Genomic DNA, 143,303 nt, shown 5'->3' with positions numbered 1-143,303 from the left:
TATATGTATATGTTTACATGTGTATTGCCTCATTCAATCCGTACCACAATTTATGAGCTATGCATTATCATCTCCATTTTGTGTATGAGGAAACCAGAATCTGGATCTGTGTGGTCCATCTCCAGAGTCTGCTTTCCCCTGTCAAGGGCTTTTATTTGACTCTGCTCCTGTAATGCCTCTTTGAGGGAAACCTGTAGGATGACGTTGGATAGCTGGGATGTGGAGAGCAGTGATGTGTTCTCTATGATGGCAGAGCAGTGCAGAATACCATCTGTTTCCAAAACCCAAGTTTGTCACACTGTGCCCAGTGCCCCCCTGAAATGCCCTTATGTGATTAGAGTTCTGGGAGCTTCCTTATTGAACTCTCAACCTGCCTCTGACTCTGTTTCAGAACCCCAACAAGCACATCTCCCAGACAGAGGTGATCATCCGGTTTGCATTCCAGACGTCCATCACGGTGCTGTGCATTGCCTGCCCCTGCTCCTTGGGGCTGGCCACGCCCACGGCCGTCATGGTGGGCACTGGGGTGGCCGCGCAGAATGGCATCCTCATCAAGGGAGGCAAGCCCCTGGAGATGGCGCACAAGGTCAGCCTGTACCACGGCTTTCCCCGTCCTGAGAGATGAAAGTAGTATCTGTTTACTATTTCACATTGAGAGAAAAGCCTGAGAGCCACTCAAGACAGCAGTGTTAATTACATAGAATAGTAAGTCAAGTCTAACTAGGAATAACGACAGTAGCAACAGAATAGCCACCAGTCATATAATGAAACACTATCAACATTACTTGATTTAATTGCATTAACAACTCTGTGTGGTAGGTGCTTATCATTCCCATTTTACAGATGAGGAAACTGCAGCAGGAGGAGATTAGGTTACTCGCCCAAAGGCCTGCAGCTAACCAGAGGCAGAGCTGGGATTCACACCCAGGTAGTCAGGCTCCAGGACAAAAGCCCCACTGTGACATCTGTGGGATTAGTGGTGGGTCCTGTGACTCTGGGGAGTAAAGAGTGAGTGACGGTGTTTGTGAAGTGTCTTCCTTTTGCCTAACTTACCTCTGGCCTTTCACACTTGCACCTATGTAATCAGCATTTGCTGGGCACGCACTGCATGTGGGCCCCACACTGGGTTCTGGCGATGGTCATGGTTTCTAGCTGCCAAGGAGCCCACCAGGTTAGGGGGAAAGACAGACAGTGAAAAAGTAAATAGCAAAGCTGAGTGAGTATTTACGAGATACTGAGTATTGACCGGTGGTGCTTGATGCCCTGGGGACACTTGAACAGGGGCCAATCCTAGACTTGGGGTGCTGGACTCAGGGACGAGGGTGCTGCAGGTGGTCAGGGAAGTGAATGCGAATGTTCATCTGAGACCTTACTGTTGAGTGAGAGCTGGACAACGGAGCTGGGGAAGAGTGTTCCAACATGGGGACAGCAGGTGGACAGGACCTGTGAAGGTAGAACTTCCCCTCCCCGCGGTATCCCCAGCATCTAGCCTGAGACATCGAGTGCATTCAGAAGTTATCTGTTGAATGAGCAAACGAGGAACTGGAAGAAAATCATTGGGAGAGAGGAACTGGAGATGAGACTGTTGAGGGAGGGGCCAGAATCCAAAGGCTGAAGATTTAGTAAAGGGTTCTGAACGTTACCCTAGAAGCCGCGTGGGGATGGCATACCCATGTGATGTGACCGGACCGTGTGTTGGGAAGATCATTCTGGCTGCATAGTGAAGGATGCACTGAAAGCTGGCAAGAATCTCTGGAGGAAGATGAGTTAAGTGTGTTGAAGGAAGGCCACCACTCAGCATCAGAAACAAAAAGCTGAATTATTTGTTTGCACAATTGTAAGGGAGAACCCTGCATAGAACCCTGCTGTGGGACATGGTCTGAGAAGAACAACCTGCTGGCCTTAAATGGGTTCGAATTATACACTTCAGGGATTACTGAACTTTCAGAAGCAGGGCTCAGGGCTCAGCTGGCCCTGGTCATGGAAGTGCAGGTACCTGAATATAGCTGCTGCCCATATCTGAGCCCAGAGGTGTGGGAACTCTGCAGACTGCCATTGACCAAGTGTGACCAACTTAAAACTGGCTGCGGGGGTTTGCTTGTCTTTATGGCCATAGAATAGTCCTTTCCTTTCTTGAACTCAGAGTGTGAGGACTCTATTCCCAGTAGCTTTTGCACTTGGGCAGGCAAGAGGAAGCTGTGGTTGGGCTCGGCGGATGGCAGTGGACAGGGAGGCAGGTGTCCCTCAGGGTCCTGACTCCTGACCTGACGTGAGGAAGTCTGTGGATGGTGTCACTGTTGGGGGGACAGTGCTGTGCCATCTCCTGTACAGCCAAGGTTTCTGGCTTTGCCTGGTCAAGGTCAAGCCTCAGTGTGGCTGGTTTGACTGGACACGTAGGGAAACAGTTTCTTTGCAGTGGGAGTTGTTGAACCCTGAGATTGAACGACAGAGGATCACGTTAGAAAGCTGTGCAGGTGTCTTGTTTCCTGTCTGAGGCAGGTTGGGTGAGGTTCTGCATCAGGACTATGACTATGGAAGCCCCTCCATCTGTATTGTGGTCACTGAGTTGTGGTTGTTTTTGGCAGATAAAGACTGTGATGTTTGACAAGACTGGCACCATTACCCATGGGGTCCCCAGGGTCATGCGAGTGCTCCTTCTGGGGGATGTGGCCACCCTGCCCCTCAGGAAGGTTCTGGCTGTGGTGGGGACTGCGGAGGCCAGCAGCGAACACCCCTTGGGCGTGGCAGTCACCAAATACTGTAAAGAGGTACGTGGACCTGGGCATGGCCCTGCCCTCCCCACCAGTGCTCCTTTACTCCTCACCATGTCCTTCTCTCCTAGCTGCCCTTGAGCAGGCCTTCTCTGTGTGGTCTGGAAAAGCACTTAGAAGGCCCCTCTGCAGCAGGCGGGGATAGGGCTCACAGTCAGCCCTTGACACAGTTTCAGGTTATCACAAAGGGAGTTCAGTGTCACAGGCATTTGCTGAACATCACCAGGCACCAGGCTCAGGAGAACAACAGGAGTGGGATGTGAAGTCTACCCTTTGGAAGCTCACAGCCTTGGGGAGTATGGGCAGTCTGGAAACTCAGTGCTTTGACAGTGCTTAGTGCAAGGGGACACAAACATGAAATGGGAGTATTGGGGTGGGAGGGAGAAATCTATTCCCCTGGGAGCACCTGGGACAGAGAGGAACCAGCTGAGGTGAGCCAGAGCGCCCGGCAGGTTCTTGGCACTTCATAGAGAAGCATTGCCCTCTTTTGGTCTCTCCACATGAAATGTTCTGTTTTGTTTTCTCTTAATTTCAGTCTGAATATAGGGGCAGCAGAACGTGTCACACAGAATATTGCCCTGACAATTTTTAAACAGCCTGAGCAATACTGTTAGCAGTAAATGTAGAAAGGTGATATCGTTGCCTTGAAAAACAGTTGACAACTCTTTGTGGTCGGAGGCTCTTCCAGAAACCTCATTTCTAGTTTTTCCTTCATGTAGGGTCAGACAGCCCACTGTTTCACACCTCTCCCTTCTGACATTTCAGGGAGAATCTCGCTCACCCTCAGTCATCCTTCATTTGTTGTATGGTCTGGAAAACTGCTTAGAAGGCTCCTCTGCAGCAAGTGGAGATAAGGGACTCACAGTCAGCCCTTGCCACAGTTCTAGGTTATCATAAAGGGAGGTCGGTGTCACAGGCATTTGCTGAACATCACCAGGCACCAGACTCAGGAGAACAACAGGAGTGGAATGTGAACTCTGCCCTTCAGGAGCTCACAGCCTGGGGGAGGACAGGCAGTCTAGAAACCCCAGCCATTCCTTTCCCCTGCCACCTTGTCCCCTCCTCCTCCAGGGTCTGATATACAGGCAATTATCTCTTGATAGCCTCAAAGAGCTTTGTTAACACTACTTATTCCATTGTTTTTATGAAATTATTTGCAACATAAAATTTACTTCTCCCTCTCTTTGGCACCTGCACTCCTCTTTAATTTGAGGTGTTTGATATGAATTGCCTTTTTCCTTTCCATTCGGTAACCTGTTCACTGTCATGAGGCACCCACCCAGGGCAACATTTTAGGCTGTTTAGTCTCATTCAACTTTACAGCTATAGTATCTTTACCAAAGGGGGAGAAATAATTACTAGTCACTATCTTAACCTTTCCCATCCATTCCACCTCCCTTTCCTCCTTTCTTTCAGTTCCTGCTTTCCACTGTTCTCTTGCCACCTTCACCCTGTGTCCCTGTCCTGCCTACCCCTCCCTCTCATATCACCCCTCTTGGCTTACAGGTTCCTCTCCCTCTCTTTCCACCTTCCCAGGAACTTGGAACAGAGACCTTGGGATACTGCACGGACTTCCAGGCGGTGCCAGGCTGTGGAATTGGGTGCAAAGTCAGCAACGTGGAAGGCATCCTGGCCCACAGTGAGCGCCCTTTGAGTGCACCTGCCAGTCACCTGAATGAGGCTGGCAACCTTCCCGCAGAAAAAGGTATTGCTGGCCTCTGTCTCTGCAGCTGGTTCAAAGTAGAGGTGGGCCAAACCACAGAGAGCACCACGTCCAGCAGTGATGGCCTCTGCTGTGCGGCAGACGGTTCATGGCTAAGGCAGCCAAGCCTGCCTCCCCACCCCCAGGAAAGTTTCTCGCATGTTCTTGGGTGCATGTAAATTTTGTTGCTTAGGGCTGCCTTAAATTTGTAGAGCATTGTTTAGCTGACCCGTGATTTTGATTCGTCTCTTTCTTATCCCAAATCGGTCTTGCTTCTCATAAGCCACAGAGTTGGCAGATGGGAATTCCACTTTTGTTCTTCCTGTTTCCATCCCGTGTGGTAGAACTCTGGTATTTACCGAGCAGGCAGAAAAATTCAGTAAAGCAGAGGGAAATGTCTGCCCAAGCCAGGAAGGGACACTGCTTGGAGGGACAGCTGCTTTTGAAGAATGGCCTTTCTTATTCTCAAGGTAGCTTGCCAGCCACCAGAATAAAGGATGGAAAACACTCAAAACCCGTGACTAGTGTTTTTCCTAAGTGTTGGTAGTGAAACTGTGACTTAGATTGTGTGGTTAGAAGCCACGTACCACCTTCCAGCCTTTAAAACCCCAGATGGCCTTTCGATGAGAGCTTCCAGAGCCTGGCCGCGCAGTGACACCTCAGCAGCACACACTGTTTGAAAGTGACAGGTGAGAGGTGCATTAGCCTCGGGAGTTACAGTTTTAAACATTTCATATAGACTTGCCTGATTATTCGTTGATTCACCTGGGGTCGTTGATACCAAGCAGTAATGAATGTAGTCAACACTTGCTTTGTGTGCCGGGCAAATAGCTAAGTGCTTCTAATCCCTGCAGAAAAAGAATCAGTGGATACTTCTAAGACAAAGACGGACGTTGCCTTATGTTTAATACGTTTATGCCATGTCCACCCATATAGCATGTACTATTAATGCCTCATCTTAATTCATACCCACATGTCCTACACATTAATTTTACTTTTTTTTTCTTGTCCTAAAGGATGCTGTCACAAGAGGAAGGTTACAGTTTTTCAGATTGGTTAAAAGGATATTTTGCTGTTAAAAGGATTGCATGGTTTTAGTTAACAGCGAAATTGGACCATTTAGAAATAACCACAGCCTCTTTTGAATAGATGCAGCCCCCCAGACCTTCTCTGTGCTGATTGGAAACCGTGAATGGCTGAGGCGCAACGGCTTAACCATTTCCAGTGACGTCAGTGACGCTATGACAGACCACGAGATGAAAGGACAGACAGCCATCCTGGTGGCTATTGACGGTATCTTCTGCTTCTGCCTTCCTTCTGCTCTCTCAGAAATGCAGTTTTCTGCAGATATCAGGCAAAAGAGTCGTCCTTTAAAAAAGAAAAGAAAACAAATGAAAACCTTCCTCTCTTAATTTCAGGCCTGTTTCCCAAAAGATTGCCTTTTTGTCTTTTCTCTTCATTGTTTCCCACTGTCTCCATCTTGGCCCCATAGCCAGCTCTGGTCTGGCCTCAGTCTTCTTGACCTTGGAATTCTAAACTGTCTTTGTCATCATCGTTGCTCTTGTCCGGGTGGGCAGTTCAGAGTCATCCTTCTCATTCATCCCTGCAGACAAAGCAGGAATTCACTTCCCAACAGGTTTAACTACAGGACGCATTTAAACAATGAGATCCATGCCACTCTTCTCTGTCTGCTTTATTTATTTGTTATTACTTTTGTTTTTTTTTAGATCGAGTTTCCCTCTTGTCACCCAGGCTGTAGTGCAGTGGTGCGATCTCGTCTCACTGCAACCTCTGCCTTCGGGTTCAAATAATTCTCCTGCCTCAGACTCCTGAGTAGCTGGGATTACAGGCCCCCACCACCATGCCAAGCTAAATTTTGTATTTTTAGTAGAGGTGGGTTTTCACCAGGCTGATCTCGAACTCCTGACCTCAGGTGATCCCCCTGCCTTGGCCCCCCAAAGTGCTGGGATTACAGGCGTGAGCCACCGCGCCTGCCCTTCTGTCTGCTTTATACAGACTGGTGTTGCATAGAGTACAGGTCTCAAGACTGTGTGCGTTGGCTGGGTGCGGTGGCTTACATCTATAATCCCAGCACTTTGGGAGGCTGAGGTGGTTGGATCACCTGAGGTTGGGAGTTCGAGACCAGCCTGACCAACATGGTGAAACCCCGTCTCTGCTAAAAAAATATTAGCCGGGCGTGGTGGCAGGCGCCTGTAATCCCAGCTACTGAGGAGGCTGAGGCAGGAGAATCGCTTGATCCTGGGAGTCGGAGGTTGTGGTGAGCCGAGATCATGCCATTGCACTCCAGCCTGGGCAACGAGAATGAAACTCCATCTCAAATTAAAAAAAAGACTGCATGTGTTTTAGTGCTCAGATTCTATCCTGGGCTTTACATGCCAGAGAGATTGGAGTCTTTACTTTGTTAATGTTAGTTTCTGCTAATAGAAGTAACAGTATATGCAAGCAAGAAATAAAATTTATGATACCTTTTGAATGCTCCAGCCAAATATGTCTTCCTCTCACATTCTCTCTTTTTTTCCCCTTTTTGTAAGTCTTTGTAAATCCACCCTCCCCTCGGCTGTCAAACCAGAATTGGCACAAGTAAAGGAGTCGTGCCATCTCGTATGTCATCCCTCACTGTGTTCTCATTCACACCTCAGCCCTAAAAACCCTCCTGCTTCTATAGCTAAAGATTCACTCAAAGAGAAATTCTGCCAAATTGTTTTCTGTAGGAAAAGACAAAGAAGGATTGATTTTCTAGTTTGGACATTTATCACTTTAAGTGATATCTGTTATATTTCTTGAATTTTAGTCGCTAACGTGTATTGAATTCTTATTACAAGCCAGGCACTTTGCAAAGTGTCATACATGCTCCTTGCAGAAAGTTTGGAAAATTCAGCTATAAAGGAGAAAATGAAATCACTCATAATCCTATTCCTCGGGGAGTCACTGTGAAGATTTTAATTATATTGCTTCCAGACTTTTCCGTATGTCTGTAAATGCATGTACTTTTTAAAAAGCAAAAAAAACCCCATTGTGTTATATAATTTGGCGTTTTGTTTTTTGCACGTAACATTATATGATGAGAACATTGCAAATGTGGTGTCTTGATGCGGGGTGCCCATCCTGTGTAGCTGCTGATGCCGGCTGGTTCACTCCAGGTGTGCTCTGTGGGATGATTGCTATCGCAGATGCTGTCAAGCAGGAGGCCGCCCTGGCTGTGCACACGCTGCAAAGCATGGGTGTGGACGTGGTTCTGATCACCGGGGACAACCGGAAGACAGCCAGAGCCATTGCCACCCAGGTACAGCCCTTTAATATTGCAAACTACGTAAAGCTCATAAAAGCAGTTAGAGACAAAAGTAAGCACCAGTTGGCCCAGCACTGAACTGTACTCCTGCTCTTTTCCCCTCTCTGGATGCTTTTCTCTCCACGTGCTTCATTCTGTGGCCACGTAGTGTCACACGTGAGCACTGTGGTGCCGTGCGAAGATCTCTTCCTGGGGTTTGGGTGCATGCATCCTCGAAAAAGGAGTTCCATTGTTCTCTAACCTTTTCCCAGTCTTTGCAATGGAAAAAAAGTATGTGGCTTAAGGGCTAAGATAGACATTTTCTAACCTTTATGTTAAAGGAAGATTTTGCCAGCTCAGCTCTTCTCACTCGGGTGCTCAGATAAGTGACTCAGTCCTGGGCAGTTCTCCAGCAGCTTAGCCCCTGAGGCTGTTTGGCTTGTGAGGACAGTACCACTGGATGGCTGCCTGACTCCTCACACAGCAGTGGCTCCAGTTTGGATTCCTAGAAATTATGCACCTCCAAATGTGTGCAGAGCTCTAGGCTTCTGAAAGCTTAACTGTGTTCCTTGAGGGAAGCAGCAGTACCCCTGTTTTCCATGGTCCTCCTTGCTAATGGTGGACCTGTTTAGCATCCTTCCCCCCTTTTCTGGCTAACACTTGTTCATCCATTCAGCAGGCACTTATGAAGCACCACGAATGTGACAGGCAGGTGCGGGGCCAGGCTCTGTGAGGAATGAAGGGGGCTCGGCTCACAGTCTTGCAAGAAGGCGGACCAGTGACAGTGTATATCTGAGAAGCGGGAGAGGGGCTAGGAAAGGAAAACTGCACCTTCCCAGGACACAGCAGGCAGCAGGAGCATTTCCCAGGGGCACAGAATAGCACGGCGATTTGGAGACACCGCAGGGAGCTGAATGGTGTGGTCAAGTGTGGCACCAGCGGCCGGACCCTGAGACTCTGGGGACCTCAGAAGCAGACCTGAGAGTTGAGCTGCCCTCCTCTGGGAGGTGCATGGGGTCTGCTGGAGGACATGAGACAGGAGAGTAGGGACCCATGGCCATACAGATGCTTTGGAAAGACCATGGGGGCAGCACATGGAGAAGAAGGTTGGGGTACTGAGCTGTGGACAGGGAGACCAGCAAGGGGGTTGTTTGCACATCCAGAAAAGGACAGGGCCTAAACCAGTACAGGGTGTTGGGGCGGGAGCCAGGGATGAACTGGCCCTGTGACAGCAAACCTGCAGGGTGTGGCTGACCAACGTCACTGACTGGACCCAGAGGCTGAGGGCAGAGGGGCAAGGGTAATTTGAGGCTTCTGCTGCTATCTGATACCTTTTGCCAACACCAGGCATTGCCTTTCTTTTGTCTTAGGTTGGCATCAACAAAGTCTTTGCAGAGGTGCTGCCTTCGCACAAGGTGGCCAAGGTCCAGGAGCTCCAGAATGAAGGGAAGAGAGTCGCCATGGTGGGGGATGGGGTCAATGACTCCCCAGCCTTGGCTCAGGCAGACATGGGTGTCGCCATTGGCACTGGCACGGATGTGGCCATCGAGGCAGCCGACGTTGTCCTCATCAGAGTGAGCGCGGCTGCAGCCAGGCTGTGGGTGCTGGGAGGGTGGTGGGCAGACGCCTTCCTCACCGTGTGCTTCTCTCTATCAGAATGATTTGCTGGATGTGGTGGCTAGCATTCACCTTTCCAAGAGGATTGTCCGGAGGATACGCATCAACCTGGTCCTGGCACTGATTTATAACCTGGTTGGGATACCCATCGCGGCAGGTAGGCAGCTTTTACCCACTGTGCTCCAGCTGCGCCCAGAAAGGCTTCTGTCTCCCAGGTTTCTGCTGAGGTTAGTGAGTAGCTCACTCACTGGCTGGCTAGAGATGTTTTAGAAAGGCTGGTTTTTTTTATGTCCCCTGCTTTATATGTCTTTAAAGGTAAATGAGAAACTGTGAAGAGGACCTGAAAACTTCATTCACTCTGTTCCTTTCTAAAAAGCTAGTGGAGATGCTTGGCTGTATTTTCTGAGCCCTATTTTACTGTGGCCTTATTTTCAGAGCCATTTGTTAAGACATATAGTCTGAGGAATAATCATTAGTAAGAATTATGGGGCATCTGCTACATGTTAGGCACAATAATTGGTGTTTCAGAACCTTATCCTGAACTTCAGTCCTGCCCAAGTTTCACTCTGAGTTACACAAATGATCATGGAAGGAAACGGCTTTTTGGCCAGGCGTGGTAGCTCATGCCTGTAATCCCAACACTTTGTGGGAGGCTGAGGCAGGAGGGCCATTTGAGCTCAGGGGTTCAAGACTCACCTGGGCAACATAGTGAGACTTCATCTCTACAGAAATTTTAAAATTAGCTGGGCATAGTAGCATATACCTTAGTCCCATCTGGGAGTACAGAGGCTGGGGCAGGAGGATTTGTTGAGCCCAGGAGTTGGAGGTGGCAGTGACCCATGATTGTACCACTGTACTCTAGCCTGGGCAAGAGTAAAACCCTGTCTCAGAAAAAAGAAAAAGAAAAGAAATAGATTTTTCTGCTTTATAATTCCCCCTCATTCCCCCTCCCCAAGAAACGCCTCTCCCCTGCCCCCTGCCCCCTGCCCCCTGCCCCGGGAACATGGCAGTGAAAAGTTCCAGACCCTTCTGCAAGGCAGTGTTCTTCCATGGGCTGAGGAGAGATCAAGTTTGTAATCACAGCATTCCTGCCTCAGTCTCCCTTGTGTCTGAGTGGTTAGTGGTGACTTGTGTAACAGGGTGTTGGCCTCCTGAGCCCAGTGAGTTAGGCAGGTTTACTTCCTGTCCCCAGAGCCGGCTCAGGAGCTTAATTCCCCCAGTGTGTGTGCCTCTGCCACACAAAGTTGACCATACCTGTCTCATGACCCTGTCCTGGGACCTGGCTCTCATTCCTCTTTTAAAGATGTCATGAAGCCCTGGAGGCAAGATCATCTGCTAGACAAGGGCTGTGGCCATCAGCCATGTTTGTCCTCTGTGGTACTGTGGCTGCAGGATGGGCAGCTGGCTCCCTCACCTCCTGCCACTTTTCTCCTCCCGCTCCTCCCACTCTCTGGTTCGTTGCTGCCCTGGAGCTCGCCCTGAAATGGGATGCCACCTGTGGGTGGTTCTGGGAATATCAGGGCAAATGGAAGAGAGCCAGGCCCGCTTGACAGCACCCCACACCCAGCTTTCTAGGAAGCCTCACTTTGGGGGGCCTGTGAACAAGATCCATTGGCAGGGGCTTCCGAGCCCGCCAGGTGGAGACCTCACTGGGGGCCGCTGAGGGTGGGGCCAGCCCGGTGCCTGAGGCCCTCTCCTGGCTCCTCTCCCCAGGCCTAGGTGTGAGTGCGAGTTCTTTCTTCCCCAGGTGTCTTCATGCCCATCGGCATTGTGCTGCAGCCCTGGATGGGCTCAGCAGCCATGGCCGCCTCCTCTGTGTCTGTGGTGCTGTCATCCCTGCAGCTCAAGTGGTGAGTCCCCTCAGGCGGAGCATCTGTTGGAGGCTCCCAGGAGGCCCTGTCATTCTGCATGCTCAGGGAACAGTGGAACTTGCCTCTCATTCCCCAGTCATTCACCTGGGACAAACGCTGCAGTGGCAGCCCACGTGGAGCCTGGTGTGCATGCGTGTAACTTATCAGCACCGTGAGCAGGCAATTCACTGCTGCCCATCCACGTGCTGGGCTGCCCTTGCTCTGCTGTTCAAGGGCTGTTATTGTGAACATCAAGCAGACATGGGTCCCTGTGTATTATCTATCATTTTTTTTCTTTAAAAAAGATGTTCACTTATTTATGAGTGCATTCATTTAACAAAAGTGAGTGGCAGCCTACAATATGCAAGGCATTTGCTTAGGAAGTTTCTAAATCAGGTGAGCTTTCCTGGAACCATAGGGAGTTTAATATCCTTTTCCTTGGGAACTCTTGAGGTTTTGTTACTAAATGTTATTAAAAGATGGATGAGAGGCCTTCACCAGGCTGAGAAAAAAAAGAGCCTTGTTTCTAGAATGGCTCAGATGCTGTTGCCTTCCTGCTTTCCAGCTATAAGAAGCCTGACCTGGAGAGGTATGAGGCACAGGCGCATGGCCACATGAAGCCCCTGACAGCATCCCAGGTCAGTGTGCACATCGGCATGGATGACAGGCGGCGGGACTCCCCCAGGGCCACACCATGGGACCAGGTCAGCTATGTCAGCCAGGTGTCGCTGTCCTCCCTGACATCCGACAAGCCATCTCGGCACAGCACTGCAGCGGACGATGGTGGGGACAAGTGGTCTCTGCTCCTGAATGACAGGGATGAGGAGCAGTACATCTGATGGCACCAGGCAGGCGGGCCAGGGCAGGGCCTTGCCTCCACTCGCCACAAGCTGAGCAGGACAGCCAGCAGCAGGATGGGCTGAGCTAGCCTCCAGCTTTGGGGACTTCCACTCCCTGGATATGTCCAGTCATCCTGCCCTGCAGCACGTGGCCTTATCTGAGTGCAACTGGCCTTGCCCTAGAGAGGACGGCCTGGCCTGCCTCTTGGCGTCACTGAACCGTCAGGATGGGCTTTGTCTTGGACTCTAGTCCTTGGCTGTACTGTAGAAGGTGAGAGGCGAGTCACCCTCCTCACAAACCTCTGCTTGGAGTATTTAGGATGACTGCTATGAAATGGAGAACAGTTTCATCAGGACCAAAAAACCTCACTGGGCCTTTCCAGAGAACGGCAGACCTCACTGTCAGGCTCTTTCTGATGACGCCTGTCTGTGTGCATCATGTTTCTGAGACCACAGTTTACCTCAGGTGTGCCTGCTGCTTTCTTCCTGCACAGTCTGTTCCTTTTCTCTTCTGTGTGCTTGTCCGTGGGGACCCCTTGGAACCCTGCCTGTCTCCTAGGAGGGCGAGACCAATGTCCTTGTGGTCCTTGCTGCTGCTCTCAGGCGCTTCTCCGGTGCTCTAGAGTGTGCATTTCAGCTTGAACCTGCTTCCTGGCTCGCACATCCCCAGCCAGGGAGCTTGCCACACCATTCTTCAGGTCCAGGAGAGTTCTTTTTTTGTTTGAAGCCCCCTTCTCCATGGGGTGGGGGCTTCTCAGTAGAGTGTTGTTGCTGACCAGCTGACCTGAGAGTCCAGACTTGGCTTCCTGTGGGGTCTAGGTTCTCGCAATTCAGGACGTCCTTCCATATTCCTGCCCAGCCTGTGGTGCTGAAAACGTTTGTCCCATGGGAGACATGTGTGTGCAGGAGCCTCCCTGCATGGCCCCAGGAGCTTCGTTCTCAGTCTTCTGTGTGACTGTCACCTCATGGGGTTCAATAGAGAATTCATGTCACTAGCACCTGGCCTTGTGTGGCTTGGAGATTAGGTACTGCCCAAATAGGAGGAAAGCACAGCCTCCTTGAGCCTACCTTCTGCACGCACAGGGGCTTCAGGAAAGGAGTGGCCACAGCATCCCGAAGGGAGCATCTGTTTACCTGGCCGTGGCTCTCAGAGCAGCAGAAGGGGTCCAGTTTTAGACTCTGAAGTTGGTTGTGATTGACAGAACCCCTTGGGAGCAAACTAGTAGATGTTGGATTAAATTCTGGGTGAAACCCTTTTCTCCCACACAAAATAGTTTTAGTGACTTTTTTCAGTGTCCATTACTTGCCAGGGGCAGTTTTAGCAGCACTTTCGATAGATTACCTCTAATCTTCCCAACCAACCAACAAGGTAGCTATTACTGTCCGCATTTTACAGGCAAGGAAACAGGCTCCAAGAGGCTGAGGACTTTGCCCAGGATGACATAGCCAGTGGACAAGCCGTGTCTGTCAGCTGTGAAGGCTTCACTCTAATTGTCCTTCTACCTTGAATAGAAGTTTTCCTGATAAGAATAAACAAGGAAAAGGTCCTTGCCTCCTGGAAGAACGAATCTACCAGGTGATCTATTCATTGTTTCAACTCAGAATGCAATTCATTCAGGAGGTCATCTGACCTTCACCTTGGATGGTTAGTTTCACTTTTTACATATAGTTTTTGCGGGGTTTTATTTTATAAAATCCAAGCGCCCCAGTGATTGTGTTTTCATTGTTTTCAGCCCCCCAACTCCAGCCCGCAGCACATTTCCGCTGTCCATCAGTAACTGTGTCCTCTCTTTATGCTTGCTTGGGGAATGTTGTTTTCTGACTAGGCTGATCATTATCTAAAGAATCTAATTCTGTTGATTTTTAAAACTTTTAGGACCATAAACGTTGTGTTCCTATATGGACATGGAAATATTTATATAATTTTATAGAAAATAACCTTTTAGATGGTCAAAGTGTAAGGAATTTTTTTGTCAGATAACCATTTCTACTTCAAAAACATTTCATGCAATATTAGAATAAAGTTCTTGTCATTCCTCTCAAAATCTGCCTGTGAGTGAGATGCGTGATCAGAGGCCAGTGCCGTCCTGTCTTCACGAGGGCTTCTATGAGGCACTGGCTTGGCTTGATGTCTTTTTAGGGGGCAGAGGAGGATGGGATTTTAACAGCAGGGGACATGAGGGTGGGCAGAGCCCCCTTGATCTGCCATCCCCAGCACTGGTGTAAGTCCATTTCTCTAATGCAGGCCTGCCTCAGTGGCATGTGGGGAGAACGCTGAAAGGCAGCTCCTATCAAAGTCCCTGCCCTCCTGGGTTGGATACGGGCTTGAATTACTGCATCGTTTGCACCTCTCTATTCTAGGGTGAGTGTCTGCAAAAGGCTGTTCTCAAACACATCTTAATCAGGAGGGATATGTTTGGGGTTCCTTGGTCTTGAGGGAGTGGGTCAGGAGGAGGAGCAGAAAAGTCTTGACTAGTGGGCTCTGCTGGGAAAGCTCTGTGGGCATCTTGGGGTGGCCGGGAGGTGTAAGTGAGCCACACCTGAAGGGAGTTGACAGTGTAATCTTCACCCACACCAGGACACTTTGAAGAGCGGAAGGAGACACTATGAATAGTTATGCCAGGAGAATTGGCCTATACCGGGACTATCCAGGCAAACTGGGACATGGCACTCACCTTCCTTCAAAGGGAAATAGACATTGTGAAGTCTCCACTGACACAGACTGTCTACTTTAGAACTTTGCCCGAACATAGGTTCCAGAGACATGCTGGTGGCATAGTCCTTTATCACATTTCAAGGTTCCCCCCGATATCCACATCTTGGTACCTACACTTCTCTGTGGAATCATTGAGGTGATTATCTCATGGCTCAATGTGACTGCATAGCTAGATGGCCAGCCCCGCCCTCCAGCACACCCTGAAGGACTTCGTGCCATGCCTGCTTGACTGTTTTTCCAGATGCCTGGGTACAGAAATTTCATGTTGTGTGCATGTCCCATTGTGAAAAGTGAGGGTGATACCACCTTAGGAAGGGATCCCCTTTCTTTAGAAGATAGATACTTTCTTTCTTTTTTGTCTTTTTTTTGTTGTTGTTATACTTTACGTTCTAGGTACATGTGCAGAGTGTGCAGGTTTGTTGCATAGGTATACATGTACCATGGTGGTTTGTGGCACCCATCAACCTATCATCTACATTAGGTATTTCTCCTAATGCTATCCCTCCCCTAATCTTACCTCACCCCTCAACAGGCCCCGGTGTGTGATGTTCCCCTCCCTGTGTCCATGTGTTCTCATTGTTCACCTCCCACTTATGAGTGAGAATATGCGGTGTTTGGTTTTCTGTTCTTGTGTTAATTTGCTGAGAATGATGGTTTCCAGCTTCATCCATGTTCCCTCCCTGCAAAGGACATGAGCTCATCCTTTTTTTTTTTTTTTTTTTGAGATGAACTCATCCTTTTTTATGGCTGCATAGTATTCCATGGTGTATATGTGCCACATTTTCTTTATCCAGTCTATCATTGATGGGCATTTGGGTTGGTTCCAAGCCTTTGCTATTGTGAACAGTGCTGCAATAAGCATAGTGTGCATGTGTCTTTATAGTAGAATCATTTATAATCCTTTGGATACTTTCTAAAACTTGATCACATTTTCCTGATATATTCCTCAGGCAGAATAAATCACAACATTCCAAATAACTTTTAGTCTTTAAGACCTTAGTGAAGAATTGTGATGGGGTTACCTTTTTAATAAACAAATGCAGTAATTCTCTTTTTTTTTTTTTTTTTCAAAAATGACATCTGGAAATTGACATGTTAGCAAATAGATTCTCAAATTATTCTGCTGGATTACCAAGCAGTCAAGATTAATAAAGGTGACTTTTATTTTTTATAAATCCAGTATAGACCAAAATCAGCCAATCAAACAGTTTAATTAGAAAGAGATTATTGAATTGCAGGATTTTTTTTTTTTGCTCTTAAAAATTATGACAGTGTTTTAGTAGGTAAATTTCCTAATGTGTATACAATTGAGTTAGACAATTTTTATTTGCATACATTTTTCTTAATTGCATCTTTGTTTTAAAAACAACAAGGAACATATGTGCAAAGAAATGCTTTAAGCAGCCACTTATGCTGACTGTCAGTTTCCCTTTGCAGATTACCTTGATGTGTGAGGAAGCTGATTTGGTATTGGAAAGTACTGTGGAGCTAGGAGGAATCAAACTGCTATATTTTCTTTATTTTCAAACTCACCTTGGGCAGGCACGTAAACACTATTGTCCAGGCTTTCATTCCAGAGGGAGATGTCTACTTTGCTGTTTTTCTTTGTGTGAAGACAATGACAGGGGTTGAAATTACAGGATAGAATATGAGAATGCTAAATAATGCTGTGAAATTCCAGAATATCCTTTATTCAGGAAGATGAATAAACAGAGATTTAAAACCATCCAAGGGCTAAAATGAAAAGAATTAATGGAAATTTAACATTTTTGCCCTTTGAAATGGAGGTGGCTATTAACTCTTCTCAATTGAAACATAATAACTTCTTATAGCAAAAAATTAGGCATATAGAAATACAGGAAGTGGGGAGGGGAAAGGCAAATACTCCCTTCCCAGCCCCAAAAGGAAAGCCCATGAACATGACTTCATGGAGGGATGTCCTTTGTGGATGGACCACATCGGGACATGGAGGGAGCAAAGCCTTCCTGCTCCTTGTTGACCAGCACCTGACCAAGTGGCAGCCATCTGAGACAGAGGTGCTGCAGTGGCCTCAGAGAGGCCTGTTGAGAGCAGATCCAGGTTCCGGTCAGGTCAGGGGACAGACAATGCTCAAATACCTCCAGGCTGCTGAGTGCTGGGTGCCTGGGCAGGTTCTGTCACTCATCTTGCCTGTCTGGCCCTCCTCACAGTGGCACTGAGAGCTATTTGCATAACTGTCCCATTTCCACAGACAGGGAACCAAGCCTCAGGTTGTGCAGCTGACTGTCCAGGACACAGAAGGGGTGTTCAAATCCATTTGGCACTGGCACTAAAGCCTATAATCTGTTATGCTCCCTCTGGAAAGCTCCCTCTTCCTCCCAAAGGTGAATGCTGGTGCTTTCCTTAGGAGGAGAATCTGCTTCCTCAGCATCCCTTGGTCCCCTTTCGTGGACAAGAAAGGTATCCTTTGGCAGGACAGTGTGGCTTATCTCAAGAGCCGCCTGGTGTCTGTCTGACCAAAACAACCTCCTAGTCTGCAGCTGGAGCCAAATTAATCATTTTTTATGCATCTAGAAATGCAAGTATCAGAAGGAAAACATGGGAGAAGGGGAAAAGCGAGAGGCTGGAGGTTAGCCCTGTCGCTGGATACCTCCATGCTATGATATATGCCACACCTGTACTTGCAGCCCAGGGTTTTAGAGCCTCAGACATACATTTAGTGCAGAGTACATGTTGGGATGACTCGACAGTCACCGTATTTCTTTTTATCATCATGTGCATCTGAGCTTCATGTTAAATATTCTTGCAAGTTTATATAATTTTTTTTTTTTTTTTGAGATGGAGTCTTGCTCCGTCCCCAGGCAGGAGTGCAGTGGCGCGATCTCAGCTCACTGCAACCTCCGCCTCCTGGGTTCAAGTGATTCTCCTGCCTCAGTCTCCTGAGTAGCTGGGACTACAGGTGCATACCACCATACCCAGCTAATTTTTGCATTTTAAGTAGAGATGGGGTTTAACCATGTTAGTCAGGATGGTCTCGATCTCCTGACCTCATGATCTGCTCATCTTGGCCTCCCAAAGTGCTGGGATTACAGGTGTGAGCCACCACACCCAGCCTGGATAACTTTTTTTAAGGCTTGAACATTTTTTTTAAAAGAAAGGGTTTTTAAAGGGCTCACAGTACTTTTGATGGCTCCAAAGCTGCCTGTTCTACTTCCTGTGTTTGGGTCTACAGGACTCCACCTCAAACCCCTGGACAGAAATCTGTCTTCAGCAGTTGATTACAAAGCTGGTACCCTGGTAGCTTAGAAAACAGATCCTCACCAAAGCCCCGGGGGCCACTTTACCTGCTCCAGATCTCTATTTTCTCATCTGTTTGATAAGAACTGCTCTCGTTACTGCCCTGAGCTAGGAGAATGGAAGGGGCAGTCCACAGGAAACCTGCACACAAGTGCAAGGTACGCAGTGGTCACACGTGATCTCAACAGGTAGTGAATGTGTCGTGCAGTCTCCCTCAGATCATCCTACCTCTTCGCAATTAAGTGCAATCAGGGCCTCAGCCTTCTCGTCTACACGAATGGAGATAATAATAGTTCCTGTCTCACAGCACTGCCATGAGGGTATGCTAAGGTCGTCTGAGTAAAGCACTTAGAATAGTGCCTGGCACATCCAAAGTGCTCAAAAAATGCGAGCGGCTGTTGTCATCGTTGCTGTTAAGAGTGATGATGTCTGTTATTATAGAAAACAAACAAAAAAACCCAAAAAACAAAAAACCCCATCTCAGCCTTTGTTCCCGGAGCAGGTAAAAGCCATCTTTCTATGTTGGGGCAGAAGAAGTTCCTATTTTGGGGTCTGCTACTGAGACTTAGTGGACTAATAACAAGAGTTTGCCTTTAAAAAGAGCTGCATTTGTCCAGTTACTGGACACCAGGCCAGATGCCCAGTTCTCTGGTTTCTTGGTGGTCTTTGCATGTGTACTCCACCTCAGTGTGCCCTGAGTCCAGTGGAAGACCACAGAATGTAGGGGAGGTTAACAGCACTGGCCTTGGAGTTGGACAGACCTGAGTTCAAAACCCAACTGTACCCCTTAAGAAAGTCATTCACCATTCTGAGCTTCTGAATTGGTGTGAAATGAGTTCACTGCTGCCTCAGTGGCTTGTGAAGGTTAAGTGGAATTATGTATATAAAATGCCTAGCACAGTGCGTGGCACGTGGCGGACACTCATAAAAGGCAGTTATCGTTAGAATGGCACCGATGTGGCCTCCCCAAGGAGGGACTGGAGAAGTAAAAGCTCTCGGGGAGTATCTGGGATGGCCCTGGAATGGGATGCAGGCTCCTGGAAAATATTTATTGACTGCCTGAGTGATGCCGGTGCACAGTGGGGATTGAGGATGTGAGTGTAAAGGGTGCTAGTGAACAAGAGTGTGGAGATGAGGAAAGTGATGAGTTTTAATGTGGCGTTTCAGTCTGGATTTAGAAGACAGGACCGTGTCTCATTCAGCCCACCTGCCGTATATTCAGTAATTCGATCATTTTCAACAACCTTTTAAAATATCTTTCCGTTTTCTCCAGGACAGAATGACATCACCTTTAGATATGAATTCCTAAATAATGTACTATTTTTTTATTAAAATAGAACAATCTTGCTCTGCTATTTCTGATGACCTAGCTTTGGGGGCTAAATATAAACCCAGCACAGTGGTATGGTACTTCCATCACAGCAACGAGTGGGACGTGGCATCGTGTGATTTTAATCACAGAATAACCTGCTATTAATAGTTCCCAGGTTGGGGTGGGGAGCGGTAATGGGATCGTCTATTTATTTATTTATTTTGGAGGAATATGGGTGTTTTATAAACTTCCATTTTCTCTTTCCTATTTAGTGTTCGGAATTAATGCCAAAATCTACATAAGTTTAGATCCAGCTAAAAATGTTAACACTTGTTACTTCTGGGAGCCTCAAAGAAGCTGATATTGCCCGTTTATGACGTAGGGTACACTTATTTGGGTTTATTGGGGTTTCCTATAAAGTATGAAGCACTAGATGCTTCAGGCTGGGGGCTTTGTTTTCCCTTAAAGCTCCACCCATTTCTAGTTATTCTTTGTTTTTCTGAATAACAGTGTTTTATATATGTTTGCTTTATTATTTTATTTTTTAAATTGATAGATAAAATTGTATGTATCTATGATGTGCAACATGATGCTTAGAAGTATAAATGCATCATAGAATGATCTAGTAATGTTTTAATGTTACTTGTGCTATCACTGTCAATTATCCTTGCTCCCTGTCCCACCTTAGAGCATTCAGAGGATAATTCTGTCCCTTCTGCTCCCAGGACATCCCTGTCCCCACCCGCCGCGCACACACACACACACACACACACACACACACACACACGCCCCAACCCTGAAGGGGCCTTAATTTTTTGCCTCTCACGGGCTCTTCCCTTCTGAGCCTAAACATTCAGCCTGCTCTAATTCTCCAGGGTTTTCCCCTGTGTCATCCATGGCTTTGCTCTGACTACGCCCTCACCTCGGCAGTGGGGAGGACTAGTGAGTTGTGTCCACTGCCTATGAAATGGATCTCCTGGAGGGACCCAGGTTAGCTTGGCCTCTGCCGGTGACTGGGAAGTCACCAGAGCAGGAGCTGTGGAACTGGAGGTGGCTTCATCCACTGTGAGTGAGAAAGAGAAAAGCCACAGCAAGGAGGTCACTGCAGGAGGGGCTCCCATCTCCAGGTCCCCAGGGGAGTCCTGTGCCCACACTGAGCCTGGGAAGATTCAGGGAAGGCACAGAGCCTGCCTCAAGCAACCGGTGCAGGGAAGACAAGACATACACATGTACACCACACACACCACATACTGCACACGCATAGACACAACACACACGCCACACACACCACATATCACACACGCATAGACACGCCACACACACACCTCACACACACGCCACACACGGCACATACCACACACTCAGACACACGCCACACATATGTGTCACTACACACACCACATACCACACACACGGCAGTCACATACACACCACACACACCTCACATACACATATGCCACACATACCACATACACATAGACACATATGCACCACAGACATACCCCACACACATTTACATACACATATGCACCACACCACACACCACTGCACACATAAACAGACTGCTACACACAGCTAATGACAGAAGGAACTCCAGTGTCTTAGGAGAGGGATTTGGTGAGGAGAAAAAATCATGTCTGGTCTCAGCTTTGGGGAGGAAGGGTGGCATCTGGGCTGGCACTGAAGTGTGATTTCATGGAAGAGTATGAAGGTGGAGGCCTGGGTGGGAAAGGGGTGTTTCGGGGAAAGCCACGTGGTCAGGGCAGAACGGGCAGAGCATCTCTCCTTGGCAAGTTGTGGGAGGAAGTGTGGAAGGGGCATGAGTTACCAAGGAAGGCTCTGGTACGCATCTCTATGCATCTCTGTAACTACTGGAACTGAGGGGCTGTCTGGGATAGCTCTGCGTGGCTGTATTTGTGTGTGATGTGTAGGGGTGTGTGTGTATGTGTATGTGTATGTGTGTGTGTGATGTGTAGGGGTGTGTGTATTGCTGTTGATAAACCATCTAGATCAATACAAGGAAAGAAAAAGTTAATTCCACCTTTGGTAGCATCTGTTCTAAGAATCACTTCCTCGTTTCTTTCAGTTTCTATGGAAAGTGTTCACAGGCAGTACTTTTGCTGATGATGTAAGAGGACAATTAAGTGGAGAAATTACCAGAAAGCTGACCCTATTTTCTACTAGTTTAAATCAGTTTTAGAAGTCAGTCGATGAAATGTGATGTTCCTGCCAGGTGCTTAGCCTGGTATGAAACAGGACCCCTGTCCTCAAGCTGCTTTGCTAGCGGGGGCCTAGACAAAGGCAGTGGAGTTTTGGGAAAACAAGTGAGCGACTAAGAAAGAGCTAAACAGTGGTGCACTCCTTCTAAGTGCAAGAGAAATTTAGAAAGGAGTAATCTCTAGTAATGCCAGGAAGGCTTCCCAGAGGAAGAGGTGTCAAGGGCCTGAGGTCCTTACGTGTACTGGCTCACCCCTTGCCGGCAGATGTTGTTATATCAAAGGTTCTGAGAAGTCCTGCAGCACAGAATCCACATTTCCCAAACATACTGGAGGGGCCACAGAATCTCTCCTCCCGCAATACAGTTTATATCAGATACAGAGAAGAAATCTTCTGGGAATGCTGCTCAGAGAGGGTGAGAACTGAGTAAGGTCAAGCACAGGAGGGATTTGCTCAGGAGGGGAGGAGAGGGCTTATGATCCAGGTGGTGTGTGATCGTTGTATGCAGTGGGGGGTGCAGCCTGGCTGCTGGGGAGAGCAGGAAAGGGGATGAGGAGGCTGAGTGGGGCCACACTGTTTGGGGACAGGCAGAATTCAGGCAGGAGGGAAGGAAGCAGGCACAGCCAGGCAGTGCTTTCTTCTTTCTCTTCCCCCAACTCAGGAGACATCACCATCCCCTCACTGCCCCCTTCTCTGAACTGTGGCCCCAAAAATGCAGAAGTGGGGGTCCTAGGAAGAATAACAGGGCAGATGGGGGCCCTATCCCTGGACTCAAACCCACTGGCATTATTGTGAAGACCCTCAACAGACCCAGCACCCCCTCTCCTGGGACCGAGGGAAAGAGGAAAAGAGGTTTTTGTTTTTTTGTTTTTGTTTTAGAGAAAGGGTCTGGCCATGTTGCCCAGGCTTGTCTGGAACCCATGGGCTCAGGTGATCCTCCTGCCTTGGCCTCGCAATGAGTTGGAATTACAGATGTGAGCCACATATGCCCGGCCTGAGGGGGTGGTTTTTTGGTGGTTTTGTTTTAAACTGTGGGGGAGGAGAGTCCAAACGACATCTAAGTATGGTGACACCCTCCAGAAGGCCACCAGATGGCCAGTCCCAGACAGGAGTGACTAAAGGGCAGGGCACCGGGGAGAAGCAGCTGCAAAGCGGGAGGGTAGCTGAAAGGTTGAGGAAGGGGTGATTTTCAAAACTGATCAGGAGTAGGTCGTTCCTTCTCTTCTTTACCCAGCCCCAAGCCCTGAGGGTGCCTGAAGCTTATTGTTAACTCGAGATAATTCATAGAGCCCCCAAAGGGGCTTCATCTGAGGGGTGCCAAAAGGTAGGTACCCACCTGGGGAAAATAGGACCAAACTGCTGCCAGTGGGTGAGATTTTCTCTTGATAATCACCTGCTATGAAACCAGAGCGCCTCCTAGCTTTGGAGGACAGCTGCTCATCTCTGCAGGGGTGGCTGAGGGCTAACTGGGCTTGGGGGATTGTCCCCCTCTCCTCCCCTCCCCTTCCCTTCCCTCCCCTCCTCTCCTCTTTCTTCTTCCACCCCCTTCTCTCCTTCCATCTTCCTTTTCTTCCTTCCCTTCCTTCTCTCCTCCCTTCTTTTTCTCTCTTCTTCTTCTTTGAACAGGCAACTTTGGAGCTGTTTGTCCTACCAGTGGCTCTCAAGTCCCCAGCCCCAGCCCCAAAGCATCTGAGTGGTGGCTGCCGGCACTTTCCACTGTGAGATGTGCTGCCTGAGGGTCTGGTGCTTGGCCGTGGGCTGGCACCCGACCTCAGTGTGGGTGTGGCACAACTGACACTGTTGTTTTTCCTGGCCTTAACGAGCCACCCGTTCCATCGCCCCAGGTGGCTGTGGTGGTGGCAGTGAAGCCTGTCAGCTCACAGAGCAGCTCCTTACCAGCCCATTTGCATTCTGTCTCTGGAGAGGTCCCATCACAGGCGATGGGGCAGGGAAGACTGAGTTGCAGCCCAGATCTCAGTGTCTAGGACTGGACTTGGTTTGTCAAAAGTGTAGTCTCCCATCCCTGCTGGCGTTGGCAGGCTGCAGTGCAGAGTGCCCGGGGCTCATCGGGATTTGCCAACAGAGACTTGTCCAAGAATCATCCAGCCAGCTCCATGTGAGGTTACATGGCTATCACCTGACTCTGATGGAGGATTCAGACAGCCCACTCCATGCCTCCAGCACCACACCCTGCGGCAGGCAGAACAGTGACTCCCAAGACATCCTCATCCGAATCCTCAGAGCCTGTGAAGGGCAGAAGGAGCCCTGCACATGTGATTAAGGGTCTTGACATGGCAAGAGGACCCTGGACCATGTGGGTGGCCCCAGATAATCACAAGGGTGTTTCTAAGAGGGAGGTAGGATCAGAGAGGAGAGGCAATGATAGAGGCAGAGGTTGGAGGGATGTTAATTGGAGATGGAGGCAGGGCCACAAGCCAAGGACTGTGGTGGCCTCAGAAGCTGGAAGAGGCGAGGAATAGATCCTCCCCTAGAGCATCTAGAAGGACCCAGCCTTGCCCACATCTTGATTTTAGCACATAAGACCCATTTCAAACTTCCAACCTCTGGGACAGTAAGAGGACAAATTTGCATTGTTTTAAGCCGTGAAGTTTGCAGTAGTTTGTTACAGCTGCAACAGGAAGTGAATCCACCCACCTGAGCTCTTCTGCAGGTGTGATCCCTGTCCCACAGGAGTCACTGCTGTCACCTAGGAGGTTTAGGCTGCAGTGAGCTGTGGTCACACCACTGTGCTCAAGCCAGGGTGACAGGATGAGACCCTGTCCCCAGAACTAAATAAATAAAAATAATTGTAAAAATTGTCGTGAAAAATGTTAACTGCTTTGTATATAGAAATACAGCAGTCCTGGGAACAGGAGCCTAAGCCTGGGCCACGCCCACCTAAGACTTCTCTAAAGCAGCCTCTGAAGCTGAGCGCATTTGGGAATCACTAGTGTATAAACAGGGCTCTTTCCTGGAGGTGACCCTTATGTGTTTATCTGCCCCGTGAGTCATGAAGAAAAGGGCATGTGCCCAGCATTTCCCAACGATCTGTGAAACCTTTTTTCAAGCGATAACTCCTGCGGTTGGATGGTCTGTAAAGGATGAACTGATAGGCCGTCTCCACCCTGTGACACTCCCTCGTCAGAGGCCAGGGCTGCCTGCAGAGAGGTGTGAGGGAGGAACAAGAAAACAAAGACATTAAGCCTTGACGGTTATGTTTTAAAAAACACAACCCACATGTATAAAGAAGGAGTGGAGAGAATGCATGATCAGGCTGAACCAACACACATATCCCCAACACACACACACACACGCACACACACACGCGCGCACACGGTGGGGAGGAACACTGATGAGAAAAAATGTGAGAAAGATTACATCAAGTTGAGTTTCTGAGAAAATGCTTGGGACCTCCGCTCCCCAGCTGAGTGGAAGAGCGGGGAGAGCAGCAGGCACATGTCTGTGAGAGAAAGATGCCTGAGCCCCTTAAGTTCTGATGGCTTGAAGGTAGAGCAGACCATTATCTCCATATGCTGCAGTAATGTTCTGGAAGAGGAGTTGCCCAGAGCTTCCCCTGTGGTCTGGGTGAGCAGAGGACAGGTGCTGCCTGGATGTGTGCTCAGGTGGGCTTCTGACAGCAAGAGCTCCGAGGCAGAGGCTACCTGGTGTGCCTTAGAGAGGCACAGCCCCCAGGTAGATTCCCTTGCCTGGAAGTGGACTCGCAGGAACTGCTCTGAGCTTACACACTGAAGACTGAGGAGCAAATCTGCGGCTGGGCTGGAATGAGCAGCCTTCTTTCCTGCCCTTGGATCATTTAAGTCTCCTGGATTCCTGTGAGACTTCGGGAGCCTCCTGGAGTCCAGTAACAACCAACCTGTAATTTCCAGCCGAGTGGAATTAGAAGCTGGAATAGCAATTCACTAGAGACCCAGGTTTATGGATTGAGAGGCAAACCTGCTAGATATCCAAACGCCTGCTCTGCACCAGGTCTTGAAGGAAAACCCAGGCTTGCCCCATCTCTTGCCACACACCTTACTGCTCATGGTCACTGCAGGTACTTGACAGCCTGAGAGATGTGCAGCCGCTTCTCAGTTCTTGCATCAATGTCTGCGTATTGACCAGGGTCAGCACTCAGTGGCTGCCTCCTGATCCAGCGAGCTCTCTGCCTAGTTCCTCTCCCACCAGGCATCGCAGAACTGTGAATTGCAGTTATCAGAAACAAAATGAAATGAGTTTGAGTCAAAGGGGAATCCATAATTGGGGTATAGCAGTGTTGCAGGTTCACAGCTGGGCCTCAGGCACCGTGGGGCAGAGAATCTGAAGGCCACCAGTAGTCCACTTGCAACAAATACTCATTAGGTGACTGTCGCAGTTGTAGGTGAGGGAGCTACACCAAAGAAACCATTCCGACAAGGCTCCTGCCCTTCGTGAGTTTACATTCTAGTGGAACAAAGAGACAGCAATAATAGGCAAATCCTGTCATTTCTGTCGGTGGAAAGTGCCATGAAGACCCTGTAGCAGGACAGCAGGGTAGAGGAGGCAGTGATGAGAGGTGGGGAGGAGGATTGCCGTGGGAAGATGCTGCCCTGTAAGCATGAAAGCCCTGAGGAGACCCGGCTGGGAGGGTCAGCACTGGTGCACATGGGTAGGACGGAGGGAGGCAGGAAGGACAGGCCCAGATCTCAAAGAGAACAGCAGAGCAAGAAGTTGACACTTCATTGCAAAGCTGCTGGAAGACATTGGAGGGTTTGAATGAGGGGCGTGACATGAGCGGATTGTAGGGGAGTGAAGAAGCCATGCCCTACCCAGACCCTCCTTAGGGCTCAACTGGGCTGCCTGGCACAGAGCAGGAGTGGAAATAGATGTTGGCTGAATTACTGTCAGTCTTATCTTTTCTCTGTTGAGTCTTAGCTGACTTGAGACCATGTAGTTCCCTTCATCTGGAAAATGACACCAAATAGTCTATAACTAGCTTTTATCAGATGCCTGTTTTAGGAGCCGTGCAAAATACAGACAGCAGCTCACATCTTTCTGCTGAGAGGTAAAACACTTGCTGAGAGTATGTTCTTTGGTTGCAGGCATATACATTGCTATTAAAATGCCTCTTGGATTCCTCACTACAATGTCATACCTGGACTTCCACAAAGTAATTCCACGTACTGCCTAGTCCTTAGCTCCTCAGCCTGATGATAGAAAGTCCCCCTCCTTCCTTTCCTTCATTCCTTCTTTTTCTCCTTCATATTAATCCACTATGAGCTAGGCATGATGCGCTAACAGCATAGAGATGAAATGAATGCCTTCTCTGCTTGCATTTGAGTGGGGGAGTCAGAAAAGCAAACAAGCACAAGGAAGTGTTACAGGGACGCTGGCAGGTGAGGAGAGCAACATGCTCACACAGGTGCACAGCAGGAGACCCACAAAGGCAGGTCACCTTGGCACCATTCGCTTGGGACACAGCTGAGAGGTCCGCTTAGGGACAACCTGCAATGTGTGTCATAAGAGAAAGTACTTACTCTGCAGCGTTCAGAATGAACCAACAGGATCTTTGTGTATCAATATGGGGAAAACACAGTGTTGAGTGAAAAAAATTATAGACATACCTAAAGAGTCATGAAGATTTAAAAAAATCGCTTTATGTGTTGTTCTAGACACCAGCCTCTGTGGTCAAAGTACAAACATGGTCTGGGGCTATACACCAACTTTAGATCGGTGGTTTCCTATGGGGAGCAAGGGAGGAGAATGGGGTCTGGGAGAGGTGTGTCAGGGCCTTCGCTATATTTGTAACTTGTTATTTCTAAAACTGAAGCAAATATACCAAAATATCAGCACTAGTTAAATCTGGGTAGTGGGTCAGGGATTTTGTCTTATTATTCTCTGTATTTATATACGTATTTAAAATATGTGTAAATTTTAAAAAATACTTGTGGGTCTGGAGTTTGTCGAGAGGGCGGGACTAAAGCTATAGCATCGGCTCACCTTCACAGCAGGCTCAGGTGAAGCAGTGGACTGGGGAGTTTCACCCGGGCCTCGGCACTGGCCACCGGCACCTCACGCAGAGGTGAGCAAGGGCCTTGGGAAGCACTTATTTTTCACAAAGCAGTTAGAGAAAGAGAAGAAACAGATGGGAATAGGAGGAGGTTTCAGAAAGGAGCAGAGCCAGGAGGGATGTGTGATAAGGAGGTCCAGGAAAGAAAAATAATTTCTAATTATGGGCCAGGCATGGTGGCTCATACCTGTAATCCTGGCACCTTGGGAGGCCAAGGTGAGTGGATCGCTTGAGCTCAAGAGTTTGAGACCAGCCTGGGCAACATGGCAAAACCCTGTCTCTACAAAAAAAAAAAAATTTCAAAAATTAGCCAGGCATGGTGACGTGTCCCTGTGGTCCCAGCTACTCGGGAGGCTGAGATGGGAGGATTGCTTGAGCTGGGGAGGTTCAGGCTTCACTGAGCTGTGATTGCACCACTGTGCTCCAGTCTGGATGACAGAGCAAGACCTTGTTCCAAAAACTAAATAAAAAGTTTAAAAAATTACATGGAAAATGTCAACTGCTTTGTATGTAGAAATACAGAGACTTAAGAGTGAATCCCCATATGCCCACCCTGAATATCTTGAATTAAATAATTGTCAAGATTTTGCCATATCCTTTTTGCTTCTTCTATTCCTCTTTTTCTTTTTCTCTTTTTTATTTGCTGAAGTAATTTAAAGTAAATCCCAGATGCCATGTTTTTCCACTCCTTCATACTGCAGTGTATAATTCTAAAATATTCAGACATTGAGAAAGATTTTTAAAGAGGGAAGTGTCAGTTGCATTAAGTGTTACAGAGGACATGAGATGAGGACCAAGGGGCTGTCTCCAGGATGGAGAGCGGCTGAAGGTGCAGAGGTGGCAGGAGGAAGTGCTGACCCTGAGGCGTAGCTGGAATTGGCACTCGGAGTTCACAGAGGGTCTTGGAGAGAAACATTCAAGAAATGCCGATCGTTATTTTGAGAAGTGTGATGGTAAAGAGGAGAAGGAAGATCGCATTCGAGCATGCAGGGATGAGGCACAGAAGTATTTTTAGGATGGAGGGAGATCAATATTTGGAAGCTCAGGTGACAAGTATGAAAAAGGCAGCAAAATTGATGGAAGAAATTCCCAGAGGGACTGAAGGGAATGAGAGGACACTGGGGTGAAATCTCTTATTAAACAGGAAAGAAGTTATTGAAACATCTAGAGGTGGGAGGAGAGGGGCGATGTTCTCAGAGGACACTGAGTTTGCAGTTTGGGACATAAGAATTCAGAACTCCCTGCGGGCAGAGACCAGGGTCAACCCAGGATTGTGATATTAGGATTTATCGGGTGGCTGGTGCAGGCACTTTTGTCATCTTGTTTAAGCCCCATCAACGCATTTTACAGCTCAGGAACGTGAACTCAGAGATGTTAAGTAACTTGCCCAACACATACTTAGTAAATAGCAGAATTGCTTTTAGTGCAGAGCCCTTCTGCACAGCCCTGAGGAACACTGTCCTTAAACCGCAAGACTCACTGGTTCCACCAGTCCTCAGCAGCGTGTGCGTTTCCCTAGCGTCTCCCAGAAAACAGTTCACTGGACTGGCTTGGGTGTGTAAGGGTACCTGGATATGTGAGTAGGGCAGGGGTGGCAGAACATGGAGGATTCAAGGACCTAGGGGTGCCTGTCCATCTTTGTTCTTGAATTATATTATTTCCTCTGGAATTCCTCTTCTGCTCTCACCCTCTTTCCTTCCCTGTGCACCCTCTCTGGGCAAACTCCTCTTTGTCCCCAGCTGCCCCATCTTTTACCCAGGCTTAATAAAACTTGTCCTTCACCTGGCAGCATCACATCCCCACCAACCTGCTGCCATTTGTTGAGAAAGAGAGACCTGGGATGTCGCTGGTCCACTGGCAAGTCACTTAGATGAGGAAGGAACAGTTGCCCTGCGGAGCTCCATGGTGATGTTCGCAGGTGCAGTGTGGGACTAGGAGGGAGGTGGGCTGCCACCTGTAAGTCATATTCATGCTCTTTAGTGAATATCCGCCTGGTCAACAGGCAGGGAACTAGGGCTTAAGCCCACAGGTTAGCATTAACGGGGCCTTACTTGTCCTCCTCCGCGTAAGAGAATGGAGAAAACACTGGTGAGGGAGACAGACCCGAGTTTGGATCACCTCAGGTGCTCACGCAGCTTCCCAGAGCCTGAGGATGCGGTGAGAATAATGCCGGAGAATGATGCACAGGAATGCTTGGGGTGGAGGAAGGGTTGAAGGGGTAGAAGGGTACTGAATTCTTGCCGGTTTAATTGAAGGGGGAAGGAGTGTGTTTAGGATTCTCAGAAGAGAAATCACTGAGGTAAAATAAATTTTAGGTGGATGATTTAAAAGATGAAACTTAAGGATTTCTTGGGTAACTAACCTGAGGTGACCCTGAGGGGCTCTGGGCCAATGGCGCCCCAGGGAGCCAGGCCCTGCCTGGGATGCAAACCTAGGAAGGAGGGCTGGGCATGTCCATGCTTGGATGGCTGGAAGGGCCAAACCCAAGCCAGCGCCTGGCTCCATGTGGCTCCTTTCTCTAAACTAAAATGCAGACTAAAATAAGATGTTTTCAACAAGGGAAGAATGCATTGATGATAGCTACCACTTCCTGAACCTTAAATATATGCCAGGCACCATGATAAGTACATAGAAACCCTTTACATATCTGTTCTCCCCAGCTCTCACACAGCCTGTATGTAAAATACTATCAGTCCCACTCTTTCATGGAGAGAGTTCTGAGACCAGAGTACAGAGGCTATTCACTGGGCCATTCACTGGGCCGTTCACTGAAGCTTCTCCCTCAAGGCTTCTGTAATGCACAGGCTCCTGTCAGGCTCTGGAAGGGGCCCAGCCATTCATTCTCTTGGTAATATGTTTTGCAAGTTTGCAAAGTTAGTTATTAATATTTCACTTGTAATTGGTTAAGATAGGTTTCTTCATGCCGATGTCTCCTCCAGCACATACATGTTCCCTGTGTCAAGTGTCGGTGATTTTTTTCCTTCTTTTTGAGATGAGGTCTCGCTCTGTCACCCAGGCTGGATTGCAGTGGTGTGATCTCGGCTCACTGCAACCTCCACCTCCCGGGTTCAAGCGATTCTCCTGCTTCAGCCTCCCAAGTAGCTGGGACTACACGTGCACACCACCACGCCCAGCTAATTTTTGTATTTTTGGTAGAGACAGGGTTTCACCATGTTGGCCAGGATGGTCTCCATCTCGACCTCATGACCCGCCTGCCTCAGCCTCCCAAAGTGTTGGGATTACAGGCGTGAGCCACCGTGCCCGGCCTATCGTCAGTGATTTTAAGGGGAAAAGGTCATTGAGTTGGGGATACGATTAGTTTGAATGAGTGAGATCTAATCAGATGATTTGCTACCACTTCTGTGTATCAGATGTTCCCTGTTTACGAATGACTTCCAGGACCCAGGACTACTCCCATTGTCCACTTCCTGACTCACCCAGGGGCATGGTGACAGGGGTGTGTCTCTGTGTATATGTAGAGGAACATGAACAGTAGAGAGGAACCCCAGATCTGTAGCATGTGGAGTTCAAAGCTACCCTGGAGACTTCTCCCAATTATCTGACATGTAAAATTGTTAGCAGAGTCGATTCTCATCAGCAAACGTCTCTCTTGTCAGGAGCATGCTTAATGTGGCCTATATACTTTTAAGCACATCATGCATTGTTTTCTTTTTCAATGGCAATTCCAAAAAATACAATTCACTGTAGCTGTTGTATCTTTAGGGCAGAAATCAATAGTAGTGCTGTATCTAATGAGTATATCTATGCATGAAGTGGCATATTCTACACATTCCAACTATCGATAATGAAACATTTCTATCAACCTTGCTAGGGGAAAGGCTGAATTATCTTTTATAAAATCGTAGCCAGATGAAGAGTCAATCAGAGCCCCAAAGTACAGGATAAAAGTATTGTGGACGTATATTGGTTGATAAAAACACGAAATGATTTTTCTGTATTGTTTACTGTTTTTGCGGTACTTTCCAACTCTTCATTATTTGTAATTTGCCGTGAAGTCTTTACATTCTGAACATCAGTTTTATACCTAATTTCATATTTGTAATTGTATATCCTTCTTAAGAAAAATACTCCAGATTGTATAAGATTTAGGCCCACAAAACCTGAATCGATTCTTGACAGAGTAATTAAGTAACAGCTGAAATCACAGCCACTAAATGGCCAAGCCGGGATTTGAAGCCGGAATTCAAACGTGGGCCTCAAAAGGGCGTCTTGGACTCTAATCTGTGCCCCTGGAGTCAGGATCTTGTTAAAGTTCAGATTCTGACTCAGTAGATGTGGGCTGGTGCTCAGGTGCTGTGAGGCTGCTACTCTGTGGGCCACACTCCGAGGAGCCGGGGTCTCTCAGCTAATGTGCTCTGTGGCCAGTTCTCAGACAGTGCAAGGAACCATTGCCATTCAGGGAGGTTGTGGGACTTGCCCAGAGTAGCAGAGTCAGAGACTCACAGCTCCATCACGCGCCTTACATGGTGGCAGGGGGCTAAGTGGGGAATCCCAGGAGTCAGCTCTGGGTCCCCAAGAGGAATGTCCCTTCCAGCCCCCTACACCTCAGGTGGGAGCTGCCTGTCCCCTGTTCCCTGGGATTGGCCTGAGATGCTGCAATCAGTCTCCAGGCCTGCAAGGTGAGCAGGAGAGCACCGGCGTTTCCAGTGCGACAGACGTATCTGGCTGACCTCTACTTCTCTGGCTTTCTCCACCTTGGTGACAGTGCTGCTCAGCCCCGCTAAGCATCAGTTTCCCAGTGCGTGAAACGAGCTTAATATGACCCACCTCATCGAGTTATTCATGGATTAAATGAGTTATTCATGGATAATATGACAAGTTACACAATCCGACTCTGCGTGCATTGGCCCACAGCACCCATGGAACTGGTGATTGTTGTTCCCGGGCTAAACTGACCTTGGGAATCAAGTGACTGCTTCTTGCAGCATGTACTCTCAGCTTCCTTTTTTCTCAATGTGTGGGAAGAAGAGACTGTGTTAGAATAGAAGGACATCGGCAAACATCTCACACCCTGCAGAGGGCTGAACAGAGGCTAAGGGCTTGATGGCAGCTAACTGTTCCCTGACAGATGTCAGCTTTGCCTGCCTGTCTCTCTTAACGTGTTTGCAGCTGTGCAGCAGGCTGACAGCCTCTGGCATTCTCTTTCTGCCTGGGTCCTCCCAAATGCACCCAAAATCCCAGCCATGCTGCTTGATCACCACAGGCCTGCCTGATGACAACAGGCTGTGGTGATTTTATTTGTCATCTTTAGAGCATGTGTAGCAGTATTTCTTTCCCCGAGGCATCAGATGTTTGTCCTGCAGACATGTTTTCCAGGAGAAAAGGCTAATAGATGAGGGCAGGCTGTATTTCCTGGCTGTCCCAATCCTCTGGAGACTTCCTGGTCATTGGCATCCCCCAGAAGGACATGCACCACGGTGGCTGCAGACTCTAGGTGGTGCTGCCCCAAGCTCTGTAACCTAGAGCGTCCGACATCAGTTGCAGCCTGGCCTGGGTTTGGGTTATTTTAAGCTGCCCCTGCAATGCAGCTGCAAATCCAGAAAAAGAGGACTGAGGGGCCTGCTCATCAGGGAAGAGCTCGGTAAGCACACGTCGTCAGTGGCTTGGAGAGCAGGGAGACAATGTAATTACAGTCATTCCAAGAGGTTCATTCTGCTGCATTGCCCATTTCAGGAGCACCCTTCCCATTCCTTTGGTGCCAATACTATTTTTTTAAAACCTTCTTGGTAAATTTCAGAATGCCACTGGTAAAAGCAAACTGCCTCACTTACTCCTTGGTTATTTGTTTAAAATTCAGTGTATCTCAGTAGAATGTTTTAATGGAAGGGATTGAAGCCCCTGACCCTGCCCTTTGGGGGAAGGGGATGTCCAAGAGTAGGGGGAGGAGCTTTCACCTTCAACCCAAGGACCTCAACTGCATTCCACATGAAGCATTAGCTTTAGGACAGCATGAGCACACACCAAACCCTGAGATTGCAGTTTGCCCACTCATCTGTTTATAAATTTGGTGTGTGAATTAACAGGCTTTGTCCAGAAAGAGGAAGTGGTGAAGCTGTGAAATTGCTTTCCTTGGAAAGCTTTGTTTAGTGGACCCGTATTAGTCCTGAATGGCAGGCAGAATCCTGGGTTCACAAGTGTTAATTTTCTAACTCTGAAGCTCCTTCTATTGCCATTTCCATCTGTCTAACTTTTCAGATTTCTAAGTATTTTTCTGCTTCATTCATGTATGTATTCTTCATCCATTCAGTGAGCTTTCATTAAATGTGAACTGTGTGCCAGGACTGCACTGGACATGGGGGCCACTGTCCCTGCCCTTGAGCTTCCAAGGCCGTGATGGGCGGAGCAGGGGTCAGTGGGCAGACACCGAGGTCAGTGCTGCTGGTAGCCCACATGTCTGGGGCATGTGGAGCTGTGGAGCATCACCTACTGGGTCTAGGGGCTGGTGAGGCTTTTTGGAGTGGTCCTAGATTAGGGAGGAAGTTTAGTGAAAGAAAGAGAAAGACGTTTTGAGGGAAATTGGGAAAGTGTGGCCAAAGGGTGTACATGTAACCCTCTCTCCAGTCCACCACAGCTTTTAGTAAGAGATCAGTTTCCCGAGAATGTACTGTGGGCTGGGAGCTCTGTGGAGGATGTGCCAGGCATGGCTTGGGTGCTCCTGAGGCTGCTGCCCCCACGTGACACAGAGAAGGCTGTTTGCAGAACAGCCACAGGTAGCAGCACAAAGAACAAGTGTGAATGGGAAACAGGTCCCAGGAGCTCCGCCTCCCTCTCATGTGTCCATTCGCTTCTCAATAGTTACCGAATACCTGCTGCATGCACCGTCCTGGGGACTGGGAAAACCGCCGCATCTTGGCCCTTTTGGACCTTTACATAATGATCAGCAAATAGATGAATCTGTGGTATGTCAGACCGTGATGGAGGAAGACAGCTGTGGAGAAAGACAAAGGAAGGAAATAAGATAGAGCCTGCAAGGCTAAGGTGAGGGTGGGAGGTGCCACGCTGACAGGTGACATTGAAACAAATCCTTGAGGGAGTGGCCATGTGGGTACCTGAAGTAAGGATGGTCCAGGCAGAGCAAACAAGCGGGAAAGCCCTGAGGCAGCAGTGGGCTTGTTGTGTTCAGGGAAAGGCAAGGAAAGGAAGGCAGAAGCAGAGTAGTGGGAGGGAGCGGGTCAGAGAGGAGGAGAGGGAGCTGGGGCCAGTGCATGGAGGGCCGGGAGGCTCTATCTCGGGTAAGTTTAGAAGCTAGTGGAGGCTGCGGACTGGGGAGTGGCAGATGTGACCCCTGTTTCAATGTGAACACCCACTATCAGGTCGGCGTGGGCCCAGGCTTAGAGCAGCGAACTGGTGCCTAACAAAAACAAAAAACAAAAAAACAAAAAAACAGTCTCCAGAAACCAATTAAGCAAAAATATTTATAGAACATCCAGTACATGAAGGACATATTCCTGGGTAGTTGGTTCCTCTCCTGAAGGAGCGAGCTTTCCGGATGAGTTGAAAATATGTGCATGCGCAGGAGGTGACGGCTCACTGCAGGGCAGGGCGCCATCCGTGTTGAAGGAGTGCCAGTGTTTCAGAAATGGACGCAGAGCAGGTCCATTTGATGGACGGGTAAGCGGAGCACTCTCTGTGTGCCCGCACTGTTTTAAGTGCCCAGGGTCTTCTGGGGATGAGATTTGTGTTTTTCACTCATGCGTGGGACAGTTGAGGATCATGCTAGGCAGAGGTGAGCCCTTTCCTGGAAGGAGTTAATCTAAAAAGCATAATCTGCCTCATTTGGGAGGAGCTTAATAAATATCTCTTCAAATGAAGCAGTGGTCAATCAGAAAATTTATATTTTAGCTATAAAATTACCTATCACAGTTTACCATGGGGCATAATCTTAGTCAAGCACCCAAATTAATGATTTCAGACCACAGATAACTGAAAACACCAAAGTGATAAGGTGGCAGGTATTTCAGTTAGCTACTGCTGCATAACGAATGACCCCAAAGCTTAGTGACTTAAAACAATGATTTGTTATTGCTTATCATTCTGTCAGCTGGGAGTTTCTTCTGCTGGCCTCACTTGGGCTCATGCACAAGGCTACATTTAGCTAGGGTGTCAGCTTGGGGATGGGCATAGCTGGGATGCTGGATCACCTGAGTCTTTCTCTGCATGTGGTATTGTTTTAAAATACAGGTTTTAGCGCTGCCTCAGGATATAGAGCGTAACAAGGGGACTGGGGTGAGCAGCGTGGACCTGTGAGGCCTGTGGGTGCCCGCATCCTCCAGATCCCCCCGCAGCCGACTCCGCAGTGGTCCGCTCCGGTTGCCTGGTGCAGATTTGCGTTCCAAACGGAAGGCTGCGGATTCTCTGCCCGTTATTGTGGCCCCGACAGGCTATGGTTACTTTGGCCACCGCCAGAGCAGCCTTGGCACTATGGAGGAGCCCGGGGCTACCCCTCAGCCTTACTGGGGGCTGCTCCTGGAGGAGCCACGCAGGGTTGTGGCAGCACTGCCTGAAGGCAGGAGACCAGATTCGACTCCTTATGGTTTTCCATGGGAATTGGTGATATGTGCAGCTGTCGTTGGATTTTTTGCTGTTCCCTTTTTCTTGTGGAGAAGTTTTAGATCGGTTAGGAGTCGGCTTTATGCGGGAAGAGAGAAAAACCTTGCTGACGCGCTTTCTGGACTAATTGAAGAAAAATGTAGATTACTTGAAAAGTTTAGCCTTGTTCAAAAAGAGTATGAAGCCTATGAAGTAGAGTCATCTTTAGAGGATGCCAGCTCTGAGAAGGAGGCAACAGAAGAACAAAATTTGGAGGCAACCTGTGAAAAGCTGAACAGGTCCAATTCTGAACTTGAGCATGAAATACTCTGTCTAGAAAAAGAGTTAAAAGAAGAGAAATCGAAACATTCTGAACAAGATGAATTGATGGCGGATATTTCCAAAAGGATACAGTCTCTAAAAGATGAGTCAAAATTCCTCAAATCCCAAGTAGCTGAAGCCAAAATGACCTTGAAGAGATTTCAAATGAATGAAGAACGACTGAAGATAGCAATACAAGATGCTTTGAATGAAAATTGTCAACTTCAGGAAAGCCAGAAACAGCTTTTGCAAGAAGCTGAAGTATGGAAAGAACAAGTGAGTGAACTTAATAAACAGAAAATAACATTTGAAGACTCCAAAGTACACGCAGAACAAGTTCTAAATGATAAAGAAAATCACATCGAGACTCTAACTGAACACTTGCTACAGATCAAAGATTGGGCTGCTATGCTGGAAGAAGACATAACAGATGATGGTAACTTGGAATTAGAAATGAACAGTGAATCAGAAGGTGGTGCTTACTTAGATAATCCTCCGAAAGGAGCTTTGAAGAAACTGATTCATGCAGCTAAGTTAAATACTTCGTTAACAACCTTAGAAGGAGAAAGAAACCAAATTTATATTCAGTTATCTGAAGTTGATGAAACCAAGAAGGAGCTCAGAGAGCATATTAAAAACCTTCAGACGGAACAAGCATCTTTGCAGTCGGAAAACACACACTTTGAAAGTGAGAATCAGAAACTTCAAGAGAAAGTTAAAGTAATGACTGAATTATATCAAGAAAATGCAATGAAACTCTACAGGAAATTAATAGTAGAGGAAAATAACCGGTCAGAGAATGAGAAACTTTCTAAAGTAGATGAAACGATCAGCCATGGCACTGGAGAGCTGGAGACCTGCAGAAAGCGAGCCAAAGATCTGGAAGAACAATTTGAGAGAGTTCTGCATTTTTATCAAGGGAAGATTATTTCCTATAAGAAAAAAGTAGATGGTAATTATTTGGCAGCTTGGATTGCTGAAAGAAACCTCAATGATTTAAGGAAAGAAAATGCTCACAACAGACAAAAATTAGCCGAAACAGAGTTTAAAATGAAACTTTTAGAAAAAGATCCTTATGCACTTGATGTTCCAAATACAGCATTTGGCAGACAGCATTCCTCATATGGTCCCTCTCCACTGGGTCGGCCTTCATCTGAAATGAGAGCTTTTCTCTATCCTCCAACTTTGTCGGAGGGTCCACGGAGACTCTCACCTTCGCTTCCAATGGGAGGAGGAAGAGGCCCAAGAGGCCCAGGGAATCCTCTGGACCATCAGATTACCAATGAAAGAGGAGAATCAAGCTGTGAGAGGTTAACTAGTCCTCGCAGGGCTCCTTCTGACACTGGGCCCCTGTCGCCTCCGTGGGAACAGGACCGTAGGATGATGTTTCCTCCACCAGGACAATCATATCCTGATTCAGCTCTTCCTCCACAAAGGCAAGACACATTTTATTCTAATTCTGCTAGACGCTCTGGACCAGCAGAACTCGGAAGTTTTAATATGCCTTCTTCGGATAAAATGGATGGGTCAATGCCTTCAGAAATGGAATCCAGTAGAAATGATACCAAAGATAATCTTGGTAATTTAAATGTGCCTGATTCATCTCTCCCCGCTGAAAATGAAGCAACTGGCCCGGGCTTTGTTCCTCCAGCTCTCGCTCCAATCAGAGGTCCGTTGTTGCCAGTGGATATGAGGGGCCCGTTCATGAGAAGAGGACCTCCTTTCCCTCCACCTCCTCCAGGAACCATGTTTGGAGCTTCTCCAGATTATTTTCCACCAAGGGATGTCCCAGGTCCACCACGTGCTCCATTTGCAATGAGAAATGTCTATCCACCGAGGGGTTTTCCTCCTTACCTTCCCCCAAGACCTGGATTTTGGCCCCCACCCCCACCCCCACATTCTGAAGATAGAGTGAGTTCCCTTCAGGGTTGAGTCTGCCTTCAAATGAGCCTGCTACAGAAAATCCAGAACCACGGCAAGAAAACTGACAATATTTTTGCTCTCTTCAAAAGTCATTTTGACTGTTCTCATTTTCAGTTGAAGTAACTGCTGTTACTTCAATGATTACACTTTGCTCAAGTTGAAACTTAATGGAATTATAATTCTCAGGATAGTAGTTTGTAAATAAGGATGATTTAAATATGAATCTTATGAGTAAATTATTTCCATTTTATTTTATTCTAGATAGTATAACTATTTTAACTTGATTAATCCACTATTATCTAAACAATAGTGGGAGTTTTATATATGTAATCTTGCAGGTGGGGAGGTTTTAAATTCTAAAGGCCTTGTCCTTATTCCAAGAACTGTATTTACTGTAGTTGTAGACAAATGTGAAAGTAACTTTATGCTTAATTAAATAGATTTTAGTTGATTTAAAAATATATATGGGTTGCATTATTCTTCAGGTATGGAGAGACCAACAGATCAAGTGTCGATTGCCACTGAAAAGATTGATTGTTACTCACAGATCCCAAGAGAAGGGAAAGTGCTGTGCCATGCAGCACCATATAGGGAGGCACTATGGTCAGCGAGAAGGCAGGAGTGATGGAAAAACATAGGCAGAGCCTTTATGGTGGTTTCCACGGGAAGGAGTGAGTGAGGCAAAGTGAGCAGGGTTAAGGTTAGCTATTATAGTTTGAGTAATTTCAGCAGGCTCTGGGTATAGGGGCTGTCCCTAGTTGTCTGATACCTGGCCCTGGGGTGCTTGGGGCAGAGGAACAGTGGCCTAGAGTGTGTGAGTCCTGTGGAAGGCTGATGAAGTAGGTAGCTGGGGGCATGAGCTCTGGACTGGTTAGTTTGTGTTTGAAAAGCACGCTCATGGGCAAGTTTACTGTCTGTAGGAATTGGCTAACCCTGAGAGGGACAGACCTGCCAAGGTCACCAAGACCCTAGATGTCGAAGCGTCAGAATACATAAAAAGACATGGTTAATATGGTATCAGAACCTCTGTCTTCACGTGACCTCTCATGAAGGGCTCTAGAGTAAGCTCCCTTAAGGGATGTCAAAGGCTATTCAAGACAGCAGAAGCCACAAGGCCACGTAAAGCCTCAGCTTGGAAGTTACGCAACATCACTTCTGCTGCATCCCTTGGGTCAAAGCAAGTCACAGATGCACCCCAGATCCCTGCTCACGTCGAGAGGAGAGAGGAACATTAACCGTGGGAGGGGAGGGTCATTACAGTTGTTTTTGCAAACAACCTGCTACAGAAAGTGTGGCTTCAGAGCACTGCGAAGGCCTTTCTGAACAGACCAGATCCAACAGGAAGAGCAGAAAGAAGCTGGGTTCCAGCTCGTTTGTCTTTGCTAGTGTGGAGTCAGGGTATAACTTCCCTTTCACTGTTGGTCCCCAGCATCAAGGGTCAGTTGGGTGTTTGTTTGCCCGGGAGCCTGCAGGGACTGTTTGTACTTTTAGAGGAGGGTTGGCATGGCTTTGGGTTGCTGTCTCCGAAACTGCCCCAGGGCCTGGGATCCCGGGGAGTGCCTGCCTGGGCTGGCAGGGAGCCCAGGCCTGTTTGTAAACTGTTTGAATGCCTCAGGGTCAGGGTCTCTCATGGGCATATTATTTTCTTATCAGGAGTTAAAATAACTCTAGAACTTCTCCCATAGAAATGCAGATGCTTTATTATCATGAAAGTACCGTTTGTAAAGCATATGGAATTAGGCCAGTAACAACCAACATTTGCTCCACACTTTAGGGCCCATGAAGCACTTTCTCATATGTTCTTCCTTGTTCTCGCAGTCACCTGTGGTTAGGCCTCATTGTCCTAGTTTTTCATATGAGAACACTGAAGCTCTAGCGGGGCTCAAAACTGGCTTGGGGCCTTAGGAGTTGCCCTGGGCCCGAGGGTGGAGCTATGGGAGCCCTACAAAGCCTGCCCCATTTCATGCCATCGCTTCTGTGAATCCCTTCTCTCCCCCATACCTGCTCATTCTGTGTGGCTGCACTCATTAGATTATTTCACCCTTTGAATTAGATGCCTCAGGGAGTCCCCTGAGCGGGCTAAGTTAACCTTTGCAGGGGGTACTGACACCCCCAGGTACAGCCCAGCCCTGCATGCTGCTTTTTGCTCCAGGGACCCCAGCCTGGTCCACTATTTGCTGGGAGAAGATTTCAGTCCCTCCAGAACACACAGCCTTTGAGGAGCCACAGCTCCCAGAGCCCGAGCCCCAAGTCACCACTGGGTGCAGTGCACGCTCCTCTGCTGTGCAGTGGTGGAGCTTCATCCTGGTGAGTCATTAGTTCTGCGTCTACAGGTGTCTCAGCGAGACGCCTACCTGTCTGCTTCACAGCCCCAGGTGAAGCCGTCATTCTCAATCCGGCTGGGGAAGAGAAGGCGGCATCACAGCTGAGTTCCTCTCCAACATAGAACCACGGGGCATTGTCCTCAGACACACACTAATATGAACCCAGGCTAATGAGGCAGAACCTCTCAAAATAGCATTCTGTTTCTTTGGAAACCAAGGTGTAGTTTTTTTAAATGCCACGTGGCCCTCGATCACATTTTGCATTTCCTAGCACTTATTCTACCATTTTTACAGGGACCTGTGGCAGGCAGAGGGGCTCGGGGCAGCTTCCCTGCAGGATTCCACTTCCTGCTTGGGTCGACTCCGCTGCTGCGAGGGAGGGCTTGCCCCTTGCCTCCCTGCTCTCTGGGTGTTTCCTTTGTGAAGGGAGGGACCTGGCCTGCTAGAAAACATCTCAAAGCCCTGTCACAGAGGAACTCCAGCTTCCCTTAGGATGCTCTGAAGAAGGTGCTTTCCAAATGAGAGGGCCTCAGGAGGGCAGTGGCACCTCCCTGACTGGGTGAGTCAGGTGCGGCTCTAGCCAAGGTGAGTGGGGCCTGCTGTGTCCGAGGTGGTGAAAGCAGGCACTGAGACTGCTCCGGAATCATGGCTCTCTGAGGTTGTTGCTCTGAAGTCCTGCCTCTGGGCCCTCGTCCAGTGTCGTGACAGCTCTTTTCTCTGGAAGAGGACAGTCTCTCTCCCTGCACGAACTGCTTTCAGCCTGACATTTCTTCTCCTGCTTAGGGCCGTTCTCTGTGGACTGCTTCGTGGTGTCTGCTGTTTTTCTTAGCTCAGTGCTTCTCAATGAGGGTGCTTTTGACCTCCCACGGGGGCATTTGGTAATGTCCAGAGATATTTTACACAGTAACTACTGGAGGTGTGCTACTGGCATCGAGTAGAGGCCAGGGATGCTGCTAAACACCCCACAACACGCAGGACAGATCCCCACACACCCCCACAGCAATTCTCTATTCCAAAATGTAGTACTAATTAGGTTAAGAAACCCTGCTAATGATGATGTTCCCCTACCTGGTAAATAAAATTCAAGGTTCTCAGCCTCCAGATCAGTACAAAATGGATGTTTCTTGACTGAAATGCTTGGAGCCAGAAGTGTTTTAAATTTAGGATTTTGGAAAATTTGCATTATATTTACTGGTTGAGCGTTCCCAACCTGAAAATCTGAAATCGAAAATGCTCCAATGAGCATTTCCTTTGAGCATGACCTTTGAGCATCATGTTGATACTCAAAAAGTTGCAGAATTTGGAATATTTCAGATTTTTGGATTGTTCAACCTGTACTTTTCACAGTATCTTGAAAACGGACCGTGCTTATCTTTCCTCTTTTGATCTAGAGCCTCCTTCTTTTCCACGTCCATACCGTGAATTCCTATTCAAGCCCAGAGAAAAGTATTCATTACTACTATGCATTAGCTACTGAAGGCCAGGTGATGTTTTCCCAGATCCAATTCGTCATGATCATGATCATCATTATCATCATCATCATCATCATCATCATCATCATCAATTACCTTAGGGTCATCATAAGAATTGCATATAAGCCAGTCACCAAGCAGTCGTCAGTCATCTGCCTTTAGCCCAGTGCTACCTGAATTCAGTTCCTGTCATCATGTATTTCTTAATTTCAAAATAGGCAGCAGCATTAAATCTGGTCCATGGGCTCATTAACATCATCATCATCATCATCATCACCACCACCACCACCGCCATCATTGTCATCATCATTGCAAACCAGGCAACAAGCAGTCATTAAGCTCATGCTGATTCTGATGCTGATGGTGAATGAGAAGCAGCGCTGCAGAAAACCACCTCATTCCTAGCATCCCAGGGCCACAGGTGCTCTGTGTTAGGTTGAGTGTTCACTTGTCCAGTGTGAATGTATTTTTGTTAAGAGTTATTGGCATCTGAGTTTCTGGTGACCAGGTGCTTCTTTCTAAACACACACACACACACACACACACACACGTGGAAGACTGTTGGAGAAACCCAAATGGTGTCATAGGAGGCAGGTGGGAGAAGACGCTTTGGTTGCTCAACCAGGTATGATTCTGCCAGACAAAAGACCCTATATGGTTCTTTTTTCTGCCCCACCACTGCCTCATTATGGCTATGATAGGTTTATTGAAGCTAAAGCTTGGGCATTCTGGGGCAGCCTTTGCCCCACACCCACACGAGTCTTTTTCCTTTTTCAATTGCCATTGAAGTCTGGAAATAGCACTCTGCCTTTTCCTCTGGCCCCATGGAAACTGGGACTTCTGGGTGTTTAACTTAGCATCTGACTCCATTAGATGCTCAGGGCTTCCTGCACTTACACCTAGAGATGGGAAAAGGAGTGTTCTGGGGAAAGCAGGGGGGACCAGTTTGCTGTCTGTTTGGTGGCTTTCCCTGTACAGTGGAGAGAGCAGCCAGAACCTGAAGTGACAACTAAGACATTGTCATCTGATGTAGAGTCTCTCTTCCCTCCCTGACCTCGTTCCTGTGCCACCTCTCCCTCCCTCCCACTTCAACAGTGCACTTAGGAATGAGTTATGAAGTGTCTTATTGGAAAGCAAGACTTGAATAGCAATGAAGGGCAGACACTATAGTTAGTTATTATTGATCATCTCTACCTGCACTTTCTATATTTGCAAGCACTTTTCAGGACTTAGTGAGTAATAAATAAAGTGTCTCTAGATCACCTTGCTGCTTCCCACTGCTGCTGCCTCGTGTATGCAGTTCTAGTTGTGTACCCACTGGATACACACACTAAGGAGGTGAGACCTTCGAAAGAAATGCAAAATATTTCCACAATTGTGTTGGTGTACAAACTGACCTGTCAAAACCAAAACTAAATTTAGGTAGATTATAATCAACACCCCCAGTGGATGTTATCGGTGCCTTGTCTAGGGCCCCTTTACCAGGCGGAGGCACTCATCTCCCAACTTTGAGTATTGCTCACAGCAGCTGCCTGCTTCCTGAAGAACTGCCCTTGGCAGAGCAGAAGCCACCATGCTAGGAAGTTATCCACTCCCTCGGCATCCCATAGCCAATAACTGATTGCCATCAGGGCTGTGTTCGTTATCTGTTTCTCAAAATAAATTACTCCCAAACTTAGTGCCTTAAACGGACAATGAATATTTGTTATTTCACAATCCTTGTGGGTCAGGGATTTGGGAGCAGCTTAGCAGAGTGTTTCCAGTTTGGGTTTCTCAGGAGGTTGCCCACAGACTGTCCATCAGGGCTGCAAGTGACCTGCAGGCTTGACTGAGGCAGGTGGCCCTGCCTCTGGGGTGGCTCACTGGCCTGACTGGCAAGGTGGGGCCAGTTGTTGGCAGAATGCTCAGTCCCTCTAACCATGGGACTCTCCCAAGTTCAGCTTCTAGGGTAGCTTATGATAATATACTTTCTCTAACACCTATATTCTAAAAGATATTTCATAAAATAACCTTCCTCTAATTTTGAAATCTGCAACATTTCAGCAGGTCGTTTTAGACATTCAGAGGCTAAACCTTTTAGATTCTGGTTCTGAAGGCATGTGGGTGCCCTCAGCGTCAATAGCAGCAGCTAATATTTCCCAAAGCTTTTCCATGCACCAGGCCATGAGAAGGGCAAAAACTGTTGTGATTCTGTTGAAGCAATGCCCACTACCCCTTCAGTCCCACCTTGAAAATGTAACAAGGCAACTGGGAAACTATCTTCAACATCAGTGCTTTTTTTCATTTTGCTTCTCTTGATTTTTACATCTTATAAAACTGAGACTCCACCTATATTTGTTCTTTCATCCAATGCACATTGGCTTCTGACCTCACCCCTGAAACGGCTTTTCCAGAGGTCTGCAGTAACCTCCTGAGACCACATCCCAAGTGATTCTTTTCAGTTTTTTTATTACGTGACCTTTCCATGGAGCTTGACCCCAGTGAATAACTTCCCTTCTTGAATCTCCTCCTTCTTGAAACTCTTCTCTCTTGGATTTCGAACTTGGATGACAGAGTGAGAAAGGCCTGGCATGTTTGCTCTGGACTGGGTAACCCAATGGAGCTATGTGGATTTTCTGCACAAATTTGGGATGTAAACACACCCAGTGGGGCTTCTGCCCAGAAGATTGTAGCTAGGCTGGGCTGGAGGTAGGGAAAGCAGGGAGGAGGCTACATGTTGGTGGGAGGAGGCTGATAGAGCCTGAACCAGGGGAGTCAGTGAGCCTTAGGAGAGAGCAGGTAGATTCTAGATACTTAGGAGAGCCACTGTCACAGAGCTTTGTAAAGGGACTTTGGATGGAGTGGGCACTGGGGGAGGACAGAAAGGAAAATAGAGGCGCTGAAGATGTGTCCAGGCTTCTCCGGGGGTAGTTAGTAATGCCATTGACACAAGTCAACTGATGTATTTCTGTGTTTTTGCTGAGTTCTTCTTCGTTTTTGACTTTTCTTGGGTACATGAATTTCCAGAAGTATCTGTTCCAGGGGCAACTGGCAACTGAGAGGGCTGTGAGGCATGGGAGGGCAGGTGGGGCACAGGCAGCTCCACTGCACGCCACCCCTCCAGCAGGAGTGGTTTCTTTATATGTACCAGGGATATTTCTGCATTGAACTCTAGACCATGTGGAACTTGGTTTTTAGCAGGTCAAATGCCAGGCACAATTTTCTAGATGGGCCAGATGCAACCACACTCAGGAACCATACTTCATTAAAGTGTGTATGGACCCAGGTTCTCTTCCTTCACAATTTTGTGAGTACAAATGAGGTTGGACATTAACATCACATATCTGAGAAGGCTGGGTCTCACTTAAAAAAACAAAAACAAAAACAGTTTTTTGGTTTTTTTTTTTTTTTTTTTTTTTTGAGACGGAGTCTCGCTCTGTCCCCCTGGTTGGAGTGCAATGGCGCGATCTCAGCTCACTGCAAGCTCCGCCTCCCGGGTTCCCGCCATTCTCCTGCCTCAGCCTCCTGAGTAGCTGGGACTATAGGCGCCTGCCAGCGCGCCCGGCTAATTTTTTGTATTTTTTTTTTTTTTAGTAGAGATGGGGTTTCACCGTGGTCTCGATCTCCTGACGTTGTGATCCGCCCGCCTCGGCCTCCCAAAGTGCTGGGATTACAGGCGTGAGCCACCGCGCCCGGCCAAAAGAAACAGTTTTATTGATATATAATTCACATCATAGATTTCACCCTTCTAAAGTTTATGGTTCAGTGGTTTTTGATATATTCATAGAATTGTGCAACCATCACCACTTCAAAATTTTAGAACATTTTCACCACTCTTCTCTCTCTTCTCTCCCACAAAACTCTGTACTCATTAGAAGTCATGCCTTACTCTTTCCTGGCAACCTTGTATCTACTTTTTGTCTCTACAGAATTGTCTATTCTGAGCATTTACTATAAATGGAACCATAAAACATGTGGCTTTTTGTGTCTGGCTTCTTATACTTAGCATAATGATTTAAAAGTTCACCCGTGTTGTAGCATGTATCAGCAATACATCATTCATTATGATTGCTGAATAATAATCCATTTTATGGATATATCACTTTTTGTTTGTCTATTCATTCATTGATGGATACTTGGGTTGTTTCCATTTTTTTGCTATCATGAATAATGCTGGCATGAACATTTGTATACAAGTCTTTGTGTGGACATATATTTCATTTCTCTTGGAGAGACACCTGGGGGTGGAATTGCTAGGCTATTATGGTAACTGTATCTTTACATTAACCAATATTGAAGAACTGACACGTGGGCTGCATCTTTTTTCTGATCCCATCAGTAATGCATGAGAGTTCCAATTTCTCCACATCCTCACCAACACTGTTATTGTCTGTCTTTTTTATTTCAGTGCATATGAAGCGGTATGTCATTGTGGTTTTGATTTGTATTTCCTTAATGATTAATGGTGTTGAGCATCTTTCCATGTGTGTATCGGTCATTTGTGTATCCTCTTTGGAGAAATGTCTATTTAAATCATTTGCTTATTTTAAAATTGGGTTATCCTTTTATTGTTGACTTGTAAGAGTTATTTATTCTGGACTCCAGTCCCTTATCAGATCTATGACTTGCAAATATCTTCTCCCATTTTGTGGCTGTCTTTTCACTTTCTTGATTGTGTGCTTTAAAGCACAAAAGATTTTTATTTTGAAGATGTGCAATTTACATTTTTTTCTTTTATTGCCTGTGATTTCAGTATTTATCTAAGAAACCATTGCCTAATTTAAGGTATAAAGATTTATTCCCAGGTTTTCTCCTAAGAGTTCCATAGTTTTAACTCTTGTATGTAAGACTGTGACCCATATTGAGTTAATTTTTGTATGTCGTTTGAAATAGGAGTCCAACTTCATTCTTTTGCAGGTGAATATCCAGTTGTCCCAGCACCACTTATTGAAAAGACTATTCATCTCCCATGTGATTGTCTAGGTTTGTCTAAATCAATTGGCCATAAAAGTAAGGATTTCTGTTCATAATTTAATAAAAATTTAGTTCTATTCCATTAAACTACGTGTCTAGCCTTTTCTAGTGCCATGCGGTCTTAATTACTATAGCTTTGCATTAAGTTCTGAAATTGGGAAACTTGAGTCCTCTAATTTTGTTGTAAGATTGTTTTGGCTATTCTGGATCCCTTGCATTTTTATATGAATTGTAGGGTCAGTTTGTCCATTTCTACATAGAAGCCAGATGACATTTTTGAGAGGATAGTGTTGAATCTGTGTATCAATTTGGGAAATGTTGCCATCTTAATACTTAAGTCTTCTGATTCATGAAGATGGCATGTCTTTCCACTTATTTAGGCCTTCTTTAATTTCTTATCATGATATCTTATAATTTTTAGTGTGTAAGACTTGCATTTTCTTTGCAAGTGCCAAATGCTACTGATTAGAAGTACACTGGAAAAATCTTTCGGTTGCTATACCCTTTTCTGGCTTTTATTACTGTTTTTAATTGACACATAATAACTATATATTTATGGGATACAGTGTGATTATGAAGCCTTGCACCTATGTTGTTTATGTCAAGTATTTTTTCTTCTAGATGCTATTGTAAGTTGTTTCCTTGATTTCATCTTCAGATTATTCATCACTAGTATATAGAAAAACAATTGATTTTTTTAATATTGACCTTGTATCCTGCGACTTTACTGTACTTGTTTATGGGTTCTGAAAGCGTTTTTTGTGGATTTTCCAGATAAGAGATCATAGCATCTGTGAATAGAGATCGTTTCATTTACTAACCATTATTTTTGCTAAATGAATCAATAAGTAAGAGCAGTGGGAGTAAGACATGCAGTCTAGACAGTCTCTAGAAGGTGGCCTTGAGAAGGCCAGCAGTGATCAGCAGTGGATGAGAACAGGTTTAGGACTGTGAGACAGGAGTGGGGTTGAGGCAGGGAAAGTGAGGAGGAATGATAGGCAGGTACAAGGTAGAATCGAGTGAGTGGTAGATCAGGAAATCCTAGACAACAGGTTGGTGGCTCAGTCATTTGTATTACCCTTTCAGCATGCTGGGTGCCTCTCCTGGAACACATTTAAAGGATCCAAAGGACTCCTTCCAGCAGTGCCATCGTAGCAGGAAAAAGACGTAAGTGTAAGCCATTCTTGTTGGCTTTATACAGCCAGGATAGGCTGTGAAGTAGGCAAAGGGCAGAAGAGGAGAGGGAACTGACATTTATCATCTAGTATGTGCCAACATTTTGCATATATTGTTTAGTTTAACCCTTACAGTACTCCTACTTTTGCAAATGTGAATCTGGTGTTTGTTTTGTATAATATTCAGAAAATGCATGATATTTATGTAGTGGTAGCTGCCATCACACTGTTGACCATTTCTCCATCCATGAGGCAGCTGTCCTCTCTATTATAAGGAGCTCATTTCTCAATTAGTTCTTTGAAAACTGAAAAGCATGTAGATCTAGAGCAATATCCTGCATTAGTGATTCTTAACCAGGAGTGTGTTAGGAGAAAACTCCCCAGTAGTTTCTTGTATTTCTGCATATATGAGCAGGGCCACTGCACTTTTGTTCTAGTTGTCTTTTTATTTATTTTATTTTATTTGTTTATTTTTTGAGACGGAGTCTCGCTCTGTCACCAGGCTGTAGTGTAGTGGCACAATCTCTGCTCACTGCAACCTCTGCCTCCCAGATTTAAGCGATTCTCCTGTCTCAGCCTCCCCAGTAACTGGGACTACAGGTGCACGCCACCACGCCCAGCTAATTTTTGTATTTTTAGTAGAGACGGGGTTTCACCATGTTGGCCAGGATGGTTTCAATCTCTTGATCTCGTGATCCACCCACCTCAGCCTCCCAAAGTGCTGGGATTACAGGCTTGAGCCACCACTCCCAGCAGCCCCTGCCCTTTTTTTTTAAGATGGAGTCTCACCCTGTCACTCAGGCTGGAGTGCAATGGTGCGATCTCAGCTCACTGCAACCTCCGCCTCCTGGGTTCAAGCAATTTTCTTGCCTTGGCCTCCTGAGTAGCTGGAATTACAGGCGTGCACCACCATGCCCAGCTAATTTTTGTGTTTTTAGTAGAGAAGGGTTTTACCATGTTGGGTTCACCTGGTTTTACCAGGCTGGTCTCCAACTCCTGACCTCAGGTGATAGACCCACCTCGGCCTCCCAAAGTACTGGGATTACAGGCGTGAACCACTGTGCCCAGACTAGTTCTAGTTATCTTTTCAACAATTTTTTCAAGAAGATTACAAAGGAAATCATCTTGGCAGACAAAAATAAGAGTCCCCCCTCCAGGGAAGAGAGATTTGCTTACTGTGTATGATAATAAAGATAATGTTGGCCAGGCACAGTGGTTCATGCCTGTAATCCCAGCACTTTGGAAGTCTGAGGCAGGCAGGTCACTTGAGCCCAGGAGTTCAAGATCAGCCTGGACAACATAATGAGACTCCATCTCTACAGGAAAAAAAAGTTAGCCGGGCATGGTGGCGTGCGTGTGTGGTCCCAGCTACTTTGGAGGCTGAGGCAGGATGGTGGTTTGAGCCTAGGTCAGGGCTACAGTGAGTCATGATGGCCCCACTGCACTCCAGCCTGGGCGACAGAGCAAGACCGTCTCCAAAAAAAAAAAAAAAAAAAAAAAAAGAGACAACGTCTTACTATGATGTAAAAGTTGGGCAGGTTTACCTGCAGTCCTTTCAGCCTTTCAAAAGATTTGGGTTTCTGAAACTTGGGGCTCCTCTGCTGTGATGAACCCAACATGTGCTCTGTATTCACCTGGGCCACTGCATCCTCTGGTGTCAGAGAACAAAGAGAACCAACCTGAACATGAAGTTGATGCTGCTTGCTGTGCTTTGTTGCTGACTCAGGAGTTTTGTGTCTTCTGCCAGTGTGCATGGAACTGTGGCAGGCTAACTCCTGTCAAGGTGCTCATCTAAATCACCTGTGCGGTTTCAAAAATCCATACCTGCCCGGGCCCTACCCCAGTGATTCAGATTCAGTATGTCTGGAGTGGAGTCCAGGTACCTGGGTTTCTCTAAGTTCTCTGAATTGTCCTGAGCACATGACCATTGGAGACCACTGTTCTCACAACGGTCAGGCCCCCACGCCGACCAAACTGGCCAAGCTTCTGGCGGGGATCAATGCGCAGCTGGAAGTACTCAGCGAGGTTCTGGAGACACTGTAAGAGGGCAGCTGCAGGGGTGCCTCATGGGAAGAGATGGGCCTCCTCTGTTGGTTGCAACAGGCTTTGTCTCATAACCACAGCATCCCCCCTCTCAGGGCATCCGGCTGGGTGTGTAGGGCATGTGCACCCACAACTTCTTAGAGAACAATCTTCCGCAGAGGGCAGTGACTGCAGAACCAGGACCTGCCCTGAGCGTTTTAGCCAGGCTGTGAGAGGGTGCCCTCTCCTGGACATGCTGCTGCTGCTCACATAGTTCCTTCGCTTCAAACTGAGTCTCTGAAATGATAAGAACACTTCAATAATTATTCTAAAAACATACATTTGTGTTACACACAACTGTTTCTCTGTCTCATACACACACACACACACACACACACACACACACACACACACCCCTCTAGAGCTGTATGGCTTGTTAATAGGCTTTGAAAATCTTTTATATTCACCAAGCTGTCCCCGATGGCACAGCTAGAAGGAGCTGGAGAAAAAGACAAGTCAGTCTGAAGCTTTCTTGTAGGCTGAGTTAAATTTCCCATAGATGGGCTCCTCCAGGGAAGGGGATGCGGAGTGTTGGACTTTCCTGTGCCAAAGTTGAGACTGGGGCCCTGGGGTTTGCTGAACGCTAATAGAATTTAGCAGACTCTTGTTCTCCTGGAAGAAAAGAGCTTTTGAAAGCAGGCATTGTCCACAGAAAAGAGATGAAGTGTTTGGGCTAAGAGGAGGAAGGTCAGGCAGCCATTAAGAGAGGCTTGTGGTTACGTTGGTGTTATGTGGGAAATTTTTTTAACATTTTAAAAGCGAAAAAAAGACCATGGCAAGAGCATCCTGAATCTCAGGGGTTGTGTATTGGAATCTGAAAAGTGGAGAGGATATTTACCATCACAGGGGCTGTCAGATCATGGATGTTAAGCATTTGGCGCACTAGGAACACTCCCTACTGGTAACTGTAAATACCATCATTAGCTGCATGCTCAGCTGTTTTATTTTCACCCCATCCCAGGGCAGAAGGTGGGGGGATGTGGGCAGTGGTGTCAGGATCTAGCTGGGAGGGGTGAGGGGAGAGGAGGTTGAAGATGAGGAAATGCCTGTTCTGCTGTCTTGGTAGCCCGAGCTTCGGGCCCTGTCCCACAGGTAGATGTGTAAATGTCCCAGGTGGAGCCCATAGCAAACACCCCTCTGCACCTTCCCACCAGAGTTCTTTCAGGGCCGTCCAAGAGACAGCCAGAATCCATTCCCTGCCTAAAGCATAGAGAATCTGACTTGAGCCACTGTCTTGCGGCTCGATTTCCCTGCAGTATCTACAGAGTGCGAGCCCCATCTGTAAGGAATATTTAGAAAACCACCTTCAGAGGCAGTCTCCCACCCGACGATGGCAGCTGAAGAGGGCAATGCTATCAGAGCCTATGCTGGTTATGGGTTCTCTGCAGCTCCCCACAAACCAGCCCAACACCACATGCATCTCAACCAGGGCAATCCAGGTTTCTTTTTCCTTTAAGTCAGGGGTCCCCAGCCCCTGGGCCATGGACCAGTATCGGTCTGTGGCCTGTTAGGAACTGGGCCACACAGCAGGAGGTGAGTGGCAGGTGAGCAAGCGAAGCTTCCTCTATATACAGCTGCTCCCCATCACTCGAATTACCATCTGAGCTTCACCTCCTGTCAGATCAGCAGTGGCATTAGATTCTCATAGGAGCACAAACCCTGTTGTGAACTGTGCATGCCAGCAATCTAGGTTTCCCACTCCTTATGAGAATCTAACGCCTGATGATCTGTCACTGTCTCCCATGACCCCCAGATGGGACCATCTAGTTGCAGGAAAACAAGCTCAGGGCTCCCACTGATTCTACATTATGGTGAGTTGTAGAATTGTATAGTTGTTTCATTATATATTACAATATAATAATAATAGAAATAAAGTGCACACTAAATGTAATGCACTTGAATCATCCCAAAACCATCCCCCGACCCAGTCCATGGAAAAATTGTCTTCCACGAAACTGGTCCCTGGTGCCAAAAACGTTGGGAACCACTGCTTTAAGTGACTGCAGGCTTCATTGGCACTTTTGGGTTTGCCCTTTTGCAAACTTCTCAGTCCTTTCACACCTTTTCTTTGAACATCCACTGGGCATCTTCTTCTCACCCTGCAGCTGTAATTTTCAGATTTAGGGAACTCAGCTCCCTAGCAAAACCCCAGCCAACCACCATCGCCTCATCCCCAGCTGCAGTGATTGGCTCCAAGGGTGAATACGTCACCCAAACCCAGCTAATCAGAGTCCTTTTACTGAACTTCCACATGTAGGGCTCTTCTATCTTGGATTTTTATTACCTGGGAGGGCACAAAGCTGGTGTTTCCTGTGCTGATGTCCCAGTGCCCTGACTCACAAAGAAAGAGTGTCTGTAGGGCGAGACAACAAGCCCAACACATGAGGTGTGGAGAGCTGGAGAGCACTCATGCCTTTGCTTTAGTTCCTGAATCCAGTTGTGCCTGCAGCCACTTCTGCCCTGTCCTTTCACAGTTATCTGTCCCAATACATCCCACTCCCTGCTTGATGATTTGAATTGTTGCTGACACTTTTTAACCTCTAAAGTTGTGATGACTACAGACTTGTTGCCCAAGCAGTTCTTCAATGCAGGGGATGGTGTGTCTGTATCCGTTTAATTTCTATTTGAAGATTAGAAGCTGTTGCTGGCCTGTCTCTGGCCCTCCAGGCTCTGTCCTGTGAGATGACTCTTTCCTTCTTTGCTCTGCATACAGCACTACTGTTTTTGTCATTTATTAGTATTGTTATCTTAGTTATTATTTAAATCATATAAAGTTCTGCAGTGAGGATTTCATGTATTAGATTTGTTTTCTCCACAACAATATGACAAGCTTTTGGAATTATTTTTACATCTTAAAAAACAGTCTCTTCAGGACTGACCTTAATTCTGGGCACCTATCCAATAAATAATAACATTAATTAAATAAAAAACATTTTCCCAAAACACAGAACCAACTGTGTGGCCTCCTCTGAGCACGATCACACTTCCTGGTGATTGAGCCTTCAGCTGATGCTGATCATTTGAATGTTCACATTGTCAATGTGAAGAGGCCAAGCAGAAGCACATATGGTGTGAGCCAGGGGAAGAGATTTTTGTATAACTCCTCTAAAGTAAACATTGTTTTGGGGAGAATCCCAGAAAAACACACATTCGTCGTTGTTGCTGATTAGTCGCAGGACCACAGTGATTCTGAAGCAGCAGGTCCTGGTCAAGCTAAAGGAAGAGGGGGATCTGGGATTAGGGTGCAGGTAAGGAGGGACAACACTTCAGCACAGAAACGAGGCCTAGACTTTCTAATTTGGGATGCTTTTTGCATGTGCTTCTTTACTGAAGGAGACAGAGCTTTTGATGCATTTAATACTGGCAAATTACTTTAAAATGGCTAAAACACAGATACAGTTTAAGCTCTCTCCTAATCCCCTAAACAAATACTTGAGAACTGCAAAGAAAGTAAACTAAGCTAATCTCCATCTGAGAAGGTCTCCTTAGTTTGACTTCTGTTCCTGTGAACCCTTGGAGAGAAGACCCTGGTTCAAAGTCCTTGCCAGGGAGCTCATCGCTACTGCCAAGGACAGGTGGGTGTTTAAGGAGTATGTGCAGACAACTCAAGGAGCACAAAGGATGGATGTACGATGTTTGTCAGAAAATGGGAAGTGCTGAACAAATTAGCCAAGAACTTTTCTAGGTTCATTAACCTTTGTGTTGTAGTCAGGGTGCAGTCAAGAAATGCAGGGAGTTTCGTGGAAGGAGTTTAATATAGCAGTCTAGTTAGAAGGGTGTTATAAAACCAGGGGAGGAGGGTGAGGCAACCCAGAGATTAGCAACTGCAGGAATCCATTACCACTGCTAGGACGGAGGAACAAGGGGAGGGGACTGAGCCACCAGACCCAGGAACTGTGAGCTGGAACTCTGGATGAGGGGCTGCATGAGATGCCACCTGAGGACGCTGTGACTGAAACCATGGGGGAAAGGCCATCATGGGGAATGGGAAATGGAAGGCAAGAAGAGGCTGTGTGATGGAGCTGGGTCCAAGGAGGAAATGTGGTCACCTACAGAGAGAGACGTAGTCACTGCCCAAGAAAAGGCTGGAAAGGGAGGCGGAGCTGGTGTATTACCAAGTTTCCTCCTTCTTCCATCCATGCCTCCATTGGCTCAATCTAACAGGAAGCAAGTGGGCACAGAAGCCATCCCCCAGCAGTACCAAGCAGAGTAGGGGAAGGTGGGTAATGGGTCTGAAATCAGACAGATAACTTGCCCACCTGTGCCAGCTGTTTTTCTGCCACAGAAGTCTGCGTGCTTTGGGGCACAGCACATGTTCCAGGCTGAGATGAGATGACAATGACGATGAAAAACTGTACAGGGGAGTAGATGTTCCCACTTCCAGTATATCTATTGATGGTTGACAGGAAAAGATTTCCAATCTTTCAAGAGTCTCAGATCCCATCACCCCTAAAGGGCAGGGAGTAGTCCTGCTCTTCCTCAGTTTCCCCACAGTCAGCAGGTGCTGTAGGAGACTAGACGAGGCAGGAGAGCCTTTCAGCTCTTCTCCCTGAGCCCCATTTCCCCACCTCTTCCACATCTGGGTATGAAAATGGACCATATTGCCACTGAGAGAAAGCAAAATCCCTAAACGTGAGCTTGCATAGCGTTACTAATATACCTGATCTTCAGAGTTTTGGTTAACACAAGTTTACACATATTTTCAAAAAATAATTGACCTAACAAAGCTTTTGTTTGACTTTCAATTCCATTCTGTTGACTGCCCCTGCCCCCCTCCAACTCCTGCCACCCACCGGGCAAACAATCCTGATCAAGCTCACCCTTCCGTCCTCCAAATACTCTTTCCAGATACTCGGGACTAGAAGCTAGGGGTTCAAATCAAAAATGAATAAGACACAGTCCTGCCTCTTTTTCCTTCCATTCCCCTAGAACAGTAGTTGTCCCTCTCCCCTAACCCACCCCTGCGGAATCCTTCCTGCAGATGTCGTCTCACTGAGGAAAATAATACACAAAGCAGGGAAAGTGAAGGTGCTGTGCTTCAGCTGGGCACAGGAGCCCCAATCCCCTCCTTACCACCTCCCCCAGCCTGGGCTCATTCTGGCAATCCCTGGACCTTTTCAAAGCAGAGTTTGCAAATTTCTGCTTCAGGGCAATTCAGTAAATGCCCATAAACTCCTTAGCAAATCTGTTGGGAGATAGAACCTAAATTAGGCTTGTCATAAAAATTGCTAAACTTTACTGTTTGTGTGCCTGTTGGCTAAATAGGAATCTGTCAGGTAATGACAAATAATCTCTATTCATAGGATAAGGCTTTATAGAAAAAAAGCAAATGAAATAATTTGAAATTGATTTGTAAACTATACGCTCTTAAAAAAAATCAAGGGTTTTCTTTTGGTAATTTTTCTTCCTAGGCAGAAATTTCCAAGAAGATTGAAGAGAAAGGGAATGAAGGAACCTCATAATGATGGCTTTTCCTTGATTCCAGCTGGCTGAATGATCACTGGGCTATGGCTGCCAGCACATTCCATGTGGGCCCCAAACACAAGCCCATTTCTTATGTTTGTGTCTGGTACATAATCTGGTCGCATCTCCTGTCACAGTCCTCCTAAAAAAGATATTACCACAGTAGCACCTTCCCTGGGCCCTCATGTTCACCCAGACAGACTTGTGTACAACATTCATGACAACAGTGGTAAACAAAAGTTCAACATATTGAGTTTAAAGATCTAATTGGCTTTTATTGGGCATTCATGCATTGAACGGTAACCTATCCAAAGATTTAAAAAAGATGAGCTGAGCAGAGGACTTTGGTTTTATAGACAGAAAAGGGCTAAAGAAGCAGAAAGAAGGAACAAAAAGCACATTAATAAGCTCAGAGTTCCTCATGCACCTAGCACAAGTGACTCCATTCTGGTTTGGTCTGTTGTGTCCTAGTGCAGGAGCTCTGTTCAAAACACAAGCCCCCGATACATTTCATTTAACATAAGTTTGTGTACACTTGATTTTGCAGGGTGTCTTAGTCTTTTCGTGTTGCTATAAAGGAATACCTGAGGCTGAATAGTTTATAAAGAAAAGAGGTTTATTTGGCTCATGGTTCTGCAGGCTGTACAAGAAGCATGATGCCGGCATCTGCTTCTGGTGAGGGTCCTGGGTTTCTTCCACTCATGGCAGAAGGTGAAGGGGAGCCAGCACGTGCAGAGATCACATGGCAAGAGAGCAAGCAAGAGAGGGAGAAAGGGGAGGGAGATGAGGGCTCTTTTTAACAACTATCACTTGTGGAAACTAACAGAGTGAGAACTCACTCACCCCCAGCCAGGGAGGGAACTAATCTATTCTTGAGAGATCCACCCCTCATGATGCAAACTTCTCCCGTTAGACCCCACCTCCAATATTGGAGATCGAATTTCAACATGAGGTTTTCAGGGATAAACCTCCAAACTATAGCAGGGGGTGTATAGACCTTGTTTGCATTGACCAACTGTAGCTTCCACCATATTTAGAGTGCTCAAAGACGAGGACTGCATCCTTGTGTTTCTAGCTTACTCTGAGCTGAGGTCCCTCACAGCTACCACTGGTGTTGCTCAGCACTCCCAGGTACTTGGACTGCACCCTATGGAGGACTCTGGAAGGCCCCTCCATGCACTCCCTGTTCATTGTTCCTATCCTCTTGATCTGCCACAAGAAAATGTCACAGATTGGCTGGGCATGGTGGCTATACCTGTAATCCCAGCACTTTGGGAGGCCGAGGCAGTGGATCACCTGAGGTCGGAAGTTCAAGACCAGCCCAACCAACATGGGGAAACCTTGTCTGTACTAAAAATACAAAATTAGTTGGACATGGTGGCACATGCCTGTAATCTCAGCTACTCGGGAGGCTGAGGCAGGAAAATCGCTTGAACCCAGGAGGTGGAGGTTGCAGTGAACCGAGATCGCACTACTGCACTTCAGCCTGGGCAACAAGAACAAAACTCCATCTCAAAACACATACACACACACACACACAAACAAATCACAGATTGGGTGGTTCAAACAACAGGAAGTTATTTTCTCACAGTTCTAGAAGCTGGAAGTCCAAGATCAAGGTGCTGGCAGGGCTCGTTTCTCCTGAGGCCTCTCTCCTTGGCTTGCAGATGGCCACTTTCTCATCATGTCCTCACAGTGCCTTTTTCTCTGTGCATGCATTCCTGGTGTCTCGTCCTCTTCTTGTAAGGCCACAGTCCTGTTGGTTTAGGATCTCACCCTTATGACCTCATTTACCCTTAATTATCTCTTTAAAGGCCCTATCTCCAAATATAGTCACTTTAGAGATTAGGGCTTCAACATATGAATTTTGGAAAGACACAATTCATTCCATAACAGAAGGGACATGAGGAAAAGTGTGAATACTACAGCCTTTTAGAAAAGCAATTTGGCAATATCTATTAAAATTGTTAAAATAAAAAAGATGCTCTTTTACCCAGGAATTTATTGCTAAGAAATTATCTCACAGGTAGAAAACCACCAGTAATAATGAAAATGTGTTCAAGGGTGTTTATTAGAGCATTGTCATTGTGGCAAACAGTTACACCTGGACAGAATGTATATGGCCATCAGTGGGAAAGTGGTTAAAAAAATCATGGTGAAATACACATCACCAGAGAGACTCTGTGGCCATTAAAAATAATTAATTAGAACTGGCTGGGCACGGTGGCTCATGCCTGTAATCCCAGCACTTTGGGAGGCTGAGGTGGGTGGATCACGAGGTCAGGCGTTTGAGATCAGCCTGGCCAACATGGTGAAACCCCATCTCTACTAAAAATACAAAAAAATTAGCCAGGCGTGGTGGCAGGCGCCTGTAATCCCAGCTACTTGGGAGGCTGAGACAGGAGAATGGCTTGAACCTGGAAGGCAGAGGTTGCAGTGAGCCGAGATCGATCGAGCCACTGAACTCCAGCCTGCAGGGACAGAGCAAGACTCCATCTCAAAAAAAAAAAAAAAAGAAATTAGAACTCTACCAACTTACTTGGACGGATTCCTATAAAATGCTGCCACGTGAGAAAAAGCAAGATGCATGAAGTGTGCATAGGATGACTATAAATGATAAAGCAAATCTTATATGCATCTATATTGGTATATAATCACAAAGGTTGTTAACACGGTTAGCCTGGAAGGTGCTGGTGGTGTGGACTGATGTGACAGGGAGGTTACAGAGGTGGGATCCCTGAAAAAGGAAATACATTTTTATAAGATTGTGTCAAGTAGGCTGGGCACAGTGGCTCATGCCTGTAATCCCAGCACTTTGGGAGTCTGAGGCGGGCAGATCACCTGAGGTCAGGAGTTCGAGACCAGCCTGGCCAACATGGTGAAACACCATCTCTACTAAAAATACAAAAATTAGCCAGGTGTGGTGGCAGGCGCCTATAATCCCAGCTACTTGGGAGGCTGAGGCAGGAGAATCACTTGAACCCAGGAGGCGGAGGTTGCAGTGAGTTGAGATTGTGCTAGATGTTAATGCAATGAAATAAACTCATGTCTGTCCCCCAGAACTAGAGATGACTGGGCATTGGGAGGTAGGAGGCATAAGGCAGGGCAGGAGGCAGATGAACTAGAAATGGCCCAACTTGCCTTTCCTCTCAGCAGCTCCTTGTTCCCCAGTGAGCCTGGAATCTTCCAGAATGGGAGGAGAAGGAAGTGAAGAATTGAGAAGAGTTGGCAGAGTCTTCAAGGATTTACTGTGCCAGAAGGCTCACAATTTTCCTCATGCTGCGGTCTGTTCGTGGAAACATATACCTCTAATTCCCTTTAAGTAGGCCAGAAAATGAGCCACATAAGGATATGCATTACTGGATTAGTGTGGAGGAACAAGCTCAAAGCCAAGGACTTTCACAGCAGAAACATTCATTGTTTGGGCATGTCCTGTCTGTCCTGGGCAGTCTGTCAGTGAATAAAGCAGGTGAATAGAAGGATGGTCTTCATTTTTGAAATGAAAAATTTTGTAATATCTTCTTCTATTTTTAAAAAACCCTGAAAGAAACAAAATAGAGATAGCTTGAATCACTGTTTCCCTTGATTCTCCTTTGCCGTCTTGGGGCCCCATTCTTCAGAATCCTGCAGCTGAAGGATGTCTAAGAATGGAAGCAGAGCTCAGGTAATTGCTAAATAGTTGTCCAGGCTAGTCAGTTAATGATGTTTATAGAGTGGCTTGAGAAGTATGGGTGGCTAACTACTAGTTGGTGAAGGCATTCAAATGACAACTATCAACTCCTCCAGAAGACCACCAGGCAAACCTTTGCACCAAGCAAAGCCAAGTTGATGAGACTTACTGCAGTGGAGAGCACACTGCCTTTCAGGGACTTAGTAGTGGCTCAAAAGAGAAGATCTTTATAGAGTTTTAGGTCCTAGGCTGGGTAATTTTAAGGTGGGTCTTGCAAGCAGAGAACTGATTGGGATTGGGTAGAATTTCTGGTTTTTTTTTTTTTTTTTTTTTTTTTTTTTTTTTTTGAGACGGAGTCTCGCTGTGTCTCCCAGGCTGGAGTGCAGTGGTGTGATCTCGGCTCACTGCAAGCTCCGCCTCCCGGGTTCACGCCATTCTCCCGCCTCAGCCTCCCAAGTAGCTGAGACTACAGGCGCCCGCCACCACGCCCGGCTAGTTTTTTTGTGTATTTTTAGTAGAGACGGGGTTTCACTGTGTTAGCCAGGATAGTGTCGATCTCCTGACCTTGTGATCCACCCGCCTCGGCCTCCCAAAGTGCTGGGATTACAGGCTTGAGCCACCGCACCCGGCCTAGAATTTCTGATATAACAGTTATGGACTGGTGAGCATGGTAAGGTAAAGATCTTCAAGTTAGTTTTGAGGAGTCAGCTAAGTCTTCAGAAGTTAACTATTTTAGTTGGTTTGCAGTCTTATCATTCAGAAACAAGTGCTTTCTGGAGCAAGTAAGTAAGTTATTTTACTTGGTCTCAGCATTCTTTAGCAGAGGGAACAAACTATATTTGGTTTTAGTTCTCACTACTTAATTATTTACCAGCCAGAAATTTCCAGTAATTGGGAACTTACTAAGATGGAATCATGACAGTCAGCTCCAAGATACTGCCCCAAATCTTTGCTTGTAATGGATTATGTTGTAGTAAGTATAACTTGAAGTAAGAATGATGTAAAAAATTCAGAAAATGTTTTATCTATAGGAAAAGATAATAATCTTTATTTATTTAAGACTCCAACAGTGGAGAGGTTAAAAGCATTGGTTCTAGAGATAGACTGCCTGGTTTCAAATGCTAGTGTTGCCCTTTACTAGCTTTGTGACTTTGAGTAAGTCTCTTGACAGCTCTGTGTCTTATTTTTCTCCTCTTTAAAATGGGAATAATGTAAGTTCATTCCTCATAGGGTATTTTGAAGATTAAGTGAGTTACTGTATGTGTGGCATTTAGAAGATTGCCTGGCAGGTACTAACTCTTCGAGAAATGTGAATATTATTGTTTAATAACTTGACAGCTATTTAAAACTAAAACTAAAGTCTTCAACCTGCTGGCTTTTTAATCCCAACTTCTCCATCAGCACCTCTGTTTTTTCCAGAGTCTGCAGTCATTTGGATGCTTGTCATCTACAATAATCTTAGTCTCTTTTCTCTCGAGATCTCTACACCACCTTCCCAAACCAGTACCTTGAGAGTAAAATTCGTACACAAATAAAGGAGAATGATGGGTGTAATGGAAGCTCTAGGTACCAGGTTGGGAAGCTGAACATTACAAGCCTTCTGAGGATTACAAGCTTCTTCCTTTATGGAGTTTTGAGTGATCCAAGAAACTTCATGACCCCCAAGTTTTTGTTTGGAGCATAAAGCTGGCAAGCTTTGTATATGGCCCTCACTATATTTTTAGAAATGATCTGCTCTCATTGGACATTTATTTGTTTGGCTTGATTTCAGATGGAACAGAGACTGAAATCTGGGATCTTGTGGTTTGGGTAATGTGGTTGTGTGTCTAAGACATTCAATTCCACAAGACCATTGTCTGACTCTCTGTATACAAAGGGAAGTGCCTAGGAGGGGAAACTTGCTTCTGTACAAAGACTAAAGCCAGCCCAGAGCCTGGCTTCTTTACAAGTCTTTTTGTTCTACAGAGATTTTATTCTACTGTAATGTATTGGCAACTGCAAATTTTATACATGCCCATTTATTTCCTGCTATGCTGTGATATGGTTTGGTTGTGTCTCCACCCAAATCTCATCTTGAATTATAATCCTCATAATCCCCACATGTGGGAGGGATCCGGTGGGAGGTAATTGAATCATGGGGGCAGTTTACCCCATGCTGTTCTTGTGACAGTGAGTGAGTTCTCATGAGATCTGATGGTTTGTAAGTGTCTGGCATTTCCCCTGCTGGCACTCATTCTGTCTCCTGCTGTCCTGTGAAGAGATGCCTTCCACCATGATTGTTAATTTTCTGAGGCCTCCCCAGACATGCAGAACTGTGAGTCAATTAAGCCTCTTTTATTTATAAATTGCCCAGTCTCAGGTATTCCTTCATAGCATTGTGAGAACGGATTAATACATGCTGTATATGAGAATTGAGCAAGAAGGAATAAGTGTCACATCCAGACACAAATCAGAGAGTCTTTTCTTGTTGGTCTCTTTTAAGAGAGACAAAAGTGTTCATGGATACCCCTAGCAGACTGAACTTCACTTCTTATTGGACAGAAATGGATCAAGTGTTTAATTCTAAACTTAGTGGCCAGAGGGTAGAATTACCATGACTGACTTTGACTGGCATGCGAATCATGGCACCAACCACTTGGACCCCGAAAGCATCTTTTATGCCTGAGACAATTGCGTAGGTGGTAAAACACTGTTTCATTTAATCCTACACCAGTCCTATGGACTAGCTATTACTTCCTCATTTTACAAACAAGGAGACAGAGACTTGGAGAGTTTAATCATCATCATAACCAAACATTTACTGTGTTCCAGGTGATGGCCTAAGTGCTTTACATCTGTCAGCTCAGCTAATCCTCATCAAAGCCTTTTGGAGTAGGCTCCATTGTAAGTTCTTGTTATAGATGATGAAATTGAGGGATGCAGAGAAAAATTGCAAACTCTCACAGCTAGCAAGGGGAAGAGTCAGGGTTCAAACTTGGGAAGTCTGACTCCAATGTCAGAGGACCTCACCATACACTACTGAGGTCATGTACCAATGTCAGCATACATGACCAAGACAGGTGGAGAGGTCAGGAGTCAAACACAAGTTGATCTGCTTCCAGTCTCCAAAATCTTAATTGTCAGGCTATACCATAGTCCACAGCATACATTAGTACACTGCTTAAGGGCTATCAACAATTCATTTCACATATTTGTTCATGTCATTATCAAACTAACCATATGAAGTATAATATTATTTGCAAAGGAGAGAGCAAAGCCTGGGACATCTAAATAAAGTCACAGTGAATAGGAGACAGAAACAATCTCAAACCCAGGTCAACATTGCCACAACCAATTTTCACTTTCTAGGCTCCCCATCTGTGGAAAATGTAAGATCAACCCTGAATCTTGCATGTTGTCAAAGACAGGTTATGGGTCATTTCCTTATTTACTGTGGAAATTTTAGGGATGTGGGAGGATAGGCCTTTCTAGAAGCAAACCTTAACTATTGTAGAATTCTGGCCTGAGGGTGCATCATTCTCTACCTCTTTATTGATGCTACATGAACACTGGTCAATAAATGATAGTGATTAAGTACTTGGTATCACTAATTGATCATAATTAAAAACGTAGTCCCTCCACATTGCCAATATTTCCCTCACTCTTCCAACCTAAAAGGGCAACACAGACTTTTGCTTTGACATCATTTTAAAGTAATTTTAGTTACAAAGGGAAAGAGCAGAATGGATGAAAGCTGGAGTATAAAACGACAAAGGAGTGGATGTATCAAGGGAAGCAGAGCTTTACATGGATGGAGGAGAACTCACAGGTGCACTTGGCAAACACAAGCCAGGTGTAGACACAATTCAAGTGTTGTCATTAGTTGTGTTTTCAACCAATAACAACAGGATTCCTAGGCAGACAGGGACGAGTCCCTGGTGAAACCTGAACTTCAAACCAAAGACAATTTAAAGCCTGAAAACTGAGCTGCCGGGCCCAGATAGAGTCCACAACTGGAGTCCCTGTCTTACCCTCTCTCTCTCTATTGATTGTTTCTGGATGATGCCTTTTAACCAATTGAATGGTGCTTTTTCCAAAGCTCACCCATGAACCAGTCAGCATGCACTCCCCCTTCTAAGCCCATAAAAACCCCAGACTCAGCCTCACAGACGGCCATCCACTTTAGGGCCCCCTCTCACCATTGAGGGCTACCCGCTTCAGATCCCTTCTCGGGTCAAGAGCTTTTCTGTTGCCCAAGAAATTTCTTCTCTGCCTTGCTCACTCTTCAGTGCTTGCATACCTCATTCCTTTTGGTCACGGGACAAGAACCTGAAATCTGCTGAATGGTGAGTGGGAAAAACGCTGTAACATAACCCTGTTCATTGAGCTGGGGGCATTTGGGAACAAGAGAGCTGTAACATGCCCCCTTTTGCTAACCTACAGGTGCAAAGAAGAGAATCCACTGGGCACCGTTCCCTCCTGGCTGGCTTGCTGAACCACAAAATATACAACATTTCTTGGGAACTTAGACCTCAGGATTCCCTGGGCAAGAGCTGTAATGCCCCTTGGAGCTCCACGGTTGCTGGCATCTCCAAGTTTTCAGGTGCTACTGTGTTCATCTAGACGCTGGCACCCAACATGGAAGCCACTCGTGGTACACCCAGTCGAGCCACAGGCTGAGCCCAGAAGCATGGCGGGCACAGGAACTGGGCCAGGGCACCAGCTGAGTGCAGCCTACTGGGTGGAGTGGGTGGAGCAAGCCTGGCAGGCCTGAGCAAGGCCCTGGGCAGAGATCATGGCGGCCACAGACATTTCTGGCTGGCAAAGCAGCACCGAAGGAATCCTGTAACACAACTGTTTTTATTTTTTTAGTTTTTATTTTGTTTATTTATTTTATATTTTATTTATTTTTTAAAAATTATTTTTATTATATATTTTTTTCTTTTTTAATGAAAAGTTTGTAGTATTTACACTTTTACAGAGTAAATAGAACCATCATTTAGGTTTCACCATTTCTGAAGCCACTTTAATATATTCTTGGCAGGTTTTTCATGGTTCTGATGGCAATTGTGCCCACCCCCCATGCCACCCTTGTGTCCCTTCAACACCTTTATAACTGTTGGTTCATTCAAAGATGTAACTAGATTATGAGATATTCTGACTATGCTTTGGTATTTCTACCTGTCTGATTTTTAATTCTTGGGAAGCTAATTTACAAAACCAGGGTTAGATGCTAGTTAAGGAAAATTATTTGGGATACTACTGCTTCAATATTCTATTTAAGATCAGACAGTAGACAAGCTTACACCTTTGGATAATATATACAGCTTTTCTTTCAATAGGCAGTAGGAGTCTCAGCAATATAAAGACCCAACAGTCCAATTCCAAAATGTCATTAAGCACAGTTAACAATGTATGTATTAATTATTGAAAATAGCTAGGGTAACTAAATGACATCATAGAATCTCAGGTACTGTGCTTGGCACATATTAGACATTGAATGAGGTTTTGATGAGTAAATGAGTGGCTAATTTATGTAATCCCAACAAGATCATAGACTTATGTGGTTTAGTCCTCAGTGTCACATTCAAAGAAACACAATTTCACAAATGAAATTGTTTAAAATAAATTTTTCTTTATCATTGTCTTTAAATTCTTTAGTCCCACACCATAGAAAATAGATTAAATGCTAATCCACTCTTACACAACACAACCCTTACCAACACCTCATGTCCTCTTGCTCTCTTGCACCCCTACTGTTTTAGTTCATTTGGGATGCTATAATGCAATACCATAACCTCAGCAGCTTATAAGTAACAGAAATTTATTTCTTACAGTTCTGGAGCCTGGGAAATCCAAGTTCAAAGCATTGGTAGATTTGGTGTCTGGTGACCAAATTTGTTTCCTGGTTCGTAGATGGTGTCTTCTTGCTGCTCCCTCACATGGCAGGAGAGCAGCTCTGGGGCCTCTTTAATAAGGGCACTAATTTCATTCATGAGGGCTCCACCCTCATGACCCAGTTACCTCCCAAAGACCCCACCTCCTGCTAAGATTACCTTGGGAATTAGGATTTCAATGTATGAGTTTTGTGAGCTCACAGCTGCTGTTTTTTGGAGCTTTGTGTTCACTAACATCCCTCCTCACTTCTGTCCAGCCGTTGAAGCTTTTACTCCTCCTACTTCCTCTTTCTCTCTGTTTTCCATCAGATAGGTTGATTTCAAATTCTTCCATTCCTCCTGCCGCCTTTCTAGTCCTTCCTTAATTTCTCATTCTCTGATTTTTTAAAAAAGAGTTATTATTGGGGAAAACAGTAATAAACTTTGAAGGCACACCATCCATGTCATCTACCCTTTCAGGCTGTTAATATTAGAACTATCCCTGGTGAATGGCAATTTATCCTGTTCCTGCAGCCCCAGAGAAGAGATTTTACATCTTCTCCGGAATAGAACAACCATTATAGCAAGAGCCTCAGCATGTGTGACCTAAATCCATGCTTACTGCTGCCTCTATACCTTTCCTTCAATGTTGTTCAGTTGTTTGGCCACACCCAGAATACTTGGTGATTGTTTCTAGCTCATCCTTCAGCTTCCTTTTCTTCTGGCTATGCAATGGCAGTTCACCTAACTTTTCAGTGTACGCCATAATCACTTTAGTCACCTCTTCCCAACATTCTCCAGGACCTTGGATGGAATTTATTTATTAAATTTTTTATTTCCATAGGTTTTTGGGGGAACAGATGATATTTGGTTCATGAGGAAGTTCTTTAGTGGTGATTTGTGAGAATTTGGTGCACCCATCACCCGAGCAGTATACACTGAACCCAATTTGTAGTCTTTTATCCTTCACCCCCATCCATGGCTGGAATTTAGATGCTGCTGACCAAGATCTGTGGTTTTCTCATGGCACCCATGGGCCTGTGGGGCCTGCTGCCTGCATTCAAAAATGTGGCCCCAATGGAAAAAAAGTAGTCTTGAAGAATTTCCACTCCTAGATTCTTCCTTTTAGTCATTAGCATTTGTTTATTTTGTCATTTTTAAAAATTTTATTTTACCTGAGTGGGATTTCTATGGGTGGGAAGGTAGTGTGGGGACGAACTGACTTTTTCCTTTGTATTATTCTGTGTTGTTTAACTTTGCACAACAGTGTGACTTTAAAAAAAAAAAAAAAATCCCTGTATGTTTCATCATTTACTTACTTTCTTGGTTGTCCCAATCAGGTTTTTAAAAATAACTGATTCTAATTTCCAAATACTTTAAACTACAGGCCTATGCCTCAGGGTGGAGAATAATAATTACACAGGTTCTCTTCAAGTATTTCAATAGATTCTCAGTCTTTGTTCACAGCTTAGCTTAGAGTTCTTACTTTTTTTTGGTGAAAGGAATTGAATTTGAAAGTCAACAATCTAGAAGCTTCAAAATTGCTTTAGCCACCTACTACTTTCCAAAAATAAGCACCCATCAAAACTACAGACTCTATCATTTATTACCCATGCATGTTCTATTACTAATGTTCTCAAATCAAATTTAAGCTTAAAAACAGAAAATCTACAGTTTCGTTGATCACCCCTCCCACCCCCAGCTATTCCACACTTCAGCCCCATGGTGTGTTAAAGGAAAGAGCAATGAATTCTGGTTGTTACAAGAGAATATTTGGAGCATCTGGCTTTTTGCTGTCAACTTGAGGCATCCATAATGACTCGACTCCCTGTTTGATTTCTTCTCTCCTTTTATTCTCTAGGAAGCCCTTCCTGGACCCTCTTGTTGGACTAAATGACCTTTCTCCACATTCCTAACTACTCTCTGCAAACCTCTCTCTGAGCATCTGCCACATTCTGTTGAAATTAAGTCTTATCCTCCCACAGTATTTCAAAGTCTTTGAGGACAATACCCATTTACAAGTCACCATTGTATGCTTAGTGCCTGGCACAAAGCAGGTGATCTGAAATTCCCGGTGGAAGTGGAAAGGTCATGTGTATGTAGGGTGGGTGTGTGTGAGAAGGTGAAGGACACATTTTTCATTTGCCTTTATGTAGCGACCACTCATCTTAACTTCAACCCCTCTTCCAAATCTTCCTCTGAATTGTACAAATTTTTAATTGTTACTTTCTCTGTAGATGGGTTTGGGTGACACAAGAAACCGCTTAAAGTCATCAGCAATGTTCTCAGCCCTGAGTCTGATGGATTACTTCTGTGAGTGATGGTGAGCCGTGGTGGTAGACAGCTCATCCAATCCCTTGCAGTTATTGTTACTTAAGACTTTTTCGCTTTCAAGAAAAAGGAACGCGAGCTAAGGTAAGAAAATGCGAAAGTCTCATATGGGTACTGGATTATCTCATAGAACAACCTGGGCTTAGGAAATCAGGGACCAGAAACCGGCATGCTGTAAGGAACACAGGAAGTCCCTGTGCTGGACTCTCACCTCACTATTTCTGCAAGTGTGTTTTGTTCTTTTTTTCCTCCTGCAGAGTGGTTTTCTCTGTTTCTCAGCCTAGAGGAAAAGGAGACATCCATTGCCAAGAGGCCCTGTTCTGCTCACATTCCCATTGACCAAAGTGGTTATAAAGCTCAAAAATCTTTGTCTGTTTATTTGTGATCTGTGGGGCCCAGGGCTGTGGCTTTTCTTGTCCAGAGTATCTCCTAAGGGAGGCTCTGCTGGGCCTCAAATTCCCAGAATCTATGTGTAAATACAAATGAACCTGTCATGAGAACCGAGAGCAAAACCATGAAGCCCAGTGTTACCAGCTTTTTATTATGTCCTTTTGGAAATTCTAACAAATGCACCAAAACATTAAATAGAAACAAGAAATACAAATATATGACATATAAATTTAATATATAACAAAAGAGCCTTCATATAGTGAAAGGAAGAGTTATTTAATACATTGTAAGGAAATTCGTAGTTAGCAATGCAGAAAAATCTCTCTGGCCCTTACCTTTCTCCATATATCAAATACCAATTTAATTCCATATACATCTGAGAGTTACATACTTAAAAAATAAGCTATTGGAGGGGCGATATGGTCTGGCTCTGTCTTCCCACGCAAACCTCATCTTGAATTGTAATCCAAATTGTAATCCCCACGTGCTGGGGGAGGTAATTAGATCATGGGGGTGTTCCCCCCATGCTGTTCTTGTGATAGTGAGTTCTCATGACATCTGATGGTTTTTTTGTTTTGTTTTGTTTTGTTTTTGTTTTTGTTTTTGTTTTTGACAGAGTCTCGCTCTGTCACCCAAGCTGGAGCACAGTGGCATGATCTTGGCTCACTGCAACCTCCGTCTCTCGGGTTCAAGCAATTCTCCTGCCTCAGCCTCCCAAGTAGCTGGGACTACAGGTGCCTGCCACGACACCTGGCTAAGTTTTTGTATTTTTAGTAGAGACGGGGTTTTACCATGTTAGCCAGGGTGGACTCGATCTCCTTACCTCATGATCTTCCCACCTCGGCCTCCCAAAGTGCTGGGATTACAGGCATGAGCCACCATGCCCGGCTGAGATCTGATGGTTTTATAAGGGGCATTTCCCCCACTTTGCTTGGCACTTCTCCCTGCCACCATGTGAAGGACGTGTTTGCTCCCTCTTCCGCCATGATGTGAGTTTACTGAGGCCTTCTCGGCCCTGTGGAACTCTTCAGCCCCGCAAAACTGCAATTTATAAATTATCCAGTCTCAGGTATTTCTTCATAGCAGCATGAGAGCAAACTAATACAAAGGGGGAACAGCAAAAGAAAATAGCAATGACTATTTATCACACCTATATATGGGAGAGGCCTAAGTGTAAATTTTCCAGAAAAAAAAATTACAATTTTAAGTTTCTTAAAATTTAAAAGTGACCACAGTATAACTGAAATAAAATCATACATCAGTACTTAAGTAGTACAACAAGTACAACAAGAGTGGGAAAAGAATTTGCAGGAAATAAGACAGGAGTTAATGTCTTCATTATCTAAATACTTCATACAAATTGGTAAGAAAAATGCTAAAAGCTCTGGTAGAATTGTCAATTTAGACACATCAGAAAATAATTTGGAGAAATTTACCTCTTGGTTTACTGTTTCTACTTTCTTGAGCCTAAACTAAAGAAACAATCCAAAATTGGGACAAATATATTCATTGTAGTGATATTTATAATGAAGCAAATTTTAAAACAAGTATGATGTTCAATTATTAATACATAGCTTAGTAGAATGACTTAGTAAATTATGGTTCATTCTCTCAAGCACACAAACATTCATTGAGCACCTACATAAGCCAGGCTCTATGCAAGGAGCTGAAGGTACAGAGATGGACAAGGCAAAACCTAAGCCCTGCCTTCTAGTGTAATGCAGTATATGACTTGGGGAGAAAAGGCAGGAAGTAGACATTTATTGAGGGACTCTGTGTGCTTGGCATTTTACCTAATCTTCTGAAGTGTTTAGTTACACAACATTTAAATGGTAAGTTGGGACGGGAAGGGGCCTTCAGAGGGGGTCACATTGTGCAGGTTGGACAGAGCTGTGTGCATCTTGCCAAGTTACTTGTTTTCTATCTCTGGTCCTCAATCCTTGCCTCTCACGTCACTCCTAGGAGCACTGGTGAGTGTCAAGGTTTTGCTGGAAGAAGGGGCATTAGCTTTGGGTCTCCCTTCTAAGCAAATCTTCAATTTCCTGCAGTGTAGAAATTCTGGAATTATTGCCAGCTGGAGGTCCCAGATTTTTCCTACTGGTTTCCAGATTTCCAGAGAAATCCCCCTCTCCCCATCCTGCTCTCCAGACTACATCTCAAACCCAAGAAAGTATTCTTCAAACACAGGATTGTCTGCTTAATGGAATCTCACCTCCTATAAGATAGTTGGGGTTATAAACAGCAAAATACGTGTTCACATGCAAAAACAAGTGAGCAAACAAAGACCTTTAATGGTTTCCCAATACCTAATAACAAATTTACACACCAAAAATTGATTTTCCAGACCCTCTAGTATCTGCATTCTCACCACCCATTGCTCCCCAAAACATCACCTGCCTTCAATGATTCCGTTTTAGAATCATGGGAAATAAGACCACACAATAATAAAATCAGAGTGTACAAATTTAACAAAAGTAAACAATATCCTAAATGCAAATAATGTGAAAAGAAGTTAACTGAGTATTAACCAAGACACAGAGCAATGTTTGTAGCATGTGTGAATCTGTGCATGTGTAATGATTATTGAGAACCTAACAGGATTTCTGTACCCACAGTTAAGCTTCCTTTCAAACTGGTGAAATATGTGCTAATGAAATGATTTCATGACACCCTGAGTTACCTGCCTGAAGATCTCTTAATAGACAGACCACTAGGGGCCACATAGTGGTCTGCTGACCACGCTTCAAAGGAAAATCCAACAGGAGCTATTAAAAGAGAACATAATTTGGAAAGAGGTCGTGGTGGAGTCCGGGGAGTTTGTGGAACATGTTCCAGAAGCCAAGAGACCAACGCACCAACAAATGGTTCCTGGTCACCCTCCAGTGATGTTTGTTCCTTTTTTTTTCTGGGAACAGCCCCAGGAGAGCTGCAAAGAACAAACTGGAGGGAGGGCACAGGGCTGAGGATGAAAAGGAGCCAGTCAGTGAAGCCACAACTTTTTCTAAGTTAGGAAACCTAGCAGACCAGAGGCAGAGAGGGAAAAGTAGCTAGGAGAGAACTGCCTTGGGTGAAGACCCAGGAGGGAGGAAGAGCAGGGGAGAAGTAAAGGGCTTTGGTTTTGGAGTTGGAGTTTACACTGATCTTTATGGCTAAGGAGGAAAAGACAGCTTCTCCCACAGGTCTCATACTTGGAGGCCTTCAGTAAGGTATGTCTGGGTGGTTTTGTACAGGCAAGTGGGAGCTGAGCCTGACCAGGAGGCTGTATGTGGGCTTGTGCTCATGCCCTGATCAGCATCTCCTGCAAGGAGGTTCTTTTCTTCCCAGTTCTGTGCTCGTTGCATAGCCGCAACCTCTCATCACCCCAAGCCAGGTCAAGAAATGACCCCTCGGCCAAGTCAGAGTCTGATTGACACTCCAGTGGGTTTGGAGAGGGGTAGGTGGGTAGGGTTCCAAGGGAACTGTCATCAGAATATCTTCTTGGTCATGTGTCATGTGTGATAAAGGCCTTGGCATCAAAACCAGGTCATCTGTGGATGCAGGCATTTGCGGTGTAAGTAGTGTGTTAAACTCCTTCACTTTGCACGCTAGCAAAGAAGCAGGTCTGTCCATTGGTGAGCTTCCTGCTTTAGCTGCTTTAAGGGAAAGGCATTTGAAAGTGGCTGTTGAATGGAGTATTTTAACTTGGTTGAAAAAAAAAAAATGGGTTCTGGAGCCAAACAGCCTAGGTCCAAATCCCCATTCCACCTTTTACTGGTTGTGTGACCTTGGGCTCCCTGTGCCTCAGGTTTCTCATTTGTAACCAGAGCTAACACTAGCAGCACTTCACTGGGTTGTTGTGAGGATTGAGATATAATGTAGTGCACAGCATTAGAACAGTGCTTAAAGCAGAGTAAGCTCTCAACCAACATGAGCAACTGTTCTCTCTTCTCAAGGCTTTGCTGGGGTCTTTGCTCTGCAGCAAAGGTGTAAAGCCACATTGGTTAGGGAAATGTGGGTCTAGAACTAGTTAAGCCAGCATCTCATTTTGTTGCTAAGCAACCAGCTCTGAGTTCTGCAAATGTGCAGCTGGGTTGCAGTGACCGCCCCTAGCAATCCAGCCCCAGTCAGGCTGTCACGAAGCATTGTTTTATATTACTTAAGAGCTCATTTCAAATTGTGGAGGAGGAGGGAGGCAGGCACAGACAGCACAGCCATAAAACATGAGTAAAACCAGTGCTTCTGGCTGGAGGAGCTCACAGTGGGCTTAAAAATAGGAAAACAAGTGATGAAGTGTGCTGCTACCCACCTGCAGCCGTGAGAGGCGGAATTCACCCGTATGACTCGCCCTTCCCTGGGGTTAAAGAGGTGATCATGATATTCAGAACGGGATCCTCCATGGATCAAGGGAGCATCTTTCCTTTGCCTGCATTTGGGTGTGGGTTTATAAGGCCTGGATACAAACCTAGATGTGTGGTTCCTCATTGGGAAGGGGCAGGATGAGAAGCGCCTACTGTGGCCTCACATTCCTTCTCTCAGGGAAGTCAGAGGTCATCCAGTGTTCCTTCCTTCATTCATCTGTATCATTAAACACGTATTGAATATCTGTTGCATGCCGAAGTTTGCTAGGCACTGAGGATAAAACTCAAAACAAGACAGTTACTCTCTATCTTGGCCTGGTTCTTAGTTAAAAAAAAGAGAAACCCACTCTTGCTAGCTTATTAGAGATGGCATTTATCGAAGGACATTAAGGAGCTCAGGAAATTTCCCCCACAGCCAGAGAGTGAGGGTAAGTGACTTCAAAGCCAGGAACATTATGCAGAAAACAGTTCTGGATTGCTCCAAAAGAACCCTTATTGCCCCTGCAGCTGAGTGTGGGCTCTGGCTCACACTACTGTCCCAGGCAGGGACCCCTCTGACAGGGCCTCTGTCCCTGCTGCTTCTAAAAGCTTGAGTTCCTGCCCTCACACAATGACTTTCATGTGGCATCTTTTTCTTCACTGAGGTCTGGCATGGATGCCTGTGATTGGTGGAGCCTGGGTCACATGTCTGAGTTCTGGCTGTAGGGGAGGCTGGGAAATAAATTTCTGACTTTCACAGATGAGATGGGAAATTCCCCAAACACAGGAAGGCTGTTCCAAAGATGCTGGGCAGCCATAAAGCCTTTGAGCATTCCCTGCATAGTCTCTGCCCTCTTCACCTTACAGTCTGCTAGAAGATTCAGGCAGGGTGACCAATGCTGCGCCAGGGGAAGTACAAGTAGAAGAGGGACCCCAGAAGGATCACGAGGTCAGGGAAGGCTCTTCACCGTCAGCCATATCTAGGCTGATACTTGAAGAATGAATATGAGCTCATCCTGGTGAAGGCTGAGGGAAGAACATCCCAGCTGCTGGAGCGACACATGCAAGGGTCCAACATCACAAGGGAGTTAGACACTGCAGGGAAGTGAGAGATGCTCTGTGTGGCTGGAGCAGAAGGATGGGGCAGAACAACTGGTGATTTAACAAGCCCTCTGGTTGATCCCGATGTATGATGAAATTCAAGAAACATTGCTTTAAGTAATATGCTTATCTTACTAGTTTTAAAATTTTTAGTGTTAGGCATTATATACTGACTTCCCATAATTAAAAAATGAGCAGATTTCCCATCCCGTCTCTCATTCCAATATTGTGTATTGTAACTTGGGTGGATCACTATTCAGTGGTATTTATATTTTACATAACTATGTAAATGCCATTCACAGCTGGGTATGCAGTAGACCATACTATTCTTCCTTTCCTGCACAACTCTTTGTTTGACGTTAATATGTAACTGTTGTTTTTCTCTCAGTTGCTGAGTTTTCTCCATACTTGCTACTAATTCACTCTCAAACTGTCCTGCAGCAATGTTCATCTCCTTTTAACACTTTCAGTTACTTTAGGAGTTCCATTAATTTTGTCTCGTCTTTTTTAATGACTTCCGACTGCTCCAGTCTAGACTGGGGTTCTCTCTGGACCTGGGCCACAGCTGTCCCCTGGGGTCTCCCCTCCCCTAACCACTGTATTGGATCTCCTGCTTCCTGATGCCACCTCTACCCCCGTCTTGCTTAACCCCCACATTTTGGTGGGGCTTCCCAGAAAAGGGTGCATTCATGTAAATTGAGATCGCATGTGCCTGAAAAATGCCTTTATTCTACCCTCGTTGATAATTCGTCTAAGAATAAAACTTACAGTTGAAAATCGTTTTCTCTCAGAATTTTGACATCAATATTTGCTTGTCCTCCATTGTTCTAGCATCCTCCAGTGGTGTCATTGAGAAATCTGAAGCTATTTTTATTGCTTGTCTTATTTTGTATAACTTTATTTTAATTTTTGTTACTTGCTCTTGTTCTGTCTCAGTTCCTCTTTTTCTCTGTAGGAGATTTTAGGCCTTCTCTTTGCTCCCACTATTCTGAAATCCCATAGTGATGTGTCCTGGTTGGATCTGTTTTCTTTTTTTTTTTTTTTTTTTTTGAGACGGAGTCTCGCTCTGTCACCCAGGCTGGAGTGCAGTGGCGCGATCTCGGCTCATTGCAAGCTCCACCTCCCGGATTCACACCATTCTCCTGCCTCAGCCTCCCGAGCAGCTGGGACTACAGGCGTCTGCCACCAAGCCCGGCTAATTTTTTGTATTTTTAGTAGAGATGGGGTTTCCCCATGTTGGCGAGGATGGTCTCGATCTCCTGACCTCGTGACCTGCCCGCCTTGGCCTCTCAAAGTGCTGAGATTACAGGCATGAGCCACCGCGCCCGGCTGGATCTGTTTTCATCCACTCTTCTGGGCACTCCTGAGCCCTTTCGATCTGCAAACTTGTGTTCTGGGACATAGTCTTGAATGACTTTTTTGAGCATGTCTTCCCCTATGTTCTTTTCCTTTTCTTTCTTTTTTGATCTCAGTATGTGGAGGATGGAACTCCTGGTCTAAGCCTCTCTGTCTCTCCTTAAACTTCCCCTATCTATGTTTGTCTTTTTGCTCATCTTTCTCAGAGAGTTCTTCAACCTTATCTTCCAACTCACTTCTTGAAGTTTTCATTCCTGCTGTCATATTGTCCAATAACTCTTTTTTTTTTTTTTTGGTTTTCTGAATATTCCTAGCATTTTTTTCTTGTTTCAGTGATGCAATATCTTTCTTATCTCTCTATGGATATTAATAATAATTTATAATCTTTTAGAAGCTTCTTTCTCCCTGTATATTGTCTGTTTCCTCCAAGCTACAGTTATCTGTTAATTTTAGGCTATGTCATATTAGAGGCTTTCCAAAAGTGCCTAGTGATCCTTGGACATCTGCTCATATTTAACAGAGGAGCAATAAAACAGTTATTAGAAGCCCTATGTGCACAGGCGAGTCCCTAGAGTTAGCACTTCTGGCCTGTTCTCCTGAGCTGGTCAAATTCCCTGAGTAAGATGCTTCCATTCTCCTGCTAGAAGGGACAAGTTTGGCTGCCAGCATGCTGGGAGCTGAGTGAGGAAGGAAGGCTGGAAAGCCTGTGGGCATCTCTGTCTCTCTCTCTCTCTCTCTGTGTGTGTGTATGTGTGTGTGTGTAGGGGGAGATTACTATCTATTTTTGCATAACAAATTACCCTAAAACGTAGTGGCTTAAAAACATAAACATTTATTATTTTACAATTTCCACGGGTTGGGAATCTAAGAACAGCTTAGCTGGGTAGTTCTAGCTGAGGTTACAGTGAGGTGTGGAACAGCTGCAACCATCTGGCTCAGTCTGGAGGCTCTGCTTCGAAAGTGGCTCACTTACATTCCTGGCAAGTGGCAAGGGATGCTAGTTATTGGCAGGAGGCTTCATTTCCTCCCCATGTGTCCTCATGACATGGCAGCTGCCTTCTTCCAGAGCAAGTGATTCAAGAGAGAGCAAGGCAGAAGCCACAGTGTCTTTTATGATCTAGCCTTAGAAGTCATACTCTGTCATCCTGGCTAACACGGTGAAACCCCATCTCTACTAAAAAACACAAAAAATTAGCCAGACGTGGTGGCAGGCGCCTGTAGTCCCAGCTACTCGGGAGGCTGAGGCAGGAGAATGGTGTGAATCTGGGAAGTGGAGCTTGCAGTGAGCCGAGATCGCACCACTGCACTCCAGCCTGGGCGACAGAGTGATACTCCGTCTCAAAAAAAAAAAAAAAGAAAGAAAAAGAAAAAAGAAAAAGAAGTCATACTCTGTCATTTTTCTTATTATTCCGTTGGTCACACAGATCAGCTCTACTCAGTGTGGGTTGGGGTGGTCCAAAGGTATGCATACCAGAGGGGCAGAATCACTAGGAGTCATCTGGGAGGTCGGCTCCTATGGTGGGGAGGGGACCGGGCGGGAGATGGGGAGGAGGAAGGTCTCAACACGTAATGTACAGTTTTACTTTTTAGCCAATTTTTTGTGAGGTATGACCATCTTCTGCAATATCTGATATCTGCAGTTTAAGGACCCTGAGTTTTGTCCTCCCCAAAGAATAAACCTCCTTATCTTCTACAAAATGGAGGAGCAGTTTGGAGGGGAGAGAATCTTAAGAGTTTGCTTCTTGAAAATGTAATCTTCCTGTCCTTGGCTCCATCTATCCCCGTGCTTCAGGAAGCACCTGGCCTGCTAATTTTCCAGCCTTGGTGAGAGGAAGGTGGCTCTGCAGTATAAGTTGGGTTGGTTCCTGGCTTTTCCCACTGCCAGTTTAGGATTCAGCTTTATTATTTTTGCTAAGTCCATTACCACTCATTCCTCAGATTTTCTGCTTTCAAAATTGCGTTGCTATTGGTTTCTTTCTGATTCTTTTTGTTCTTGTGGATTTATTTCTGATTTTTAAAAACAACCCCTTTTCTGTGTTTTATTGGGACTTAGGGAGGAAGTAGAAGCAGTGGATGCATTTGCTTTGTATTGTTAACTGGACATCCCCTCCTCTTCTCTTTCATTCTCATTTCTTCTGGGCTTTGCCCTTTAATTTGAAAATTATTCTCTTTTTTTCCCCTTTTTTTCTCCTCTCATAAAGCTTCTGAAATGAGCCAAGAACCTATTTTAAAAGCCAAAAACTGAATAAAGACCCTTTCTATGTGTATTTTTAATTTGTCCTAAAATGGATGGCTCTGGTTAAATATAGTCACATGCACAAAACAAAACACTTTTATATATTTCAAAGTATTATCCAACCAGAACACACTATCATCCTCAGTGAGAAAGGGCATCAGGTAAGGGAAGGTGTAACAGAAACAACAAAACTCATGCTGCTGACCAACAGTAGTAGGATGGATGTTCTTGCATTGAGTCAGCCACACTTCACCAAACCTCGCTGCTTTAGTTCCTATGTGAAGGACAGAGCATACCCCTATGCAAAGAAGTAATCTGTACTGATTGACAGTGAGAACTCATCCTCTTATCTAATTGAGAGATCACTGGTTCTCAAATGGGACAGAAGTGTCTCCCTTGGGATGTTTGGAAATGGGTGGGGGTAATTTTTAGTTGTCACCAAAGATGGGACAGCATTGCAGACATGTAGTGGGGCCAGAGATGCTAAATGTCCTGCAATGCTGAGAAAATACTGTACAGTGAAGAATCATCTTATCCCAAATGCCAAAGGCACCTTCATGGGGAAACCAAGCCTGGGATGGTAACTTCAATGGAGTTGAAATTACCAATACAGAAACTAATCCATAAAGTACTAGGACTTGGTTAAATATATGCAGATCTAACAAAACATTAGAAGGAAATTTTAGCTGAAGAATTGAGAGGTGCCAAACCATATGCAGAATTTACCAAGCAACTTTCCAAAAATCATTTACATAACTCTTAGACTCTCACCCACACTGAAGATACTAAAGGGTCAAGAGTAGGAAATTTCTGGAGAATTTTGCAAGATTTATTTATAGAAGGCCTATATTGTGAATCCTTCTACTCCCATCAAGGGCAAAGACTTGGGAAGGGGCTACATTCTATCCCAAGTCAAGAGAAAGAAGGACTTTAGTATCGCATATACAACTTAAAACATGGTACCTACAGTAACTGGTGTTTCTGTGACTAAGTCATGCCTGTGAAGTCCAAAGGGTGAGAGGCTGACTAAAGCAGCTGCCAGTATCAGAGTAGAGAGTTATGGTTTGAAGGGTAATTGCATTCCAGAGTTTGTTGAAGCCAAAGTGAATGAATGTATGACCATGGAGAAGACATAGGCTTTGCAAAAGAAAGAGAACCAGTGTCTTAGATCCTATGCAAGAGGATCTTCTGGGGAGGTTGGGAGTACCATGACTGTGTAAGGCTTTGATAAGTGTAGTAAGCAACCAGCTGAATAGTTACATCTCATGCTCATGGGTGGGAGGGCAGGTAAGAGTGTCCTTCCTCGTGTGTGTGTGTGTGTGTGTGTGTGTGTGTGTGTGTGTGTTGGGAGCATCAACCTATTTTATTGACAGGACAGAGAGGCTCTGACAAAAAAGAGTTTATTTGATAGTGACGGGATTGACATCTAGTATATGCAAGCCATGATGATCTTGGTCTATCCGGATAAATTAATGTAAAGGGAAACTTTTAAAAGACAAAGAAGAGGTTCACATAGGCTATTCTGAAACAAAAATCATTGGTCACAGGGGCTTGTGGCAGGAGCTGGTGTTCACTTATTGGCGGAGACAGCCATTGCTAGGCAAGTCTTGTAAGAGCAGCTTATCTGGAATGCCACAATCTTGCAGAATTTCTTGTGGTAGCCCTGCTACAGACTTGTGTTGAACAGCAGGATGTGCAGGACATGCAGGATGTTGAGGGATTTGTGGGTTTTTAGAAGGTTCTTGTGTTCTTATCTCAGAAATATGTGTGTGAGATCCCCTCCTTCATGACCTCCCCGGCTCCACTTTGCTTGGGCCTGATGTAAGTGACTTCACCTTGGCATCAACGACTTTCACAGGGGAAGGGGTAACCAAGGAACCACAAAAGCCACCATAAAGAGTAAGAAGAAGCAGCTTTAAACAGCTGGCAAATCCAGAGAAGGTCAAAGCTCTAGAATAGGATCAGTCATGGAAGAACTTTCCTGCTTCTCCATCCCCTCTACTTCCACCTTGGAAGGATCCAAACCTACCTAAGCATGACCAGGAGAGAAAAAGAAGTATCCGGCCATTTCATCTCCTCTTCAACGGTGGGATTTCTCATTCCTGCAGAGCCCGCTAAGGGTCCAGAGCTTTATTACATGGGAGTGGAACATCTTCATTACTGAATTGAGGCCAGGTGCGGTGGTTCACACCTGTAATCCCAGCACTTTGGGAGGCTGAGGTGGGCCGATCACGAGGTCAGGAGTTTGAAACCAGCCTGGACAACATGGTGAAACCCCGTCTCTACTAAAAATACAAAAATTAGCCAGGCATGGTGGCAGGTGCCTGTAATCCCAGCTACTCAGGAGACTGAGGCAGGAGGATGGCGTGAACCCGGGAGGCGGAGGTTGCAGTGAGCCGAGATTGTGCCACTGCACTCCAGCCTGGGTGACAGTGCGAGACTCCATCTCAAAAAAAAAAAAAAAAAAAAAAAAAAAAAAAAAAATTCCTGAATGGGGACTGTGTTTTTTAACTTAAAGTGACTGGAAGAATCCATGGTGTCTACTTGAGTTTTAGTTTAGGGACAAGGGTGGAGCTAGCCCCACTGATACGTTTAAAGGGACAAGAGAATTCTTGACAGCACGACATCTAATGCTGGCACCTAAGACCTTAGGAAATGGTCCGCCCTCCTCGCGGCAGTGAGGAATAGCTTTGCTGAGGTTAATAATGTGAGGATGGAGAAAGCAATAGATGAACAAGAGTCAGACCTTGGTCATGACACAGCTCCACTCCTTACCACAGCCAAAGTCTCTTCAGTGAGCATTGTTCCTTCATCTACAAAATGAGGGAGTTCAACTAGACAGCCAGTGGGATGCCTTCTCTATTTAAACTCTCGCATGAGTCTAGGGATGGCAAGGTGGAGAGGGGTTGGGTGAGTAGCCCCTTTCCTGGAGATTATTTAAACCACAGATGGTTTAAACCAGAGAAGACACTGGAGAACCCACTGCATTTCAAAAATATTTCCTTGACCTCCTAGCAGCTTTGGGTAATTTGGGTAAGTGCTTCTGGCTGGAGGCACAGCTCAGGCTTTGTGGGGAAGATGAATTTAATGGTGAAACAACAGTTGTGGCAATAGATGCTGTTTCTGGCTCCTCTGAATCTTCCAGTATCTGCATTATGATTTTGGAATCAAAGATGATTCATTTTGAATCTGGAACTCAGCTAAATGAGCAGGACTCTGAAACAGCATAAATGACATTTCTCCCTGCCAGGAGCTCAAAGCAGGGAGGCTGAGCTTCTCCATAGATATTTGCCTGTGCTTCATCTTACGAAAGACCCAGGAACTCTCTCAGGAATTCAACCTTGCTGTCACAGGTGCTGGCTAAGGGAAGCCAGCTTTGGCTACTGCTGAGGTTGTGGAGAAATCTATCTGCGTTTGTGCTAACAGTATTAATAAAAGCCCAGAGGTTAGGAGATGTTTCTGTGAATGTTATCTGCACTCTCTCTATCTGTGAACCAGTGCCGAAGGGCAGGTGATTCCCAGACATTAGCTGTACACAGCTTACTTACCCTTAGGTTTCCTTTTGGCTAAAACTCAGTTTCATTCATCTCTATGCATCTTTGCATAGTGACATGCACTGCTGTAGTGCTCTCTCAGAGAGGCAGCCCATGGGCCTCTTCCCTCCTAGCATTTGCCAAATTTTCCAAATAATGACATTGTGATTGTGTGATTATCTGTCTCCCCCACTAGATGGGAAGCTTCCTGTAGGCAAGAATTAGCTCATTCCCAAACATAGCATAGTGTTGGAAGGCACAGTGGTGGTGAATAAATACATAGGTGGATGATGAATTAACTGATTTATGTAGCAAAGGAATGCTGGCTGCACACTTTCTTGTTGGATGGCAGGGAACAAGAAGAAAGGTTGAGTTCACCCAAGTGCTGACTAAGCTTTGAGAACTTCCTTTCCATAGCAGATAAAAGGAGTCTGCAATCGTGGAGGTCTAGAGTACACTTTTCATCTCCCTTCACCCTGAGTTTTGTCTTTGGCAGAATCCCTGGGGATTTTTGAATCTGCAGCTTTTCTCTGCACTGGGGTTCCTGCAGTGTGAACACCGTCCAGTGGCCTACACCATCCAGGTCTTGAGTGTGGGCCCCTGGCAGCCCTCTTGAAATGGAATTCTCTCCACCCTGCATCCTGTTCCCCATGGCTTGCTGAAGTCCTTGCCCTGGGACCCATGGAGAGCTGAGGATGGGTGTGTGTGTGTGTGACCAAGGAGAAAGCTGCTCCCACTGCCGTGACCCTGCTTTCTCTGAGAATCAGAGGACTTGCAGGGAACCCAGAATTTCCCAGGGCCAAGTTTTCCGTTGGCCATGCAGTGACCCAGGCTTTCCCACAATCATCTCCTGGGAGTCAGCCCACTCTCCTGGCACCAGGGGTGTTTGTTCACCCTTGACTTTGTAAAGATCCCTGTCCTCTCCTTTCCCTATCTCTCCACCCCCAAGCCACTGTGAAATCCTAGTGTACTTTAAGGCTCTCCCAGTATTGACACCACTATCAGCCAAGTCACTTTCCATGACCCAGGGCTGTATTAGGAAAGGGCCACAATACCAAGAGACAGACACTGTGGGTTCTTGTCCTGGCCCTCCCATTTGCTACTTGCTGGACCACATGCACTCACATTGCTTCTTTAGGTCTCTGTTTCCTCATCTGTACAATGGGTTTATGCACCTTCCTGCCAGCCCACAGAGCTGTGGTGAAGGTCACATGAGGAGGTGCATGAGAAGTTGCTTGTCTAGTAGTAGGGGACCCACCACGGTGAGGTAAGTTAATGTGTTAATATAACAATGAAGGCCAGGCCTAAGGAAAGGGGAAGCAAGACACATTTGTCGTGGCATTTCTTACTCCCTTACTCCCTCACTTTTGGTCATTTGTGTAGCATTCCCTATAAAGGCCATCTAATCTCCCCACCCCCAGAAGAAAAGTTGGGCACATAAGTTGCTTGACCACATTCAGGCACATTCATTCAATGTACTACTTCCTAGGGTATTTTAAGTTTAAAATAGATGAAAGCAGGAAGCCCCCCAAAAAGAGTGTATAATACAGAAAAACAGGGACCATGAGACTTCTGTGAGTGGGAATATGTGAGGGCAGGGGCAGGGAGCATGCCCGTGCATTGCCTAGGCCACTCCATGGGTCAGCTTGACTCCCTCGTCAGGGGAATCAGTGCTTTTGGGGGCCGCACTCTTGAGTCTCAGCCCCCACGCCAAGGCCCCATTTTCATGCTGCCTGAGTAGGGCTGCTGAGACGTTTGGTGGAACTCGGAACTACCAGTGAGTGGGTCGTGCAGGGATTCTGCCTGTGTCCTCCACATGCCTTACCAGGGGAGGAAGAGGCACAAACAAAGAGTTAACAGCACAGAGGCCTTTACTGGAATGCTGTCAGGCCTCTCCAGGCCTCCAAGACTGCCCCAAGTGAAGAAGTGACTTCCCTACAGTGTGGCAGAGACAGTGGTATCTCAGCCCCTCTCCGTCCCTGTGTGTCGCTAGCTGGCACAGCCCAAGCCTCTTCTCCCCATTTTGACTCTTTTAAAGAGAGCCAAAGCGTCTCTACTTCCAAACACCCGCACAGGCTGGAGTCACTGGGAGCTGCCTGGGACCGAGCTCTGTGGCCCAGAGGTGGGAATATGACCTTGGAGCATCACAAAACCTGGAAAAAAATGCAGCCAGCCTTCCTCAAAGAAGTTGGATTTCCAAACCTTGTCTCAGGACTTTATTGGATCTTTCAAAACAAGGAGACCAATGAGTGTGTTTTTTCTCCAGCACATGAGTTCACCCTGGACTTGAATCCCAACCCAGGGGAGTCTGGACCACAGGGCCCTGCACCTGCATGCTGGCTACGCCCTGCCTCGGGAGAAGGCCAGCGAGCGCCGCCCTCTGTTGGCGTTGTGGAGCTCTTCGAGCATCTGCTCCCTGGCAATGTGGCCATTGCTCTCCACCCAGAAGGCCCTCTCCTCTTCCCAGAGGGCATTCTCTTCCTCCCAGAGGGACGTTTTATCCTCCCACAGGGCTTTCTCCTCCTCAAGGAGGGCTCTTTCCTCTACCCACAGGGCCTTTTCTTCCTCCCACAGGGCCTTGTCCTCCTGAAGAAGGTTCCGGTCTTTTTCCCATAAGGCATTGTCCTCTTTCCAGAAGGCCTTATCGTCCTTCCAGAAAATGCGGTACTTTTTCCAAAAAGTTTTCTCTTCCTCCCTGAAAGACTTTTCCATTTCCCAGAAGGATTTTTCCTCTTTCCAGAAGCTTTTCTCCTCTTCCCAGAAAGGTCTCTCCTCTTCCCAAAAACCCAGGATCTGGCCCCGGAAAGCACGGATTTTGCCTCGGAAAGTCCACATTTCTTCCCTGAAGTCCTCTATTTTCTCACGAAAAATTTTCATCTCTTCACGAAAAGCCTTTTCCTCCTGCAGCTTGTGCATTAGTTTCTTCTGGCGAATACTGGGAGAGGATGTCACCAGGGACCGGAAGCAGGCAAGCCCCATCCATCTGCTCACCTTGAAGGAAAACATCTTCCTTAACAGTCGGAATGGTGGGGTGGCCATGATGACAGGACCCTTGGCCAGGTCCAGATCGGCTGGTCAGACCCTGTAGGGGGAGCAGAGAAGAAAGGTCTGTGAGTATCACATGCCAAGGGACGGCCCTTGGTTCTGTAGTACTGGATTTGAGAAAATGTAATCACCGTTCTTTGTCCCCATGGTGGTGTTTGTGAGGGAAAAGCTTTGGTTGAGAAACATGTGGGGTGGTCATGGCTTTGAGCTAGAGAGGCAGTCAGTACATTCAAGCTCAAGGCTGCTAAAAACATAGACGCTCAGCCAAGAAGGACAGTGGCTCTCAACTAGGGTATCAGAACACACAGGTGTGACATGACGAGGCCAAGAAGAATTTATGTTTGTTCAGTCAACCTGAATGAATTTAGGTTTTGGTGTACTCACTTGGGAATTGTTCCTGTCTGCCTATGGTCATGCTCACATGTGAATGTCCTCTCTTACGAGCCTGGGACACAGAAGATAGGCCCACTGACCTCAGAGGGGAGGAGGACAGTGTATATTAGGAGAGGAGTTCATTTTGGGAAAAGTGGTTTAAAACAAAAAGGTGAGAGACAATGGTGAATGTTGCCAGGATCGTGGAACAAGAAGACCCTCACGCAATATTGAGTAATATGGAACAATAAGAAAGACACCAGATGACCCGGCAACTCCAGTCCCAGATATAAACCCTGAGGAAACTTAGGAACTGTGCCTAGAATACATGTACAAGTGTGTTCGAGGAGCTTTGCTCATAAGAGCTCAACTCTGGAAACAATCCAGTGACCATCCCAATAGAGTGGAATAAAAAATGGCGCTATATCCACATGGCAGACAGCATGGCTGCCTACAACAGCATGAGTGAATCTTATAAACACTCTGCTGAAAGAGAGAAGCAGGATCAGGGAATTTCAAAGAATGAAGTTCCAAACAAGCAGGACTAAATGCCATGGTCTAGGGGAACATACTTCAGTGTTAACACAGAAAGAAAAGCAAGGAAGTGAGTCCCAAAGTCAGAGTAATAGTTGCTGGTGTGGGAGGATTTGGGGTGTGGGATGAGGAGGTGAGACTAAGGATTGTGATTAAGTGAGTACTTGAGAGGGGCTTCTGCAGTGCTAGCAGCATTCTGTTTCTTTGCTTGGTGGCGGTTTCATGTGTGTTGTTATAAAGGTGTGTTAAGCGGTACATGGATATTTTATGTACCCCAGTCAATACAGTATATTTCACAATAAAATAAAAGCTGGGGAGAAGAAAGAAGGAAAAGAAAAAAAGAAAAGAAAAAGAAAGACAGAGAGGGAGGGAGAGAAGGAGAAAGATCTTCAAACATTGCCATATATCTGAGGAATCAGATAGCAGAACTATCTGTAACAATCCCTGTAACTACAAACATGAATCAAGGGATGAGAAAAAGCACTGGACGTAGGAAGGTGGTTAGGGGGCAGTAAAGAGCTGTGTTGTCAGATAAGTGGTGCATGCACATGCTGAGAGCGTTGTTTTCCATTTTGTGCTTTCTCGAGGAAGTTGCCAGGGTCTGGCCCTCACTCAGTGGACCTCACTGATCCATCATCCATGAGACCTTTTGGGGAAATTTTCAGGGCTTTCTCTGTGTTTTTCCATTTTGGTTTAGGATCAGGGAGTGGAGGAGGAGAAAAGACACAACTGGGGGTGTGTGTGTGTGCACATGCACAACCGTATGAAGAGACAGTGGCTAGGCTGTGGACAGCTGGTGCCATCACCATCCGTCAAGTCACACAAACCAGAACCAGGGGCACATCCTTGACCTTTCCCTCTCCCTCACCAGACTTCTCTCCTCAACCATCAAGCCCGCCTAGCTGAGATCCTTAACATTTCTTGAAACCATGCCCCTGTTCCATCTCCCCAACCACAGCCGGGTCAGGCCAGGATGCCTGAAACAGCCTCGCTGCTCTCTGTATTAATCTTACCCTCTTATCTGCCCCTGCACTGTAGCCCTACAGGTGTTTTCTAAAACACTTTCTCGTCCTATCACATCAGTTCACACACCTTCAAAGACCTTGTAGCCCAACGATCAAAGCTGAATGCCCTAGGAAGGCCCTGTGCAGCCCAACTCCAGCTTGCTTCTCCCTGTCCTTCCTACCCAGCCTGCACCCAACTCCAAATCTAAGGCCCAGTATGAATGAGCTCTATTCAGCTCTTGGCACCCTGCCTCCAGTTTCCTGCCTGGATGCTGAAGCACATGCCGCATCCTCTACTGAGAGCCCCTTTTCCTCCTATGGTGGGCTTGAATTCCTGTTCATCCCTTCCCCTCTGAAAGCCACTCGGACCCTCCAGACAAAGTTCCTCGCCACCTCCGCGATGCTATCTGTCTGTTACTCCACTGTTACTTGTCAGACTTGATTGAAATTAGGTGTAGACATGTCTTCCTGACATCTCTGTAACCCAGGAGCTATTATAATATAAAGCCGTCTATATAGGAGGGAACTGGTGAAAATGTTGGTTGAATTGAACTGAATTTAACTGCATTTTGGAAATTTGATTTTCTATGTTTTATGGCTCTTTGCCTGGAATCCGTCCAATATGCGAGGTCCTCCCTCACTTCCATGTCTTGCTGGCCCCCTCTCCCTGGATAGCCTTGCCCAAGCTCACTTCAGTTCACCTAGCGAATCCTTCAGCACTCAGATACCTGTGTACCTCCAGGCAGTCTCGCCTAAGCTCAGACTGAGCATGTGCACTTTCTGTCCCACTAGAAACACCTCATCTTCCATCTCTATGTCTGGCATCCCGCGAAACGTCCTGCCACAGGATAGGTGTTCAGAAAATAGCAGCTGGATGAATGGGCATCTACTGGGTTAGGATGTTGGAAAAAATTCACCTCCAAGTTTTTCTCAAGTGAACACTGAACTTTCTTTAAGAAAGAAAGAAAACAAGAACCATATCAAATATGTAGATGTGTGTTAAGATATAAAGTACAACATAAAACTGTAGATGTGTATCTGTATAGCTCTAAAAATGCGCATTAAAGAAACATGCCTAGTTTTCAGTTATACTGTAAGACTAGGAACTTCTTTTTAAGGAAAATATTATATATTACCTTATGCTTAGAACAAATACTATACAATCTAAAGCCAACAGTTACTTACTGCTTAGCTGCTTGCCAACGGGGTAGGTCCTGTAGCCCTCAGAGGGTACATGCGACCATTGTCATGTGAGATCCCCGATGATGCTGCTTGCAGGCCTGCCCCAACAATGCTGGCTGTGACCTATCTGTGCCCTTTCAGACCTGACTCACAGGATGGCGACTCTAAGAAGGAGTCCCCTATAAAAGACTTTAAGGAAAGGAGGGGGCACTTGAAAGGTCTGAAAGAGTTCCTTTTCTGTCTTTGACTTCCCTGATAGGGCAGTGCTGTTGATGACTCACAAGTGATTGTTACCTCAGATTCTGTCGGCATTGGTTCCAGGAGCATGGTTCTAGGAAGTCATGGTCTGGGGAGGGCTGTGTGTGGGTTGAATCACTTCTCTTGCTGCTTTCCAGATTCTTTGTCTTTGGCTTTTGATAGTTTGACTAGGATGTGTCTTGGTCTGGAGGTTTATTCTACTTGGAGATTGTTGAGCTTCTTGGATATGCAGATTTGATACAGTTTTTCATCAAATTTCAGAAGTTTTTGGCCACTATTTCTTCAAATATTCTTTCTTCCATTTTCTCTGTCTCCTCTCCTTCTAGGGCTCATATTATGTGAAGACTGGTAGCGTGAGGGTGTCCCCCAGGTCTCTAAAGTTATATTCATTTTTCTTCATTCTTTTTTATTTCTGTTGCTTAGATTAGATAATCTCAATTAACCTGTTTACAAGCTTGTGGATTTTTTCTTCTGTCAGTTCAAATATGCTGTTGAACTCCTCTTTAATTTTTCATTTTCAACTCCAGAATTTTTGTCACGTAGTAAAATTTTTAAATAGTCAAATAAATTAACATATCCATATCTCATATAGTTACCCTTTTTTGTGCACTGTAGCAAGAGCACCCAAAATCTACTCTCTTAGCAAAAATCCTGAATACAATGTTATTAACTATAGTCCTCATGTTGTAGCTTAGATCTCTAAATTATTTATCCTATATATCTGCAACTTTGTACCCTTTGATCTCCTTCTTCCTGTTTCCTCCCCACACCGAGCAACCACCATTTTATTCTTTGTCTATGTATTTGACTTTTTTCTTTCTTTTTCTTCTTCTTTTTTTTTTTGAGACGGAGTCTCGCTCTGTTGCCCAGGCTGGAGTGCAGTGGCGCAATCTCGGCTCACTGCAAGCTCTGCCTCCTGGGTTCACGCCCTTCTCCTGCCTCAGCCTCCTGAGTAGCTGGGACTACAGGCGCCCGCCACCACGCCTGGCATTTTTTTGTATTTTTAGTAGAGACGGGGTTTCACCGTGTTATCCAGGATGGTCTCGATCTGCTGACCTCGTGATCCGCCTGCCTCAGCCTCCCAAAGTGCTGGGATTACAGGCGTGAGCCATGGCACCCGGCCTCTTTTTTTTTTTTTTTTTTAAGATTTTACATATAAGCGAAATTGTGCAGCATTTTTCTTTCTGTGTCTGGCTTATTTCACTTAGCATAATGTTCTCCAGGTTCATCTATCTTGTGACAAATGACAGGATTCTTTTTTTATGACTGAATAATATTCTACTTTATATACATGCTACGATTTCTGTATCCATTCATCCATCAGTGGACCCCTGGTCCATCCAGAATTTCTCCAGAAATTTTCACTGTGTCTCCAGAATTTCTGTTTGGTTATATAAAGAAAAGGATATATGTACTTTTATATACACACACACACACTCTTTTCTATAATATATACTTTTCTATATATCTATATAAAAGTATATGTATATAAAGTGTGTGTATATATACACACACACAACATATATATATACACACACAAACACTTTTCTGTCTCTTTTTGGTAAGGCATAGTTTTTAAATCTTTCCTTTAATGCTTTTTTTTTTTTTTTTTGAGACATCGTCTCTGTCAGGCTGGAGTGCAATGGCATGATCTTGGCTAACTGCAGCCTCAACCTCCTGGACTCGAGGGGTCTTCCCACTTCAGCCTCTCAAGTAGCTGGGACTACAGGCGTGTGTCACCAGACCTAGCTAATTTTTTGTATTTTCTGTAGAGATGGGGTTTCTCCATGTTGCCCAGGCTTGTCTCAAACTTCTAGGCTCAAGTGATCTACCCACTTCGGCCTCCTGAAGTGCTGGGATTATAGGTGTGAGCCACCACACCTGGCCTTGTTTTTCTTTAACTCTTTAGGAATGGTTTCTTTTAGTTCTTTAACTACATTTGTAATAGCTGACTAAAAATCTTGGTTTAATCACCCAGTGTCTGCAATTCCTTAGAGACAGTTTATAACCAAAAAGACAATTACTCAGAGAATAACAGTTTCAGGCCAGGCATGGTGGCTCATGCTTGTAATCCTAGCAATTTGGGAGGCCGAGGAGGGAGGATGGCTTGAGCGTAGGAGTTTGAGACCCGCCTGACAACATAACAAGACCCTGTCTCTACAAAACCAAAATAAATTAGTCAGTTGTGGTGGTGCATGCCTGTAGTCCCTGCTACTTGGAAGGCTGAGGAAGGAAGGATCATTTGAGTGCAGGAGGCTGAGGCTGAGTGAGCTTTGATTGTGCCACTGTACTTCAGCCTGAGCGACAGAGTGAGACCCTGTCTCAAAAACATAAATAAATAAATAAAATAGAATAACAGTTTCTATTGGCTGCTTTTCCCCCTTTATATATAACTCTGTTTGCAATAAAGGGTTTCCTGTTTCTTTGTATGCCTCAAAAATTTTTGTTGAAGTTGGACACTTAATATAATATAGTAACTAAAAATGAGATTCCCACTCCCAAGTTGTGTTGTTGGCATTTATTGTTGTTGCTGTTGCTATTTGTTCATTTAGCGAACAAATTTAGCGAAAAATAATTTGTTCATTTCTTGGACAAATTCTATTAAGTCTATTTTTTGTCATGTGTGGGCACTAAAGTCTGCTTATTAACGATCAGCTAAGACTGGACAGAGATCTCCATGAACTGATGTCTCCTTTCCTTTGCTGAGGGTGTGTGTGTGTGTGTGTGTGCGCGCGCGCGCATGTGTGTGTGGTTGGGGGTGCGGGGGTGCAGGTTGGGCATACCTTTAGTGATCATGCAGGCAGTTTACGATTCTGCCTAGCCTTCACTTCCTTCTTGTGAGAGCCTCAAAGTCAGCCTGAGGTGAGAGATTATGGCCATCTCAGGTCTTTCTCAGCCATGTGCACAGTCACATGCATGTGACCCAAATTCTCAGGAATATATCAAAACTTTTCAAAGTCTCCGTCTTATTCTCCAGTTTTTCTTTTTCAGTTATTGGTCAAGCCTCTGGTTAACCCCAACTAGTAATGCCAAATCAGGCAGCTATGATATTAAACAATTACCACTTTTTTTTTTTTTACAAATGCCCTGAGGATAGGGTTATTTGCACAGAGTAGGCTCTGAGTCAAGTCAAATAAAGACAAGTTCTGTGAAGGAAGCTTTTCAGTGAACTGCCAAACAGGTCAAATAGTAACAATTCTTTGAGGATGGAGAGAATCCATCCTAACCCTTACTCAGTCATTTTGGAAGTCTCAATCATTGGTTTTTAACCATTCTTCTTTTCTAGTATGTGTGCTTAAGACACACATACTATCAGTTTCGGAAACAGCCAAGTAAAAAGGGCTCCTGGGAGAACCTCCGACCTGCCACTGGGTGGATGGAACCGGACGTCGGGAAGTATGCACTGTTTGCAGGGGGAAGGAGCTTGGCCTCTCATGTTTCTGGGTGGCAACTTAGGATTCAGTCTGTGAGATGGGGGCCTGTTAACAGGAACCCCTTTTGCTTTGCTGAGTTTTTTTCCCTTTACATCCAATAAATTTCATTTTTTTTGTCCTTCTATGTGTCCACAAGCCTAATCTTTTCCTGGTTATGTGACAAGAACCCAAAGAACCCGATTTTTAGCTGAACTGAGGAGAAAGTCCTACAACATTTTCATTTAAGTACACTTACCTGCATCTCACATGTTTTGATACGTCACCTTTTAATTACCATTCAGTTAAAATATTTTCTGATATCCATTGGAATTGCTTCTTTGATCTATTGGCTATTTACAAGTACATTGCTTAATTTCCAAATATATGGGGATTTTCCAATTACCTTTTTGTTACTGACTTCCAGCTCCATTTCACTATGGTTTGCACAGAGTATATGGTTTGTATACTCTGATCTCAATCATTTCAATTTGCTAAGACTTGCTTTATGGCCCTGCATACATTCAATTGTGGTAAATGTTCCATGTCCACTTGAAAATAATTGGTATTCTTCAGTTGCTTGATGCAGTGTTCTCTCTCTAGATGTGTCTGAGTTAGGTTGAATCTTTATCTATGTTGTTCAAATCTTCTATATCCTTATAGATTTTTCTGGCTGCTTGTTCTATCAGTTACTGAGAGAGATGTACTTACAGATCTATTTCTTCCAGTTAGGTCAGTTTTTGTTTCATATACTTTGAGGCTATATTATTAGATACATGCATATTTACAATTGTTATATTTTCTTGGCATAATGACACTTTGATTTTTATAAAATGCCACCTTTTTATCTTTAGTAATACTTCTTTCCTTAAGTTCTACTTTGATATTAGTATAGGCACATCAGCTTTTATTAGTGTTTGCATGGTGTATCTTTTCCATCCTTTTATTTCAACCTTTCTGTGCCCTTATATTTAAAGTGTATTTCCTGTGATTAACGTATGGTTGAGTTTTTGCTTTTTCTATCTGATACAATTTGTCATCTATTTGGTTTTTTAAAATATTTAAACTTTATATAATTACTGATTTATATTAGATTTGAATCTATTTTCTTATCATTTTTTTCTAGCCCTACATGTTGAATTTACTTTTCCTTTTTTCTTTTTGATTAATTAAATAATTTTATTATTCCATTTTCCTCTATTATGTCATTAGTTATATATTCTTTTAGCAATTATCCTAGAGATTACAATAGACATCCTTGAGTTGTTAAAGTCTAATGGATTTTTATCTTTACCACTTCTCTGATAATGCTAGAATCTTAGATGATTTTAACTCTATTTATATGCCTTTTACCTTTCTCATTTTGTTGTCATAAATTTTCCTGCATATATTCAAGACTCCACAAGATTTTGCTGGTCAATATACATTTGTAATTACACATGTTTTTGCCTTTTTTCATACTCTTCATTTCTTCCTGCATCTCTGTGCTTCTGTTTGGGATAATTTTCAAGGTACTCAAAAAATCATGTTCTTTAGTATGGGTCTTGTGATGGAATCTCTCAGTGTTTGTTTATTTGTTGAAAATACTTTTGCCCTTTTTTTATGCCGATTAACAGGTGTTATCGGTAGAATGGTTTGCTTAGTGTGTTTCCACTGCTGTGTAAACAAATGCCACTTTCATTTTCCTGTTCTTTACATTATAGAGAATTTCATAGTAATATGATTTCAAAACATAGATAAGAAATGCATTTTAATCTCTGTAAACAATTGAGAGCAAAATCAACAATTGTCTCTGTTGAATTTGTATTATCTAATATTGGCTCTAAGTTTTTAATAGAAAGGAGTAAAACATAATTAGGTTCTACACAACATGAAATCCAAACAGAAGTGCCTTTGTTTTCTTATTCAGACATATGATCCTTTGTAATCCCATTTGCCTTCATTTTTGAAGCATATTTCTACTGGTTAGAGAATTATAGTTTATTTTCTTTCAGTTAGTCTGGTTTCTATTGTTTCTGTTGAGAAGTCAGCATCAATCTAATTGTTGCTTTTTGAAGGAAGTATGCTTTTTAAAATTCCAACCGATGTTAAGACTTTGCCTTTGGTCTTCGGCAGCTAGATGTGCTTTCCTTTGTATTTTCATGCTTGGGATTTGAAGTATTTCTTGTATGATTGAAACCACTTTGCAAAATTATGACGGTAAGAGAAATCTGACATAGTTGACTCCATCTTGCTTCTGACCTCCAAGATGTTATTGGTCATTCCTGGGTGTAAACCCAGATAACTTTGGGAGGAATTTATACTTTAACTTTGAAGCAAGGATGATAATGATCCCTCCCTAAGACAAATCCCCTCCCTGTTGGGGAACTGAAACCACCCTTTGTAAGACTAATGAAAGGCCACAAGATTAGGATTATGGGAGGGGCCTGAGTTCTGATAAAATGTAGGTATGGTTTCTACAATCCCTTACTGCTCAGGAGTCATGTGGCCTGAGGCCACAGGATTTATGACTTCCCAATTGCTCCTGTAGATAACATCACTACTGTAGAACCTAGATTGATCTTTTGAGAATTTTTTTCAGACTTTCTGGCAATCGACTGATTCTGCCTGAATCCATGATTTATGATTCAGCCAGTCCTTTGGCCCCACCCAAAGGCAGACTCAGTGCATGTGAATCGTTTTCAACACCCCTATGATTTCATCCCCAAGCAAACAGAAGGACTCATTTCCTAGTCCCCTGCCCACCAAATCATCTGTAAAAACTCTAACCTCTGAGCCTCAAGAAGAGTGATTTGAGTAATAACTCCATCTCACATATAGCTGGCCTCTTGTCAATTAAAGTATTTATTTACTGCAATGCTGTGGTCTCAGTGAATTGATTTTTCTGTGCAGGGGCAGGAAGAACCCATCAGGTGATTACATCTCTGTATCTTATTAACCTTCACTTTTAGTACATTCGTGGACATATTTCTTTAAATAAGTCATCTCATCATCTTCTCTTTTTCACTTAACAGAATTCCAATAACATATATGTTAAAACATTTTCACTGGATTCCTTATATTAACATTTTTATGCTCTTTTCTAATTCTTCATTCTTTTGTCTCTCTGCTTTAGTCTGCATATTTTCTACTGTCCTATAGTCCATTTCACTATTCTTTCTTCAGCGGTGTCTAATCTACTGTTTTGATTCAGTCTTTAATTTTATTTGTTAAATTTTATTCCAATCTAGGATATTCATTTGGTTCTCAATTTTTCTGGTACCAAATTTATCCATCTTGATTTTTAATTCCATGTATTCATTGTAGTTATTTTAAAGTCTATGTCTTATTATTATTCAAGATCTAGATCTTCTGTGGATATGTTTCTCTTGTCTTTTATTACCTCTTGGTTTTCTGTCAAAACTTATTTTCTTATTGGCTTGTTATTTTGATAGAGTGCCAATATTCTGAGGCTCTTCAGCATCTTATCTTCTTCCAGAGGTATTTATTTTTGCTTCAGGTAGGCAGAGAGGCTAGAAATCAATTACTTTAATCCAGTCAGGAATTGAGATAATTCTAAACTGGGCTTCACTTTTTGTGAGATATGCTTCTTTAGTTGATACTTTCTTCAAACAAAAGCTTGTGATGTTTTTCAGAACCTCTCCTCCGTGATAGATCCTTATGTGCAGTTTTATCCCTTAGACTCCTTTACATTGCTGAAATCTCTGTTCAGACGTCTCAGCCTTTCATACACTGCTTTCAATTTGAAATCAACAAATGATTTGAGGAAAATGAATCTTCACCTCCACTGTCTTTATTGCCTGTTCAGGTCTTGGTCTCAAAATTTTTCTCCCTGCCTAGGTATCTCTGAGATGTCCAGTTCCTCAAGTTGTTCCAAATACAATATTTTGCCCAAAACAACCTAATCAGCCTTTACCTAGTGCAACACTCGCATGGGGGTTATAACCAAAAGAGTGACATAATAGAACTTTAGAATGTTGACCTGATCAAAAGGCCCAAAGTAGCAGTAAATAAATCAATAATAATAATGAAAATAACTAGCATTTGTTGATCATTTCCTTTGCACTCAGTCACTGTCCTAAGTACTTTTGCATATATAGCCCATTTGATCTTAAGAATAAATTAATAAATTAGGTATTAATACAATTTCCATTTTACATATGAAGAAGGAAGTGCATAGAGAATTTCAGAAACTTGCCTAAAGCTACACAGAAGTAGAGCCTAGATTTGAACCAAGGCAGTTTTGCTCAGAGATCTACCTCTCTAAAGTAGAAGGTTACTGTAATAACGTAGGCATCAAATAGCCTGAGTCACGATGAGCATTATAGCTGGGGAGTCAGAGAAGAACAGATTGCTACAATAAATATTCTGAAGAAAGATGCAAAAGGTGATCAAAAGGTTGCATGGCATGAAGATGAAGGAAGTGAAGGAAAGGTTTCAAGTACCCAGCCTCAATACCTGGAAAGTGATCATGCACTGATAGAAATGTGAAAATTGAGCTGGAGTTGATTTAGATGGGTTGGGGAAGTATTCTTACATGAAACTTTGGGATCCTCAGTGATTCACAATTCATAAAATGTTTTCTATTTCAGTTAAGCCTTATAGCCTCTGGAGGAAATAGCAATAAGATTATTATTGCTGAGCACGAATGGAGTACAGAAAATAAATCCATTAACATCAGCGAGCTCACGGGATTGAAAAGGATATACTTTCTCCCCCTGCCACACAATTTGTACCAAATCAGTATTTTCTGTTCACTCAAGGTAGGCAGTTTAACTTAAATATTTTAAAATGAGTCCTCGTGAGTGACACAAATTTACTTAATTTTTTTCAATGCTATTATTTTAAAAAATAGTTTACCATTCTTGCCAATTTTCAAGGTAATGCATGTTCATTGTAAAAAAAAATAGAAAATAGAGCAAAGATGAAGAAGAAAATGAAAATCAACCATATCCCAATACTCAGAGGCAACCAGTATGAACATTTTGGGGTATATTCTTCTAATAGATTTCCTACGCTTATGACTACATATATTCTATGCAATTGGTTTTATTCTGTGTATGCTGTTTTGTGGCTTGCTTTTTCATATATCATTCACGCTTTCCAATTTCTTTACACATTTTTGAGAACACAATTTTTAATTACTGCCAGAGTGTACATTCCCCTATGTTGGAAAATTAATTTATTCCATTATGGATATATTATGGTTGGCCCTTGAACAACACAGGTGTGAACAGTGAGGGTCCACTTATACATGAATTTTCTTTCGCCTCTGTCACCCCTGAGACAAGAAGACCAACACCTACTCTTCTTTTTCCTTCTTAGCCTACTCAATGTGAAGACGATGAGGATGAAGACCTTTATGATGATCCATTTACACTTAATGAATAGTGAATATATTTTCTTTCTTTCTTTCTTTTTTTTTTTTTTTTTTTGAGATGGAGTCTCACTCTGTTGCCCAGGCTGGAGTGCAGTGGCACGATCTTGGCTCACTGCAACCTCCGCCTCCCAGGTTCAAGCAATTCTCCTGCCTCAGCTTCCCAAGTAGCTGGGACTACAGGCATGCGCCACCAAGCCCAGCTAACTTTTGTATTTTTTAGTAGAGATGGAGTTTCACTATATGTTGGCCAGGCTGGTCTCAAATTCCTGACCTCAGGTGATCTGCCTGCCTCAGTCTCCCAAAGTGCTGGGATTACAGGTGTGAGCCACCGTGCCTGGCCTGGGATTTTCTTAACATTTTCTTTTCTCCAGCTTACTTTATTGTAAGAATGCAGTATATAATACATATAACATACAAAACATATGCTAATTGACTATGCTACTGTTTCTGGTCAACATTAGGTTATTAGTAGCTAAGTTTTTGGGGAGTTAAAAGTCACACATGGACTTCTGACTATGCAGAGGTTTAGTGCTCCTAAGCACTCATTGTTCAAGGGTCAACTGTATTTTCCTGGAAAAGTAGATCAAACTGGAAAATTGCTCAAAGATGAAGACAATGACAACAACATAATAATCACTGCTTGTGGCCTCAGTCTCTGTATTGAAAGAAGGGAATTGTTTCTAGCCACACCAGCCATAAAGGAATCATGCACTGAAAGCAGGCTTTGTGAAAGAAGAGAATTTGTCTTGTTCATTGCTATATCCACAGTGCCCATTTTATAAAGAGCTTCTGAAATTGAGCAGAAAAAGACCACCAACACAACAGATAAATGGCCAAAGGATGTGAATAAATTGGTTGCAGACAAATGCAAATGGCTCTTAAATGTATGAAAAAAAAATTTCAACCATACTTAAATTAGAGAAATGCACTTGATTAAGAAAACCATTGCATTTCTCATCTGTCAAACTGGCAGAAATCCAAAAGTTTGACAATACACTCTGTTAGCAGAGTTGGAAGGAAATAGGCCCTGCTATACAGTGCTGCTAGGAATACAAACTGTTATAACCCCCATGTGTGGGGATTTGTCAGAAACTAAGAAAATTACACATGAATTTGCCTTTTCACCCAGCAATTCCATTTCTAGAAATTTATCCAGCAGGTACATCTACACAATTACAGAAAGATACTTGTATAGATTATTCATCGGAGTATTGTTTGTAATTCCAAAAGATTGGACGTAACTCAATTTTGTAGCAATAGTGAACCACTTACATAAACTGTGGCACATCCACAGAGCAGAGTACTGTGCAGCTGCAAAAAAAAAAAGTATAACAGGCCGAGTGCGGTGTGTCACGCCTGTAATCCCAGTGCTTTGGGAGGCCGAGGCGGACGGATCATGAGGTCAGGAGTTTGAGACCAGCCTGGCCAACATAATGAAACCCCGTCTCTACTAAAAATACAAATATTAGTTGGGCATGGTGGCATGCGCCTGTAGTCCCAGTTACTCGGGAGGCTGAGGCAGGAGAATTGCTTGAACCCGGGAGGTGGAGGCTGTGGTGAGCCGAGGTCATGCCACTGCACTCCAGCCTGGGTGACAGAACAAGACTCCGTCTCAAAAAAAAAAAGTATAACAAAGGTCTTTTCGTGCTGATTTGGAGAGATTCCCAGGATACATTATTAAGTGAAAAAAAAAAAAGACTACAAATGTAGTTCTTCTTCTTCTTCTTATTCCTTTTCTTCCTCTTCTTCCTCTTCTTCTTCTTCTTTTTTTTTTTTTTTTTGGTTGCGGGGGAGGCAAGATGTCACTCTGTAGCTCAGGTTGGAGTCCAGTGACATGATCATGGCTCACTGCACCCTCCACATCTCAAGCTCAAGTGATCCTCCCACCTCAGTCCCCCGAGTAGCTGGGACTACGAGTGCATGCCACCACACCCAGCTAATCTTTGTACTTTTTGTAGAGACAGGGACTTTTTGTAGAGACAGGGTCTTGCTATGTTGCCCAGCTGGTCTCAAACTCCTGGGCCCAAGTGATCTGCCTGCCTTGGGCTCCCAAAGTGCTGTAGTACCTCTTCTTTTAAACAAATCTTAAAATTGGAAACGAACACATGAACATAGTCATACATCAAATATATACCATACCCCTACAAAGGAAGGATTATTTCACATGATCCTAGGGCACACTTCTTTGACTCACCCTCCTTAGCAGGATATATTCTAAAGAGGAAAAGAACTTCAAATATATTTGAAACTTCAACTCAGTCATTTTATTTTTGTGGAAGTGCTGTACTGTTACTTTGAAACATTTCTTTTTATTGTATGACAAAACATATAAATAATTATGTTAATGTTAGGAATCAAGATTTTCAGTATAAAAGAAAAGATACAATGATAAAAATCAAATAAATTACACAAAAGAGTATAGTATTGGATTTAAATTTTAAATATCAAAAAGTACTCGTGATTTTAAAAATAGATATGGTATAGCTTTGTTTATTGAAATGGACTGGTAGCAACAGTATCACAGAAGCAATGCATACCCCTATCCACAGATCTTAATCTCTAATACTATTCCCCACGAAGAGGAGCCAGGACTCCACCGATAAGTGACTATTTTCTAGGCACAGGGGTTGGAAAGTATAAAGTGAACTTGTGATATATTTTTTTAGAAGGCAAGGAAACTTTTATGTCACATCAAAAGGACACAGGGGGCCGGGCATGGTGGCTCATGCCTGCAATCCCAGAACTTTGGGAGGCCAAGGCAGGCGGATCACTTGAGGCAAAGAATTCCAGACCAGCCTAGCCAACGTAGCAAAACCTGTCTCTACAAAAATATAAATCTTAGTGTGTGTAGTCCCAGCTTCTTGGGAGGCTGAGGCATGAGAATCACTTGAACCTGGGAGGCAGGGGTTGCAGTGAGCTGAGATCATGCCACTGCACTGTGTGACAGAGAAAGACTCTGTCTAAAAAGAAAATAAAAGAAAAAGAATAATGTTTATAATTGCTTAAAATCCATGGAATCTCTAACAATTCATGATACTAAAAAACGATAAAGAAAAAACTCATTTGTCACCATTTAAGGTGACAATTAAGGCTATTAAGTCAGTTTCTTTGAAAATTAAATGAAACAGAATGAATAATGTATCCTGCCTTTTCTTTAGAAACTGTACACCATGACGCCAAAGCCCCAGTTGGTGTGGGAAAGCTTTGGAGAAGAATGCTGATGGATCTCTGTAGAAGGAGTGATAGAATCAGAAAGAAACTGCCATTTCACATTCCTACTTCAGTGATTAGTTTGGCAAGTTGGTTCATTGGTTTTGAAAGCACTAGAAAAATGGTTGATGGGAAACCACATAGTGTCTCAAAATAACACCACATAGATTATGCTCTGTCTCTAAGTGGAATGTATCACTGTATGATAGAGGGATTGGGCTATTATCTATATAATGGTTAATTTAACACCAGGAAGTATGGGTCAGCCAGATATCAGTGCCTCTTGATGTAACGCAATGTGACTGTTTTTACAAGTCTCTCAAAGCAGCGCCTGTGATTTACTGGGGGATGAGGAAGGCTCTCTGGAGCAGGGGAATGAAGGAAGCAGGAGAGGGCAGGGGAAAAGCTATGTGAGGCTGGGTCCCAGCTGCAGAAGAGCAACACCCCAATCCCATGGGTAGCTCAGGAGCATGACCTGCTCCACAGAGTCTGCCCCCCTCAAGGAGCATGCTACTGCCTGCAGGCTTCCCTCTGGGTGCGCCATTCCCCCCCATTTCCCTTCTGCTTCAGCCACGTGATGTTGGTAGAAGGGCATCCTGTGAGGTGCTGGAATATAACCTTCATGGAGGCAGGTGATGGGGGCTGAGTTGTGGCCCCAAAAACTCATATGCTGAAGCCCTAACCCCCAGTCCCTCAGAATGTACTAACTGTATTTGGAGATAGAGCCTTTAAGAGGTAATGAAGTTACTATTATTTTCCAAGACAGAGTCTCGCTTTGTTGCCCAGGCTGGAGTGCAATGGCATGATCTCGGCTCACTGCAAAGGAGGTAATGAAGTTAAAATGAGGTCATTAGAGTGAACCTTAATCCAATCTGAGTGGTATCTTTACAAGAAGAGGAAATCAGGACATGGAAACACGCAGGGTGAAGACACAGGGAAGGCAGCCACCTGCAAGCCTGGAGAGAGGCCTCATAGGAAACCAATCCCACTGACGCCTTAATGTTAGACTTCTAGACTTCTAGCCTCCAGAACCATGAGAAAATTAATTGCTGTTATTTGAGCCACCTCTGTCTTTGTTACTTTGTTAGGGGAGCAAATGAGTGCAGCAAATGAATGTAGCAGAGATTTTTATTTTGTCTACTGTTCCCAGAACTTGGAACAGTGTCTGGGTACATAATACACATAGTTACTGAATGAATGAATGAATGAATGAATGAATGAATGCAAGTCTGGTACATAATTGATACAAGCATTGGAATGGACTGTTCGAATGAATGAATGAATGTGTCTGGTACATAATACACATAGTTACTGAATGAATGAATGAAATGAACGAACGAATGAATGAATGAATGAATGTTCTATTTCTAGAGTTTCAAGTAAAAAGCAGGGGGAAAGAGCTCTACTTCCAGATTTTCTCTATATATACCTGGTTTCTATTCTTTTGCCTCTCCCCATCATACTTTTTATCCCAGCAGAGGTTTCATCCTTGCCTTCTCCTCCCATTTTCTTCTCCAGTGAAGGAAGAATTTTTCCTCACCTTGCCAATTTCAGGGGACTTTCTCTACATTCCATTTTCTTCTGTGCATTCCTTTGGATCTTTGTTCTTGGTGATTGTGGCAGATTGGATTTTCCAATGCCGGCTTTAACATCTCCCATCCATATGCTCTTCTTACACTGTGACCTGTCCAACCCACCATCAAGAGGCAGAGTCATCCCCTCCACTTGAACCCAGGTGAGCCTTCTGTTGCTTCAACCCACAGAGTGCAGGGAAATTGATGTTGTGTAACTGCCGAGGGCAGCCAGGTGCTGGAGCCCTTTCTACCGGCTAATCAGAGAATGCTAATCTTCTCGCAGCTCTATGCTCACAGCCTGAAAACAACCGAAGAGAGATTATCTATATCATGGGGTCCAGCAAATCTCTCTCTCTCTCTCTTTCTCTCTCTCTCACACACACACACACACACCCCGGTTGATAAATAAAAGCGCACCACTGTTTCTGAAGCTAAATCATAAAAGGTGAATGGTTTCCTGTGGATCTCTCTTAGTACACTAGCTCTTAAATCCCAGCCCCTGTGCTGGGAAGAAGCCCAGGGTACATGAAGAGGCTACATGTAGTGTTCTGGCCCACAGCCCCAGCTGAGGTTCTAGCCACAGCCAGCATCAGCTGCCACTATGCATGTGAGTGAGGATGCCTTCAGATGACTGCAACCCCAGCCATTATCTGTCTGCATTCGTATGAGAGACCGAAGTGAAAACCTCCCAGTGGAGCCCTGCCAACCCCTGGAACTGAGAGACAGTATAATAATTAATGGTCATAATTTTTCATACTCCTTTGTTTGGCGCCGTTATGCTCCAATAGATCATCGGAACAGTGATATTTGCTCTTTTCTTTACCATGGCATCAAAAGTTAAGGCAAATGAAAATGCAACCATTTAACATTTTAAAAAATATTAGTTTTACATGATAAATCTTTGTGCTAAGAGTGACAGTCATTTACTTTTTCATTCATTAATTTATGAATTCACTCAACAAATATTGGTCAAGTGCTAATTAAGCATCAAACCTTGTGCTCAGTGTTAAGAAGCGCTCACAGTCCACAAATGCAGAAGAAATGGAAACAAATGCAAATATAGTGTAAAAAACACCATACTAGAAGTGTATCCAGGATACACTGAGGGTGTGCAAAGGAGAAAGGGACCAACTCTTTCTTGATTGGAGTTCAACTGATTGCACAGAAAGCAGGAGATAGCCAAAGAAGACTTCAGAGAAGATATGGACCAGGCCACGTCCTGAAAACTGGGGGCTTTTCCAAGTTATTAGTGGGAAGGGTTTCTCAGACAGAGAACAGCCCACGAGAAGGGCATGGGAGCTGTGGGGATCAGATCTGGAAACTCTTGTTTCACATAACTGGGCATTTTAAATGCTGGACAGTGGCTGAAGGACTTAGTGGGGCTAGGTGCCTGCTGAGCCATGTTGAGAAATACCAGACTGGAAAGATAGGTCCAAACCAAGTTATAAAGACCTTTGACTCTATCCTGAGAAAAAATCATTGGTAAAATAAGAATTAAAATAGTATTTAAAATTTATTACAAATCAGCAAACATTATGCTTGATGACAAAAGACTCAGGGCTTACTGTGTGCCCATAATTGCACGTTGATGTAAGTGTACCAGCTGACTGGTGCCTCCATTCTGACTGGACAGGGCACTTGTCTAGTTTTTACATTCTTTAAAAACATCCCAGAAGACATTATTAAAATAAAGAACAAGACAAAGTGGATAGCACTCACCGTTTTGTAAATAATAGCCAATTAATCAGGCAAAGAAATAAAACAAGTATAAATATTAGAAGGAAATCATTATTACTTATAGGTGATTTGGCTGAATACCTAATAAAGAAGAGGAGAGAGAAACAACTTACAATTGTAGTTGATAATAGTAGAATGCCAGTTCTCCCCAAATTTATGTATAAACTTAATGCAATCTCAAACAAAATTACAGAAGAGTTTTTCTTTCTCCAGGGGAACATTTCCAGTAGCTGGGACTACAGGCACTCACCCCCATGCCCAGCTAATTTTTTATTTTGTTCTTTAGTCTCAATACGTTGCCTGAGCTGGTCTCAAACTCCTGGGCTCAAGCGATCCTCCTGCCTCGGCCTTCCAAAGTGCTCCATCACAGGCCTGAGCCACCGCGTCCATCCTGTTTCTGAAAGAGACGGCCCAGGTCCCACCGAGAGGCCACAGACAGCAGGAGGCGGCAGGGAAGGAGGGCAAAGAGGTGCCAGCAGGTGGCGCTGTGAATTTTTCCCAACCCCGACACTCGCCCCTGGGAACTTAGACCCTCGGGCTTGGAGCTTAGGTTAGGGACACGAAGACCGGAGTTATTCCTTTCCTCACGCCTACTCCAAGGCGCCACTTTAGACCTGAGTAAAAGGGTTGAGGCGGGAAACCTCACAGTGGCGTGTCCGCGCATCCTCCCACAGTGCCTCTGTGACCGCTGAAATTGGGGCTGAAGAGACCCCGGGATTTTCCGGAGCACCTTGGACAACTATCCGGTTCCACAGCACCCTTAGAATGTTAGGGCTTGACTCCCCCAGCCTCTCAGATCCAGGAATTTGTTTGCTTATTAAATTGTGCTAAAATACACATAACATAAAACTCAACATCTTAACCACTGAAAAATGTACAGTTCAGTAGTGTTAAGAATACTCATATTGTTGTGCAACCAATCTCTTTTTCTTCTTGCAAAACTGAAATGCCACACCCCGTAAACAGCAGCTCTTCCTGCTCCCCTTCCTCCAGCCCCTGGTGACCACCAGTCTACTTCCATTTCTATGAGCGTAGACTATTCGACATGCTTCACGTGAGTGGAGTCATACAGCATTTGTCTTTCTGTGGCTGGCTTATTTCTTAGCATAATGGTCTCAAGATTGCAGCATGGGTCAGGCGTTGCCTGTCGTTTAATTCTTCTTCTTCTGGACTGTGAACTACTTTTGGGACCACACATTCTGTTTCTCTTTTTCTTAAATTGTCCTCCGGAAAATTAAAATGCTGGGAAAAGTCAAAAAGAAAATGAAAACTTCCATTGAAATGCTTTTTGACTCAGGTAGAAGTCAAAGTGAGGAACCCTGAAGATTTTCTCCCAAATTAGGAAGCCGTCAGGATGAATAGATGGTAAATATAGAAAAGGTGACTCAAATAGAAGAGTGACATCAGAATGGAAAACTTCCAAAGAAAGCATGAAAAGAATTAGGATGTTTACATAGAATTAATTTGTTGAGGAATAACACACAAGCAGAGATGAAGACAAAGACAACCTTTTGTGCAATCTTGGGAAAAAGTGAGTGTGAACACTCATCAGTGTCCCTCGGCTTTCTGATTGCTCCTTATGGGGTGCACAACCTGGTCTTTGGGCAACTTTAGTATCTCCCTTCATTTCTACAGCTTCCATCAAGAAGTCAGGCCTACCTTCATTAACTCACAGTTGCCTTTGTAATTAAACTCAGGCACATGCTCATTCACTCACTACTCTTTTGCATCAAAATTCCTTATGGGATACATTGAATTTTATTAAGTAATCTTTTTAGTTACAGTATCTGGCTTGGAGTCAGCAGTATTCATTCAATGAATGAATGAACTCGCTTTTACCAGGAGAACCACCTCAACTAAAAACAAGCATTTAAAAATTTATACTCTGGGTCGGGCGCGGTGGCTCACCCCTGTAATCCCAGCACTTTGGGAAGCCGAGGTGGGCGGATCACGAGGTCAGGCGGTAGAGACCATCCTGGCTAACCCGGTGAAACCCCGTCTCTACTAAAAAATACAAAAAATGAGCCGGGCTTGGTGGCGGGCACCTGTAGTCCCAGCTACTCGGGAGGCTGAGGCAGGAGAATGACGTGAACCTGGGAGGTGGAGCTTGCAGTGAGCTGAGATGGCGCCACTGCACTCCAGCCTGGGTGACACAGCAAGACTCCGTCTCAAAAAAAAAAAAAAAAAATTATACTCTGAATTCAGCTTTCACTCAATTCTACTGTCATCTCCCCCCATGTGCCCTTTATTCATATGGCAGTAGTGTAGTGGTGCTATATGTGGACTCTTATCACATGGTCTGAGTTTAAGTTCATTACACACTTAGTAGCCATGTGCCTTTAATCTCTCTGTACCTCATGCTTCTCATCTGTGAAGTGGGGGTATTAATCGCACCTACTTTGCTTTGGGCAGCATTTCCAGTGGTGGTCTTCCACTCACATCTCTAGGGTTAGCATCTGCTTCCACTCTCAGTTGCTAATCTCTGGGTTACTCCACCATAACATTGTGCGTGATTTTTCAGCTCTTCTGTGGCTCTTGTATCCCCATATCAAATTCCCCCTGTTTTCCTAACTGATACAGCTATTATTATTACTATCATTTATCATTAGCTTTGGAGTCTCATAATCACTTTCCAAAGACGACTCCTACTTTCTCCCCGACAAAAATCTCCTATTTCTATACTCACAAATACAGTTGTCTGGTTTGGCGGAAAAATATTCTTTGATGTTTTGCTGCATTTTCAGGGACATGTGGGAAAGCTCCTGAGTGACCTGCCATTATTTTCTCCCTTCCTGAACTCCCAGGAAGACTGCCTCATCACCCGAAATTTTGTTTGTTTTGATGTCTGGGCTAAAATGTGCTCAAAAAGGACTACTGTCCCTTTGGCCACGTCCACGCCAGGCTCATGGTCACTCTGTGCTCCCAGACCCCCACCATTGTAGCAGGGAAGCCTTAAGGCTCTGACCTCGCTGCTCACAGTCACTCTGCTTCCACTCACTCAATGTGAGATAAGAGAAGATTCAAGTACCGTCATGCATCACTGAACAATGGGGATATGTTCTGAGAAATGTGACATTAGGCAATTTTGCCATTGTGTGAACGTCATAGAATGTACTCACACAAACTCACATAGTATAGCCTACTACACACCCAGTGGTCCCCAGTCTTTTTGGCACCAGAGACCGGTTTCATGAGGGTGGGGATGGGGAAGGTTTTGGCATGAAACCATTCAACCTCAGATCATCAGGCATTAGATTCTCATAAGGAGTGTGCAACCTAGATTTCTGGCATTCACAGTTCACAATAGGATTTGTGGCCCTGTGAGAATCAAATGCCACTGCTGATCTGACAGGAAGTGGAGCTCAGGTGGTAATGATTATTCACCTGCCACTCATCTGCTGCTGTGGGGCCCAGTTCCTAAAAGGCTAGGGACTAGTACTGTTCCTAAAAGGCCAGAGACCATGGCATGTTATTGTATTGAATAATGTAGGCAGTTGTAACACTACAGTATTTGTGTATTTAAACATAGAAAATATTACACATAGTATTTGTGTATCTAAACATTGTGTACAGTAAAAATATGAAGGATTAAAAAATGGTGCACCTGTATAGGGCATTTACCATGAATGGAGTTTGCAGAACTGGAAGTTGCTCTGGGTGCAGTGAGTGAGTGATTAGTGAATGTGAAAGCCTAAGACATTACTACACACTACTATAGACTTCATAAACACTGTACACTTAGGCTACACTACATTTATTAAAAATATTTTTCTTTAATCATAAAGTAACCTTAGCTTACTGTACCTTTTTTACTTTATATATTTTTTTAAAATTTTGACTCATACATTAGCCCATACATTATACATACATTACATTAACCTAGGCTTACACAGGGTCAGGACCAACAGTATCACTATCTTCCACCTCCACATCTTGTCCCACTGGAAGGTCTTCAGGGGCAGTAACAGGCAGCAGCTGTCATCTCCTATGATAACAATTCCTTCTTCTGGATACCTCCTGAAAGACCTGCCTGAGGTGTTTTTACAGTGAACCTTTTTTTTTTTTTTTTAAATAAGTAGAAGGAGTACACTCTAAAATAATGATAAAAAGTATAGTGTAGTTAATACATAAAGCAGTGACTTGGTTGTTTTTTATTACTGTAAAGTATCATGTGCTGTCCATAATTGTGTGTGCTATACTTTTATGTGACTAGCAGTGCAGTAGGTTTGTTTACACCAACATCACCACAAACACATGAGTAATGTGTTTCACTACAACATTAAGACTGCTACGACATCACTAGGTGATAGGAATTTTTTAGTTCCATTATAATCTTAAGGAACTACCATCCGTGTGGTCCATCATTGACTGAAACGCTGTTATGTGGCTGGTGACTGTGACTGTGACTGTGTGTCCTTTCCTTCAGCAGGTCTCCCCCCCTTGCTCCTCTGCCTCACCCTGTCCTGTAGTGTGAAGTGGTCAGCGTGAATTCAGGACTGGGAGAGTGGCAGGGCCAGCCCTAGAGTGAGCCCAGAGAGGTGCCCTCCCAGGGGGCGTGCAATGCAGGGGTAGCTTCAGAGGGAGCAGCTCCTTACATTTTGCACAATAGGCTTTTCTCTTGCCTCACCCCAGTCCCTCCCCAGTAGACTGGCCTTTTCCACCAAAATGACAACAAAAAACCTGGAATGTCAGGGTTGGAGAATGCCTTTAATGTCATGTGACGCCAGTTTCTCAAAGTGTGGTCCATGGAGCACCTACAGGAAACTTAGCAGAGTCTAAACTGCAGATTCCTGGGCCCAGGCCCAGATCTACAGATTCAGAATCTTTGGGAGGTGGTACAGGAATCTGCATTTCAATAAAGAATCCCTGGCACTCTTACACATCAGCAGTTGAGAACTTCTGCTAGGTGATTGCTTACAACACCAACACACAACAGCCTCACAAAGCAGCCTGCTTCAGGTGTAAGAAGGCCACTGTTACAAAGTTTATGACATGGGGCACAATTCGGCCTCCCTGTAACTTCATTCTGCCTCAGATCTGTCGCTGGCAAATACTGGGAATCAATTTAATCCCTTTTCTAGGTGGCAGTCCTCGAGTCCATACGGCACCTCTCACATCCTCAGTCCACTTTGAGTACCTTCACCCTATTTCCTAAGCAGCCGCTGTTTGGTCCTCTCGTCCTTGTGTGCCACCAACATGCAGGAAGAGCAAGGGGTGAGAAGGGGCTCGCACCAGAACTAAGTCCCTATGTTTAGTGCCTAAGGGACTGAAATGAAATGTTTCCTGTGGGAATTCCTAACTCCAAGGGGTCGGCCATCTTTCCACAGCTCCCGGGGTCGCTCTGCTGCCCCCCTGCGGGCCTAGGGAACACTACAGGGGTATGAGCCGGCGGTGGGGCTGCTCTCCCCACACGTGGGAGTGGGAAATGGAGAGAACCCGCCCCTTAGAGGAAAAGCCACGAGTTGCTGTTGTGTTGCAGGAGAGAAAGGGAGAAAGAAAGCGTGCGACAGGGAGTGGGAGCCCCAAGTGAAGAGGAACCCCACAGAGTCAGGCCTGGACACCGGGACCACAGAGGTGCTGAGTGCTGCCCAATTCTGGATCCCACCCTGCTCAGCTCAGGTGAGTCCGGCAGCCCTGGACAGCCTGTGAAGTTGGGGAGAGAGTCTTAGCAGAGGGTTTCTTGAAATCATTCTCAGGAAGATGCCAATGTGCTGATTTATGCTTCCTGGAAAGAAAATGACTGCATTTTGGAAGTGCTTTTCTTAAATGTGTGGCGGGAAAGAAAACAATCTTCACTGAGTCTAAGGCAAGTGGGTTTTCTGGAGAAGAGAACAATTGTAAAGGAATAATGACTGCAGGGCGAAGGCACGTTGTGTGGGGACTCCGGCTGCAGGATAGCGAGTGGGGACCACAGACGTCACCTCCGTGTCTTACCTGTTGGGGCTCTGAGCAAGTGGCTTTGACTTGGTCATTTTAAAGGGGTGGTAGAGCTCAAAGGAAGTGCATTTTTCATTTCCTAGGAGCCAAACAATGAAGGCATCCTAGGGAGGTTGTGGAATGACTCTGATACACAGTAGGTGTGCAATAACCTCCACTGAATTCATGCATTCGGGCATAGTTAGGAGAGAAAACAGCACAGGTTACATAGAGAGCTACAAATAAGAAAGGACTGTGTCCTGAGCACCCAAAATGTTTGTTGGAAATATTCAACAATACTAGTTAACATCTGCTTTGAAGGAACAGGTATGGGGATGGTTAATGTCTAATATTCAATGTTATTCAAAACCAAGAGTGAGTCCGTCCTCACAGTTGATTTAGGAATAAATAGTTTAATTTACCAAGCCAATCAGTAAAAACACAATCATATATATATATGTGTGTGTGTGTGTGTGTACACGCACACATATATATATGTTTACTGTTGGTTCATGACACAACTCAGAGGTTAAAAAAAGGTAGAATTTTACAAATTTGAACTGTAAAACTGGGAACATTAGACAGACATAGAAAGTTTCTCAGATCTAGTCCTATTGGCATTTTGGAGCAGATAACTGTGTTGTTGGGGACTGCCCTGCTCCTTGCAGGGTGTTTTTCAGCATGTCTGGTCTCTTTATCGGCAGCCCTGCCCCAGCCATGACTATTAAAAATGTCTCCACATATTGCCAAATGTGCCTTGGGGGTCAGATCACCTCTGGTTGAGAACCACTGAGATATATCAATTGGATTGAAAATTGAAAATGCATTGAGCATGTCATTTGGCAAATATTATTGATTAATTCCCATCGTACCCTTTATTGTCACCCAGCTGCTAGGATAGGAAGCAGCAGGAGCTATTATCACTGCCCTTCTAGGTGCAGAGGCAGGTGTGAGACACACAGTCCTATCACAGCATGCACAAGGATGGACTTTTAAGTCACTGCTTGTTCACACTGGAGAGAAGGTACTGCCCAGCCTGTTACCCCAATCTCTTCCTGTTTCAGATTTCTAACAAATAAGAAAACTTTCAAATAAGAAAAAAATGTACATTTTCTTAGTAGAAGGTATAGAAATTGACTAAAATCTGTGTCATTACAGATTTTAGTCAATCATTAAATGAATTGCATTGACGTGAATCCATCGTTAGTACGTATTTGCTCTATTGGGCATCTCCTGCTGTGGAGGGACCCTCTCCTGGAAGAGTTGCCACTTCAAAGGGCTCCAAGGAACATGCAATTTTTTGTGAGTTGTTCAAGTCCCCACCATAGTAGTGAATAGGTCTTTTGTAGCATATCTGAATCTGCAAATTCACATAGTGAATTCTGTGAATCAAAAAGCAGATTCACTGCTATTTTCTCAAATTGCAGCTTTCTTTGTGGGCTTCCTCTGAATTGAAATACATCCGTATCATGGGTCATAAAAACCAAATCACAAAGGGGAACATACAACTGGGAAATGAGTCTAGAAAGAATTGGCAATATCACTGGCAATCAAATATGTAAATTAAAATAATTAATTTCCACTTTTGCCTATGAGAGGAATAAAAATGCATTAGTCTTTCAGCCACCCAGTGCTGGTTAGGTGTGGTGAAACTGCCACTCTCACATTGCTGGTGGCACTGGAAATGGATACAACTCATTTAGAAGTCAATTTTACCTCAAAGCCAAAAAGTTGCTTATGCTTTTTAATTAAATAACTATTCCAAGAGATCTATATGTGCATAAAACAAAGCACTTTTCATGGAGAGACATGTGTCTTAGGATTAGTTATGAGTGGAAAGTAAATATCCAACAAGATGTAGAGAAATATAGTTGGATATAACCTACTATGTGGATTATAATTCAGCTGTGAAAATGAGAGTTCTGAAGACCAAATGGTGACAGAAAGAATGCTTATGTCAAAATGTGATGTGTTCACTTAATGTGCCTGATTATTGCAACCATGTAAAATTTGTGTACATGCACATATGCATATGTATATATGCATATACTTAAAAGAAAAGCTCCAAAATACTAGCAGTTGTTGGGCTAGAAGTTCTGCCGTTGTTTATAATGACTAATGATTTTCTTTTCTCCGTGATCTAATTTTTCTGTGAATTCGCTTTTGTAATTTTTAAAGAAAATATTCCAAAAGAGAAAAATATTGCCTACCACCATCACATCATCTCTGTCCTTTTTGTTTCTGCTCCCTGGTGGACTTACTCCTTCCTGCTCATCTATCCCCTACATGCTACTTTTTATAAATCTCTGGACTTCTGGAGAGCAAACTGCTTTTCATTTCAAATAATACTTCTTGAATTTTAAGAAGTTTTAAAAAGAAGTCTAAAATTATAATGGTAAAACTTGCTAATGGGGGAAAAGGCAAGGCAATATTTGAGTATAAAGTGGAAATGAAAATACTTCCCACGCCTGCCTGCGGCACATTCCTACCTACCCCTACCCCAGCCCCAGTGGCCCCGTATCCCTGTACCTGCCTTCATAGGGAACAGTTATTCACAGTGGTTTACTGTTTATGCTTCTGACCTTTTTCTGTGTGTTTACATAGATCTGCAGACATTATTACATGCATGAGGTCATATGATTGTGTGTGTGTGTGTGTATGTGTGCGTTTAACATTGTATTCCTTGTAAGGGAAGTTGAACACAATATGCAAAGTTTGTCGGCCAGCATTTGGGACTGTACCTGGGAATTCTGTCTTCCCTTTCTGGCTGGTTGCCAAAGCTGAGTTCTACTGCCACTGCTACCTGTCTCTTAGGGAACATTCTTTAAGGTGTGACAGAATTAACAGCACATCATTCTTTTTTTAGTTCTCATCCGTCTTGCCAGTTTATGAAAATAACAAGCTTGAAGGAGTAAGAGTCTCCTCATTTATAAAATGGATCTAATACCTGCACCTTGTGTTGGTGTGTTCTATTGGCTCCCACCTCATGTGGTCTGATATTATTATCAATGAAGATATCACTGTTTTTCAGATTGATGTTTCTACCTTATTCGCAGTTAGTGGCTAAAGGGATCAGCCAATTTAGGATATTTGAATTAAAAAAAAAGTATATGCAGCTCTATATTACTTTTTGTGGTGAAACATTGTTCTTCAGGATTCACAGGAGGCTAACGTGTGTGCCTCTTACCCCAGGGAATGGCCCAAGATAGAAATGTGTTGTTATAATGTGACACAGACAAATCTCGTTAGCTTCTGCAAAGCTGCTGTGGATTTGAAGACTGGAATGTCTTGGTTTGTAGGCACTGATAGAAACTGTTCAACACATTTCAAAGGAATTTTCTAAATCAGTGGCAACTCCACCATGCAAGTATAAAGAGATGGCTCCTATGTCTCCTCCCTCTGTTTTATCCCTTCTGTGATCCAGGAGAAAAATGCTGCGGTTCGTGAAGTGCACACTCTCCCTGTTATGTGAAGTGCACCCTCTGTGTTCCCTAAGAAGGGTGAGGAAAGGAGCCGACCTTCCAGGCCTTTAGGAGCCCATGATGGGCCATGGCCCCTTTAGATAACTGGGCTTATCATTGGGTCCAGGAAGGTTGTTCTTCCAGGCACGGTTTTAAGTGGCTTAGCTTCTGTGACACTCCTGTGGCAATCAACCTGATGAAGTGTGGACATCAGCAATAAATCTGTAATTCATACAGTAGCCATTTGTCCATGGCTTGGGGCCTACTTGCTGTGTAACAAAAGGATGTGCACCTGGCAAACCCCATTAGGCCAGAGAGCTGGTCTCATTTCACCTTGATCGGTAGAATGTCAGAGTCAAAGGATGTGGAAGGAGGCTGTGGTTTACTCAGGGCTGCGGTGTTCCTGGATTTTCTGTGTATAAGGACACCACAGCCACAGTTTTTGCAAGGATATTGTGGGGGAAAATGGAGCCTTGTGAAGAGACATTTGAATAGTAGTTAATGGAATTATTCATTAAACATACTGAAGACCTACTGCGTGCCAGGGAGACAAGGACTCATGTGCATTCTCCACAGTTGCTTCCAGGAGAAGAGTGGGCGGGGGAGCCTGTGTCAGGAGGCAGAAACAGCAGAGGGACCGCGTGAATCCCAAGCGCTGCATTTGGGATTCCCAGGGTTTGGGGGGTCAGAAAACCCTGGGTGCTCAGCCCTGCCAGTCTGTGTCCCATCATCTCACTGCAGTCAAGACTGTCAAAGTCCATTCTGGTTAACAGAGAGTAGGCACCTCAAGTTTGGCAGATCTCAAAACACCTGGATTCCAATCTGGCTGTGTGATCTTCGGCAAGTCCTTCACTTTTCTGACCCTCAGTTTCTTCATCTGTAAAATGGGGATAAGAATCTTTGCCTGGTTAAATAGGATCAAGCATGACAGGACTGACCACCATGATCTCCTTGCTTAGTCCCTGACTCACTTTGGGAAGCCCCTCCCTTCCAGGTTTCTTCCCCTTTATATTCTTGCTCTGGGGTGAAAGTGGAGAGATTGTGGGCTTTGAAGGCACAGAGTCCAGGTTTCAGATAGAGTCTCTGAGGCCTCATTTCAAGCCCCAGTTCTACCACTTACTAGCTGGGTGACTTTGAGCAAACAAATTGATCTGAATCTTGGTTTTCTCTGTAAAATGGGGCATACCTGCCCCTGGAAGAACTAGGGAGACTAAATGAGGTAACGTGGAAGACCTTGGCAGGGCGCTGGTGATGCGCCTCTGGTTGGGGACTGACTATCTCTGGTCACACTGCCTCCTGCTATAAAGGTCCTGCTGACACAAAGCCAGATTTTGAGCATGACATGTCCTAGAAGGACAGTGATTGGCAATGAGAACCCCGAATCTCAGCCAAACCACCCTGCCTGTGCGCCAGCAGTGGATCAGCCACAGAGATAAGCTGCGGGCTGCGTGGCTCCTGCCTCAGGCCCATGCTGACACTGGCGGTGGAATGACTCGCCTGCTATGAGCCACAACTCTGGTCAAGGCAAGCTCTCCTTCTGTCATCATGACCACCTCTGTCCTCAGACTACAAATCTTCCTCATCACAGCCTGTTCCCCCTGCCCTAAGCTCTAGTTCACCCAGGAGGGCCTGCAGGTAGTGCTGCTAAAATGCTGTGGTCCCCTGGTTTGCAAACCCCTGCAATATGAGAAAAAAGGACCCTGTTAAATCGTGCTTTTAAATGGAGCCACGGCTACTCTGGACAGGTTCCTGGGGAGACTGTGTGTGTGAAGTAAGGATGTCTGCCCCAGATCCTGCCTGGATCAGCCAGCCGCCATGGAGGCCCTACTCCCAAGCACCGAAATGGTGGGAAGTGGTAGAACTACGCACACCCAGCCTCAGGGACAAAGTGACTCCCTTCCTCTCCTAATGTCTTTACAGGGCTACCTCATTTTACCGGACAGGAAACTTTGCTGTCGATGAGCTGGAGTTTTTCTGTGGATTTAAAATGCGTTTGACTATTTCTTCCAAGGAAGGAAAGTCCTTTCTCTCAGTGTCAACCAATTTGCCCAGACCACAGCAGGTCCACAGGAGAGCCGGGGTGGCGCTCCAGGCCGTTCGGGTCTCGACCCAGGCCGCCCTGGTCAAGGCCGTGGTTCCCCTTCTGCTTGGACCCTGGGAGAGTGCAGCAGCTGCATCAGGAAGTGAGGGGCCCCTTGCTCTGTACCTGGATCCATGCCTGGATCAAGTTTGGGCTCTGCCAGTTGCCAGCTCTGGTCTTAGGGTGAATCTTAAGCTCTCAGGGTCTCTAAGGTGCCATCTGTAAAATACAGTCAATAACACTTCCCAGATAGGATTGTTGTGGGATTCAATATGAGATGGCCTATTTAAAGAGTTAACACAATGCCTGGTGCAGCCATTGCTCCGCAAGTGAGAGCTCTTACCGTCTCCCTCTCCAGGCCTTTCTCTAGCCAGTCTTCCTGGCTGGTATCACTGGGCAAGCCTCTTAACCTCCCTGAGCTTGGTTCCCTCGTCTGTGGAATAGGGGGTCTTTTCCTCAGCCCCGCTAACCACTAACAAGGCCACACCTGACACTGGCACCCAGGCCCCCCCGGACTGACTGAGACCACCCTGCAGGCCACCACTGACATGCACAGAGCGGGTTGGTTATTGGTGCTGAGTAAATCCTTCCACCATCCTTTCTAATGAATTGTTTTTGATCCTCAGAACTTTGTCAGCGAGCAAGAGCAATGCCAGGAGGTCTGGAGAAAACGTGTCATCAGTGCATTTCTAAAATCGCCAGCAATGGTGAGTCACAGCTCTAAGAAATGCCCTGGTTTTGTAGGATTGGGAGCTCTGGGATCACCTGGTGAGCTAAAGCTGGAGTGGATCATATGGGTGGGCTGCGCTTGGTTTGGGGTGGCCCCAGGGTGGTAGAACTGGGGAAGACAGTGTGCGGCCTTCGGTTGGCTGCCTTCTCCTTCCATTCCTTACCTATTCACCTCTAGCTTTCCATAGTTCACTGTATGTGTTTTCCGTGTAATATGTGTTTGAAAAATATGTGTGTGAATGGAGTCACTGCTACAACCAATGTGTGATGGCAGCTGTGCTGGGCAACGTGGCAGGGCAATGTGATGCTTTGGACCTGGGTAGCTTTCCCTTACTCCTACCTCAACCTGTCCTCTTACTAAATTGGACTTTCCCCCACTATCACCTGCTGGGGCCTTTGTGTCCAGAGGGACTGGACCATATTTCAGAAGGCCCAGTCTCTCTTGTGTTTGGAATATCCCGAAAGTGATCCCAAAATCAGATCCCAGGCCTTAGGGGTCCCTGGGATGAAAGCTTTTATATCATGGTGAGATGTATGGTCTTTTACAGATGAAATGTGAATAAAGGGAACATTGTGGGAAGCCTTAAGCAACTCATCTCCAAGCACTAATGTCCGGAAGCAGCAGTCAGTGGATAATGGTGGACTAAGGTGGGGGGTCAGCAGCCAAGGGGCTGACACCTTTCCTTACCTGTACTTACCATGTCCTAGCACACACTGTCCACCTCCCACCTCTCCTCCCATGACGTTTCCTGCACTGCTGCATGCCAGCACCTCCAGCAGTGCCTGACACACAGTAGGAGCTCAATAAATAGGCACTGACTGACTAAGCAGGTAAATGAGTGAAGCGCCGGCTCCCAGATACAACTGGCCTTCTCCATTCGCCAGTGGGCCCGGTGCCCACCTCATTCTCCTAAGGCACAGCCCTGACATTTTACTCCCAGGGACAGCTCTAAGGGCCACCCCTCTTTCACCCCTGGAGCACACCTACTGCTGTGGGGGCCAAAGTGGGACAGTGGTGCTGGAGCCTCTGCCCAGGGCCTCTGCTGCTCTGGCAGGATGAAAACTCATAGGTTTACTGCTGGCAGGGAAAGGACACACCATCAGCTATATTGTTGCTCTATATCTTCCGGAAATTAACCACCACCACCTCCCCCAACACACATCCTACCTGTTTATGCAACAGAAGTGCTGATGGCAACAGCAGGTTGGCAAGAGAGGAAGTATCATGCTCAGGGTTTCCCAGAAAAAGGGATGTTTCCTGACTGCACTGTAAATCTGCAGGTCAAGGTCTAGGCCAACCTTGGTCTAATGATGGCCTCCTTGATTGTTGAGATTTCTGCCCTCGTTGTATGAATAACTCCATCTTCAGTCAGCACAATGGCAAGGCCTCCTAACTGCTCTCGCTGCCTCTTGCCCATCCCCGCAGCACCTCCTCTGGAGAGGTCCTTCACTGCACAGTGACTCCCCATTCCTGCAGAATGAAACAGAAGCTTCTGCTCTCTTGCAAAACCCTTTGTGATTGGGTCCCTGTTTACCTCTTGAATCACTCCTTCCCTTCTCACTCTGGAAAATCCAGCCAGACAAAAACATTTTAGGTTTCCTAAAAATACTAGCTTCTGTTTTCCCCGTGGGCCTTCCATCATGTGGGTGAGAGAAAAAGGGCTGAACTCCCCCTTTTATAATGAACCCACTCCAATGATGACATGGACCCACTTACTCTGCTCCTAGGGCCTGATCACTTCTCATTTAGGCTCCACTTCCCAACACTTTTGCATTGGGGATTGAGTTTCCAACACATGAACTTTGGGGGACACATTCAAACCATAGCACACAAAGGAGATATGACAACAGAATGCAGTACTTCACCCTAGATTGAAGCCAAGGGCTTTATTAGGTCATGAACATTGGAATATGGATGGCAAAGTAAACATTGTGTCAATGTAAATTTAAGAAGCTGCGACTGTACTAAGGTACTATATTAATAAGAGAATATCCCTATCCCCAGGAAATGCAAACTGGGATTATTTCCAACTAAAAAATTTAAAAACTTAAAAAGCATGCAGATGGAAACCTGAGTGGCAAGTATCTGAATGTTTGCTCTATTACTCTCTGTATTTGTATGAATGTTTAAGAATTTTCATAATTAATATGTCTTTTAGAATTTAGGCTGGGAAAAATTGGCCTCCTTGGCCTGATCCCAGACCTGATAAAATAGTACATAGATGCAAATGCATGTACCGTAGTGTTTTCCTTTCAAGTGGCTTCTAATTTTTCTTCTGTCTGGTTTTCTACATTTTCCACATTTCCTATAAAGCTACATACTTATGTAATTAGAAAATAAAAGTTTTGGCCGGGTGCAGTGGCTCATGCCTGTAATCCCAACACTTTGGGAGACCAAGGCAGGCAGATCACGATGTCAAGAGATCGAGACCATCCTGCAACATGATGAAACCCTGTCTCTAGTAAAAATACACAAAAAAATTAGCTGGGTGTATTGGCGTGCGCCTGTAGTCCCAGCTATTCGGGAGGCTGGGACAGGAGAATCGCTTGAACCCGGGAGGTGGAGGTTGCAGTGATCCGAGATCGTGCCACTGTACGCTCCAGCCTGGTGACAGAGTGAGACTCCGTCCCCAAAAAAGAAAAAAAGAAAATTAAAGTTTTATTTTTACTTTATCTTATGCTTTAAGAACAATCTCCAGATATCCCCCTTAGATTGGTTGGTGCTGTCCCTATCCACATGAGTTTGCTAAGTGGTGGCGGCCTCAAAGGAATGGCTTGTTTATCTGGTCGTTCATCCAGGGAGCAGGGTGGTCTCCGTGCTCTCAGACCCCAGCAAGCCACCTGCGGGAGCTCTCTGGAGCTCTCCTGGGCCACTGTGCAGCCCTGGCTCTCAGCCTCACCATCTGGCACTTTCTCTGTCAAGCTCTCTGCTGCGGGACGTTTGCTTCCCTGCGGCCTGCTGCCACCCTGGAGGATCACTTCCATCCCCGGGCAGCAGTGAAATCTTGATGAATATGTGTGCAGCGTGGGCAGCGGCCTCCAGCCCTCACAGGATAACTCAATTAAACAGACAAGTGCAGTGAATCCAGGTCATTGCACCTGTCAGGGGGTCCTGGGAAGTCCCCTTCAACTCCACTTAGAGACAACAGCAGAGAAGGGCCCAGCAAAGTCCATGTTCAAGGGGGACACCAGGAGAAAGACCTTCTGCTCAGGCCTGGATGAAGTAATCATGACTCTAGGTGGTGTTTGCAGCCCCCCAGCTATGAGAGAAATTTACGCAACTCAACATACCAAACAGACAGTGGCAGATTTTATTTTACAACACTGGCCAGGAGAAATAGCACATTAATTTATTTTTAAGGGACTTTTAAAACTTTAAAACTTCTTCCTCTCTAAATAAAATTAATTTGACTCTGAACTCCTACTTGCCAGAGTACCAGGAAAATCAGTCCTGGGCTTTGTGGGTCACACAAGAATTCAAGTGTGGGAGTTGGAGAGGAGGAATCACGTTTTCCTCTTTTGGGGGTCTGGGGCAGGGTGTGCTCCTGCTCTGTGATGAGCCATTATTTCCTCTACAGACCCTTTGTGCAATGTTTAAAAGGTGGCCCCCAGCAGTGGTAGCTTCCAGGACACAGCTTAGGAGTAGATCGTGCTTATGTCGGAAGAAAAGTGCACCCCTCTTCCAAGCGAGAGGATTTCCAACCTTCACTCAGCCCAGAGCCTCACACAGGCCCTCTCTTCTCTGCACAAACCACACAGCAGCACGCTCTGTCCTTGCTATCAGCCCAGCACCGGTGTCAAGCTTGAGATGTCGGGGTCTTTACGAGCCTGGGGACCTGGTGCCACCTCCCTAGGTGCTTCTAATAGCAATTCCTTTTGAATATTGCAAAGAAGGGGCCACCAACCCCAGGTTCCACCCTCAGCAGCCCCCTCTTCATTGCTCCTCCTCTTTGGGGGACTTCCCTGCATCCCTTTTTATTGGGACAATCCCATAGAATTACTCTTCGTGGGCTTCAAGAAACACAAGGTTGCCCTCTGTTTTCAGGGATTAGAGAAGGAGATGGCAGCATCAGTATTGCGGAAGTGTCCGATATTTCTTACTAACTCGTCCTGTTATGTGAACAGCTGAAAATCTCAAAAGCAGGCAGTGGAGGTGGTTTTAGAAACCCATACTCCAGTTTATTCCCCTGGCACATTAAATGCAGTGAATTCTGAACCAAATACATCCTTTTCCTAAAGCCCCTCCTCTTTCTGTCCCTCACATTTCTCTCAGTGCCTCCACCATGCTTGTCACCCAAGTACAGCACTTCAGTCATTCTTTTCTCCTTTCTTCCCTTCATTCCCACACCTAGTGGGTGCTCAAGGCCCTGCCAGAGCCTCACAGTTGCTATCCAGGCTGAGTTATACAACAGCCACTTCGCTGGTCTCTTCACCCCCAGAGCCACCCCCTTTAGTCTCCATTTTCTCCAAAGGTTCAGCTTTGATTATGCCACTTTCCAATTCCAAACCCTACAACTCTCTTTATCTTCCTAATAAAATCCAAATAACCATATGCAAAACAGAAACGCCCTCTCTTCTCAATATCCAGTTTCCATCTGATCTCTCTCTGTTTTGATGGATGATGGACGCTCAGTTCCATTTCATGATTTGCCACTCCCCCAAACCACTCTGAGTGTCTCTGTCTCTCAAATCTTTTGTTTCCTCTGGGTTTTTTTCCTTTGACTGAAAAGCCATCTTCCCATAATTCAGTCCGTCAAAAATCCTACCCATCCATCAACACCCAGTACCAATATCACCTTCTCCTTGAGGCCTTCCTTGATTTCCTGGGGACTCTTTCTTCCTCCAGGCTTCCTCACTGCTTCATGCGCTGCCCCTGCTGGTCCATTCCACACACTGATTTGTACTGTTCCTTGGGTGCACATCTCATCTCCCTTAAGAGATCGTGAAGTCCTCATTGCCGAGGCTTCTCATGCTCACTTTGCATCTACCCAAACCTTGGTCAAATGCAAGAATGAATAGCTGAATATCTATAAAGAAGTTCATCTCTGTTCAAAGTAGATGAAGTGCTAATAAAAATACCCCCTCATGCAAATTGCTATTAGCTGTGACTGCTGGGGATTAGCGGGTGGCTGTGGCAATGCAGGGTGCTGGTGCAGGGCTGGAGAAGAGGAGTGGGTGGAAACATGAGGCAGAGACAGAATGACTGAACATACCAGGAGAGGGCAGAAGTGGTCTGGGTGACTGGGGTTCGGGCACCATTACAGATACAGGGAGGTGGAGCGGGCAGTTTGGAAAGAGGAGTTTAGTTGGAGTTTCTCTTCCTGCGCTCTTTGCCAGTTGCCTTCTAGATATTTGATAACTCAGTGGAACCCCGAAGGGTGGTGTTGGCAGAGAAAAACTGCTGGGTCCTGGTCTCAGTTTCTGCACTAAACTGTCTAAGCAAAAGATCTGGGGATACATTAATACTTGCTATTCATAGGAAACAGACTCTGGAGATCCTTGAGAACAGATGAAAAGCTACCCACTTTTCCTACCAAGATTACCCATTTAAAAATGCATTGAATTCTCCCAGCTTCCTATTTTGACTGATAACTGGATGGCAGCGTATCTTTAACACCTGCTACCATGCCACTCCCTCCAACAATCATGGGCAGCAGCAGTCAACAGTCGTGAGAGCAGCCCACCCTGAAATGCACTGCAAGAGGGGAGTGAGGATCTGGAGCCAGCAACCCAAAAGCCACCCTGAGGAGGGCACCCTTCCCAAAGTTCTGTCTTTTCCCAACCTTCAGTAAATCAGGAAGCAGCTTATCTGTGTTCTTGGCATAAATAATGACTTGACTCCAGCATTTTCATTCTAATATCCTCCACTATTGCTCTAATTTTGAATTATTTTCTCCTTTGGGACCCTCAAGTTGAGTTTTTTTTTCACTCAGCTCTTTCAAACTGACTTTCTAGATAGAGACTCTCATGGTATCAGAAGCCAGAATGTCGCACTCTGAGTTGCACTGGAATTGGTGCTCAGTAGACCAGAGGCAGTACAGTATTAACTAGTGGTGGTCACTGCTGTCAAGCTGCTGCCATCGCAACAGTGGCATCACCCGAAAGCTCAGCCTCTGTTCCAGAGAGTTCCAAAGACTGAGGATGGGTAACCAGATGCCCCAGGAGGCAGGGAGATCAGGTGAGAGTGGGGCTCCCCGATTCCTGACGGTAGCTTGGGTGTCCTTATTAGGACCGAGGGGTAAAGAAGGCCTCATGCCAGTAACTGCTGATGACTTCCATCCCAGTGGATCCTACAACCTAGCCCAACCCCAGCACCTCACACCACGTTGAGCAGACGACTCTAGGAAGCCCCTGAAGATTCTCTAGCCAGCTTACAGAAACAGGCTACTTCACGATCACCTGGGAGTTGCTTTTATTTTATTTTATTTAGATGGGGTCTTGCATTGTTGCCCAGGCTGGAGTGCAGAGGCGGGATCATGGTTCACTACAGACTTGAACTCCTGGGTTCAGGTGATCCTTCCATCTCAGCCAGCCTCCCCAGTAGCTAGGACCACAGGCGCACCACCACACCTGGCTAATTTTTGTATTTTTTGTAGAGACAAGGTTTTGTAATGCTGCCCAGGTGGGTTTGAAACTTCTGGTCTCAAGAGATCCACCTGCCTCAGCCTTCGAAAATGCCAGACAGGTGTGAGCAACCATGCCAGGGTGGGAGTTGCTTTTAAATGCAGATTCCCAGGTGCCATTTGTCTGATCCTGGTTTGTGATATCTAGAGCGGCCATTGAGACCCTGAGAGTCATGGCTCTGAGGTGCAGTGAGCAAAAGTGAGCCTCATTAGACTTCGAGCAAGAGTGAGCCTCTTTAGCCCTAGACCTCAAGCAAGAGTGAGTCTCATTAGACCTTGAGCAAGAGTGAGCCTCATTAGACCTAGATCTCGAGCAAGAGTGAGCCTCTTTAGAGCTAGACCTTGAGCAAGAGTGAGCCTCTTTAGACCTAGACCTCGGGCAAGAGTGAGCCTCTTTAGACCTAGACCTCAAGCAAGAGTGAGCCTCTTTAGACCTAGACCTCGAACAAGAGTGAGCCTCATTAGACCTTGAGCAAGAGTGAGCCTCATTAGACCTAGACCTCGAGCAAGAGTGAGCCTCATTAGACCTAGACCTCGAGCAAGAGTGAGCCTCTTTAGACCTAGACCTCGGGCAAGAGTGAGCCGCATTAGACCTAGACCCCGAGCAAGAGTGAGCCTCTTTAGACCTAGACCTCGGGCAAGAGTGAACTTCATTAGACTTTGAGCAAGAGTGAACTTCATTAGACCTCGAGCAAGAGTGAGCCTCATTAGACCTCGAGCAAGAGTGAGCCTCTTTAGACCTTGATAAGAGTGAGCCTCATTAGACCTTGAGCAAGAGTGAGCCTCTTTAGACCTTGAGCAAGAGTGAGCCTCTTTAGACCTTGAGTAAGAGTGAGCCTCTTTACACCTTGATAAGAGTGAGCCTCATTAGACCTTGAGCAAGAGTGAGCCTCTTTAGACCTTGATAAGAGTGAGCCTCATTAGACCTTGAGCAAAGAGGAGCCCTTTAGGACCTTTGATAAGAGGGAGCCTCTATTAGACCTCGAAAGCAAGAGTGAGCCTCCTTAGGACCTTTGATAAGAGCTGAGCCTCTATTAGATCTTTTGAGTAAGAGCAGCCTTTAGACCTTGAGTAAGAGTGCGGGAGCCTCTTTAGACCTTGCAGATAAGAGTGAGCTCCCCATTAGACCTTGAGCAAGAGGGAGCCCCTTAGACCTTGAGTAAGAGAGTGAGCCTCTTTTAGGACCTTGATAAGAGTGAGCCTCATTAGACCTTGAGCAAGAGTGAGCCTCTTTTAGACCTTTGATAAGAGTGAGCCCATTAGACCTTTGAGCAAGAGTACTTAGACTTTGATAAGAGTGGAGCCCATTAGACTCCTTGAGTAAGAGTAATTTTATTAGGGACTTAGGATCTCGAAAGCAAGAGTGAGCCTCTTTAGACCTAGGACTCGGGCAAGAGGAGCCCTCATTAGACCTAGACCTCGAAAAGATGGTTTCCCTTTAGACCTAGACCTCGGGCAAGAGGAACTTCATTGTACTTTGTTGAGTGAATCCCATTGACCTCGAGCAAGAGTGAGCCCTATTAGACCTCAGCAAGAGGAGCCCCTTTAGACCTTTGATAAGAGTGGAGCCTCCTAATAGACCTTGAGCAAGAGTGAGCCTCCTTAGACCTTGATAAGAGTGAGCCTCATTAGACCTGAGCAAGAGTGAGCCTCCTTAGACCTTGGATAAGAGTGAGCCTCATTAGGACCTTGAGCAAGAGTGAGCCTCAGCTAGACCTAGACCTCGAGCAAGAGTGAGCCCTCTTAGACCCAGACTCCTCGGGCAAGAGTGAGCCTCATTAGACCAGACCTCGAAAGCAAGAGTGGAGCCTCTTTAGACCTAGACCTCGGGCAAGAGGGAGCCATGATTAGACCTAGATCTTGAGCAAGTGAGTGTGGTTCTAGACCAGACCTCGGCAAGAGTGAAATCTATTAGGACTTGAGCGAGTGGACCCCATTAGACTCCTAGCAAGAGGGAGCCTCTATTATTCCTCGAGTAAGAGGAGCCTCTAGACCTTGATAAGAGTGGGAGCTCATTAGACCTTTGGAGCAAGAGGAGCCTCCTTAGGATTCCTATAAGAGTTGAGCCTCTTTAGACTCCCTTGATAAGAGGGAGCCTCATTAGACCTTGAGCAAGTGAGTGGTTCCTTTAGACCTTTGGAGGGTGAGTGAGCCCCACTAGACCTTGAGCAAAGAGTGGTTCTCTTTTTAGACCTTGATAAGAGGAGCCCCATTAGGACCTTTGAGCAAGAGGAGCTCCTTTAGACCTTGCAGGAGGCAGTGAGCCCTACAGACCTCGAGCAAGAGGAGCCCCTTTAGACCTAGACCCTGCTGGAGTGAACTTCATTAGACTTTTGAGCAAGAGGAACTCTATTAGACCTTTTGAGCAAGAGGAGCCTCATTAGACTCGAGCGAGAGTGAGCTTCCCATTAGACCTCGAGCAAGAGCAGCCCTTGGTATTAGACCTCGGTGAGTGAGCCTCATTAGACTCCTCGAGCAAGAGTGAGCCTCTTTAGATCTTGAGCAAGAGGAGCCCTTTTAGACCTTGAGCAAGAGTGAGCCTCTTTAGACTCCAGACCTCGAGCAAGAGTGTTCTTTAGACCCCGAAAGGAGTGAGCCCCTGACCCTGGCAGTGATCTGGCATGAACTCACTGGATGAAGCCAGGGTGCAGCCTGAGAACAGGGCCAGGGAGTAAGGCTGCATCCACATGGGAGTTAAGGTGTAGAACAGTCTGATCTCTGTTCAGAGACCATGAGAACCACAGTGTATACCTCACCTGTTGTTTTCTCGATTCTTCATTTGATTCCAAAGTAGGGGCTGAAATAAAGGGGAAGCCTGGGTCTCCTTCCCTCAGGAATGGAAAATAATAATAGTAATGATAATGGCCAGCATTTATCAGTGTTTATTATGTGGCAGACCCTGCGTTTAGTGCCCTACACAGATTATGCGGATTATGACATTTGATGATTTTGGTAAGTCTGTTAGAAAAGTCTTGTAATCATGCCCATGTTTGCAATGAGGACATTGAAACCTCAGAGGTTAAGAGTCCTGCAGTCCATGCTGCAGGTGGTGAGAAGCGGAGTGGGCTGTGTCTCAGGTGGCCTGGCTGCAGGTGGTGAGTCTTTACAGCCTCCTCCAGGTGGTCATTAAGAATGTTCTGGCCCTGGCCATCTCTCTCAGCCCTGGTGGGAGGTAGTGAAGGGGAGGTAACGTTTTGCTTCTCCACTCTTAGGGCTTTTCAGCTGGGCCTGAGAATTAAACTCACATAAGACAGATTAACAGGAGAAAAGCACACTAATTCAGTGCAAGTTTTACGTGACACAAGAGCCTTTATAAGAAGTGGAAACCCAAAGAAATAGCAAAACCCAAATGCTTTTATACTTGGCTGAACAAAGAGAGGTAATTGCAGGAAAGGAACCAAACTATGTGGGGAGGCTAAGGGAAGATAAGAATGATTTTGACAAGATCTGTTTGTACAGAATTCTCGTGGTCTCAATGTCCCATCCTTGATGATAAGAATGGTGCTTTTCTCTGGTATAGGGAGGACATCCTCTATGTGGGGCTTTTATTTCCCACTTTTAAGAAGGAAAAGGGGAGGGTCAGGGCACCTTTCTTCCATCTGCTATTTTTTAAGTGCCTTTAGCTCCAAATAGCCTTTATGCCACAGCTGCATAGTTTGGGGTGGCATATTCTGCCACGCTTCAGTAGGGAGCTTGGGTGACAGGTGCCTCCTTGGGGACTGCTCCATTTCTTTGTATCACTCACTGCCTGGATTATATATGTGGCCAGGTAGCACCATCTGCCTTAAGCTTGCAGCACAGGGAAGGATTTTCTGGAATCCCAATCACTTTTTATCATCCTTATAACAAGCTCCAAGGTCAGAAATACAGAATGGGATTCAGCAACCCCTTGACTGTCTGTCCTTTGCCAGCAAGAAATTTCTTCCTTGACCCCTACTCTAAGTTGAAAATTAAAACAGATGTGGCTAGAGTAGATTAACTGAAATTCTCTCTAATTCACCACACCTGCCAGCAGCACTGTGTCACCCGTGACCAGCAGGGCCCCAGAGCAAAACAAAAATGCAAAGTACCTTGTTCAAAAAGCAGGAAAGAAGCACTGTTCAAGGGACTAAAATATAAAAAGCTTTTTCCTTTCTTTTGCAGTCTCTCTTTTGGCCTTTTTATTTGCTATTTAATGTCATTTTTAAGTAGAGGGAAATCAAAATGTGTAATTATTGGTATATATTTTATCATTCATCTTAATTTTGTGTAATGCCAGGTTTAAGAGCATTTAACTCATATGTTGAGTCACTGAAGTGACACAACTTGTGTTTCATCGCTCTTATACGTATTTTGTTTTTACTGGAACATTGGAAACATTGTACAAAACTAACAAGTCTTCATTTGCTTCTTGATATGGGCGCATTCTGTCCCCATTCTCCACCTTCTGCTCACAGATGGGTGAGGAAGGTCTGAGAGGGAAAAGTAGACTAATTTAGGGGTCAGAAAGGGGTTGGTGGGGTTCCTTGGTGGTTCCTGTTTCTTAGAACATCATTGCCTTCTGTCTGCATCTGAAGCAAGTTCTGGTTCAAATGAAAGTATATCTTCTCAGGACTGTCAGCCCCCTGCTTACTTGGTTGAAGACACAACACGCTTCCCTCGTATTGGCTCCGAGTCTCGCAGAGTAAATGTGAATATTGGCGGTGAAGAGCAGCAGACGCGAGCATTTCACAGGCTCCCTCTGCTCACACGTATGCCTCACTGTCCTGTCCAACTTCACTTACAATACACGATTTTGAGAGAAATTTATTTAGAATTTCAAGATGGCAACAGAAGAGCGTCAAACCAGATGCTGGGTCCTCCCAAGCATGGGGCCGTTAAGTTGCATGCCTGTGAAGCTGGCTCTGGTGATAGCATTGTATCCAACTCAGGGATGTTTGAGGGGAGGAGTGAAATTGGGGCAAATCACTCTGCGTGCCTGCCCGCATCAACATTTCCTAGAGGTGAAGGTCAGGATGGGCATGGAGGGCAACTTCTGGGGTCTCTTTGAGAGAGGGGCAGACCCTGCCCTGTGCACCCTACCTGCTGTGGGTAGCAAGATCAGAGCTGGCATTTGGTGGTGTGCACGTGAGGCTCCCAGCTGGAGGCACTTGCAGCCTTAGATCTCTTCTCTAGAGAAGACAGATTCCCAGATAAATCCTAGATCTTTGACAATTCAGAACCGCAAAGGACCTTGCAGATGAAGCCAGTGACAGTGGACGCTGTATAGTATAGAAAACCCAACTCAAGCTGGCTAAAGTAATAAAGGGGATTTATTGGCTCCTATACATGACAAGTCTAGAAGTAGTTTAGCATCAAGGGTAGTATGATTCCATGGGTGACGAATGTCACTGAGAACCCAGTTTCTTTTCACCTCTCCTCTTGCCTCTTGGCATTGGTCTCATTCGCAGGCTGGCTTCCCCTCATTGTGGCAGGAAGGCTGCCAGCCACCCCTGGAGTGATTCAGTTCCTCACCAGTGGCCAGGAAGGGAGAAACCTTGTTTCCGGAAGTTTTGTCAGCAGAGTGAGAAAGCTTTTTCCTGACTCTCAGTAAATTTCCCAATATAAGTCATGAGCCCACCTACTAATAACATATCTGGTAAGTGGGGCTCTTCTGGTTAATTGAGGGTGAAACTTAATGCCCTTTTCCATGGCCAGGGTGGGGTCAGCTTCTGCTAGAGCACATAAATGGCACAGGAGAATGGGGAGGTAGGGAGGTGGTGGTACCTGAAAATAATTGAGGTGATGACCTAGAGAGGAAGGAGCAGATGCTGCAGAAGCTACCATGACGTTCACTCAGAGATCCTCTGTCAGCTCTCAGCATGACAACGGGACTCAGCAGAAAACACAGATGTGTGATACTGTCAAGACTCTGACAGTGGGAACTGGGGGGCAGGCCTACCCAAGAAGCATTCAAATTCACACTTTCAAAAAAAAAATTACTGGCCAAGCAAAACTTATATCTGCAGTCCGTTGAACAGATGAGAAAACCAAGAAGCAAAGTGGGGAAGTAATTGCCTAATCATAAAAGTTGCCCCATACACTGAGGTCCTCATGCATATATCTGTCACCACCTTTTACAGAAGAGGAAAATGGTTTCAGGATGTCAACGAATTTACCCAAAGCCACATGGCCAGTGAGTGACAGGGCCAGGATTTGGACCCAAGCCTGTGTAGCCCCCATTCCTTTGTTCTTTCCCAATGTCTAAAAGTTGAATTGGTGGCATTAACAGAAAGAAAAACCCAAAGTCAGTTCAAAGCTCTATTATACTGTGTCAGCAAGAAGTTTTAGGAGCCCACCTAATGTCATGGGCTATGGAATATATAACCAAATGAATGGAAAGGGAAAAAGATTTTGTGAAGCAAATACTTAAAGTGATAAAGTGAGTTGTCAGTGAATTTTATCCAGGGAAGAGAAGAACCATCTGCCCTGGGTACAGGAGCCCAGGAAGCACAGGGTGAATCCTGCCCGGCTCAGTGGATGCCGGCAGCTTCTGGCGTCCTGGCACAGGCACAGTGGCAGTTTATAAACTCCTTTTCTATAAGCTGTCAGACTTGGAGAGGTCCTGCAGGAAATCTGGGCCTTGGCATCAGCAGAGTGATCACAAGAGATGTTCAGCTCTCTGAGAAATGCAAGTCTTGGCTTGCATCCACTGTGTGGGAGCCCCAGGCGAGCTGCGACCTTCTCCTCCTGTCTGCTGACTTGCCTCTGGAGAGAAAGTCAGGTTTCACAGGATGCTTAAGAAACTGCAGTAAAGAGGAAATGCAAGGGTCTGTGTGTTTCTAACCCAGTGCCTGCCCCTTCTTCTCCTTGCAGCCTGCTTCGTTTTTGTGCTCTGCGCTTTCCTGGCTCTACCTCTGTCCATGGCCTTCATAGGTAAGCTGCCTGCCGAGCTGCTGGACACCACAGGTCAGCCAGGTTGGGGCATGGACCCAAGGCGTGTAATCTCTAAACATTAAATATGTGCTTAAGAAGAACTGGCCAGCCCGATGATTCCTAGACACCTATGTGCCATCTCAGAATGACTTGGTGAAGATTTAAAAAACACACATTCCTGGGCCCCACGCTGGGAGATATCAGTGCAGTATATGTGGGTGGGAACAGACACCCTCTTTTAGAAATCTGTCCCCAGATGATTCTGATCCCTCTAGCCCAAGTTTGGGAGTGACTGGGCTAGAGGTTTCCCAAAGTCCTTTCCCAGTTCCTATGTTCCCTTGTGGAAGCAGGATGCGAGCAATACAAAAAATGCACCTGGCGCTAGGTGACGTATGGGTACTCTATACATTTTTTTGCTGAATGAATGAATATTTCCATAAATCACGTATATTAAACAACCTCATAATTCAGAAGTGTGATGTCTAGCAGAGGTCAGGGGAGGGGCAGGATGGGGGAAGCTCCTTGAGTAGCTAAGAATTGTTATCACGTGTCAGTGAAATTAATCTCATGCTCCTGAACACTGCTAATGGGAGCCCCTGAGGCCCGCGTACAGGACCTAGCTACCCCTATTTACCTAGAAGCCCAGCATGGCCTGGCACAGTGGCTCACGCCTATAATCCCAGCACTTATGGGGCTGAGGCGGGCCGAATGCTTGAGCCCAGGCGTTTGAGACTAGCCTGGGCAACATAGTGAGACCTTGTTTTTACCAAAAACATTCAAGTCTTGACTTAAAAATTAGCTGGGTGTGGTGGCGTGCGCCTGTAGCCCCAGCTACTCGGGAGATTGAGGTGGAATGATGGTGCCACTGTACCTCCAGCCAACTCCAACAAGAGTGAGACCCCATCTCCAAAAAACACAAAAACCAAAAAACAAAACAGAAAAGAAGCTCAGCAGGCCCAGTGTTCTAGGTCCAAGCTCACAGCATATTGGAGCAGTTGTTGCAAAACAACAACAAAACACCCAGTACCCTAATTGCTTAATGGGTAGGAGCCTTCCTTCCGAGTTGATGAAAATGTTTTTGAACTAGATGGAGGTGGTAGTTGCACAACATTGTGAATCCACTTAATGCCACTGAATTATTCACTTTAAAATGGTTTATTTTGTTATGTAAGTTTCACCCTGCCACTCCTGCTGAAGCCACAGTACTAAAAATGGAAACAAAAACAGTATCCTTAGATCTGTAAGACATGAAAGCTAACAGCCTGACAGGAAATAAAAAAGAAGATAAGATTTTAAGGTTTGCAGAGAACTAAAACAGCTAAGTAGTCTGGGGCCATTTAGTGTAAGAGTGAACAATTCAGTCACTTCAGTAGGCCCTGGTGCTGTGATTATTACAGTGCAATTCAAAAATTAACATTTATCATGTGGCTCTGTTCTTCCAAGAAGAGTTCACAAGATGTTAGGCATACCCAGCTTAGGAAGTCAGGAATACTCTCCAGAGGGCATTCTATGCAAAATCTGTAAGGGAGGAGAACCCTTTCTTTCTTTTTCTTTTCTTTTGAGACAGGGTCTCACTCTGTCACCCAGGCTGGCATGCAGTGGAACGATCTCGGCTCACTGCAACCTCTGCCTACCCGGCTCAAGCGATTCTTGTGCCTCAGCCTCCCAAGTAGCTGGGATTACAGGCGCCCGCCACCACGCCTGGCTAATTTATGTATTTTTAGTAGAGACAGGGTTTCACCACGTTGGCCAGGGTGGTCTTGAACTCCTGATCTCAAATGATCTGCCCACCTCGGCCTCCCAAAGCGCTGGGATTACAGGCATGAGCCACCGCACCCAGCCAGTTATCTTTCAAATGAACTTAACTGCAACAATTCATCCACCAACAAGGCTGCATAAAAGAGAAGAGACCTCACAAGCCAATTCCCACGGATATTATATTAAAATCACCACATCCACTGCAGAAAGAGGGTTTTGGAGGTCTTGTTGCTTCTAGAGCAATATTGGTTATAGAGTTTGTGTTTGGGGTGATGAAAACATTTTGGAAATAGATAGTGGGGATAGTTGCACAAGATGATGCATGTAATTATGCCGATGAATTGTACACTTAAAAATGATTAAAATGGCAATTTTTGTTCAGATATTTTATCACAATAACAAATATTTTAAAAATCACTACATCTGGTAGTTGTTATCAACTGAACTAGGGAGAGACCTAAAGCCAAAAAGAATAATCGCGATACTGCAGATCAGACAAGAAAGAAAATCTAGAGTTTAGATAGGTCCTAAGCAGTACGTGAGAACCAAGGGGGAAAGACGGCTTTTATTAAATTTATTAGGATCGTTTTAAGCCATCTGTGCACTGATTGACTCTCCTGTGAACAGCAGCTGTTTTTATTCACTGGGAATGAGCAGATATCTAAGCCATTACTCAGTGTTCATTTCACAGCTGGCTTTTGAATTGAAAGGCGGTCCATGTCCAACAAATTTGGCATCAAGTACTTAAAGGTCTTTGTGTGAAAAGGCTGTGTTGAGACTTGGAAAGTATTTCCATTTAATAACAAATTCGGCTACACATCAGACATAACTAAAAGACAAGCCTCCATAGGTTGATGATTGGATCAATGTGTATATTTGACTAAATTCTGTTTGGGCTCTGAATTTATAGCTCTCTGTATACCTAGAGAATTTTGTTCATTTCAGTGGAATATGGTGTAGTCATAGAAAAACAGTTTACTCCCTCTGCTTAAGTATCAGGCATTTATAGGGAATAAAATGTCAAATCAAAGCTAAAAGTCTAAATGTCATTTAAACAGGAGGCTTTGGTTCTACAGTAAGAATTCCCTTTCTTGGAATCTGTTGACAAATGTATTAGCCAGGGTAACTTAACTGTGCTGCAGTCACAAATTAACCCTGGAATCCCAGTGGTTTAACACTATAAGGGTTTATTTCTTGCTTATGCAAATTCCATCATGGGTCAGTGGGCATGGGGAATTCCCAGGCAATGTGATGACATAATATTCCAAGCTGCTTCAATCTTGAGAACAATCCATCTCCACCCATGGCTTCCAGGTGATCAAAGCAAAGGAAGCAAACAACGAATCATGTATCAGTTTTTAAATGCTTTGGCCTGGGCTGGGCACAATGGCTCATGCCTGTAATCCCACACTTTGGGAGGCCCAGGCAGGAGGATCACTTGAGCCCAGGAGTTTGAGAACAACCTGGGCAACATAGCGAGCCCCCTTCTCTACAAGGAAAAAAGAATTAGCTGTGCATAGTGGCACATCCCTGTGATCCTAGATACTCAGAGGCTGAGGTGGGAGAATCGCTTGAGCCTGGGTGGTTGAGGCTGCAGTGAGTTGCAACTGAATCATGCTACTGCACTCCAGCCTGGGCCACAGAGCAAGACTCTGTCTCAAAAAAAATAAACACATGCTTTGGCCCCAAAGTGTCCCACAGCCCACTGGTCAGAACTGGTCACACTGCCTTGCCACTCAACAAGGGAGATGGGCAATGTGGGGGGGCACATGCTGGGCAGTCAGTGTCTCCCATAGCAAAGGTGTCTGTTAGAATTCATCTGGAGCTTGGTCATTTGAGCCAGACTGGTCCTTGAGGGAAATGGGCATTTCTTCTTTATATTTTAAATAGACACATTATATCATTGGTTAATAATAGGTCTAGAGAACAAAGACCTGAGAAAAGTAGACAGAGCATTGCTTTGGGGAGAAAAATTACCGTTAAGAAAGGGTAGGCGTCTGGGCAGGCTGGCTTGGTAGTACTCTGTATCTGGTAGCTAAGGATATGTGAGCACACGCGTGTTTCCCAGCGTGGGGTCCAGTGAGTGACATGGTCAATGGTGATCATATGGTGACTGTGACTAACACAGCAGAGGGCTCGCTACACAAGGAGGAAGAGCGGCTCCTCCCTGCCACCTGGTCCCTGGAAACAGAGTAGATGAGAACCTCATTCACAGAGTCACATTTTGGAAATGTGACTCATAAATTAAATCTTATTTTAAGCATATCAAGAAAACTGTATATTTAAAGGGATCCTTTGAATTCTGAATCCTTGAAAACTTGAGTTCTCATACACTGGCTATTCAGAAAAGCAGAGTGCAACCCATAGCCAGTTAATACCCAGAAAAAAGGTGTACTGACACCTGGTCCCTGCCCTGTCCGCGGGAGTATTTATCGCCACTCCACTGTGAGAGTGAGTTCTGCAGTGTCAATCCACTGAGCATCCTGGGGATCAGGTGATTGGTGAGGCTGAGCAGATCCCACAAGCATATGGTTTGTATGTTTAACATTTTGGCTTTTGAAGGTGTTCCACTCATCTTCAGAACCAGGCTTTGTGCTCTTGAATGTATTTCTCTCAATCATCTTCTGTTTGCCCTATGCAGGAATGAAATTTTTGGAGGACTGCCCTATACAGCCCCTCATACCTTTATATTTGCTAGTGGGTGGCATTGTCGGCACCTTAAAGGTAAAGTATCTTTATCTGTTGTTTGTAGTCCTTGTAGAAATTTAACTCACAGCCATCCTGGAATGCACCTGTTATTTGCCTGCTATTCACAGGGGAGCCAAAACAACTTCCCCCTAAGCGTGGTTGCTGAAGTGATGGGGCTGGCTCCAGAGACACAGATTTTTCCAGATGCAGGGCATTTACCCAGGGCTGCGCTTCTTTGCAAGAGCTTCCTTCTTGCTGTCGAGTTCAGTGTGCTAAGCTGTGGCTTTGGTCTGACAAGAGTTGATGCAGAGGAGTCCCTGACTGCCAGTTATGCCATTGAATTCAGCCAGTGAAATCATGGTCTTTCTCTGCACTGCTGCTTTAAAAAAGCTTCCTGTTCAGGCAGGGTTTGCATTTGGTTAAAATATGTTTGATTTAGCAGTTCCTATTTCTGCTTTTAACTATACCTCCTAGTTCTCAATTGACTAACATAGGATTAATTGGCTGCAGTTATCAATCAACTATTAAAGTATTCTTATGCCTGGGGTAGGAGTGCTTCTCTGTGACTCTCAAGGTTATGTAGTTAATCTGCTCCTGGGCTGTATTGACATTTGTTTAAACAGAAAAAGCAACTGAAGAAGAAATATCAGGGGCATGCATAGCGTGCAGTTGTTTTCAAGATCCCTGGCCCACAGCAATGTTACACCTACCAAGAGAAGTTTCGGTCAGCCTCCATCTATCAACAACTCTTCCCAGCCTTCCAAGCCCACCTCACCACTTTCTATATCAAAGCCAGAAAACACAAGCATCCATTTCCCCAAGATGGTTCCATAAAAACAAAGCCGTAACACAAGAGAAAAGTGAGTTAAGAGTGCCAAGTGTGAACTTTTATTCGGAACCACCATTGGGTTTCTTTGCCAGCTGCCTTCTGGTGCTGGGATCTTTGGAGCGATCCTGGCCAGTGGAGCTGGTCATGCTGTTGATCTAAGACATCAAAGGAATGTCTTGAAAATTGTTCTTATATGCAACTGGTAGCCACAAGCTCCACTCTGTCATGGGAGACGTCTGATTTGGGGCAAACCTCTGGAGGCTTTTGTGTCTGAGGTAACCTCCCTGATAAATACCCCCATCTCCTAACAGCAGTCTGGTGGGCAGTGTCCTAAAATGTACAAATACACACGATGGTCCCCATCACAGTATCCCCATGGGATCTACCAGGGACTCTGTTCAGCTCCAAGAAAACCCAAAGACTCTTGGCTCAGCGGGGCCACATTTTCCCCATGGCCCCCACAGTGTTAAGGGAAGGCTCTGACGGTTTGAGTGCCACAGAGATGCTTAAAACAAGGGCAGCGTTTTTAGCAGTAATTACCTCTGCCTCTCCTGTTCTCATTCTACTACCTCATCGTGAAGCTGCCCAGTGGAGCTTTCCTTTAGAGATGCTGCTGTCCGTGGGGTCTGTTCCTCTTAATAACAGCAAACTTTTCCTTTCTGAAAGCCAACCCAGGACCCAAAGGTAATTTATTTTAATGAACAAACTAAGGCCCTAATAAGCAGCATTGATTTTTTTTGCCCTGGCAATCTAAAACCATTTGAAGCCAAATTAAATTTTTGTGCTCATGATGGCAAGGTAATATACAGTGAGTCCATAACCATTAGAGCAGCGGCAAACACGATTAGAGTCCCCAGAGGCAGAAGTTTACCTGTAATAATGATGGTTCGTATTCAACCTCAAACCTGCCGAGGGGGCCCCAACATCCTTCCTGAAATGCATCAGATAGCTTCACAGTATTGCACTCTATGGAGAGAAACGAAGAGATGTGAGCTGACATTTCATGGAGCTACCAAAAAGAACTGAGGGTTATGAAGATCAGGAAATGAATTAAGTAGGCTGTGACCTGCTTTTTAAAAAATAAAATAGAAAATTAGAGTGCCTAGTAAGTTAAGTATTGTGTGATACTTACATATGAACATGTGTATTTGGGTGAGTTGACCGTATAATTTATCATCCTAACTGGGACACTTTTTTTTTTTTTTTTTTTTTTTGAGGCGGAGTCTCCCTCTGTCGCCCAGGCTGGAGTGCAGTGGCCGGATCTCAGCTCACTGCAAGCTCCGCCTCCCGGGTTCACGCCATTCTCCTGCCTCAGCCTCCCGAGTAGCTGGGACTACAGGTGCCCGCCACCTCGCCCGGCTAGTTTTTTTTTTTTGTATTTTTAGTAGAGACGGGGTTTCACTGTGTTAGCCAGGATGGTCTCGATCTCCTGACCTCGTGATCCACCCGTCTCGGCCTCCCAAAGTGCTGGGATTACAGGCTTGAGCCACCGCGCCCGGCCAACTGGGACACTTTTGAGAGTACAAAGCAGCCCTAGTAATCATCCTGCCAGAACAACAGCATAAACCAGGACTTCTCTAAGCCAACAAGGACATGCAGTTACCCAGTGCCTAGGACTTGGCATAAAATGTATTCGTTACTGAGGGTCGTGTTAAAAGACAGTTTCCAAAACATGGATTCAGTGACCATCGCCTACCCTGCACTCCCCTCATCTTCGCACATCACCCTTCCTAGTGGCGATTGCTACCCTGGTGAGCATGTGCTTTTGGCTAATGCCATGCTGATGACTCTGCCCTATTTGGAGCTCATTCAGTCCTCACCGTGCCCCTTTGAGGCAGGTACTTGCTTCAGGAAGGATTCTCTGACTACAAGGAACAAAAAATCAGCCCTGGCTAACTTAAAAGGTCATTGATTGGAAGAGCTCACAACCTCAAAGGTTAGTGGGAGAGAAGGGGGCCAGGTGGCTCCAGAAGGTCTGGGCAGTGGGACCCATTTGCCATGGCTCTCTCCTGGGGCTGGTTCCTTTCTCCTGGCATCATTGTAGCCGAGAACCAGTCCTGGGAGGGCAGCCAGATCTGTGGACACATGGTGGGTGGGGGAATTCCTCCAAGGAATGGGGCCCTGCAAGGAAGGGAAATGCATCTGAGTGATGGAGACTTGAGCTGGATTCTCAGTTCCAGCTTATAGTGAGGCAACAGCAGAGCTGGTGCTCAACCTGGGCTTTCCCAACCACACAGCCACGGTCAGCCAACCTACTACCATCAGTTGGTTTCTTCCCCCTACCCTAAACCCACTACCCTTCACCTTTGCCACACCACTCCCCCTCAGAGAGGACCCTCGCACCTCTCCTTGTGCATAGGGGTCCCAAGTATGCCCCTTCTTCCAGGCAGCCCTCCCTGGATGAGTCAGCTCTACTGTGGGTGTCTCTCTGAAGTCCCCTAAGGTCTCACTTTCCTTTTCTTATGGAGATGTTCTGCCTCCCAGCCAGGCTGCAAGTCTTAGGAGTGAACCCTCCAATTTAATTTCCTCTGATTTAATCATCGGTGTACTGTGGTGTAGACAGTGGTCAAAGAGGTGTGGATCACAGCCTTTCTCATTCTCTTACTCACTGTGGATCTCACTGAAGTGACTTAACTTCTCTGAGCCTTAGTTTCCTCATTTGGGCAACAGGGATAATATGCAGCCCCAGGCGAGGATGGACATTAAAGATCACATATACCAAGCATTGAACTAACCACCCTCCTTAGGTTTGTAGCTTTACATAATAACTCTCCATTGTGGAAAATCAGAGAATGCAGATAAGGACAAAGAAAAAAATCAAAATCATCTGTAAATTTCATCACCCAGAGAAAATCGCTATTGACATTTTGGCCCAATGGCTCCAGTTTTGGTCCTGCGCCCATGTTTATTTAGTACCTCTTGCCTCAGGCTGGGAGAATTCATTGAGATAATGTATGTCAAGCACTTTGCTCAGTAATGGGGTCTATTTTTGTACAACACCCATTCCCAGAGTCACTATCACCTCCTCACGGGTAGCTCCCAGATCTCCGCCAGGAGTCCTCACCTGTCTCTGTTCACCTCCAGGCTCTGACTCCGCCCCCTGCGGGCCACTAGCACCTGCATTTCCATCCAGAATTTTAAATGGAACAAGTCCAAACCTGGAGTCATCACCCACCCAAAGGCATGGCTTGGGGTTCGCTATTCCCATCTCTCTGTCTCTTTATTTTATCCTTGCTTCTCTTCACAGTTTGGAGCCCACTTAGCTGCATCTCTTGGCTCCTGCTTGCCCTTCCATTTCACTCAAGCTCAGAATCTCTCCCCGCCTCTGCCAGTCAGCTACATCCTCCGTCATCCAAGGATTCTTTCTAATGCCCTGCTCTCCAGGGTTAGGGGTGCCATGAGCGTGGCCTCGGGAGAGGTAGGCAGCTTAGGAAGCCGGAGAGAGCATATACACAGGCCAGGCTTTCAAAAACATCACAGATCAAGTTGCTAGGCAGAGAAGACGGGGAGCTGCTAAGGGATTCCTTAGCAAAGACCACCTGTGTCCTTCCACCGCTGCATTTCCAGGGGAAGTGTGCTCCCCTGTGACAAAGGCATCTGTGGCCAGTTAGAGTTGGGTGGGTTGTGGTGCTTTGTGTAACCAAGTGGGAGCAGAATTTCAAAGGTGTGTCAGGCTGGAGTCAGGGATCATCTGCCAGGGGCCCAGATGGTCTTTGTCCCCCAAGAGTATCACTCCAAGGACAAGGGTCTGTGCTCTTGACTTGAAAGGTGTACAAGGACAAGAGAGACAACACTCTCAGTCCACAGCCCCACTTGGGAATTCCAGATGCCTGAGATGGGGAGTGGTGCAAACTTCCAAGAAGAGAGAAAGCAGGCTGGGCGGGGCTGGGGTGGGGAGGAAACGGCTCACAGTACCTGGATTTGGCCAAGCCTGTTACATGGCCTGGAAGTACCAGGGAAAAGTCTGCTGGGGGTTTCTGCCAAGAGAGAGGGATCTATTTCAAGGCCTCTAGCATGCGGACCAGGTGTCATTTTTACGTTATGTGTGGGTGCAAATGTGCTAGCACAATACAGGGGAGAGTCAGTCTGAACCTTGATGCGGAGACAAGTCACCCCAACTAACCCCTTGTCCAAATCAACTCACACATCTAAAAGGAAGACGCCACTGAGGATGCTGGCGACGAATTAATGCCTTCATTCTTGCCAGTTTTAATTCTCATTCTTCAAATTAAATTTTGCTGCTTGGTGGCATTTCTAACTCAGTGTGTGCACTTTTCATGACACCTTCCTCTCTCTCCTCTTTCTCTCTCCCCAACACCCCTGCAACCGCTACCTTCTCTCCCCTCTCTTCCCCTCTACTTTGCTGCTCTGCCCTGCCACCCGGCTCCCCACCACGCCCCAGGTGTCTCTCCTGTTGTACGACTCCACCAGGATGAGGCGGCTGCTGTCCAAGGCCGTGGTGATCGATGATGACGACGATGACGAATACCCCTGGAGGCAGAATGCGCACAGATACTACATCCACCTCCTGCTGAGCCTCTTCCTCTTCCTCTGGTTCATCCTGGGAAACTACTGGGTCTTTTCTGTGTACCTGCCTGATTTTCTTCCCCCTTTCCAGCAGCCTCAGGACTACTGTGACAAAACCCTGTACCTCTTTGCAGTTGGAGTCCTGGCACTCAGTCACACCGTGCTGGGCTTGCTCCTGCTGTGCAGTGGCTGTGTCTACCTGTGCTCCAGGTGGAGACTTGCTGCCGACGAAGACTGACAGCTGCCTTGTCCAGCATACCATGTATGCATGTGCGCACACGTGCGCGCGCGCACACACACACACACACACACATAGGTTCAGGAGAAGGGCATAAAGGTAATAAAATCTTCCCTGAAGGCATTTAAAAAGCCACCCAAACGCACTGAATATGATAGTGGACTAAAGAAACTCTTGCCTTCCTAGACATGGGGAAATCACTTCTGCTCTTTTCGGAGTAGGAATTTTGTTCTCACAAGAGTTTTCAAAGTGATCATTGTTTTTGAGGGGATGAAGTGTGAGAGGCAAATAATGGGAGACCTTTTCAAATCATAGTGCAATTTCAATGACTGGTACAAGAACATGGTTGGTTGTTGCTACTGCTGCTGTCATTCAGTCATGGTCACCTTGAAGTGCACAGACTTTCAAACAAGATATATCTTAACTTCACTCACTATGATGACTTTTGTTATTAAAAGGAAAAAGACACTCTTTTAGTGACTCTAGCTGCCTTTTGGGAAAGTGAAGGTGCAGTCTCTTCCAGCCATATATCAGATGGGTTTGATGTGATGGGTGGAACATCCCAAGGTCAGCTGTAAAATCTGCCAATGTCAAAGCAGTCGCTTCCACCTAGGGGGCGGGCTGGCCTGCTAGCCAGGCATTGCGGAGTGCAGTGCTGTGTGCACCGTGTGCCGCTGCTGCAGGTTCTTTGCTTGGCCTTGAGTCTGTCTCTGCCCCTGGCTATTTGTGTACCTCTCTATGATCTGCGGCTGGCTGGGTGGCATAAACCAGTTTTGTATGTTTCTGGACAGGTTGCATGAGTTGGGTTGCCGTCAGTGTAGCTGTTTTTGGTTTCTGAGCTTAACTATCAAATAATAGCTCCTCAACCTAATGACCAGTTAGGCTTTGGAAGCCTTTTGTAAATTGAGATGTCTGGAAGTCCAGGATGACACCAAACAGTGACCACTAACCTTCCCTCTGGCTGCCGCTGTGGAGAGGTGAAGTCCAGGTCTGTTGTCAGTGCTTGCCGGGGAGCCTCTTTATGAGCAAAGTCCCACACTTAGAATTTTGTATGAAGACGCTGTCATGAATGTTTCTAGGGCAATGCCCAGGGGTGCGTGGCACCTGCTTAACTGTGCTTCTCTCAGCCACATGCATAGCCTTTCTGTATATTTACACACTGCTGAACTGTGTTTATTTTTTAATTTTTTAATTTTTTCGTTCTTTCTCATCAAACCAATCCCTGAGTGGCCATGAATGGAGGCACCTCCCTTCATCAGAAGTGTCAGCTCAAACCAAGAGGCTCATTCTTCTCCATGGCTTTAAGAGAAAGGCCCTGTGAATCCCATGGGGTCTTCCCATTTCAGTTTAGAAGCTCTCCCCGGGCAGTCACCATTGGTCCCCCTTTCCTCCCAGGTGAGAAGAAAGTGCTTGGTGTGCCATCTGCTGGACAAAGGAGGAACAGCCGTTTTTTTGCCCCTGTCTCTAAGGGCAGTTTCTGTTTTCATTTTCACTTGAGCCATGACAGAAGACCAGCGGGTGTGCAGTTTGCAGATCCCACCTCACCTATGATGCCCGATTCTATCCTCACTGTGTCCCATGTTGCCCTCTCCGTGTCTGGGGAGAGTCTGTGGGCTACGATACTGGGGTGGACAGGGGTTCCACGGGCTCCCCTCCCACCCTCCTTTCCCCAGTCCATGACTCTTCAGCCACTCCCAGTCACTTAGCCAATGCTTGGACATCTTGAGCAGCAAAGATCTGGGCCCAGGGACGCCTGCATGACTCCCACATGAAAGCCTCTGAGGCTTCTGTTGCGAGGGCCTTGGCAAAGGCGGAAAGAGCTGTGGACAACCATAAGCATGAGGATTTCTGTTAGCAGATGGCAGGTACTGGTTAGTGCTTTGGATACATCATTAGCTAGGTCTCAAAAGTTGGACATTCCCAGTTTCTGGTAGGCATGAGTATCACCAGAGTGTTGCAAAAATCCTTCCCAGAGGGCGTAGTGGATGGAGTGAGCTCATTCTCATATGCACCCCCCCAGCCCACCCCCAGTTGCAATGGAGAATATTAGTCATAGGTCCTAAATAATTGCTAAAATCTGGACTATATTTTTGGCTTTCAGTTTCCTTGTCACCAAAGCAGTAAGGAAGAGGTGATGATCTCTTCCTATAAGTCACACATCTTCCCTGGTTTGAGGTTACAGTGAGCTATGATTGCGCCATTGCACTCTATTCTGGGTGACAAAATGAGACCCTATCTCTAAAAAACAAAATTACCCCCTTCTGGAGAAACAGGTTAGATCCGAAAGAAAATGTTCATGTGCATTCATTCATAGAGGGGACACTGAGTGGTTCAGTGGGTGACATCTTCAGCGCAGCAGGCTTTGAATGATAACTGACTAAGACCTCCCTCAGGAGATGGTGAGATGGTTATGATAAGGCACATTTCAAGAAAGAGGCTCTGGGGCCAAGGCAAATGGTCTATAACCATGGTTCTTTGAAGTCTGGCTTAATCCAGGGATGACATCCAGACTGTCTAGGAAGGGCTGAGCTGCGTGCCCTTTAAGTGATCACCTGTTAGTATAATTTCACTCAGCTGGAGGTGAGTGTAAGAAGTTCCTGGTTATAGAAGAAGTTAGAATCCTTGGCATGGCCTGAAGTAGGCATTCCACACTGATGTGAAATGTGCTGTGTATACCTGCAGAATGAAAATGCCCATCTAAGACTGGCCCAAGACCTGGGCAGCCTTCCTCCATGGGAACCCGGCAAGGCAATGGGAAGTGGACATGGGAGCACCTGAACCTTCCGGAGGCTATGAAACCTCAAGGGAACAAATTATGTGGCAGAGAGGGATGATCAGTTCTTCCCATCTGAGAAAAGACTGCAGCAAAGATCAACTCTATGTTGAGGTCATTTTATCTGCTACATCGGGCATCATGCTAAAAACCATTCTTTGCCTGAATTTGTATAAAGGACAGTTGAAAGCTGTAAAAGTGGGACTGTTTCACGGAAGTCAGCCACACCAGTGGTTCTCAAACCTTGGTGAACCCTCAGAGCTACCCAAGGACTTGTTTGCAATGCAGAATCACAGCCCCCAGAGACTCTGACTCGTGGGGCCTGGCTGGTTCTGATTCTCCTGACCGGAGAACCACATGTGTGCACTTGGGCCACACATACAGCCTGGACTGGCTTATGTCAGGCCCATCTTGGTTGTCACCATGAGGACAATATAATGTCGTTTCCAGTACTTCGTATTATTTCCTTCTCTTTTAGTATGAGAAGTGGCCAGGTGGTCAGTAGCTTTCATTTTTGTGTAACTGAATCTTGTGCTTCATTTGCTTCTGGGCATTTTTCATTGTTGATGAAATAAACTTTGTTCAATTTGTTCCCTGGTGTCTTCCTTGAATACCCCGGGGGAAGAGAATCCTCCAGTCTTTGGGATGCTTCATTTGTTCTTTCTTCCAGTGGGATTCCTGAGAGTAGACTGTGTCCACAGAAGCTGACAACCTGTTCTAGGCAAATTTTGCTCCATAAAACTCAAAACCCTCAGGTGAGCAGATGAGTCTATAGTGGAGATTTGAGAAAAACGATCTAACACAAAATTTGTCTTAGTAATCCTAGTGATAATTTATCTTTTATAAGTATAGAACTAATAAGACAACTAATCTGTCTTTTCTAGAGACAGAATTTCGGTAGTTCACTTTCAGGTTAGCCTAGCATCACAGCAGCTAAGTTATCTTGGATATCCCAGGAGACAGCATTTTGCCATTGCAAGCAGAAGAGAAATAAGAGAGGAGTGTTTCCAAATACATCTGTTGTTTTATCTCTCTCTCTCAATCTCTCTCTCTTTTTTTTTTTTTTTTTTTTTTTTTTTAAGAGATGGGGTCTTGCTCTGTCACTCAGGCTGGAGTACAGTGGCACAATCAAAGCCCACTGCAGGCTGGGCGCGGTGACTCAAGCCTGTAGTCCCAGCACTTTGGGAGGCCGAGACGGGCGGATCACGAGGTCAGGAGATCGAGACCATCCTGGCTAACACGGTGAAACCCCATCTCTATTAAAAAAAATACAAAAAACTAGTGGGGCGAGGTGGCGGGCGCCTGTAGTCCCAGCTACTCGGGAGGCTGAGGCAGGAGAATGGCATAAACCCAGGAGGCAGAGCTTGCAGTGAGCTGAGATCCGGCCACTGCACTCCAGCCTGGGCGACCAAGCGAGACTCGTCTCAAAAAAAAAAAAAAAAATGCCCACTGCAGCCTTGACCTCCTGGACTGGGGTAATTTTCTCACCTCAGCCTCTTGAGTAACTGGGACTATAGGCATGCCACCATGCCCAGTCAGGTTTTTTTGTTTTTTGTGGGTTTTTTTTTTTTTTTTTTTTTTTTTAAGAGATGGGGTCTCACTATGTTGCCCAGGCTGGTCTCAAACTCAGCCTCAAGTAATCCTCCTGCCTCAGCCTCCCAAAGTGCTATGATTACAGGCATGAGCCACCTCACCCAGCCCTGTTGTTTCCTCTAAGACACTTCCTTTGTTATACCGGTCAGCTTTTAAAACTTACTGCATTGTTAAGAGAAGTAAGCTCTGTTTCATAGGCAAGGGAAAAGCAACTGGGGCTTGCTGCTGGCATTAAGAGTTTGCACACACAGCATGTTCCCAAAAAGCCTTGTGACTCAAAACATCCCTCTGTTCTGATCACTTCCTACTTACCCTATTGGTGGGGGAGGGGCTCTGTCCCAAATAGTGGGAGAAGCCCAAATGCACCCCTTCCCCCACTGGACAGATGAGATGGACAGCAGCTTATTAGTCACTAGACTCACTGCCTGGGCGAGGAGGACACAGCATGTTATGTAGGGCCACATGGGGCTTGCACTTGGGAACAGAGTGGACCTGCAGGGGCCATGACGGTCATGCCTTGTAGTAACAGGAGGACCAGGTAACCCTGTGTTCCCATGGGAGGAGTTTCCTGTCTTGCTTGAGTAATTTCACAGATGGGCAGTGAGGTGAAACCCCTTAGGCTGGTGCCTGGGTGAGGGGCGGTGACTGACAGGGGACTGGTCAGGTGGGAGACCTTGCCTGCTGGGTAAGGGGCATGCCTGGTGAGGGCAGGGGAACTTACAGTTAAGCCCTTGGGCCTCTGTGATGCTCAGAGATGTCAAGGCCGCCCATAGAATTGTAGGCCTTGGAATACAGCCTCCTA

The 143,303-nt window shown here is 45.4% G+C and overlaps 3 protein-coding genes and 1 pseudogene across 16 annotated transcripts in view; 3 read left to right on the top strand and 1 right to left on the bottom strand.

Annotated features, from left to right (window-relative positions):
* The window catches only part of ATP7B (ATPase copper transporting beta), an 81,946-nt gene extending 67,833 nt beyond the window's left edge, over window positions 1-14,113 (top strand). For 5 of the 9 annotated variants that reach the window (XM_021929646.2, XM_021929644.2, XM_021929649.2 and 2 more), the window contains 9 exons: window positions 392-586; window positions 2,586-2,768; window positions 4,308-4,476; window positions 5,623-5,766; window positions 7,608-7,777; window positions 9,133-9,336; window positions 9,419-9,536; window positions 11,127-11,229; window positions 11,795-14,113. In XM_021929646.2, coding sequence (XP_021785338.2) covers window positions 392-586; window positions 2,586-2,768; window positions 4,308-4,476; window positions 5,623-5,766; window positions 7,608-7,777; window positions 9,133-9,336; window positions 9,419-9,536; window positions 11,127-11,229; window positions 11,795-12,068 — 1,560 coding nt within the window. In that variant the 3' untranslated portion in view covers window positions 12,069-14,113. The remainder of the gene's footprint in view (window positions 1-391; window positions 587-2,585; window positions 2,769-4,307; window positions 4,477-5,622; window positions 5,767-7,607; window positions 7,778-9,132; window positions 9,337-9,418; window positions 9,537-11,126; window positions 11,230-11,794) is intronic. The other 4 variants (XM_017951265.3, XM_017951263.3, XM_031655864.1 and 1 more) reach the window with 2 other exon arrangements.
* Window positions 14,114-30,819: 16,706 nt separating this feature from the next.
* LOC101008364 lies at window positions 30,820-38,890 on the top strand (annotated as a pseudogene). Its single transcript, XR_002518381.2, has one exon. The product of XR_002518381.2 is annotated as a cTAGE family member 2-like (transcript).
* Window positions 38,891-64,491: 25,601 nt separating this feature from the next.
* TMEM272 (transmembrane protein 272) lies at window positions 64,492-141,499 on the top strand. Of its 5 annotated transcripts, none has more exons than XM_031655860.1 (7): window positions 64,492-67,838; window positions 107,474-108,011; window positions 114,476-114,556; window positions 128,036-128,095; window positions 132,495-132,577; window positions 137,773-140,000; window positions 140,818-141,499. In XM_031655860.1, exons 3-6 carry the CDS (start codon window positions 114,499-114,501, stop codon window positions 138,133-138,135), a joined length of 564 nt encoding a protein of 187 aa, XP_031511720.1. In that variant the 5' UTR covers window positions 64,492-67,838; window positions 107,474-108,011; window positions 114,476-114,498; the 3' UTR covers window positions 138,136-140,000; window positions 140,818-141,499. The 5 variants fall into 5 exon arrangements, with proteins under 5 accessions (XP_031511720.1, XP_031511719.1, XP_031511721.1 ...); XM_031655859.1 differs by lacking the exon at window positions 64,492-67,838 and having other exon boundaries at window positions 105,707-107,606; window positions 107,872-108,011; XM_031655861.1 differs by lacking the exon at window positions 64,492-67,838 and having other exon boundaries at window positions 105,707-108,011; window positions 137,773-139,530.
* Window positions 82,875-87,106, bottom strand: CCDC70 (coiled-coil domain containing 70). Its single transcript, XM_003913905.3, has 2 exons — window positions 86,827-87,106; window positions 82,875-83,768 (listed from the first exon to the last, which is right to left on the bottom strand). The coding sequence occupies exon 2, from the start codon at window positions 83,723-83,725 to the stop codon at window positions 83,027-83,029; it is 699 nt and encodes a 232-aa protein (XP_003913954.1). The 5' UTR covers window positions 83,726-83,768; window positions 86,827-87,106; the 3' UTR covers window positions 82,875-83,026.
* Window positions 141,500-143,303: the final 1,804 nt, after the last annotated feature.

This window comes from Papio anubis, chromosome 15 (genome assembly GCF_008728515.1).
Source record: "Papio anubis isolate 15944 chromosome 15, Panubis1.0, whole genome shotgun sequence".
NCBI lineage: Eukaryota > Metazoa > Chordata > Mammalia > Primates > Cercopithecidae > Papio > Papio anubis.
Note: the sequence above shows the minus strand (reverse complement) of the source record. Positions and strands in the feature narration are given on the sequence as shown.

Coding starts and splice junctions, on each gene's coding strand:
- CCDC70 (XM_003913905.3), bottom strand. CDS start 83,725: ATGGCCACCCCACCATTCCGACTGTTAAGGAAGATGTTTTCCTTCAAG.
- TMEM272 (XM_031655860.1), top strand. CDS start 114,499: ATGCCAGGAGGTCTGGAGAAAACGTGTCATCAGTGCATTTCTAAAATC. Junction 114,557..128,035: donor TTCTAAAATCGCCAGCAATG/GTGAGTCACAGC, acceptor TTCTCCTTGCAG/CCTGCTTCGTTTTTGTGCTC. Junction 132,578..137,772: donor GCATTGTCGGCACCTTAAAG/GTAAAGTATCTT, acceptor ACCACGCCCCAG/GTGTCTCTCCTGTTGTACGA.